Source organism: Lycium barbarum, chromosome 5, assembly GCF_019175385.1.
Source record: "Lycium barbarum isolate Lr01 chromosome 5, ASM1917538v2, whole genome shotgun sequence".
NCBI classification, from domain to species: Eukaryota; Viridiplantae; Streptophyta; class Magnoliopsida; order Solanales; family Solanaceae; genus Lycium; species Lycium barbarum.
Genome location: NC_083341.1, coordinates 24,109,562 through 24,225,909, shown reverse-complemented (window position 1 = coordinate 24,225,909; position 116,348 = coordinate 24,109,562). Strand labels below are relative to the sequence as shown.

Genomic DNA, 116,348 nt, shown 5'->3' with positions numbered 1-116,348 from the left:
AATTACACACTGTAATTACAGGGTTACTTTTCAGTTTATTTCTTGTTAATTTTATTTTAGTTTCTTTTCTTTTTTAATTTATTTTTTATTTTTATTATTTAATTTTTTATTTTTTTTAATTTCTTTTCTTTTCTAATTAATTTTTTATTTCTATTATTTAATTTCTTTTTTATTTTTACTTTTTAATCATTTGTATTTTTTAAAATATATTTTTGTTTTTATAGAATTTATATTTCATTTCCTTTCTTCTCATTCCCAACCTTTACTTCTTGTGGTTCCATATAATTGCTCGTATTTTTTTAAAAAAAAATTATTTTATTCATTTAGCATAACCATGTTAATATTCTAATTTTTGAAACTACATCTATTAATATTAAAAAGAATGAGTCATTAGCAAACTTGGCATATAAAAAGTGACATTATTAAAGTAGAATTTAGTTGTGAATGAGGTTATTGACTTATATTTTCCCTTTCCTTTGAATTATAGGAGTATTTACTTATGTTACGTTGAAACTTACTTATGTAATGTTAGAATTTGACATAAGAGTATTATGTTAAAAATATTCTTTCGGATTTTGAATTTAAATTATATTTTCGATTTTAAGAATATTTGCTTTAGTACTATTGACTTGTTATTTCGCATTGCATGTTGTTTATTTTTCACTTACAGTTGATAGAATTATTGTCAAACATTTGAATAGTGTTATGGCATTATATTTATAAATATTCTTTTTTTGTCGAACATCCAATCCCATAATGTTCTCACAAAAGAGGTATGCTTTTAATTTTTATAATCAATTAAAATTAAAATATTATTAATTTGAAATTATATATCAATTATTTTTTACAATATTAATTACAAATATATGATTATTAACTAACATATTTTCAAGAAACAATGTATTATTAAATAACTAATCTAATATCATTTATAAAGGCACATGTTTTTTAAATATTATTTTAAATTTTTTATAATTAAATTTTAATTTTAAATTAAACTAACTGTGTAATTACACTTGTGCAACCAAATAACACGCTTGTAATTACACTGTAATTACATTATGACAAACAAACAGGTCGTTGTAATTACAATACTGTGTAATTACTGGGTTGTGTAATTATTAGGGTAGTAATTACACCAATTCTAATTACCAGGTGGCTTTCCAAACAGGCTCTAAAGAAATTTGATTAAGGTGGAGGGCGGTAGGTAGACTGGAAAGGCAATGGGGGTCTGTATGAGGTCCCTCCAACAACCTTTTATCAGTAAACTTTTTACTTTGTTCTAAAGGGGAAAAAGTTGTTGAAGATCAACAGTTCCACACACCGTTTGTTCCAAGTTTGTCTTTTATGCACTTCTAGTCCACTTATCTTATTATTTACTTTTGATATATGAAAGAGAAAAGACATTATTTCACCCCTGAACTTGGCACGAAAATTTAGTTAAGCAATTAAATTTAAGTTGGATTTATTTACCTCCCTTAACAATTTACGTTTCAATTATATTCCACCTCCAATTGCTCAAACCAGTTGAGGGCTGAGTATTGTTAGACACGCGCGAGCTCATTGGTCCACGTCATTATTTATTCCCCAACTTATTTTTACCCACCCCCACTTAAAAAACCCAACCCATCCCAAACAAAAACCCGACCACCGTTCCAAATCGACATTTTGCCCCTTTCCACTGCACAACCAAACCTCTACACTACACAACCGATCATTGTAAAGTTAAAAACCCAAAATATACGTAAATCTTGTCGTTTTAGAGTGATATTGAAGATTAGTTAGCCACAAAGGTACACGATTCTTGTATTTTTGAAGTTGGGGTTTCTCTAGATTTCGATTTTACTGTTTTACTTGCAAAAAAAACTTTATTTTTGACTTCTATTTTTTTTTTTTGGTGTAAATGGTAACTGATTCTTGTAATTTTTCACTTGTTTTCAATTTTAGGTTTTGTGAAGAAAATGGACGATGTGTTTGTGACTTTGAGGTTTAACCACAGATGTAATTTAGAAAAAACCTCTCGTATTAAGTATATTGGAGGTAGTGTGACAGATTATTTTGATGTTGATGTTGATAAATTCTCTTATTTTGAGCTTGTTTACTATGTTAAAGAAATAGGTTACAATGTTTCATCTTGTTTTGTGTATATATTAGACCACCTAAATGTCGATTTCTAGTAGAAGTTAAAAGTGATAGGGACATTATTGGTATTGTACCTCAATTAAAAAAACGGAGATATTGTTGTAATTTTTGTCACTCATCTTGTTGAGGAACCTATTGGGGTCCCCCTGCTCTTCCACCTATTACCTATGTGGGTGGGGAATCTTTTACTTCTTTTAATAACCCCACATGCGAAGATTTACATGAAGGGGTTGGGGCAGGTGAGAGTAGTCAAACATTTGGGGGTAGTGAAGGCTTAGGGTTTGAAGAGGCTGCTGGTTTTAATGAACCCTTGGGTGGGACTTCAGCTGCTGTTGCAGCTACTACTACTTCAGCAGCTGATGATGATGATGATGATGATTTTGAAAGTGAGAGTGAATCTGAGGAGTCTGACAATGTAGTGGTAGAGGAAGGTGAAGAAGAAGAATTTGATAATGATGTCCATGAGGAGGATTGGAATCTAAGGAAAGATAGGGTGGCTGCAAAATCAAAGAAGGAGAAAGAAAAGGCTAAGAGATCTGAGGGGATAGATTTAGGGCCAAAGGGTGTAAATATGGGGCATGATGAGTATTTATCTAGGAGTAAGAGTACATTTGAAGGAAAATTGGGTGGGGATGAGCCATTTTATGACTCAGATGAACCTTTAGCTTTGAAATAGAGATTGATGATGAAGCTGATGATGAAAGTGTGGTTGAAAAGCCTACCAAAAAGTCAAGGAGACCAAAAAGAATTAGAAATATGGTTATTTTTTATCCTAAGTGTAAATAAATAGTTTGGGAGACTGGTCTTGCATTTGAAAGTGTTAAACAGTTTAGGAAGGCAATTACTAGGTATTCAGTTCAAGAACATGTAGAGTTGGATAAATATGTCAATGAACCAACTAGGGTGAGGGTAAAGTGTACTGCTGGTTGTCCATGGTTATTGTTTGCCAGTTATGATTCTAGAACAAATGATTTTGTTGTGAAGAATTATAATCTTGTTCACAAGTACAATGGCACAACAAAGAATAAGTTGGTAAATTCTTTGTATATTTCAGAAAGGTACAAGGACAAAATTATTTTTGAACCTGACATTAGAATTTTTGAGCTCCAAAGTTTGGTAAGAAAGGAATTGGAAGTGTATATTGGTAGGACTGTGGCAAGGAAAGCCAGAAGCATTGTTTTGCAACAAATCATGGGTGACAATGTGGAGGAGTTCAAAAGAATTTTGGATTATAGGGATGAGCTTTTAAGGACTAATCCAGGTAGCACATGTGTGGTTAGGCTGAGTGAAGAAACTTTTGAAGGTGGAATCAAAATGTTTCAGTCCTTTTATATATGTTTTGATGCCATGAAGAAGGCATTCAAGGCTGGTTGTAGGAGAGCAATTGGGTTGGATGGGTGTTTTTTAAAAGGTGTTAGTAAAGGCTAATTACTTGTGGCTGTTTGTAAGGATGGGAACAACCAGATGCTACCACTAGCTTGGGCAGTGATTGAAGTTGAGAATACTTTTACTTGGAGATGGTTTGTCAACATTCTAAGGCATGATCTTGAGCTTGGAGATGGGACTGGTTTGACAACTCTTTCAGATATGCAAAAGGTAATGTATTCTTAGTTATTGATTTCTGAATTTTTTTCATTCTTTTTAACTTATGTTGCTCTACTGTCACCTAATATGTTTTACATGTTATTGTAGGGTCTAGATATAGCCATTAAGGATCTGTTGCCAAATGCAGAACAAAGAATGTGTGCAAGACATGTGCTTGCCAATTTTTCCAAGACCTGGAAAGGCGTAGAGATTAGAAGCTACTTCTGGAGATGAGCTAAGTCCACATATGAGCAGGAGTTGCATGAAAATTTGGATCATATGGAGAAGTTAGGTGATGGAATAAATGGAGATTTGTTGTATTACAACATAGATAGGTGGTCCAAGGTGTACTTTAAATACCTTAGCTGTTGTGATAGTGTTGACAATAACATGGCTGAGAGTTTTAATTCCTGAATTTTGGGGCCAAGGCACATGACCATTATCACAATACTTGAGGAAATTAGAGTCAAAATGATGAGAAGGATAGGACAACTAAAAGAGTTTTCTGAGACTTGGATAACAAATATCAGCCCAATGGCTTTGAAGGTATTGCAAGAGAACACCTCAAAGTCAATGAAGTGTACTCTTGATTGGAATGGTGACTATGGTTTTGAGGTCAAGGACAGCTGGGGTAACAAATTCATAGTAAATCTGAACACCAAGACTTGCACTTGTAGATCTTGGATGCTGAAAGGTATTCCCTGCTGTCATGCCATAGCTGCACTTCATTTCAGAAAATTAGAACCTATTGACTATGTTGCACATTGGTACACTAAGGACACTTGCCTCAAAACCTACAACTCATTCATTCAACCTGTTACTAATATGGCAATGTGCCAAAGTCAACCAATTCTCCTATCCTCCCACCTGAGATTAAAAAGCTGCCATGTAGGCCAAGAAAGTGTAGAAGAAAGGAGCAGACAGAAAACAAGACAGGGAAGTTGTCAAAAAGAGGTGCTGAGATGACCTGCAGCTTATGCCATGCAAAGGGTCACAATAAGAAGGGTTGTCCTATGAATCCACAATCTATGAGAGGCATAGGAAGGGGAAGGGGGAGAGGGACAAGTACCAGTTCAACAAGGTCAAGTGTTGGTTCTTCTACAGTACCAAGTAATTCTCAAACAAGTAGAGGAAGGGGAAGACCAAGAGGTTCTACCAAACAGGTAAAAACTTTCCTAGTTATTTACTACTTAATTAAATATTAGAGTCTTACATTGAAACTAACTACTTAAATTTGAATTAGGCCATGGCTGCTACAACATTTCAATCTGGAAGTGCTAGAGGACAGTCTTCTACATCACAGGTATTACTTAGATTGTTAAATTACCACTTAATCAATTTTACAATTCTAAGTGTTTGATACCTTAAATGTGACTTAGGCTTCTGATGCAAGTGCATCAGTTACTGGAAGAGAGGCACCCTTTAAGAGGCCAAGAGTTGTGGGAATGGGAGTGCTTCAAACACAAAGTGGTTTCAAAATTGTCAATGTAAGTTTGCATCCTCTTTAACCATTTACTGCAAACAATCTAGCCTAATGCAGTAGTCACTGGTAGTCTTGGACATCACAAACCAAGCCAGGAGGACTAAAATGGAAAAGGAGTCCAGCTATAACACAACAAGGTCTTCAAGAGATAAGAGGACAAAAGATAATGAAAACAAAGGCCAAAGCTGCTGAATTAAACTCTTTAAGTCAAACAAGTTCATCAGCTGCCCAGAAATGAAATGGAAAAATGAAGTTGAAATAGTTTAGTCCTGTATGTGTATGTCTTTGGTACTGACTGTTATGCAGCAGTGACTACAGATTTTGATGTTGTTTTTGTGAAACAATTATGGTAAATGATGTATATTTGTCAAACAAATATGCACTTAGGATTATTTTAGTCTTTATCAATTCTACAGCTGTGACTGCAATTTTGCCTTGTTATTTTAGTCTTCATCAATAGTCTTTATCAATTCTGCAGCTGTGACTGCAATTTTGCCTTGTATTGACATTCTAATCTTGCAATATTAAGCATTTGTGACTGCACTGTTGCTGTATATTTCCTGGTTTTGTGACAGTTCAGTCTTGCAATGTTGTGTATGACATTAAATGCATACAGATTAGAAACAGCTGTGACTGCAGTGTTGTGTATAACACTAAATGCAGTATACAAGTTTGAGCAGTGTTTACAGATTTGAGCAGTGTACAGATTTGAGTAGTCAAACACATTGAGTGGATGCAAGTAAATGCATTATACAATTTTTAGGTGGTCACACACATTGAATCCGAGTTAGTAAATGGTAGTTGGTACTTGGGAATGATGGTCAAAAACAGTGAATCCGAGACATCTCCATTTACTACTTGATCACACTAACACTATAACTCAACTATAAATAGGCCTTCCTTCCATCTCACTTTCACTCAACTCAAATAACTCTTAACTCATATAGTGATATTAAAGAGGAAGCCTTCATCTAAGATGGATGACATGGAAATGGCCGCATGTTTTGACAAACAATTGACAAAATCATACGTCGAAAAAGACGATTTCGTAAGTGTTGTCATATTATATATTTTCAATTGTTCTTTTACCTCTTTTGGTAATAACATGTTTTTTTTTTGCAGATCCTTCCAGCTGACTTACTGGAATTTCTTCCAAACACCGACAAGGACGCTGTTGTTCATTACGACAAACATAAGTATAATATGAAATACAAGGTTGGCGCATATACGCGCCTCTCTCATTGTTGGAAAACCTTCATTGATGGTGTCGGATTAGGGATAGGGGATGTGTTCTGTTTTAAGGCATGTTTAGATGAGAACCGCATAGTGTTTTTTGTTCACGTAAAGGAGGATCCGGAGATCGTAATGATAGATTAGGCCTCCAGATTCTCTATTTAAAGTAATTTATAAAATTTCTCGACTTTTGCTTTCAATTTTGGAGCTAATATTTTCCATAACAACAAAATTCATCAACTACTCATGTTCCATGACATTTACATTACAATAAGAGCATAAAGTTCTTAAATTACGTACTACGTGATTACAACATACAACAACATAAATTCAGTTGATTAAGGACGCCGCCAAAAAGCCAATAAATATTTCCCATGAAATCAAAAGCAACATCCTTGTATTTGCAAGTTTCTCCTCCAAGTTTAGAACTTTTTTCAATTCAAATTGCTATTTACTCTCCAAGTCAATTAATTCCTCCTTCATTTTGTTCACTTCAGCTAGATGTCTAGCCTCAATGGCAATTAATTCTTCTTTCAATTTGTCCCTTTCGATCTTGACCGCATCTAACAATGACATCAAATTTTGAACATTATTCCACTGAATTTCAGGAAACAATTCATTTTCCCATTCCCAAAATCCACAAGAATTGCCCTAGAAAAAAAAATATCATTACAACGCTAATAGTGTAAATTCAAGTAACAATAAACTTTGAATGAAAATTGTGAAACAAAAATTATAACCTTAGGCCTCGGACATTTGTAGAATTTCCGTTCGGGATTACTAGGAGTCGATGAAGTGAGGTGTTTTGCAATGGTGCCACAACTACATTTTACGTGAGATGAACAGCTACCTTGAGACATTTATGAACCCACAAAATTTTCAAATTAGAAGAGAGTGGAATTATGGACAGAAATTTGGAGGAGAAATTTCAATGACTTGTAAGACTTAGACTTATGAAATTGATGAGCTTTTCACTCGTACAACATTCATGTTAAATAGATTCCTGAAATTATCATGCGTGGTGTGTTGTCAAATCATCACTTACATTGCGCATTAAAATGGTGCGCAATACAAGTGAGAGTCATATTAAAACGGTCAAATAATGCAGCATTGTATTGTCAAATCAAGCCTTATGTCTCATAGATTCCTGAAATTGTCATGCGTGGTGTGTTGTCAAATCATCACTTACATTGCGCATTAAAATGGTGCGCAATACAAGTTAGAGTCATATTAAAACGATCAAATAATGCAGCATTGTATTGTCAAATCAAGCCTTATGTCTCATAGATTGCTGAAATTGTCATGCGTGGTGTGTTGTCAAAATCATCACTTACATTGCGCATTAAAATGGTGCGCAATACAAGTGAGAGTCATATTAAAACGGTCAAATAATGCCGCACTGTATTGTCAAATCAAGCCTTTATGTGTCATAGATTCCTGAAATTGTCATGCGTGGTGTGTTGTCAAATCATCACTTACATTGCGCATTAAAATGGTACGCAATACAAGTGAGAGTCATATTAAAATAGTCAAATAATGCAACATTGTATTGTCAAATCAAGTCTTTATGTGTGATAGATTCCTGAAATTGTCATGCGTGATGTGTTGTCAAATCAACACTTATATTGCGCATTAAAATAGTGCACAATACAAGTTAGAGTCATATTAAAATGGTCAAATAATGAAGTACTATATATAACATGATTGACAATTTCAGGAAGCATTCACATTAAAACTTGTTATCATGTCGTTCTACACCCAATTTGGTAATCTTGATTCTATTACATGTTTTACCCCAGGAAACATATTCGAAGAAATGGGTAGGACATGGGAACTAGATGATGATTTTTAATACTCAAATAACCCTAACAATAGATTCAATCGAGACTACATTAATAAAATGAGAGAGGAGTGGGATTGGCGTGTTAGGGAGGCTGCAACACTAGAGCAAAAGTTAGCGTCAGTAGGGCTTAAATGCAGAAAAAAAACGTGCTATGTCAATGCCTCGTGGAACTCCACAAAAGTTTAATTTTGCTCTTAACCGTTTTCGCGAAGAGAACAATCGGATGCAAATACGTTACCTTAGGGTAGAATATGGTGTACATGGTAGCACAAGATTTAGATCCAAGTGGGATTCGAACAGTGAGATGTCCGATGAAGATTAATATTTTTTTATATAAAGTAGGTAGGTAGGGTCATAAATACCACCCCCCCTCCCAACTAACGGTACATAGGGGTTTGCAACTATAAAAGTAGCCCTTTCTTTTGTTATTAGACTACAACGTATTCAATGTCGAGTAGTAGAAACGCAGCTTGGTTTTTACTCCTTCCAAAAGAACCAAATAGCAGTGATGATGAGAGTTCAAATCATAGCAGTTTTTCGAGTGATAACAGTGATTTCAAACTAGACGAGCTAAATCCCTGCCTTCTTATAGAGCGTAATGATGATTTCTGCAGTGTGAAATATTCAAATCGGCGAGAATATTATTGCGGTTTACGCCGAGAATGGTCACATCGGCTTACCGAATCAGAACGTCTTGTTCGTAACTTGGAAAATCTCAACGCTTCAATCCCAGCAAAGTACTCAATTACCATGCCCGGGGTAGGTGTAGAAACATGTGAGCTTGCCGTACAAAGGATTAGAAAGCAAAACAACAGAATGTTGGCACGACGTTGTAGATTTTACATGCTAAAGTTGGCCGAAGAACAAGCATCATCAACCGGTAGAGAACTAACATCTACTGAAAAAAGATGTGTCTTAAGAAATCGCCAATATTTTTCTGAGGACGATATTGAGGACTTCTATTCTGATGAAGATTAGTGGTTATTTAAGCTCTTTTAAATTTCTGACTCATGCAGTTAATTTGTATTGTTAGTTTATGATAAAGTCATCAATAAGAAAATTAGTAAGTTTTAAATTAGCTTTGACTGTTTAAGTTTATTATTAATTTATAGAGTTAATAATACATAAAAAGTTCAACAATTGATAATTTAAAGAAAAAACTAAAATAAATTAGTACATAAAGGGTGCAAATTACATTATCGATGAAAGGGTGCAACTAGTAAAAACAAAACACATAGGAATATTAAACTTAATAAACAAAAGACATAGAAATAATAAACAACAATTAGATAGCACAAATAATCTTCAGGCACTTTACAACACCAAAAACGACGACCCGAATTATCTGGGGTCCTTGATAATTTTAGCTTACAGTAATAACCGCATTCACAAACATCGGGTTCTATAGCAAAGTTTGAGGTTTGGGAGCTTTGAGACATGTTTTTGGGGTGCAAAAGTGTGTTGAAGGGGTGAAAATGGAGGAAATGAAGGAGAAGAGTTTGCTGAAAATTGGTTAAGTGTTTTAGGGTTTTTATGGAGGCCTATTACGCACAGATTCTATGCGCAAAACCTATTTATGCAAATTTTTTATTTTTTTTTTGTGTTATTTTGGTTGTTTTTTTTTAGACTAAAAAAGTCGCGGGCTCAAACAGGTGTGTGTGTGAGTCTACGTCATAAACAACAAACAGTCAGCCACCATTCGTTGGGGTTGGTGGTGGCTAGTTTCATTTATTTTGCCCTTTTATTTATTTTATTGTTACTTCCTCTATAGTAAGTATGTACAAAACGAGGTTTACATCATTGATGATAAACGGTTTAAAAGACTATGCACAAAGAACATAAGTATTCTAAAGAAAACTTTGGAGAAAAACCATTTTATGTAAAACATAAATCCATTAATTAGGAGTAGAAGAAAAGTTATAGGTAACCTCCAAAACCATGACTTGCACCTCGACATCTAGACGGAAAATCTAAAATTTTTGCTGTATAATATAGTGTAGGCACTGAAATTTAGTCAGACTTAAATCCCATAATTAACTTGGATCATATCCTAAATTCGAGATGTATTGGTCCAAACAAATATTATGGACCAACATAATTGGATTTATTGCTTAAGTCCAGTATATATGGATTTAATGAAAAGACCAATTCAATTGGACTAGTCTATCTTGTCGGACTTCACATGATGAGCCCACTCTATTAGCCCAAGGTCCACGCCACGTGTCCAATGATGTGGCGCGCCAAGTCAAGTCAAGAACTAATAAGCCGAGCCACGTGTATAAGTGACACAGCATGCCAAGTCAATGGAAGAACCAATCAAATGTCGCCAAGTATTCAAATGACATGGTTCAACCAATCACATACATACCCTAGCTCTCCGCTACAACTATAAATAGGGGTTTTCATAAAGCCAAAAGGGATCAAGAAAAATACATAGAGAAGCTCTCATCCCCAAAGGTGATCCGCAAGTCTTCCGCATACTAAGAAGTCTTCACTCCAAGTGTGAGCCGCAAGTTTCCATACCTCTACGTTTGTGATCAAAGCTCGGCTCCGCATTCATAGTGAAATCTCGACAACAAGTAATCTGTCCATTCAAGAACAAGCAAAGCCATTGATTGACGGTTGTAAGGAAAAGAATCAGAGGATTACATCTTTTTATTTAAGATTTCATAAAGATTGTAACCCCCGTACAAATTCTTGAAATCAAATATTATTCTTTGTCGCTATTTTTCTTGTCTTGATTATTATTTTTCAGGAACCAAAACGTAGTCGTTACAAATTTGGCACGCCCAGTGGGACATTCTTTACGTCTCATATCTTCTCTCCAACAATCGATGTTCAAAACCACTAAGATGGCTTCTGAGAAGGTCAACTCGAAATCCGCATCTGCAATAACTATCGGATCCAAATTCTCCGTTGCTGTGGAAAACATCCCAGATGTTACTAAGGGGAGCGTCGGACCCGTCACAAGGAACCAAGCCAAATTTCTAGGACAACGTGCTCTGCAAGCACAATCTGAATCTGCTGTCGTCTTTGGTTCGTCTTCACAAGGCGTGAGATCTCCCGCAAACACCACCGAAGAAGGGGGGATGTAGCCAAAATGGTCGAGAAGGTTCTTGCCCAACTTAATTTATCTAAGTCCAAGAAATCCTTCACGCAAGCTGATGATGATGTCTTAAACACTGGATCTACTAAGCATAACATGTTCGTATCCTATGTTCGCGAAAATTCATGTTCTTCTCCATCACCTACGATGGTGGTGCATGCGATGATAACTAATGCTTTAACCATAGAAGAACAACTTGAAAATTTGACGAAAGCAGTTAAAGGCCTATCAAAGTACGTTAAAGATCAAGATGCTGAAATCACCAAGTTAACAAATAAATTGGAGAGCATGGCCGAAGGAGAATCTACCCAAGCACCTGCGAAGCTTCATGAAACACAAGGGGAAGGAGAGTCCTCCGTAAAACAAGAAACAACGATCAAGAAGGTCCAAGTCTCCGCCGAAGGTCTGATTCCCGTTGGCCAATTGAAGGACTTCATCATGGAGGCTGTCAAGCATAAATCTGAGTCCGCATCCAAATCTTCTCTTACATATGCAAAGCCTTATAGGCAAAGGACTGATAACTTGAAGATGCATGCTGGCTATCAACCTCCTCAGTTGCAGCAATTCGACGACAAGGAAAATCTGAAACAACACGTACCACACTTTGTTGAAACTTGCAACAATGCTGGAATATATGATGATTACCTTGTCAAACAATTCGTTCGATTCCTAAAAGGGAATGCCTTCGATTGATACATAGACCTCGAACCTAGTTTCATAGATAGGTGGGAGCAACTAGAGCAAGAATTCCTCAACCGCTTCTACTCACAAGGCATGTTGTGAGCATGATAGAGCTTACAAATGCCTGCTAAAGAAATAGCGAGCAAGTTGTTGACTTCATCAATCGGTGGAGGAGCTCGATCCTTAACTACAAAGATCGCCTTGGTGAAACTTCTGGGATCGAAATTTGCATCTAAGGTATGCATTGGGGTCTTCGTTACATATTGCAAGGAATAAAGCCCAAGAAATTTGGAGAGTTGGCAACCCATGCACATGATATGGAATTAAGCATTGATACAAGTGGAAATCAATGATTTCCTGTTCGTGAGCCTCACGAAGATGAAGCTATAAAAGACTTCCATAGTGGGGGAAAGTTTGAATCCAAAGATGAAATAGAAGAGTCCATGTATGTTACAGCGCTCCTCGACGCAAGAGCCTAAACTGCAAGTTGAAACGCTCCTTGACTCATGAGCCTAAACTGCAAGTTGAAATGCTTCAAGATACACGAGTCTAAATTGTATGTCGCAAGCTCTACAAATCGGGCTAAATCCTCAAGTCTTCAAGCTCGTCAAATTCGAGCTAAATCTTCATATGAAGAAGCTACTCAAATTCAAGCTAGATCTACAAGTTGTGACACTTCTCAAATTCGTGCAAAGTCTTCAAGTTTCAAAACAATTCAAATTCGAGTAAATCTTGGAGTAACGAAGCTCCTCAAATTCGAGTTAAATCTTCAAGTTACACTGCTCATTGACACGCGAGCCTAAAATGTATGTCATGAAGCTCCTCAAATTTGAGCTGAATCTTCAAGTTACAATGCTCTTGATACACGAGCCTAAACTGTATGTCATGAAGCTCCTCAAATTCGAGCCGAATCTTCAAGTCGCAAAACTCTTCAAATGCGCTTCAAGTTGCAAAGCTCTTCAAATTCGAGATAAATTCTCATGGCCCACATGAGTTTAAACTGTGTATGACGCGACAAAAAATAATGTTCGATAGGTTGAAAACCTTAAATGAGGCAGCCTAGGAAAAAGTTAGGACATTAAAAAAACTCACTATTTCTGAACTACGTTATGACTTGATCCTCTTCACTGAGGTACGTAGGCGCTTAGAGTTACATTCAAAGTTCAGTCGCATAAGTTTAACAAAATGAAGGCGTGGCATTTCACCAAAATTAAAGTTGGGGGCATTACATTGATTCTTCCAAATACAAAGGCACACATTGCTAAAGGAAAGAAGGTGTTTTGAGTCAAACTAAAAGAAAAAAGATCCATAACGATAACGCCGTAATAATTCAATGCGGGATGGTGAACATTGTGCTATTGTACTTCTCCACCAAATCTTGAAGGATGAAATACTCCATGCCGCGAGTAGAACGCTAGCTCCTTGTACTTTTTCACTAAGTCGAAAGAAGAGGTTGCCATGCCAAAGATTAAAGGAGGAGTCATTGTCCCTACGCCTTCAAAAATTGTGAGAAGAGAACATCATATGTTTCTTTTTCCGCCAAGTCGCAGGGATGAGGCTCTCCATGTGCTTTCTCACCAAGGTTGGAGAAGGCCACTCCAAGTGTTCTCTATCAATGCTACACGGAAGGATGAAGCACCAACTTATTCTTTGCTGAAGAAAAGAAAACCACCAAGAAAGGGTGCAATAAGTCGCCAGTCACGAAAGTTGGACAGAGTAATGCAATAAATTTCATCGAAGTGGGACGGGCGACCCTCCAAGTAGTTCCTCGCCAATCAACGGTGATGAACTTCGAAAGTCCTTCCATCGCCGCGGGAATTTTGTTTGATATTTATTGCTTTAAGAGTGGGTTGTGACATAGTGTGCATCTTCTCGAACTGAAGTAGAGACCATCTACACCCTCAAAGAGAAACCCACTCATGAATGCTGTCTAAAGTCACGATATGCCAGATTAAGTCGCCGAGTTCAAAAAATTAATTCTCGTCAATTCAGAAGGAGTTCAATATCGAGTTTTAGATTTGTCCCTCGTAGCATCTTCAGAATTAAGCCTCTCGATATTTGGACGCTTCTACACGAAGATACGAACATTTTGGTGAGACTAAACAAAACTGTCAGAAGAACTACCAGATCTGGAGACCAACTTCAAAAATCAATTCCCGTCATCCATAAAGAGTTCGATGTTGATTTTGGAATATATCATAGTTCTACGAGTGTAGCATCTTCAGAATCAAGCCTCTCGTTATTTGGACACTCCAATCTCAACATATGGAGTTTTCCGTGAGAATGCACAGTTCTGAGAGAAGAAAATGCAGATCTGGAGCTCAACTTGAAAAATTAATTCTCGTCAATCCAGAAGGAGTTGCACTTTGATTTTTTGATATGCCATGCCTTCGATGTTTTCTTTCTACATAATCAAGTTGTTCGTCATTTGAACACTTCTAACTGGGGATATGAATTTTTCCAACATAGCGTACAAATCTGAAAATCAATGCAACAAAAATTGTTTGACTTCAAAAATTTATTCCAGCTTGTTCTTGAGCAGTTTGGATGTACCCTTCGGGTTCTGTTTTTTCGAAACAGGCAGCTTGTGATTTCATCACTCCTCAAGTAATTGCTCATCGAAGTTGGGAAGGACTACTCCAAGCCTCTTTCTCATCAAACCGCAGATGGGCCACGTGCTCGCTCGCCAAGGATAGAATGTGGTATCTCAAAACCACCTTTTCGCCAAAGCCGAAAAAGGAAGATGCACCAAGTGTGGTTCATCGTCAAAGCCGCAACTGCAAAGGAAGATGCACCAAGTGTGGTTTCATCTCTAAACCCGCAACTGCAAAGGAAGATATACCGAGTGGTTCTTCGTCAATCAAGTGGATATCACTTCCTTAGTTTGATAGCAAAACGCTCTCTTGAAAAACTGCAAAAAAAAAAAAAAAAATTGGATCCCTCTGTGCCAACATCACGATGCTTCAATTTGTCATGATAGAAATGGATTGTAGTATGAGAATCTAGTTTACATGGTGAATACGGCCTCACTATCATGATACTTCATCTTACAGCCAATAGTTTGGTCTTGAATATCAATCTCTATGCCACTATTGCTACATCGTCTTCGGCATGTCCGTTGGCTCTGTCGTCAAGAACTCAACTAGCAAACTTCACCAAATCCTAAACGGGCAAAATTGGCAGGTGCGATTTCCTGATGAATTACAGACTACAACAAAGGGACATCCATACTAACGGCTTGCTCATGACATCTTTAGTCTCCTTTCTTTGACCATTCAGCAAGATGAAGAGATTCGACAAATAGCTCTCTATCAAGTGAGAAGGCGCCGATCACCGGAGGTTGTACCTCCAAGGCAAGGACTTTGGCGTTCGAATTCCGTTTGTCGCTCACTATCTCTAGATGGGACGTGGCGTATTGCGGTCACGAAAGTGCATCATATTTGAGGGAGGTTAAAGCCGTATAGATGCGCTCAACAACCTACAAAAGAAATTAAAAAGGAAAGGTAAGGTTCGTAGAGCATGTCCAAAGCCAAGAAAGCAAATTCAGATTCTACGGCCGATTAAAAAAATATACCTGAGCCAATATAGACGCAATTTGATTTTGATTTTCATATATGACGTAGCTCTACGAGTCTGCTTTCCGACGCAGCAAACCGTTCATGATTCTAATATTCCTAAGTCAAGATATAAGATTTTTTGTAAGGACACGCAAAACAGATACAACCAGCGAACCAAAATTCAAAGGCCGATTGGTGATCAATATCTGGGCAAATATAGAAGTAATTTGGGCGCGGTTTTTCCCATGTGATGTAGCTCTACGAGTCTAGTTTCCGAAACATCAAAAGGATAATGATTTTGACGTTTTTACATCAAGATATGAATGCCCACCACAGACGTGTAGAGTTGTGAAAAAAGTGACGAAAATACATATAATTAACTTATAGAGATGGATTAGAACAAGCTTGACGATGCCGCAAATTGACAATAAACCACTGTGATAATCAGAGGCGAATCTAGGATTCAAATTCAAGGGGTTCAACATCTTAAATTTTTAGCACTAAACTATTATATTTCTAAAGTTATGGGTTCATATCTACTATTTATTGTAATTTTAATAAATTTTTACACATAAATTTATACCCCGCATCGAAAGTTTGGGGTTCAATTGAACCCCAAGTTATAGTTCTCCATCCGCCTCTGGTGATAATGCGGGGTATTTATAGATGTCAAAATCTGGTTCCTGCATGGACTACAACAAAGAAATCCTTGTTCTAGTTGAAATCAAATAATGGAAAGTTTAGACTTATATATGAAAAGTTTAAGCTTATGAAAAGTCACAATTCTATCCTAATATGGGAAAGGGCTTATATATGGAATATTTATGCTTATGGAAAGTTCATATTCTCTCCTAATAAATCACAAAGAAATACCATGCAACTATGGAAGTATGGAAAGTATAGAAAAACACTTACCATGCAAGTATGGGAAGTATGAAAAGTATGGAAAAAAAAATACGTGTGGGCTGTTTGAAAAAAATGGGCTGCTTGAAAGAAAAATCATAACTTGAGTCTTGAGCTAGCCAACACTAGCATAGGTAGAAAAAGAAAAAAAAGAAAAAAAGGAAGCCACAAAGATGGTAAACCAAATGCTATTCTTGGAAATAGAAAATATTAGAAAGTTGCTGGCATATTTCAAGACAGGACTGTTTCATCTTCATGTTTCAAATACAGCAAGGTGCTCAAATGTAGCCATGTATCAACCCAAGAAAATTAACTGGTCACCGATACTTCAAGCCTAGTCTCTAAAAGGCTTGATAAGTCATACACCTCAACAAGCCTCGAAGCAGGGATATTTGTAGGCACTGAAATTTAGTCGGACTTAAATCCCCAAAATTAACTTGGATCATATTCTAAATTCAAGATGTATTGGTCCAAATAAATATTATGATCTAACATAATCAGATTTATTGCTTAAGTCCAACATGTTTAATTGAAAGCCCAATTCAACTGGGCTAGTCTATTTTGTCGGACTTCACATGATGAGCCCACTCTATTAGCCTAAGGTCCATGCCACGTGTCCAATGACGTGACGCGCCAAGTCAAGTCAGGGACCAATAAAGACGAGCCACGTGTATAAGTGATGTAGCATGTCAAGTCAATAGAAGAACCAATCAAATGTCGTCAAGTGTTCAAATGACATGGCTCAATCAATCACATACATACCCTAACTCTCCCCTACAATTATAAATAGGAGTCTTCATAAAACCAAAAGGGATCAAGAAAAATACATAGAGAAGCTCTCATCCCCAAAGGTGATCCGCAAATCTTCCGCATACTAAGAAGTCTTCGCTCCAAGTGGTGAGCCGCAAGTTTCCATAGCTTTACGTTTGTGATCAAAGCTCGGCTCCACATTCATAGTAAAATCTCGACAACAAGTAATCCGTCCATTCAAGAACAAGCAAAGCCCTTGATTGACGGTTATAAGGAGAAGAATCAGAGGATTACATCTTTTTATTTAAGATTTCATAAAGATTGTAACCCCCGCACAAATTCTTGAAATCAAATATCATTCTTTGTCGCTATTTTTTTTGGCTTGATTATTATTTTTCAGAAACGAAAACTTAGTTGTTACATATAGTTAGCTAAGTGATATGTTAATTATCTATCTAACTTATGTAAAGCTGAAATCCTTTACACAAAATCACATCCAGTTTCTGTTGAGGGGAAGCTGAGGTTTGTGCTGGATCCTGGGAATTCTGTAGAGGAAAATTTAAAAAACATATATGTAATTGATTAACGAGATAATATGGAAAACTCGCTAAGGCTCCATGGTGTTTGCTAAACTGTGTAGAAGGTAATTATAAAATTCGATTACGGAGCGATGTAACAAAAATAAAAAACAGTATTTAAATGGTGGAAGTAAAGGAAAGGAAAAAAGAGAGAGTATTCTTATTAGGAGCCGTTTGGACATGATTTGAAATCATGAGATGAAAACATGTTTGAACATGCAATTTGAATTTCCTAAGTTGTATTTTTTTCTTATAGACATAAAAACCCCACAAGTTGTGAAAATCATCAAAACTTTTCCAATTCTTATACAATCTTACCAAATGAGCAAGTCATAGTTCATAACAAAATTAATACGCCACTAGAAGGCCTTTCTAAAAAATACAACATCATTTGATCAAACTTTAGCTCAATAAAATGAAAAAATGAACATGAGTTATAGTGCAACTACTCTTTAATATAATCCTCCCACATAGTTGGTAAGAGTAAATTTGTTATAAATATACTACCAACTTGTAGTTGTTTTAATATTTGATATAAATGTTGTAAAAATTATTGGTAAATATATCTACCAACTTATGGACTATTTTTACAAAATATAAACTTATAGGTCAACTTTTACATTTAAAAAATTTGAAATCATGATTTGGAATCCCAAATCATGCCTTTTTGGATGTGAGATGAAATCGCATGTCCAAACGCTGATTTCATCTCATGAGATAAAATCGCATGTCCAAGCGCCTACTTAGTACAGCTAGATATCTCTATAACGGCATCCGCATATAACAACACCTCTTTATAACAACTACTATGCTTTTTCGGAATTGATTTTTATTGTTATATTTTACTTCTCGATAACAACAACATCAACTTTATAACAGTACGTTCTTTACAAAATTACCCCCATAATAACAATTATCTTTCTTTTTTTGGTAATATAATAATTAACCTTCTTTATAAAAATAGAATATCTATTGTTACTTGGACTGGGATCAACGGTTCAACTCTTTGATTCCCTTCCAGGGAAAGCAATTGGATACCCATTTGCTGGAAGTTTGGACGCAAATTTTCGTCAATTCAAGCGTTATATCACCACTAAGAGATTGGAATCTACGAAATAAGCTATAATTATAAATTTCTTCTGTCAATCTTGAAAGAATTTAATTTTCAAGTAGATTTATATTGTATGTCTTGGAGCTTAAAACTTTATACATGCAATTATGAATTTATTGAAACTGTATTAACTTTCTTTAATGTTGAGTTAGTGAAGTATGCATATCTTTAAGATTTAAAATCTAATTTTTTTATTTTTTTATAACATTAAAAAATAAAAATTTAAATTTTAAGCATCTTTTTTCTCTATAACAATCAATTATTATTCAAATGACAAATATTATTATAAATGTATAACATCTATTTTTTATAACAGTCAAAAAATTTTGGACCAACGAAATTGTTATAGAAAGGTTTGACTTATACGTCCAACTCCACATAGTACAAAGCTATCTCCATGGTATATAGGCTCAGGCTAAATTATTACAAGTATAAGAACGAAGGGGTACAAGCTACAGGCTTCTCAAATAATTATTGAGACAAACGAAAATCCCATAGATTTACCAATATCTCCTCTTGAAACTGATCTCAAATTTCATACTCATTTTCCGAAAAAAACTACTAATTACTTATTCCTAATTGTCAAACCTACACTAACTATATATAGAGCCTGTTTGGATTAGCTTATAAGTTGATGAAAACAGCTTATAAGTTGCTTTTCAGCTTTTTTGAGTGTTTGACTGCCAGCTTAAAGCCATTTTGTGCTTAAAATAATTCCCGAAAAATAATTGGGTCTGTTTAGCTTAGCTTATCTAAAGCAGTTTATAAGCTAAAAAAAATAAGTTGGGCTATCCCAACTTATTTGTTTTTGGCTTATCAGCTTATAAGCTGCTTATTTAAGCCCATCCAAACAGGCTCTATAGTCATCTTAGAACAAATTACTTCTTTTTTCATTTTTTTTTTTTTTATCTGTTCAATATATTGAAAATAAATATTTTTTTTCCATTTGTTGTGACAAATCAAGAAAGAATTAATTATAAGAAATTATTAGACACGACCAGGACACCTACAAAGTCTCCTCCAAAATGACTAAATAGAAACTTGTACACACAAAAAATTATGATGAGAACTTTCATAGCCACATAAATGTTACTCTCTTCGGATAAAAAAGAGTGTCCAATTAGTTTTTTTTGTCTTGGATCAAAAAGAGTGTTCAAGAAAGAATTAACCTTATTTTTCTAGATTTGCCCCGATTAAATGTTATGTGACCAAATCTCAATATATATTTAATTAGGGGCAGTTTAATCAAATTATATATTTTTATCTAGGAGTTAGTATTTTCTTAAGGGGAGTGCAAATGGCTAAGCTTTTTTATCCGGAGACAGTATGATATATTTAAGATCATAAGTTTCAAAAAGAAAATTCTTGAACTTCATGCTTCATGTCCACGTAAAATCAAGAGAAGGAATATTAAAGAAGTTTAGGGGGCATTTTTTTGCGCGAATTGTCCTTCAAAGGCAATGGTCTTTAATTTTTGTCCCTCAAATTGCTGGACTTTAATTTTTCTCTTCGCCTAATATCCTGAGGTTTGGAGTTCGAATTCAGGTTCAGTAAAAAAAAATTCATAAGGCAGAGTTTCATAGCAAAATTAGGCCTATTCGGGCAAAAGTTAGGCCTTAAGACAGAGTTTTGCAAAATTTCAGCTCAGTAAAAAAAAATCTTTTTGTTTTAATGCAAACCTCTACCTTAAGGTAGAATTTTACCTCAGACCTTTGCCTTATGACAGAAGGCAAAATTCTGCCTTAAATAGAATTTGCAGTCATCTGCCTTAAGGTAAAGTTTGAAACTCTGCCTTAAGTAGAGTTTTGCAGGCCCTGCCTTACGATTTTTTTTTTAATTTTTGACCGAGCGGAATTCGAACCCGTAGCCCAGAAGTTTTATGCGAATGGTAAAAATTAAAGACCAGCCATTTGAGGGCCAAAAATTAAAGTCCACCCCCGAATAAGGCCAAACGTGCAAATTGCCCTTTAGGGGGTAGGTGAGATCTGGATGATAATTAAAGTAAATGGAGAAAATCACAAGATAATTCAATGTACCAACTTCAGTCATCCAAACATTATTTTACTCGAATAATTAGAGAGAGAGAATATGCTAAAGGTCCAAACATTATTCTAATCGAGTGGGACCATCCTCAACAACCTGGTTGTAGTCATAGATCAGAAGAAAAGGAACCCATAACTTTCACATAACTTTCATTCAGAAAGAGGAAGGAGACATTGCGGATAGGAAAAGGTTTAAAGCCAGAATTTTGACAATTGAGAGCTGCCAAAAGTTTCAACCACCACATAACTTTGGATGGAGACAAAAATTACCCACCATCCAACCCCTGGTGGGGCCCACTGTCATTTATTTTTAATTCAAAACTCATTATTTAATATTCTTCGTATCGGGAGTTTCTCGATTCCTATCTGGAACCTAAAACCTTCTGTAAGAGACCTTATTCATTCAGCCAAAACTTAACCAAATTATTTGGTTAAGCATATCCTACCCCACTCCCCGGTAGGTGCGGGCTACAACACATTATTTAGAAAGACTCGTGTTTTCTTTATAGATTAGGTAGGCGTTTGGGCATTGCAATTTCAAATCATGATTTCATATCACGAGATGAAATTTCAAATCATTTAAAAAGGCAGAAATTTAAAAAATTTAAATATAAAATTTGATCCATAAATTTTTATTTTATATAAAAAAAAAACTCATAAGTTTATAAATATTTTTAACAATTACTCCCACCAACCATTTATCAACCTCATTAACTTCTAACAACCTTTATTTATGTTCTAACCTTTATTTATGTTCTAACTTTTACCAAGGCATAGTTACATTACTATTCATGTTAAATTTTCTTTTTTATTGAATTAAAATTTGATCAATTAATATTATATTTTTTAGAAAGACCTTCTAATAGCGTATTAATTTTGATATAAACTATGACTTGCTCATTTGGTAAGATTGTGTAAGAATTAGAAATATTTTGATAGTTTTCACAACTTGTGAAATTTTTATGTCTATCAAGAAAAAAATACAACTTAAGAAATTCAAATTACATGTCCAAACATAATTTCAAATCATAGTTTCATCTTATGGTTTCAAACCCTGATTTCAAATCATTTCCAAACAGCACCTAAATTTACATATATATAAATTTTGAATGATTGAGTGTGTGTGTATATATATATCAGAAAAATGTGTAGAAACAATCTAGTTTAGTAGTAGAACATATGTAATTCATACCATGCATACTTTGTCACCAATCTTGCCAAAAGATTATGAAATCCAATTTACTGCTTTGGAACAGATAGCCACAAAAGCCCCATATTATCAGAAGACATGATATTTCCAATTGAAAATGAGACCTCGTCGTCACTCGACCAAATAAAATTACAAAACTCAAAGATGTTTTAAGTATACATGGTCAGGAGCATCCATAAAAGCCTACTTCTATCCTCACCTTGGGTTCAATCTGGTCACCCCGCTGCTCAAACTGAAGAAAAACAAAGGGCAGACGAAGAAATTGTCTTTATTGAAAATATTCAGGCAACGGTTAACTGCTGCCAAGTCCACTTGGTTGTATTGGTTTCCACCATTATCTCCAACCTCAGAACCAAAACGAAAACATCTTTGGTAGATACCAGCAACACCAAGGGTAAGTAATAACCTAAGAAAGTTGTTTAGCTGCAGCTATAACAGCCTCTGCTGTAATTCCAAACTCCTTGTATATTTTTCCAGCAGGGGCACTGGCACCGAATCTGTCAATTCCAATGGCCTTCCCCTTGGATCCGACGATTTTCTCCCACCCGAATGTGGATCCAGCTTCAATACTAACTCTAGCTGTAACAGCTGCTGGAAGGACACTTTCCTTGTACTCAGCTGTTTGCTCATCGAAAAGCTCCCAAGAAACAAAGGAGACAACTCTCACCGCCTTACCTTCCTTTCTGAGTTCATCAGCAGCCTTGACAGCAATTTCCAACTCTGAGCCAGTACCGATCAAAATGACATCAGGCTTGTTGCCCGAAGAGTTGTCTGATACCGTGTAGCCACCCTTTGCTGTTCCTTCAATAGAAGTTCCAGCAAGTTGGGGCAACTTTTGCCGTGAAAGGGCCAGGATTGAGGGTGTCTTATTCTTGAGGATAGCTATCCTGTAAGCGCCAGCTGTCTCATTACCGTCTGCTGGACGGAGCATGAGAACATTGGGCATTGCACGGAAACTTGCCAAGTGCTCAATGGGCTGATGTGTAGGTCCATCTTCTCCAAGACCAATTGAATCGTGGGTCATAACATAGATAACACGCGATTCAGACAAAGCTGAAATTCTAATGGCTGCTCTCATGTAGTCGGTAAACACAAAGAAAGTAGCACAGTAGGGAATTAAGCCGGGGCTGTGTTGAGCAATTCCATTACAGATAGCTCCCATACCATGTTCACGAACACCAAACCTTATATTACGCTCCTCTGGAGTGTTCTTTTGGAAGTCGCCAAACATTTTCATGAGGGTCATGTTTGATGAGGCAAGATCAGCACTACCACCAAGGAAACCAGGAAGAACCTTCGCAAGAGCATTCAGGTTTGTTTGGGACAGGTTTCTGGTTGCATCCGCTGGACTTTCAGGTGTGTAGGTCTGAGATTAACAAAGCAAGCAAATAACTGAATTAGTATAGATTTCATTTACATGTTCAAGAACTAGACGAGTATCATTTTAGCAAGAATGATTAGATAAAAAAACAGTAATACAAATGTAATGAACTCTCGTCTGTATTAGGAGGCAAAAATTCAAAAACCCCATCCCAAGGCTAAGAACTCTATATAAAGATAGTGCAAACCGAAGGCAGTTGAAGTCGAGAGAAGAATGAAATGATTACATACAGGAAGAGCTTTTTCCCAGCCAGCAGGTAATTCACCAGTGATAATGGATTTGAGTTCTGCAGCTTCCTCTGGGTACTTCTTCTCATATTCAGCAAACTTGGTATTCCATCCAGCTTCAAGAGCCGCACCCTCAGGAATATGACGGCTCCAGTGGCTGCAAGAAGTAGCAATAGCTAGTAAGTAACCAGTAATGTTCAAATGAATCTGCAAAACGGGAATATGGAATAGTAAGTACCTCTTGACATCTTCAGGCACATGGAAAGGCTCATAAGGCCATCCCAAGTTCTGTCTGGTGGCCTCTACTTCCTTAGCTCCTAGTGCACTTCCATGTACACTGTAACTGTTTGCCTTGTTGGGCGAGCCAAAACCGATGGTTGTAGTCACCTGAAAGGAGGAAAGTTCAGTAAACCTAATGATAAACGATATGAACTTGATATATGAAGGAACCGTACAGTACCTTGATCATAGTGGGTTTGTCTGTGACTGCTTTTGCTTCCTTAATGGCAGCACGAATCTCATCATAACCAGTGTTACCGTTCTTCACCCAGATTACATGCCATCCAAGAGCCTCAAAACGGGCACCAACATCCTCAGTGAAAGCAATTTCTGTGTCACCATCAATTGAGATGTGGTTGTCATCATAGAAAGCAATCAGCTTTCCAAGCCCCCAGTGTCCAGCAAGAGAAGCAGCTTCTTGTGAAATACCCTCCATATTGCAACCATCACCAACAATACAATATCTGCATGACCACCCATGCCATTAGTCAAACAAAACAGGCTGCATTAAATCATACAATTGTTTATGGAGGAAACTCTCACGTGTAGTGGTCTACAATCTCAGCATCAGGCTTATTGAAACGAGCAGCCAAGTGCTTCTCTGCAAGGGCCAAGCCAACAGCATTGGCAATCCCTTGTCCCAGAGGCCCTAACCACAAGAAAATAAATATCATAATCAGTTATACAGCTCTCACCGAAAAGCGCAGATATACAAATGCTAATTTATTTACATGGACATATAAAAAGTGCACTAACCAGTGGTGACTTCAATACCAGGTGTCTCAAAGTTTTCAGGGTGTCCAGGGGTTTTGCTTCCCCACTGACGGAAGCTTTTCAAGTCCTCTTCCTAGTCAAAATATAATAGTAAATATAATTAGCACAGTTTAAAAAGCAAACGGCGAAAATTCACTCCAAATTCTAACTAGAAGAACACACTTCAAGAAACATAAGCTCATTAAGCTAAAAGACAAAGATAAAGTCATCACTAACTGTCCAAGGTGTACCAAAAATCATGTTTCAGTTATCAGTGTTCAACATGAAGTATTTTTCTTTGAAAATGTATTCCATGAGGAAAAATATCGCAAATTAAATAGCGCTTCACTGAAATTTTTGAGTATCAAAGACTGATAACAATATGTAAGTATAGGTTGTAGCAAGTGATATGGAGTAAGAGCTAAAAAATAGTTGAAAAGGGAAAAATGAGTTGCACCATAAAGTGCACAAGCAATTTCCCTTTTAATGGAAAATATTTTCCGGTCATGCCAAGCTTTTAATTGTTAGAAAGAATTATACACTCCTTCCATCCCAATATGTGTCTCAGTTTGACTGCGCACGAAGTTTAAGAAATAAAGGAAATTAAAAATGTAGTTCCTTTAAATCTTGTGGTCTATTACTTTTCGGTAGAATATTCGAATTGGAAAACTTACTAATATAGAAAGAGAAACAGCTTTTGGGACAGACCAAAAAAAAAAAAAAGTAAAGACACTATGCAGGGAGCAGATCCAATTCCGACAATACTCCCTCAGTTCACTTTTAATTGTCCACTATAGTAAAAATACATTTTCACTTTTATTCATGTTATAGCCTTAGCATTAATTACTTATTCTCCAAATCATTTCTCAAGACCTAGTACTAAACATCAAAATTAATATGGATATTGTGGTAAAATACCCATATCAATTATTATTTCTTAAAGGATATTATAAACCCAAGTTGGACAAGTAAAAGTGAATAGTGGGAGTATACAGATGCACTCATGCATTGCATATACCCATTAGGGAAAGAAAAAGAAAAAAAAAAGAGTTTAGGGTTTTTTTACTTAGACTCTCGAAATCCCCGAACTGTATCAGGAGTATACAAAACCTATACTATATTTTGTAAATCAGATCACTGAAAAGCACTGAACTGTAATTATAAAGACTCAAGGGTTTTTCCTTTTTTTTTACCTTGACAGCATCATAACCAGCTAGGTGAAGCAAAGCATACTGAAGCATACATCCATGACCAGCAGAAAGCACAAACCGATCACGATTAAACCAATAAGGATTCTTGGGGTTATACCTCATGATCTCATCATACAATATATGACCCATCGGTGCACATCCCATAGGCAAACCCGGGTGACCCGAATTCGCTTTCTCAACAGCATCAATAGCCAGAAAACGGATCGTATTTACAGATTTGTCAACAAGGGAGGTATCGGTTTTCTCTAAGGTTTCTGTAGTAGCTGAAGCGCGAATCGCCGGTGACCGGACGGCGGCGGAGACACGGCGGCGTAAGGCGGTGGCGGTGGTGGATTTAAGGCCGGAGAAGGTAATTTGGGAAGGAGGGGTAATTTGGGTATTAGCGGAAGAAGAAGAAGGGCCATGGCGAGGGAGTGAACGCGAAAGGATAGCTTGAGAGAGAGTGAGAGAAGAAGAAGAAGAGGCCATGGTTAAGAGTGTTTTTTTTGGCTGCGAGACAGAGAGAAATGTGGGGAGATGATTTGATTTATATATATTGGAGAAAACTGAAGAGTGGTGGCCTTGAGATGACTTTCGAGGGGATTGGCTCCTTGTGGCTCTAAGGGGTCGTTTGCTTCAAACATACAATTTCAAAGACAAGTTATACATGGATCACTGAATTAGTAATATAAGGATTTTTTTTTATTTTTTTTTGTGTTTGGTTCATTGCATTAAAATTGAATATAAAAGATACTATTTATTTATTTATTCTTAAAACTAAAAAATAATTTATTACCATTATATCCTTGGATGTTTGGCCTTTATTGATTTCTTGGAATGAAACAAGGCTAGTATTGTCATTTTAATTTTTTGAATAACATGTAGATGGGATTGGGTGGGATAAGATGGGATTACTAATCCCACCCTTTATGTGGGATTCCTAATCCCACCTTATCTATCCCACATTTTATCTCATTTACATGGGATTGGATTGGATGTCAAAAAAGTTATCCCACCAACTAAACATAAGATTAATTCCAATCCCATTGGATTAATAATCCAGTCAATCCTATCCCTCCTACCAAACGACCTAAATGATATCAGTATTAGTTATGCATGCCCCAAAATATTAACCAAACATGGTATAAAATAATATCATGTGTAATACCATGACTATTTTATCTAAGACCTTCTACCAGACGAGCTCTAAAAAATATGCAAGTAGGTGTCATACATCAACATGTACATTTTTATAGTTGTAAATTAGAAAGGAAAAAATTCTCAGAAATTTTAGGCAAAAAAGGAAATGGCCTAAGAAATACATTGAATTATGATTGTCAATTCGTTACTCCTATAACTTCGTGAAGAAGCTTGCAATCTCAAATGATTAGCTTGCAAATAGCTCTTGAAAGACCTTGCAATCTCGAAAGATATGAAAGACCTTGCAAGCCGTACATACGACTTTCATCGAATACGGCTTTCCGCAGAATTCTATATGTATCTATGAGATCGAGTATGGAATTCTGTTTACTCACTTTAAATTGAGTATCCGTTTCCCTCCCTTTCCTGCTAGGATTGGAAATCCTGTATTTTACATATTCATACGATTGAGTCCAACAACTTTCTGAAGTACTTGCGATCAATTAAGTAGCTCATTCTGATTGTAAGTTAATTTTTTTGCTAAAACGCCTTGCTGCAACCTCTCAAAAAAAGGTCTTGCAACAATTATTTTTCTTCTAATAAGAAGCTAAATCAATTTATTTTGTATGTCAATCTCAAAAGAAATAAGTAATGTTTCCATATTCTTTCTCTATATCTGTTGCCTTATTGTTATTTATTATTTTATAATATAATAAAGGGAAGTATATACAAGAGGGAACATAAGCTTAAAAGAAATTAATTTATAAACTGAGAATTTTTTTAACAACAATATAAAAAAGATTCACTGAATTACTTTTTGATCTTTAAATTAATCTTGTATGGTCAACTTGCGTGTGACTGTTTGATGTAAGGAAAGGGGGCACCTCTTTACTTGTTTTATTTTGGCTCTTCGTTGTTTCAAGTCAATCGACATAAATACATCATGTTAGATTGTTAATCATCCAAAATTTTCGTTTAGCCAAAAAAAAAAAAAAAAAAACTTATTTCAACAAAGTTAACGATTTTTTTTTTTCTTTGAAACTTGAGAAGTTTAATTTGATAGAAGCCACTTAGCGAGGGTGACGAGATGAAAGCAATTTTTTGAAACGTTTTCATGACCAAGAATGAAGGAGACATTTGTGAGGAATATCTTGTTTATGTCCTTTTTGTTTTTGTTTTCTACTTCTATATTTTCTATTAATATAAGAAATTGGTGGACGATAATCTTTAGCAAATATTTCTATATCATTGTCAAACTAAATCTATCTTAAATGTTTGTGCATCTATTGTTTGTCTTATCTATTTTTACTTGCCTTTTCAAATTAAAGTGGTTGTCCAATAATATATTGTATAATTGAATTATAGAAATAAAAAGGGGAAAAGATTCAGGTTGAGAAAATTGGATAAATATTAGGTAATGGGATTGAATTCAAGAATCCAACAACCAAATTAGGTTTGTTAACTTTGACGTTTGACACCCTTCAACAAAATAATAATACTAAAATATTTTCTTTTGTTGGTAGAAGCTATGTTTCGGTCAAAAATTTCATTTCACCTAACCATACAGCGATTCTTTGAATAGCCAACTGAAGAATTTAAAATAAATTCTTTTTCAAAGTATTGTACCTAGACCTACTAGTTTTTGATGTGGAGTTCTACGTCAGGCTTGAGAAAAAGATTCTGTAATTGTTTGTCAAACTCAATTCAAATAAAAACAAATCCTTCTTTGAATGGAGAAAGAAACAAAGGAGTTAATACCCGTCTATATTAAAGCTTACATTTAGTAGAATTAAACATTTAAATAAATCTAATCTTGTGTTCGAGTTACTAATAATGAAATGCAACTGCTTTGACCAAAAAAAGAAATGCAACTCCGATTCATCATTCATTGACATTTCTTTCGTCGATTTGTATTTTTTTTATTAGTAGTAGTATTTACGTTTATAGAATTTTAACTCTGTTTGCACACTTATTCACAGTGTTCCTCCCGAATTTAAACAAAGTAACTATGTTTTGGTGAGCTAATAATTAACGTAAAATTAGTCAAACTTGTGATGAATTACACAATAGAAATGACAACTTGTTTGAAACTGAGATGCAATTATTATTATGATATTTGTATTCATAGAATTTTTAAGAATTTATGTTCACCGTTTTGAAACTCACATTTTCTTTCTTTCTAAAGAATATAAGTGAAAATAGCAAGAATAAAGTGGTAGTTCTTGGAGCTTTTTTTCTTTGGTTCCATCCGGTGTCCGGTATCTCATCCCGATTATATCCGAATTTGCATCGCGTAGGATTTCATTCGGGAGGAAGCGCTAAGAGAATTTTTTTATACTCAGAGTTTGAATTCGAAACCTCTGATTAAGAGAGGGTCAACCTCATCCGTCGCACCACATCCATATGACGGGAAACAAAAAAAAAAAAAGTTAGGAGCTTTGGGGCTGTCGTCACAGACGCAACAACAGATGGTCATTTTTAGCAAGGCGGCAATTACAAGGCCAAAAGACCATTTGGCAGTTAAAATTGCAGTGCCCAATCCCACTTAATTATTATTTGCTCTTCACCTAGTTATTATCACCACTTTTGTTTTTTTGTTTTGTGCCCTATTTGGTTTCCACTTCAATTATGGTAATACTATCCCCGTTTGGACATGGTTTAAAATTATGGTTTGAAAACATGATTTCAAATTATGTTTGGACATGTAATTTGAATATTTTAAGTTGTATTTTCTCTTATAGACATAAAAATCCCACAAATTGTGAAAACTATCAAAACATTCCCAATTCTTATACAATCTTACCAAATAAGCAAGTCATAGTTCATAACAAAATTAGTACACTACTAGAAGGCCTTTTTAAAAAATACAACATCAATTAATCAAACTTTAGTTCAATAAAAACTAAAATTTAACATGAATAGTAATGTAACTACTCTTTAATATAATCATCTCACATAAATTAAAGGTTGGTGGAAGTTAATGAGATTGGTAAATGATTGATGGGGGTAATTGTTAAAAATATCTACCAACTTATGGGTCTTTTTTTACAAAATATAAACTTATGGGTTAAATTTTATATTTAAAAAAGTTGAAATCATGGTTTCAAACCCCAAATCATGCCTTTTTAGATGATTTGGGGTTTGAAACCATGAGTGAAAATGCATGTCCGAACGCTGGTTTGAGGTCATGTTTTCAAATCATAGTTTGAAAACGCATGGCCAAATGCCTACTAATATGGGCCACTTTCTTGAGGCTTTCAGTTTCTAAAAAATTATAAAAAAAAAAAAAAAAAATAGATCTTGTGGAGAATATTAATAAGAGCTCCGTTAATTTTCTAGTCTCTTTTAAAAAGCCAAATTATTATTTGTTGATGACTATTGCCCTGTGTTTATTATTTCTACTACTGTATCTTTTGTTAGAGAAAGGTAGAAACTATGCAAAAACCAAATTAGGTATTTGGTTAAAATTCTATGCACGGGGTGGATAGTGTGTTACATTTTAAAAACATGCACAATCCGTGAATCAAACCCGGAACTATATCGTGACAAGGTACTATTTTTTTAGTAAAATTTACACAAATAACTACCTTTTAACAGCTTCTAACAAGTTATAGCTATAAGTTGAAGATTTACAATTCGTAGCTGCTTTTGGCTGTATTTCAGTTGTATCTCGCGTTTTTGAAATACAGTGAAATATAGCGAAATACAGTGTGGCTGTTGAATTAAAAAAAGGCTATATTTATGGCAATAAAAATCTTTTTCAAATATATATGGTAATTTGGATTAATGGTTCCATGATTCACGCAAACCTCATGAGGTTCCATTACAGCTAACATCTCTCTATCAAAATCAGTCCATTCAAAAAAAATTTGCTGGTTTTGTTGTATTCGATTGTATTTCGCGTTTTTGAAATACATGAAAATACAAAATTTGGCAGAGTAAAAATAGGTTGTATTTATGGAACATATTCTCTTCTTTCATTTTAAATGGTAAATCAAATTAAATCAACCATGTATCACGCAAACGGCTCAAGTTCCATAACAACCCATGTTTCTCTCTCGAAATTACTCCATTCCAAACTTTTAGAAATACTTCCAAATACAGAAAAATATACACTGAAATACAATGAAATATGGTTGATTGTTTAAGAAATATAAAATTGTAGTATGCGTATATACAATGGAATGCAATGAAATGTATCGGAAACTATTTCGTAAATTAGAAATACATTGAAATATAGTGAAATATACTGAAACGGTACACTAAAATATATATAGAAATATACTGAAACAGTACATTGAAATATAACGAAATATACTAAAAATATACTGAAACACCACAACCACAAACCCTTTAGAACCACCACAACAACTGGAAAAACCCTCCTCCTTCCTCCGCCGCCTTTCTTCAGATCCACCATCCTTCTTTTCGAGATATGAGAAAACGCAAACATAGTTCTACACAGAAAATCGTCCAATGTTGATTTTCTTCAGATCTAATGGGTGATTAATGGGTAATCAAATGCCCCACAATTACTGCAACTGGGGGTTTTAAGTTCAAATGATTCTATGAGTACCGTATTTTTTCTCAAAGGAGCAATTTCACAAACACCTGGTGTGCGTTTCTTGGGAAAATGGGGAAATCAAACAGTATTGAAAGTGGGTTTTTTTCGGATCTAATGGGTAATGAAAATGACCCACAATTATCTCCAGCTTAATCCAACTGGGGGTTTTAAGTTCAAATGATTCTATGAGTATTGTGTTTTCTTTCAAAGGGACAATTACACAAACAGTTGGTGTGCGTTTTTGGGGAAAATGGGGGAGATCGGACAGTATTGGAAAAGGGGTATTTTGTTGTACAGATCTAATGATATGGTGGATGATTATTTAAAGAGTTAAAGAAGAAGAAGAAGAAGAAGAAGAGGCCATTGTAATGGGGTAAAGAGGAAGAAGAAGAAGAAGATGATGATGTCGTGTGGTGAGTTGTGAGGAGAGAGATTTTTTTTTTAGGGTTTGGAGAAGATGATAAATCTTAAATGTGTAGTGAGAGAGAATAGAGAGGTACATGTATTTCAAAAATTACTGGATCAGTTATGAAATGTAATTTTGGAAAAATAAAGTTACAAAAATTAAATAAAAAATAAGACAGTTATTATTCATAAATAAGTCTTAAAGATAACTATGACAAGTAAATTTTACATTTTTTTACCACTAGATTAGTGGTGCTGAGGCTATACTGCCTATTTCCTAATAATGATGTTAATATTAGTAAGAAATGTTTGCAAAAATGTCACTCAAAGTATGGTTAAGTCTTTATAAGCAAAAAGTGAAAAGTGAGTAAGTTGAAATAATGGAAAAGATTCAAATATATACTTTAAGTATTTAAATTGAGCAGATATGCGCTTCATTAATAGTTTAGTTCATATGTACGTCTTTACTGTTCAATAGTTGGTCCAAATATGTCCTTAATTTAACTGGAACCCCCAATTAACCTAATTAGTTGATTAATAGGCGAAAATGGGCCAAATATCCATCAAAATATGCGAAATTAAGCAGATATACCCCTTGTTAATAGTTTAACATTTCTTTAGCATGTACAAATTTATCATTTATTTTTTGCTCGTATTTGTGTAACAACCAAAGCCAAGCACCAACTTCTAAGTCTGAATTGTTTAGCTGAAGTTAATATTGTTGTTTTTTTTAACACACTAACGACGTAAAAAAATTTGGTTAATCGGGTACTTCTTATATATATATATATATATATATATGCTACTTACAAACTAGTTAAGGCAGCATTGCTTGTTGCTTGTCTTGGGTTAACACCCATTAACGGAACATTACAAAGTGGAACGAGTCTATCAAAAATAGTGCTCGGTAGAGTTTGGGTTCCTAAAAAAGTTGTTGCCTTCCTCTTTCTTTTGCCAGCAGGTCCACCACCTTGTTCAGCTCCCGGTATTCATGCTTTAGTACCGGATGGCCCAGCGCCTCGATTAATGAACTGCATTCAGAGATAATATGGTTATAAGGTAGGTGTCCATGATTTATCATAGTTATTACCTCTATCGAATCAGTGCTGATTTCAATTGGTTTTAAATTATGACCACAACTACTTTAAGTCCCTGCATAAGACTGGTTAGTTCAGCAAGATTATTTGTAATATGGGGTAGGCTCTTTATGTACCGTAGCACCCATTGTCCATGGCAATCTCTTATCACTCTCCCAATTCCTCCCCTACCTGGGTTCTCAAAGCATGAGTCGTCAGTGTTGAGCTTGTAATGATTTTGCGCAGAAGGATTCCATTTAATGTATACTCTAGTTCTGATTCTGGCTATAGAGATGGGGGTGCATACTAAGGAGAATTCAATAGCTTGATTGTAAAGATGTCTGAAAGGAGGTTAGTCATGTTTGTTATTGAAAAGGTTTCTATTTCTATTTAACCAAATACCCCAAACTAGGAAAGGTAGTAGTTGTTCCCAGTTGATCAAATGGTAGAATCATGTTTCTTACGTCTGGTCCAGTTATTGATCAAAGAGGAAATACTACTGAAAGTGGTTGTAGTGGCAGTATTTGTGGTATTGTGTTGGGAAACATTATGCCAGAATTGTTTGCCAATGCCACACTAAAAAAAGTTAATATCTTCCTTAGAGCGTCCACATTCCTTGCATGCAAGATTTATGTTTAGGCCAATGGAATGTAGGTAAGAAGAGGTGGGGATCCTGTTATGATTAAGCAACTAGAAGAACAATTTGATCTTGTTAGGGGTTTTTAGTTTTCAAATCTAGTTGAAGTTCATGATGTGATGGCGGGGTGGGTCTAGTGATGCATTATTCAGGAGTGAGTAGGCAGTCTTAGTACTAAAAATACCATTATTGGTGAGTCTCCAGTGGTTTGAATCCTTCTCATTAGAGGAGGAGATTCTATAGGTGTTCTTAATGAGGTGTTTAATGTTAATAGGTAACTCAAAAGAGAGGTTATCAAAGTTCCATTCACCATTTAACTGTAAATCAAGGATCCTATAGTGTTCATCATTTTTGTTCAGGGGTCCTATCATTTGATTTCTAAGAGTAGGGTTGTTAGGGATCCAATGATCAGTCCAGAATTTAACATTATTGGCCTTGTTTACTACCCATTAGGCGCCCTGCAGTATTTGTATCCTTCAAGGATATTTTTTCAAGTTCTTGAGCATGGACTGTTGTTAATAGTATTGCAGTTCCTAGCAATTAAGGTGGAAACCCATAAGAGTTAGGTTTCTTAAGAAGTCTCCAGGTGAGTCCTGTAAGGATGGCTTTGTTTTTTATTTCAGCTTTTTGCATACCAAGGTCACCTTTATGTTTTGGTCTAGTGAGGATTTGCCAGCCCACAAGGTGCATCCTTTTCTTATCTGCAGTGGTTCCCAAAACAAAGTTCCTTTGGCTTCTATTAATCTGTTGAGTAATCTTAGTTAGAAGCTCAATATATTGCATAACATGGTTGGAGATGCTACTTAGAGAGGCTTTCGCTAGGGTGGTTCTACCAGCAATGTTGAGGAACTTGGTTTTTCATCTAGCTAGTTTGGTATTCACGTTATCTAATATAAATTGATAATCAGAATTTTTTGGTTTCAGGTGCAAGATTGAGGAAATGTGTAGGAGACCTGTCGTTGGTTGTTCCTGTTGATACTATAACAGTTAAGGATGGGTTGACTTATGAGAAGATCCCCGTAGCCATTCTTGACCGTCAGGTTCGCAAGTTGAGAACTAAGGAAGTAGCCTCAGTGAAAGTCCTGTGGAGGAGCCAGAAGGTTGAGGAAGCTACATGGGAAGCCGAGGAGGATATGAAATTCAAGTACCCATTTTTGTTTGAATAGCAAGCAGAGAACTCTCAAGGCAACTTTCCATGGCCCATGTCATGTTATGTCTCATGTTTCACGCTCATGTCATGTATCCAACGCTCATGTTTCATGTCTCATGCTTTAGTATCCATGTTTTCATGTAATCACATCCTTTCATGTCTCATGTTTCATGTCATGTTTTCTTCACATTCATGTATTCAAGCCATGCCCAGCCATATTCTTAACCATAACCCATCATTCGAGGACGAATGATTTTAAGGAGGAGATATTGTAACACTTCGTACCTTTAACGTAAGCTTTGACCATGATCCCAGACTTAGAAAATCAGATAAAGAATGTGGGAATTGGAATTTCCCTGTTCAGCTGTAAGATGGGGGTTTACGCCCATGAACAGTAACCGTATTTCAGTATACGGGCCATATTTCAAGTCGTAAACTAGTACCAAAGATTTATGAGAATTCTGGAATTTGGCATTTAGATGTTACATTGTTAAATACGGACCGTATTTCAAAATACGGCGCGTATTTCAAAATACGGCCAGTATTTCAAAACTTATTTGGAATTTGAGAAAACTTCCTTGATGAAAGTTGTAGAGCTTTGAAATACCTTTCTAACGGTATATTATGGGGGTCAAACGGACATCTGTGCAAAGAGTTGTGGCCATTTTACTGAAGAGACGCAGTGCAGTCCATACGGAATACGGACCGTATTTCAAAATATGGCCAGTATTTAACTAGGCGGAAAATTTAATTTTCCAGAACAGTACATATTCGTCCATATCAGTTCAAATCATTATTTTTCATTCCTTCAAGCCCTAGAACGACCTCCTACCCTCTTCCATCATCAAGAACACCAAAGTAAGCCTACTATAATTATTCCAACTCCATTCTAACATATACTCTAATAATCTAAGCAAGAAATTATTGTTCCTAATCTAGGGTTTTCAAGAAAACCCACCTCAAGGTTCAAGAATCAAGATTTAGGAAATCTTCTCCAAAATTCAAGTCTTTAATTCAAGTTTTGGAGCAATTAAGATATGTAGAACTTTCATCCACATGTGGGAATCTCTACGTTCTTCCCCATGCTCCGTTTCTTGATATCCATGAAGTTCAACTCCTAGGGCATTAAACCCAACATATTGGTAGCCCGTATTTATGTACATGAATTTTGTATCTATACTCGTTATTGTATTCCTAATCTTCCATTACGGTTATTAGGAACCCTAGCTTAATCCCTGAATCATGAATTCTTCCTCATGTGTTCTCATTATGTTTACATGAAACTTTATGATTTTATCTAGCAAGTTACAAGCATGTTTTCAAGTTAATTATATATATATATATATAATTATGAACTATTGTTATTACTCATGAATCAAGAACATGTTTGCAAGACTATGACAAGTTATCTCATGAAACCATATTACAAGATATTTCATGAAACCATGTTACAAGTTATTTCGTGAAATCATGATTATAAGTTATTTACAAGTTATTTCACGAAAATCATGGGCTTCTTAACCAACTATATCATGTTCATGTTTTTGGGATTTGCTTAGTTAACCGAGAAGGCTCAGATAGCCTGAAACTACGTAGCCACCGTAGGATAAGGGTTGTCAGCAAGGAGGCAACACCTTCATTATGCAGTTTGGATCCTTACATGCTTATTATTACTTAAATATCATATCCCTGGCAAGGTGTGAGTGTTCTGCTGGTAGGACGCAAGTACCAGATCATGTTGTCGGTTATACTATAGCATTCCCCACGTTACAAGCAGTTTTATATACATGTATTTCCATTGATTTACTGTTTTCAGACTTTACTCACGTTTCATGCTTATGTTCAAGTTACATTAGTTCCAGTTCATGTCCTATACCTATGTTGTGCATGTTCTTCATTTCAGCAGGTTTTACATACTAGTACTATTCACCATGTACTAACGTCCCTTTGCCCGGGGCCTGCACTTCACGGTGCAGATACCGGTTTTCAGGAGCATACACCTGCGCAGTAGGATCACTTCAGTTATCAGCTTATTGGTGAGCCCCACTCCTCTCGGGGTTCAACCTGGAGTTTGCATTAGTATTCAGTTATGGTAGTCCAGGGCCATGTCCTGGTAGTTAGTATTCATACATGTTTTAGAGGTTTCATAGATAGATGTTAGTTCACCGAGTCAGTTATGTTTTCATGCTTGCAGACTATTATGTTTTCATGATTTTTCATGCTATGAGATTATTTCAAGACTTTATTCCGCAAATTACATTTTCATGATTCATTTAAATTGCATCATATAGATTATATTGTTTTGATGCCTATGTTGACAAGCAAGCCATGAGGTTCGCTCGGACACATGCAAGCAAGGCCCGAGTGCCGTGTTACGCCCAGGCCATGGTTCGGGGCGTGACAATATTTGCTCAATTCGCATAATTTAAAGATATATTTGGCTCCTTTTCGCTTATTAATCAACTAATTAGGTTAATTGAAAGCCCCAATGAAATTAAAGGCATACTTGGATCAGCTATTGAACGGCAAGGAAATATGTGAACTAAACTATTAACAAAGACAACCCGCTTAATTTCAAATTTTAAGAACATATTTGAAGCTTTATCCTTTTGCGTTGAAATAATGATGAATTCCTCTAACGATTCAAACATAATTTCAAATTGGTTCACTCTATGACTCTATCCTTCTATTCCATTCATTATAAACTCTTCTGAAGAAACATAACTTACTTTGTATGTAAGATGCTTGAACTCAAAATGTTGATAGTAGTATAACCCAAAACTCTAATTAATAAATAAGTTGAGAATTGAGGAACATACCAAGTCAGGATGGCCGAGTGGTCTAAGGCGCCAGACTCAAGTTCTGGTCTTCGAGAGAGGGCGTGGGTTCAAATCCCACTTCTGACAAATATTTTAAAAAGTTTTCCATTTTTCATAAAAAGTTTCAGTTTTTTATTTAATTATTATAATTAAACATCAATGGAAGTTTCAATTTGTAGTTCAGATTAGCTCGTCATTTGTCTGTTCTCATTTTCTCTAATTTGTTACTTGACAAGTTTTTGCGGAAAACAATATAATTAGCCTCTCAACTATCCAAAGAAATTATTCTATTTAAAATAGACTAAAATAAGATTGCCATAAAAATGGAGTAGAGAGCTGCAAATAAATGATATCGTAAGGTAGTTGGACCCTAGACAATCTTGCCCAAAATTATCAACATAAAAGATGGTAATTACTTAGCTACGTTGGGTGTTTACACCAAACCAAAAAAGTTTACCTTAATCGTTAAAAGTTAAAGTAAAAATACATGTATCACTTAACCATGGTTAAGTTGATTAAATGAGAGACACATATTTTTCATTTATTGGGTTGACGTAAACACTCGATACATATAAGTTTTTACCGAGAAAGGAGGGTTAGTGAGCTACAAGTACATAATGCCTTCTAAGTTAATTGTTATCATTTTAGCAAGTCTAATGATTACTTTCTCTCTATGAGTTGCTCCCATTTCAATATCAAGTGTGCTGATAACTTTCTCTATGAGAGTATCTCGCAGTTGAAACAAGAAACTTAAACGAGTATAGAATCCTTCGTTTAATTTTTGTTGTGATCATGTCCATAATTGCCTGAGAATTCATATCTATTTCTAGGAGACCTTATTGCAGTTTTATGATCTCTGCGGCAATATTGCTGATGGTGATATGAAGGCTTTTTGAGAAGCAAATGATTAATATTTCAGTATGCTCTTTACATTTTTTTTTATAACTATGGTGTCTAGGTGAGCTTCGGCGCACCTTGACTAATGCCATCGGTTTCCTACTACCTCCCATCAGCACATGTACCGGATAACTCTATCCACCAAGACTTTGACTACTCTGTCCACCAAGACTTTGACTGATGAAAAAAGTCACCTAGTAATTTTTGTCTCCGCTAGATTTGAACCTAAGACCTCACGGTTCTTATCCATTTCATTGACCATCAAGTCACACAAGCTCTTTACATTTTACTCCTGAGACTCGATAAGTTTGTTAATTCTCATGTCATCATATTTTTCTTATAAATGTACAGATTGAGGTCACTTCCAAACCTCCCATCATAATGATAGCAAGTTGTAAAAAGGTTATCAATATTCCGTTGAAGTTCCCGATAAGTTTGTTAATTCTCATGTCATCATATTTTTCTTATAAATGTACAGATTGAGGTCACTTCCAAACCTCCCATCATAATGATAGCAAGTTGTAAAAAGGTTATCAATATTCCGTTGAAGTTCCCAAAAAACGCATCATAGTAGCATCTCTAAAATTTAATGGCTATTTCACTATCTTTCTAGCGTATAAAGCAAATGTTAAAGTTGATTACTTTGCAGTTACGGGAGAAGGTATAAAGATGAAAGTCTGTTATGATAAGAAAACCAATGAGGAAATTGTTTGTTTTTCTCTAGGGTGTTTTCCCATATCCAGTCGAAGCTATATAAGTTCAAGCGTTTATGGAGAATTTGAAAAGATTCAATGAAAATATACCTGAATAAATATATTTTACTTACGTGTTGATTCCTCTAGGCAAATGTTTTATTTTCTCATACAACAGAGATTCACGGTAATGCATAGCATTTACAAGATCATGGAACATCATGCCAAGCTCCCTAGAGAAAGAAATAAGGTGTTCCATTCATTTGTCTTTTAAATTTTTAATCAACAACTTACATCATCTTGACTCGTTTACAGTTTGAAACAGAGCTCCGAATCCCTCTTCCTGTTACAGAATATGGAGCAGTTGCTGATCGAACAGAAGGCGACTTGTCAATGTATGCATACCGTTCGTTACCATTCCAGTATAAAATCACCCGGTTAGTGCAAGCATGTGACCAGCTATCTCCTGTTTAGCAAAACTTATTAAGAAGCTAAAAGGGACAATGCTCAATACAATAAGATCACCATCAAAATCAGCAATAGCAGGTATGTATTTACTAAGTTATATCATTACAAAAGGAGGCTTTGTAATTACCTAATGCAAGAGTTAATTGATATTGACCTTCTGTATACTTGGTTGTTACCTGATTCAAGAGGACAACCTACACAAATAAATCAAACGTTAATGAATTGGTATAATCGCAAACATTACTGTTTACAAATTGTGGACAGAAAATAATCACTTAGGAAACAAAGTTATCCTTACAGCCAAAGTAAATTTCTTTGCAAGCTTCATCAACTTTAAGGCCATTCCACCCAGAAGTCGGGTTCGAAGGGCCATGTCATCAAAATCTTGACGGAAATGGAATGTAATGCTATCAATAATAACAACCTTAACCTATTAAAAACAAGGTTTCAGATATTACATGTTTTAGTAATGAAATGAATATTTTAAAAAAACGAGTCAGTATACCCACATCTTTATGCTCCGAGATGAACTTTTCCAAGTAATTTACCACAGCAATTTGCTCTGTGTAACTACAAACACGAAAATAGAATATGTTCTCAAGGAAATCCTTTGGCTGCATGTTAATTTGACAACCTTGTAAATCCCTCTTTAAAAATCCATGATATCCACGCATATCTTCCAAACAAGCTTCAGCAATTTGTAAAGCACGCTCCACCATGAAGCTGCCTTCCGTATCTACAAAGTGCATACAATTTCAGAAATTGAATAGCTATAATTGATGCAAGACGCAAACAACAAACAACTGTCAGCATCTACCTATATATACTGCCTTGCCTTGAAGACCACCATAGTCCATTGGAATTTGAACGTTCACTGCAAGTTGTATCCTGCATTTTGAAGTGTCTTAACCACTAGAACCAAAAGATGAAGCTATTTCTAATACACAGGAAGTACATGTCACAATGATTACCCAAGTTGCGTTTTTCCAATTCCTGGCACCCCACCTGAAACAAGCAGAAGATAATTTAGATTCACTTGACTAAAGCTGCAAACTCGTTGTTTTAGAAATACCAATAAGCAAGAGTGAACACCTTATGATATTGTTGGTAATGGGCAAGTATATCTAAAGGTTAAAACACTCACCAATTTCAGTAACCTCTTTGCAACTTATTCCCCCACCCAAGATGTCATCCAACTCTGAACAGGATGTTATGATGCGGCCAAGCGATTGCTCCTCGTTTAGCATTTCCCAGGCACTCTGTGCTCCTACCCAAAAAATGCATAAATAAATATGCTTCCTCTTTGCAAAATAATCAAAGCAGAACAATAACACTACACACTACTGTCAACACGTCACAGTGAAACAAACTTGATCATTTGAACGAATGACTTCATGGTCACTACCCAGTGTAATCCCACAATAGTGGGGTCTGGGGAGGGTAAGATGTACGCAGCCTTACCCCTACCTGGGTAGGGAGGCTGTTTCCGATTGACCCTCGGCAACCCTCCTCCTTTATCCGGGCTTGGGACCGGCAATGTGAGCGAGCTCACACAGGCGGAGTTGAACGAATGACTTCATACTTGTAAAATACTGAAATAATTATCTACATGACTGCTAAAGGAAAAACCATCAGGTACTCAGAAATTTGAAAAGGGGATGACAATAGAGGTAATAATATACCATTGACCATGGAGGTAGTTCCATTAGATCTTTCAGAGGCCCTCCTTTGTGATGCAACTCTCAAAATCTCTTGCGCCTCATTTTCTGAAATCTTTAGATCTATAACAGAAAAAGTAAAAAGATATGAAATGTTATGTAAGCAAAAGAAATAACATTAGCGTCGCTCGTTAAACAAAACTTAATCTGTTCAGATTTCCCATCACACTTAATCATAACTAGAACTGAAAGAAAATGGAAATTATACGAAATTAAGCATTTTTTGTAGCTCAAAGTTTATTCTTCTCTTAATACTCCTAAAAAATGAGGTCCCCTTACAGGGCAAAGCCACAATGGTAGCTATGGGTTCTCAGAACCAACGACGGAGCCAAGATTTTAATAAAGGGGGTTCAAAAATATAAAGAAGAAGACAAATGAAGAAGCCAAGGGGGTTCAACTTCTACTATATATATATAAAAAATCATTTTCACCTTGTATATACAGTGTAATTTTTCACCGAAGAGAGTTCGGATGAACTCCCTTGACCCTTAATGGCTCCGCCCCTGCTCAGAACCCAGTAATATTGACTCAAATCCTGTATTTGTGTTAAAATAATTCATTTGATATGTACAAATAATCTATTTAGAACCTAGTAAGTAAAATTAATTGCTGTCCAAAACCATAAACTAAAAATCTAGGCTCCGCCAATCCTAATGGTCAAAAATACACCTGAACTATCAGTTTTTTGCAAGTTTCACACCCCAACTATCAGTTGTTCCCTTTTCCTACGTGAACTATCACCATCTATGTATTAAAACACACCTCGAAGCTTACTAGGCCAACTACCGGTTTTTCCCTTTTCCTACCTGAACTATCACCATCTACTATCGGCTGTTCCCTTTTCCCTTTCCCCTTTTAATACATAGTTGGTGATAGTTCAGGTAGGAAAAGTGAACAACTGATAGATGGGGTGTGAAACTAGCGAAAAAGTGATAGCTCATGTGTGTTTTTGATCATTATCTCTTACATCTAATGGTTCAGTTAACCTTTCCCAGTGAAAAAGATTGCAAATTCCCAAAAGAAGATTATAAGCCTTTCAAGCATCAAGCATCATACAACTACTTGGAGCTCAAAACCTGAGTCCAGACACCTGCAACTGGCAATCAAATTAAACATTTAATTCAACAAATGAAAACTAGATTCTCCCCAATTCTACTTGTAAAACTCCAATTCAAGGCACCTCTCTTTTAATCTTCACTTAAGCAAATAAATAAACTAGTTATTCTTCAACTAATCGATAATCAATTCAACGACACATTCAGAGCTTCAGAAATTACACAAGTAATTAAACTAATAAAGGACTCAGTGCCTGTTTGGCCAAGGATATTTTTCACTTTTTCCCGGAATATTAACTGTTTGGAAATAGAATTGTTACAATTTTCCGGAATTCGAAAAACTCCAAAAGGCTTTTTTCACAATTTTCAGTCCAAATCAGTCACAAAAATTCAAAAAAACAACTCTAATTTGTATTCATGTCCAAATATCATTTTCAACTTTTTTCCAAATGCTACTTTTTTTAATGACAAGAGAACCCGCCGCCGCTATACACACAGGGTAAACCTGCTCCTGAGCAATAGCCCGCAAACCACACCGGAGAGATAACCACGCTAAGCAAGTCGAGCTCGATCCAAAAAACAAACCCCTTGCTGTCGGAGGCATTCCAAGTACTACTTTTTTCCAAATTTCACAATCTCTATGTCCAAACCACACTTAGATTTCAAAAAAAAAAAAAAAATTGATTAAAGACGGAGGATAGATACCTTGGGCAATGTGAGAGGAAGAGACGGAAAATAGAGAGGAAAGACACGTGTAGCCTCCGGAAATGAGCTTGGCTCTGAGCGACGCCGATATTGGAAGACTTGAAACTTCCATCACAAGTCTCCTCTGCCCTGCCTTTTCAGGGTTTTCCCGCTCAAACTCCCCTAATACTGCTTCCTTTTTGTCTTTTTCCCATATTGTGCTGTTACAGGTTGTATTTTTCCTAGTACAAATCATATATCAGGGACCTTGCCTAAAGTTTGTCTTACAGTAGTAGTAATAATAACATTTCTTGGAGTTAATTCTCCAGCCTCCCAACATTACTTTTGTTTCTTTTAGGATAATAAAGTCGTTCAACTATTACTATTTTTTTCCGTGAAAAATTTTCACTTTTTTCTGAAAATTTATTTTACTTTGTTTGAAAATCAACGGTTGGCCATGAAAATTTCAAATATAATTTGAAGTTGTATTTGGAATTTGAAAAATACCTAAAATCTTATTTTCACTTTCAATACATTCAAACAACCAAATATTCTTTGCAAAAACTATGACCAAACATAACTCCATCTCCAACTCCAACTTCAAAAGTCCGAATAAAGTGAAAAATATTTGATTTTCATGGCCAATACCTACTAAAAATTGATACTAACTTAATTTGTTAAAATGTAAGATTCACTTACAATTTTTTAAAGTTAAACTAATACAAAAGTAATTTTTGTGTTATCCGTGTAATTGCATTTTAATGTGGAAAGAATATGTTGTTTAATGTGGAAAAAACATAATATTTAAAAACATTACTTGAATAGGAAGATAAAACTACTTAAATTTAATTTAAATTGAAGATAATATATTTGAATTGAGATAAAAGAATCTTAGATTTGAAAAAGTAGTTTAATAGAAAGTATTGTTTAGTTCCCATGCCGCCTTTTAACCGGGTCATATTTAATTGAGTATATGAGTTTGGTTAAATGAGTTTTATGAGTTAAATAGATCTATTATTGAAAAAATAGCCTTTAATGACATGCCATTCCAACTTGGAGATAAAGAGGTTTTTAAGGTGTTTAGTATAATTGGGTGATTTTATTATCCTAAAAGAAACAAAAGTGATATTTGGAGGCAATTCCCCAAGTTTGGTGATCATCTAGAGAATTAACTCCATTTCTTGTGATGTGAGATATTACAATTACCTTTCTTTATTTTAATCTTTTTTTATTGAAATAATTGTTCCAAAAATAAGATTTTTATAATATTCCAGTATAGTACGCACTAGTAATCAACGTCAAACTTTAGTTGTGTAAATCTCCTCTATTTATTTCAATTCGATACTACTGGCATGAAATGTTTGAGTTAACTTACATCTAAAGATTATTCTTTTAATCAGCTTTTTATTTTATTTTACTTAAGAAGTAGTATATTGGTGATATTATCCTTGACATTATCAAGTCCGTCGGTCTTTGTGTTCCGAGACACTATTTTCTGACATTATCAAGTTTGTAGGTTTTTCCTCTGTTTTTTCCTATAACCGACTGATGTCCGTCGATTTTATCCAGAGGTATTTGGCCTTTTCTTTAGTAATGTGTACACCCAAATGTGAGTTCTCGCTAATTTTTTCATAGATCTCGTCAAATCTAACAAACAGAGTTCGATGAATATTTTGTCGAAGACTAAAAGTGTTAACATTTGGCTAACTTAAAAAACCAAAACTGTTAAGTGCATACTTAAGGAACTATTTTTAACCAACCCTCATAGTTGAGGGATCATTTTTGTTAACTTATGACAAACGTAAAAGACCAAAACCGTTAAGTGCATAGTTAAGGGACTATTTTGAACCTACTCTCATAGTTAAGAGACCATTTATGTCCTTTTCTCCATATTTTCCAACTAAATCTAAACAAAAGGACCACTCGGAAATATCAATAATATTCATTTGTTAATGCCAAGAAAGAACACTTTTTTGAATACTATAAAAAGTATATCACTTAAACAAGTTTAATTAGAAAAATCAAAATAGTAAAGATGAACATAATATCCTAAATCACAAGAGAGATTAGTGCTACAGCAACAAACCTTCAAGGAATTCTCTGAAAAAATTCCCTCTTATTTCTTATTGACTAGTAGTAGTATTTTTTGTTTTCCAAAATAAGAAAAAGTAATTTAGAGAAGAGGGGTTCTACTATCTCATCTACACCTATGTATAGAATTGAGACTTCTCCATCTAACTTAGCTGAATTCTTAAAGTACAAGCTGGAAAACTACCAAATGCAGGAGCATTAAAACATGATACAGCACCAAAATATACTGAGAAGGGGGACTTTCTGATCTTCCATAACACAGAATTTTTCCCCAAATGCTCGTTGCTCTTGAATTACGGTTCTTTCAAGCATTTCTGGTCACCAACTTCCAAAAATGATTAAACATTCAAATCTTGATCCTATGCAAACCACCTTTATAGAATATCTACACGTTTGCGGATGCCCATTGTAAAAAAGTCTCGAGTTATTTAAATTGCAGACTGTGACTCCAGCTTAATAGATGCCTTGATGAGAGAGGTAAGTGATGGATGCATCCGTGCTGTTCTCATTGAGCGAGCTTCACTTTTTCCTTCAGCATACTCCTCACCAAGTGGCCACCTTGGCCGCAAATCAAGCTGATCAAAGGAGCCATTTGTCAAATTTAAACATGGTAAGGAGAAGGGAGTGGGGAGGGGGCTTCAGCGAACAAGATTTAGAACAGAAATTCAGCAAAGCAGATAATTTTTAACTTCCGAACCTCACCCGAGCCCCTTGGGTCTCAACCAAAACCATCCAAACATGTCCTAAATCATCACAGGAACCTTCAAACCTCGAATCCGAGTCCGTTAACCCAAAATGTTGACTTTACTCAACGCTTTAACTTTTCAATTCATTAGTTTAGGTCCGAAGCATTCCGAAACGCACCCGCGCCACCCATACCCGCAAGTCATAAAACATCAAATGAACCTACGGGAAGTCTCAAATAGAGGAAAGGGGTTTAAAGCTCAAAACAACCAAACGGGTCGTTACAACAATTGAACTAGAATTGGACTCTGAAATTATAGGGACCAACTCCTCCAATCTAGTTTGTTATACACTCTATGAAGAACAACTTTAAAGCAGATAATTTTAACATGTAGGCGTTTATTTTGACTGAATACTCGTGACAAGCTTAACTTTCAAGGTATTTACGGCTTGTAATGCACAATCAACATATACTATAGGATATATGGCCAGTTTGAGAAAAGGGAAGAAATGACTAACCACAGCATCTTCTAGTTCATTTGCAGGAGGTGGAGGATCAAATCTGCCAAGACGGAAATGCTCAATGCCAGTCCAAGCAACCATTACACCTATCAAAACAGGCCAACATATTTTTTAAACTAAAAAAGTTCTCCAGTAGACAATCAACCTAGAGGCACTGCATGCCAATTTACTTGACTCAGAGAGATACAAGACCTTTACTCTAAAGCCTTAATAACTTTAAAGATAAGAAACCAAAGTTCATGTATGAAGATGAGGCAACGTAAGGAGGAGAATTGTCTAACCATTGTCAGTACAAAGGCTTGGAGGGGGGCATACAAGTTTCAGCCCTTTCCTATTCACAACCTCATCAAGCCGAGCTCTGACATACTTGTTAGATGCAACACCTCCAGACACTACCTGTGAAAGGTAAATTGAACAATTAGCATAGTTGACATTTATAGGATCTATGTGAAGTTAAGCTATTAGAGTAAAGTCAAGGAGGAAAATATTAGTCATATCAAAAATTGCAGTAAACAGAGAACACTGACCAAATGATTTATAGAAGGCTCAATGTTCAAAGCCCACTCAATTGCCCGTTCACACTTTTCCTCCAAATGTAATACCGCAACTCGCTGCATGAAGCGTTTATCAATGAGATTAAGAATATGGAGGAGGTATAGGAAACAGATTCATTGATTTGTTAACCTGCATTTTTTAATTATAAAGAAATTACATTTACGACTAGATCAATCTTCCACAAAAGCCATATACCTGAAAGGAGGCAGCAATATCTGCCCGAGCCTGTCTCTCTTCATCAGAAGCTGAAGCAAGAGAGATTTCAGCATTGCTGCATACAACGTACAAAATGTGAATAGCTACTAGGACAATGACTAACAAATGATGTACATTGTTGTCCTAGTGATTCGTTAAACCTTACGATCACAAAACAAAGCTACAAGCTACTGTACTTTCTGGACCACGATATACATGAACACTTTGCAAGAATTTCTGGTTTGATGCATCCAGTTTTTGTCCATATATTAGATAATTCATTGTTTACCTCATTGGAAATGGAAAATCAAATTCTATAAATGGAAAAGTACAAAAAACAGTGCAGATGAAATGGCGGTAAAGTTTTAAGATGAAATAAATGGAATAACACTTTGCAAAGCAGATCAATCACTTTTTTTCCCTAATGAACCACATACATTCGTTTTGCTTCAATTGCCAACCTCACTTGCGTCTTCAGACCAGCATATGAGAAGTTACAATCCTTGTGTTGTTTCATAGGGACCTAACATTTATTCACACTTTTAGCCAGTTGAGCAAACACTATCACTACTGAAACTCCTTCATAGAGAACCTGGAGACGTATTGCAGTAACTTACTTTAAAATTGACAGATTTGGCATCTCCTTCTCGAGCTAGCTCCTCCACAGCAGGGCCCCCACTCCTCCTCAAATCAAGACCAAGCCATTTTGCCGTTTTGTCATATGCCTCACCAATTGCATCATCAATTGTTGTCCCAAGTTGTATGTAATCGCCAAGATCACGTGCAAGGATTAAAAGATTATGCCCACCTAAAGAGCATATGAATGAAAGAAAAATCATTAAGTTATTTCATTCATAATCATTAAGTAATTGATATCTAATTCATAGAAAAAATACAAGTTGTCTAATTGTTTTTCACTATGAAAACTACATGTTATGTTGCTGAATTGAGAAACATACCCAATATTTAGCATACATCAATCAATTCATTTTTCTTAACTTTAGATAAGTCCGGTCCCTTAGGAAAAGAAACTAAACAGAAAGCACAGGGGAAGATTATAAATAATATGCTAGAAGGGAATCAACCTTAAGATGCTTGATTGTTTATATGAGAGATTTTCATCTTACAGGATACAATCAAAGGGCTCATAAGCATACTATCATGGACACAAATTAAACTGCAAAAAAGATGTCAGACCCTCTGGGTAGTGGGCATTCACATAAAAAAACCTAGATCTTACATATTCAAGTGATGTTCCAAGGCGAAGAACCATATAGATAGCACCATATGGTGACCATGCAATTAGAACTGGGGTAATACTGTATAATTTGGCCATATATCTCTAAAACACAGGATAAGATAACCCAGAGTATTCTAAGTAAGAGTAAATAAAACACATCTATAAGATTGTAGAAAGTTACCTACCTGAGACAAGTAGGGCCATAAAAGGAAACTGCAGCTCTCTTTCCACTAGCCTAAAAAAGAGATAACATTAGTTCAAGGAGGTTTACAGTAAACTGTGTTTGCAAATGTCTTGAAGCATAGTCTTTACGCTTTAACTTATCTGTAAGCATAAGACAGGCGGTTGCTTTTAGACACTTTGGCAACTTTCTACAGGCTTATGTAAAAAGCAATGGTGGGATTGTCTACATCTTATCTTATCTATTTATTCATATCTGAGACTCCAAATTTAATGATATCATCTGTAAATTGTAATTAATAATCTTTGTTATCTTAAGGAGACAGATAAGAGCTCTAAAACAAAATATCCCACGATATACCTAAGGTGATATCAGAGACCTCTACAACTAGATAGCAGACCATAGGTTATCATCTCACTAAAACTGATGATGCCCCTAGAAATAGAACAAAGAAGATAAAAAAAATTATCCAACTTATTTATATGATTCTCTGACAAAGTTTGGCTACCAAACAAATAGCAAAACAATCAAGAACAAGTAAAACGGAAAAGAGTTACCACAGAGGGCTTATTCATCTTACAAGATTATTCCAGCCAGAGTTTTTCTTTATTTTATTGTTACCGTCTTTTTAGCAGTATTCCGGACAAAGTGATTGGAAGATAGGAAATTCACAGTCCAGAAGTGATTGAAAGATAGGAAATTCACAGTCCAGTAGCTACCCCCGGAATTGGACAAATTTCGAACAAATTTTAGCTGTATGCACTGATCTTAATCTACTGCTTGCTAATAGCATGAAAAAATTAACCTTTATTCCATATTGCTACCTGGCAACCAGAGTATGAGCTTCCATGTGATGGACACCAACAAGAGGTAAATTATGAGAACCAGCAACTTTCCTTGCTTTCCGCACACCAACTACACAGAAATTGCACAAATAAGGTACAAGGACTTACTTACACAAGGTTCATTAGTTGTCACAAAATGCATCTGTGTGTCCCACATGAATATCCCCAATATTTAATTTTCAGATTCACAAGTAGTTGATGTTAGAATTTGACAAAGATTAAGGAATTAAGAACAATACTCTATTCTAAACAAAACAGGCACATTAATTGGTGCAGGAAGGAGAGGAAAAAGAAGAGAACAAGAAAAGAAAAGAAAAGAAAAGAAAGCAGTGATCACCCCTCCCAAAGGGAAAATTAAAACAAAACCAAGAGAAGAAAAAAAAAGGAAGGCTGCTAAAGAAAAAGATTGAATAAAACTTACTTCGCAGACAAAGGCTTAAACCAGGACCAATCGTGACAGCAACTGCAGTTAGATCCCTCTCAGTTAGATTAGCTTTATCTAGCGCTTCTTGTACCACCTGAAGGAAAATAAGTATCACATTGATCGCAAGAAGCACATGCCAGAAATATGATGTGTCAATTCAGATTAAGAAGCTAATAAACTTAGAAGTGCGAGAAATGTGGTAAGATAAGCGAGAACTGTAAAAAGAAGGGAATTTGAGGCTGCATCCTTTGGAATGACATCCACCGTGCTTTTTGAGACGAAAATCATTGGCATGCCTCAGAACTCCAAAACTGAAGAGGAATTTGAATTTTTTTCTATCATGGAATCATAGTCTATATACTTAGATTTTATGAATCAGAGTATCTGTTAACTTAGTCTAAAGGATATAGACATCAACAACAACATACCCAGTGTAATCCCACAAGTGGGGTCTGGGAAGGGTAGGATTTACGCAGACCTTACTTCTACCTTTGTGGGGTAGAGAGGCTGTTTCCGATAGACCCTCGGCTCAAAAGAAACAAAGGATATAGACCATCAATCAGTTGAATTCGTTCTAATTCATTGAATTAATCCGTTATACAAAATAGTAGGAAAAAAAAGGGACCTCAGATTATTACTTTTATCTTTGTTGGTAGAGACCCACTGATTGTCTAGTTCATTAGGGAGCAATTTTTGGAGTGACAATAGATGTATCCTTCTTTAATCATTTCCCAAAAAGTTGATAAGCTTGTCCTTAGGAAAAGATGATCTAACAAGTAAGCCACGAGAGGACATCTTTATATATAAAGCAAAAATAATCCCAGACAAGAACTTCTCTCTTCTTTCCAGCTTATCATACAACAAATCAAATATGGAAGAAAAAAGACAAGCTCAGAGAGAGAGAGAGAGACTTTAAGTACAGGAGAAACCCCCGGTAAGTTTTTTAATGAGATTTAGACGTATATTTCAGTACCTATACTAAGTTAGGCATTTTGGTTGTGCAGCTGTCTTTTGTGTGCGGCTCTAAGAAATGATTGTTTGAGCAAATGGAGCCTTCAATGGTTTCTCACCAAGGAATGTCGTGGGGACTGATTTATCCAAGTCGTGCGGACTTCTCTTGGATAGTGGTGGCAGCATCTAAGAGTAGCTTTTCCTTGGGGTATTTAGTCGAGTACTAGATGACAGTAGATACAGTTCATGAAAAAAAAAAAAGTTGATAATTTGCTACTCAATGAATACTTATCAGTTATCTGTTAATTTCAAGTTACTACTATGAAGCATAGTCTAGAGCCTGGAGGAGATCCTAAAGAGGGGCCACCAGGGAATTAAAAAATACTTTAAAAATCTCTTTCGTGATATATCTAGGAAAACTGCAAAAATAATCAAAAGATGCCAATTAGCAAATTTCTGTTGTCTAGTGAAAAGTGAGGTAATGTAGTTAGTAAAAAGGGTCCAAAAGGGAACCTTATTTGCACTAACAGAAATACAGAACATTGCTAAAAGAACATAAAATCATGATGCCCAAAGGCAATGTTCAATTGATTTAGTGAAACTTCTAGCATGTGAAATCAAATAAACCACTTGGTCAGAGTTCATTGACTTGTTAAAACCTGATAGTCTTGATGTTTAGCAAGAAGTTGATTAGTTTGCAAATTGATGTATTTTCAACCTGTCTTGTTCAAAAACATTAACATGCAGCGTTCATGGTATAACATCTAAAAAGGATGCGCACTTGATAATATAGTAACACTTTCCACCAGTGATCAACAGTTTCCAAGTTCTTGAAACAAACTACAGGGTTTACAGCATATACCTGATCAATCACCAGTGCGTGTGCTTCCTCTGCCATCTTAGGAGCAACTCCTCCATATCGAGCAAGCAGTTCTGCCTTGATGAAATACAGAACCTCAAGATTAGAGAAAAGATCACGTAATGTGGGCACACAAAAGTAGTATAATTATGATTACTTCTCGAAGTTAAAATTCTTTATAGCATTGAGAGATTCCCTGAGCAATTGACATGAAGAAAGAACAGTATCACTTCAGATATAATGATATTATGTTGACGACTCTGCAATGCATAGGAATACATCAACTTCTAAGCGCCTTCCACAAACAAAACATCCCCATTTATATCCTCCTGCTGCTATTTGCGATATACGCATCTATCACACTATCTGCCTGATTTCCTACAGAAAGTCCCACACCAATTATTATTTTATGTGTTGATTTGTAGATCATACTCTAAACAAAATAGAGTGTGCAGATCACACACTAAGCTTGTATTATAGTATTGATCTGTCAAGCCCAAGGTTAGCCTGGCTGCATCACGAATATAGCACAGCTACCTGCAGAATATTCTTGCTTAAACATTCATCACCCCTTTTGGATCCATAAAAATTGTCTTCAAGAGTCAGCAGATACTACAATGTATCTGTGAAGTCTTATGTGATGCCATGGTAGTTTCAATAAACACGTGATCCTAGAAACAGCCTCTTGCAGAAATGCAAGGTAAGGCTGCGTACAAAAGACCCTTGTGGTCCGGCCCTTCCCCGGACCCCACGCATAGCGGGAGCTTTAGTGCACCGGGCTGCCCCTAGATAACACTGGCATTTGGTACACTGGGCGAATGATTGGCTTTTCAGCTATATTAACCAAAACATATTCGCATATCTTTTATTCACTTTCCTCCACCCCTCTCCTTTTCAATTAGATTGAAAGTCTGCTCCACATTTCCTTACTGAATGATGCAATATAAGCCGCAACATTGTCCCATACTTCAACAAAAGCACCAGATACTTATACCTTTAAATGTATAAATAGGTAAGTGAATAGAAACCCCACACTCTAGCAACCAATACAGACCCCGACGTCCAACTATTTATTTAATGATGCAAAATAAATTAATAAATACATAAATAACCTATAACTAAAACAACACAAACAAGCAATAAGTGCCCAAATTATCACAGAGTAGCCATTAATTTAACAGAACCAGATGATGATATAACTAAATGGTAATTTTGGAGTCTTCCTGTAACTATATAAATACATATGGAGTACCTGAGAAGAGATAACTTGGCTGAGAATTTCACCATGGCTATTTACCTGCAAAAGGAGATACAAAAAGCTGGAAAAAAAAAACTCTACAGCTGCTTCCCCACCAAACAAAAGGATATCCAAATAAACTACTCCCTTCTTCCCATCCTAAAGGTCTCATATAGTTTACGAACTTACCCCTATTTAATAAAAATAGATAGATTTCTTCCTCTTAATATTCTGCATACTTCTTTAATATTAAGGGGTCGTTTGGTATGATGGATAAGGAACAATAATCTTGGGATAAAAATTTAATACCACTATATCCCTTGTTTGGTTACTAATCCTTGGATAAGTTATCCCAGGATTAGGATTAAAAATAATGCTGAGATAAGTTATACCTGGCAGAGGGTCGAATAACAATTCCAGAATTAATTATCCCTGGATTAAACAACGAAAATGACAAAAATAGCCTTAAGGTCCCTCAAACCCTTTTTGTACTAGATAAGGTGGAGGATAATTTTGTAAACAAACAACTTATTCTTAGAAATTATGCAATGCATATTACTTTTAATACAACAAACCAAACAATCAATAAGAAATAATATCAGATAACTTCTCTTCAATTGTCAACTTTAGTGGTGACAAATTTTTTGAAGTAAAGTGAGAGTTAATTTGAAAAACTTACAACAGCGGCAGCTGTATCATCACAGCTTGTTTCGATGCCCAAAACAACTAAATTATCATTTGCAACCATTGGAAGATTACAAGCTGAAAAAGATTTGAACCATTCGGGCTTTACTGATTTGTTATGCAATTGAAATTTACTTGTAGCTTTGAATGTGAGCTGAAGTGAGGGTCTCCATAGAAGGGTTAAACGGGAAATTGGGGAAGACAAGTTGGGTAATAATAAGGACACCATTTTGAGATAGTAGAAAATGGAAGATGGATGAGGGCTTAATCCTTGCAATATCATTTCAAATTTGGGAAAATGTTCAAATTTACCAAAAGTATGATAAAATTGGTTCCATCTTTTGTTGGTAGGTTCAAAATAGTCCCTAAAACCTACACAGTTTGGGTTCTTTAAATTTTTTAAAAGTGAGTATTTTTGGTCTCGGGTAAATAATTATCAAACTTTGATTATTAGATCTAACTAAAAATTTGAAAATAGAAAATATTTAATGAAAAATCGCATTTAGAAGTACAATTTATGTAATTTTTTATCTACTTCAAGGGTTTGGTATAGATTTTTAAGGTGTAATTTCTGTTATTAATTGTCTATTTTTTGTGTCTAATGTAATCCTTTAAGTTGAGATATCTGGATTTTTGTACAAAGATTCATGTTGTTTCTGGTTAATTTCTTTTTTCTTTTTTGTAATTTTGGTTAAATTTAACAATAAAAGTTTAATAAATACCCGACACCGATAGAGACCAAAAGTGCTCGCTTTTGATAGGCTTAAGGGACCAAAACTGCTAATATGATACTTAAATTACTATCTTGAACCTACTATAAAAAATAAGAAACCATTTTTGTCATTTTTTTTAAAAGTATTCCATTTATGATTTATCTTGCATTTGTCTTAAGGTACGGTCCATACGAATCCTTTAATGTTACTTTCTGCCTCACATTTATTGTAGAGCTAGCAAACAAACAATATGTTAGAGAAATGGTATATCAAACCATTTGGGAAGTTAGAGAAAATTTAACACATTGTTTGTTTACTAGCTCTACAACAAATGTGAGATAGAAAGTAACATTAAAGGGTTACCATTTATATAATATGTTAAACAAACAATATGTTAGTCACGGACGTACGGTTTTTATATGACTTGATAGGAGATTGTTCTGTTTCGAGTTAGAACTTGAGAATGAAGAAATTTTTAATAAGAAAACTTCCTATTTACTGAGCCCTATATAGTGCGAATTCCAATTAATCAAATCACTGAATTTCAAAGAGTATCACTTTTTTCATAAAAAAAAAAAAAAAAAAAAAAAAAAAGTCAATTGATGTTGGGACGACTTCATGTCAGTACTTCCTACAACTACAGCTTATAACCTTACAAAGCTCAGACAGAATTGTTTCCTTTGCTAGCATTACTACCAAGTGATATACAATATACTTAGAAATAGGGTCAAATGCCTTTCTAGTATTCGCAATTGTGCGACTTCATCCTGCGTTTCACTTCTGATCTAATATTACCCCACTGTAAGAGAAAAGTCTTATTTTGCCCTTTTGACTCCTAATGTAGCTCCAACGTGAAGATAATTTTGCACCATAGTCAATAGTTAAGGGGTAGATATGGACCTTTTTCCTTGAAGAATTTAGATGAGTGGACTCCACTCTTTTTACGCGGAAACTCTTTTAGTGGCAAGGGCAATCGTCCAACATCAAGGGCATAAATGAACCAAAAGTCAAATGGAAGGCAAAGTTTCCCAATTTCCAATGATATAGAGGCAAATTTGAACCTTTTCCAATACGTACAAAGAGGATCAGACAAAGAGAATTTCAAGCAATGAAAGTGGAACACAGGATGTTGAGTTATATAACTTCCACAATTCAAACCTCCAGCTAAAGGAATAAGTAACATACGCCTCCCCTTATTATGCATCTGTCATCTCAGAAAAACTAAAACTGTATCAAGAACCTCTACTCCTTATGAAGCAAAGAAGAAACCATATGCAGAAAAGATTAAAGTTGAATCAATAGTTTGCTTAAGTCCTCATAGTAGATGTTATACAATTGTACATAATGCACAGTTTTGCCCGGACATTGTTCCACACAATACATCACTTGCAAATGAATTTAATATGAAAGTTAAGTTCACTGAGAAGCAAAAAGTCCAATACTTAATAGTATGATCAGAACTCAGAAGCAAGAAAGCAGAGAACTTTGTTGGCATTTGAGATCATCAACAACAACAACAAGCCCAAGAAGCCCAGTATAATCCCACCAAGTGGGGTCTGGGGAGGATAGAGTGTACGCAGACCTAACCCCCACCTTGAAAGGTAGGGCGGCTATTTCCGAAAGACCCTCGGCTCAAGAGCATTTGAGATCATCGGAGAAGCAAAAACTCCTACACTTAGTGTGTGTTCGGTATGGAGGAAAATATTTTTCCTCCATACCGAACACACCCTTAATCTTACGAAATAAAGCAAAAGGAGGAGCAATGGTAAGCATCTCTCTGATCTACTTGAAGAATCAGTGCCGTCAAAGAACGATTTAGCAAGCGTACTCATCCAGTGACCATGGCAGCAATTCACTACACGCTAGAGAACAACGAACACTGATGCAAAGTACATCAATACTTTAAGACGTGTAGCGAAATAGTCAAAGAATTCATTGAACTGAGTACTTCTCTCACAGCTAAGAGAATATGTTGTAGAACTTGCAAATGAAAGGATCTGCTGAACAATCAAGTTCACTGTCATTATTTTGAATTTAAAAGAGCTACATAAAATTCGACTGCATAATATGCTACCACCTCACCCCTCCCAACAAGCTAACAGAACCAGCAAAATGAAAAGAAAAGCAATAACGAAACCCCCACTAAATTAGTGCTTTACCTACATTTCATAGGACTTACCTGAAGCACTGGAAACAGAAGTTCCAAGCGAGCAAGTACACAAATTAGACTAACTAGTTACCAATTACTAGCACAACAGCAAAAAAACCATATAAATCCTGGCTGGCAAGGGATGCCATCATTGATGACTGTTCCTCGGCGGTAGCAGCATGCCAGAGTCTATCACTTTAAAGAGAAAAACAATAACGAAACCCCATAAGATCAGTGGTTTACAAACATTTTATAGGACTTACCACCAGAAGCTCTCGAAGCAGAAATTCTAAGCAAGTACACAAATTAGGCCAACTAGTCATTAATTGCTTCAATAACACAAAGCATCTATACCAATCCTGGCCGGCAAAGGATAGCATTTGACGAATGTCCCTTCGAAGTAGCAGCATCTATCACTTTTGACATGAATTCTTTGAGTTATAGTACCAAGAAGGAGTTTGTTGACAATTGGAGCAAACTGAACTTGCAATTCACGTGCACACCACTATTGTCTCTTTGTTTATACAACACTCTGCATGCAAAGCCAGTTATATAAACCTGAGTCTGAATGATTCTCTCACCCTTGGCCTTGTCCTGCTCAAAAGGAATTGACTTTTCCGTGTACCATTTTTATTTTTGGATAAGTACTTTCCCTTGTAACTGTCTTCCATGTAAACGATTAGAAAGTCCAGCACTCTCTCAACTTGGAATATCTCAAGTACAAGATTAAATGACTATCCCAACTTATGAAGCAACTATTTGAACATTCCATCCTTACAAATAACTCATAAAACACACTCAGTGCCTTCCATGTATCCAGTATGTCTTCTTTCTCATCCAAATTGCTGAAATTTGAAGATATCCTATAGGAGGATGAAATATTTGCTCATACTGGAAATTAGAAAAGCATAAAGCTATGATTCCTACTCAAAGCCTCCATCGGATTACATAAGCATGCCCAATTATTAGTAAACCGCCATTTTCACCAGATATTGAATCACAGCCATTACAGAATATTTCCGTGTCATACAAACCCAAGCTGTCCAGAACAAAGCCCTCATGCACAGACAAATATTCAAGTCTGCCTGGCCGTTACTCATCGAGTCGACCCCTCACAATCTTATTGAAAAAAACACGTGCAGACAAATGTATGATAGAAATGCATATTCATGGGAGGACACTCAAAAGTACAACACCTATTTTACATTAACACCTACTTAGATAAGCTGAATAAATTACTCAGAGTCCTAAAAACAACTTTTGCTTATAAGTGAGTACTCACAGTGGATGCCATAGAATTACAAACAATGCATGCTTTTGGTCTGGTGTTATCCACACAATTCATCACTTGGAAATGAATTTAATTAGAGAGTTAATACCCCTTTCTCTTGGGCAACTTTGTTGGCATATTTTAGAATGATCAGAGAAGCAAAAGGTGAGTACTTAAACTGTCAAGGAATTCCTTCACTCAAATTTACAAACAAGCAATTGCTTTAGTTCGGCTTATGTTCCTTTACAATAGAATTGACATTCAAAGTAAACCATGGCTCACGCCTTTTTTTAAGTATGTAAACCATGGCTCATGCCTATTAAGAATGAATAGTTGATGGAGAAAGCACGATCATCCATTTATAGCTAATCATCCTTCATACACATGTGGAGAGGTGGAAAGACAGAGACAAACTTTTCTTTCAATAGCGAGGTATTAACTACAGGCAATTCGTTAATCCAAAAAAATATACCATAGACGATAAGAGTCTCGAACGTACACGAAGGAAAAATAATCTCTGCTTCTTAAAAGTAATCTAAATGGAGAAATAAAGCAGTCCAAAAACAGTTGGTCAAGTCCACAAACTATGAACGACCAAGGTGGCAATCCATTGATGTGGCTAGAAACAAGGAACACTTCTAAAACCAGTAACTATGCTAACTAATTAAAGATTTCATTGAACTATTGAAATCACTGTCCATTTTCACATTGAAAGAGTTACATACAATTCGATTGTGTAATATCCTGTACTACCACCACCTCATGTCACCTCCCTAATTTAAAAGTAATCAAAGGACAGAGAAAAACAACTAAAAGAAAAAACATAAAAATCAATGCTTTACATACAGAACCCTGGAAACAGAAATTCTAAGCAAGCAAATACACAAATTAGACTAACTAGTGACAATAACGAAAAGCATCCATACCAATCCAGGCTGGCAGGACACCAACTTCTGCGATGATATAAAATGGCTTATCTCTCGGCGATAGCAGCATCTATCACTTTGACAAGAATTCTTTGAATTCTGAATCTCTTGGTGTAAGTTAAGAGGGACCAAAGCACAATAAAGCAAAGAAACTTGCAGACCACTATACAGATTCCTTTGTTTTACCCTATTCCTTGGATTTTAAGGCTGTTAGATAAACCTGTGTCTGAATGACTGTCCTCCCAATTTTAAACCCAGGCACCACAGTAAATCCCACCTTTGGCCTCGTCTTGCTCAACGGGAATTGACTTTTCCTTGTAACATCTTCCATGTACACCATCGAAAAGTCTACCCCTCTCTCAACTTGGAATATCTCAACTATAGGATTAAACGAGTAAGCCAACTTATGAAGCAACCATATTGTACTAGCCATCCTTACAAACAACTCGTAAAACACACTTAACGACTTCCATGAATCCACTATGACTTCTTTCCCCTCCAAATTTCTGAATATCGATGATTCTATTGTCGGGTGAATTATCTGCTCGTACTTCTTCTCGCAAAATCTTGAAAATGCACAACTAGGATTAATACTCAATATCTCCATTGGATTACATGAAACATGCTCAAGTAATTGTTTCAAATAATCATTCTCACCAGATACTTCTTCATCACACAAACCGTAATCTTCTAGATCAAAACCTTTAAACATGCCCAAACAAATATATGACAAAAATGCATATTTATGGTGTTCTTTTTCTGCATAACTAACATCAGAATACGCAGAATTTGCTGCTTTCTCCAAATCCCAACCTGCCCTTTTCATTAACTCCATCAATAACTTAGTAAATTTGTTCGCTGACTTAATCGAATCGCGTAACATAGATTCAAAAACACGAACTGTACATAATATCTCCGTACTACTATTATTCAATTTTTCATTTTTCACCCCTAACTTTCTTGACAACCCCAAATTAAAATCTTGCAATTTATCCAATTTCTTCTTCAAAATTGAAACTTCATCATCTTTAGACTCCATATAAGAAAGTAACTGATTTACCATAGTCTCCAAAACTCTGAGCTTGCTCTGATGCTCTTGTACCTGTTGGGATCGAAATATTCAGGGCGTCACGCAGAAGCTAATAATTGCAAACCTTGAACGACAATAAATCAGACAACAAAGAAAATTATACTAAAATAGGTATAATATTCTAATATGGGTTTGATCAATCGATCTACATATGAAGAAACTAATGAAAAAACTACATAACACAATTGTGGTAGAATCCAGATAAAGTAGGAAATTCAGGACAAACCTGAGATTCCAGTTCTGACCCTACAAGAACACCAAGATTACAACTCGGGTTTCTTCTAAATTCCTTATACAAACTCTTCATATGAAAAACTAATATAAAAACATAAAAATACTGAGCACAATTAGGGTAGAATCCAGATAAAGTAGGAAATTCATGACAAACTCTAACAAACTAATATAAAAAAATAAAAATATTGAACACAATTACGGTAGAATCCAGATAAAGTAGGAAATTCAGGACAAACTCTAAAAGACAAATATAAAAACATAAAAACTACTGATTATGGTAAAATCCAGATAAAGTAGGAAATTCAGGATAAACTCTAACAAACTAATATAAAAACTACTGAACACAATTACGGTAGAATCTAGATAAAGTAGGAAATTCAGAACAAACTCTAACAAACTAATATAAAAATATAAAAACTACTGAACAAAATTATGGTATAATCCAAATGAAGTAGGAAATTCAGGACAAACTATAACGTATATAAAAACATAAAAACATCTCAACACAATCACAGTAGAATCCAGATAAAGTAGGGAATTCATGACAAACCTGAAATTCCAATTCTGACCCTACAAGAACATCAATATTACAACTTGGGTTTCTTCTAAATTCCTTATACAAATTCTTCATTTCAGTTAACTTCTGAAGAACTGAAACCAAAACTTTATCAGCTGATTCAAGGGCATTTTCGTCAAAGGGAACATGAGCTGTTTGTAACTGAAGATAAGAAGCTTCAAATGACGACATTGTAGCGAAAAGTGAAGAAATAAGGGATTTAGTAAAATGGGTATTTGTTAACTGAGGGTATTTTTGGAAATCAGGTTTGATTACAACGACTTTTTGGTCAGTTATGAATTCTTCGGTGGAATTAAGGAGAGTAAAGACATCATTGGTAGTGTCGGTGTTGTTGTTTTCTTCATCGTCGTTGAAGAGTTCGAAGGTTTTGGTTCGGACAACATGGGCGAATTTGGTAAACATGTCGGAGATTTGTGGGGGTTTTGTTGTTGTGCCTTCCATTTCTTCTAGCATGTGTTATTGTAGAGACATATAGTATATGTATTGTATCTTAGAGTTTACACAGAGATGAAAGTAAATTCTTGGCTTGTGATTGAGAGTTGAGAGAAGAAATATGGGTGGGAGTGTGTGAATGGGGTGCCTTCGAAGGAAGGTATGTGTGTGGAAGCTCCTTTCTCTTCTTTGTCTGTGATGTGATGGCGGTATGTGCTTGTGGCACTTTTTCTCTTTCATTTCATCTTTGTTTTTTGTGTGTGTTTTGCTAGTTTGAGCAATATTTTTTCGGAAAAGGCTCATTATCCAGATTTAGCTTGCAAGTACTAGTGTGCATTCACGATTGGATTAGATCGGAGCGACGCAATCAAAATTTACAAGCGGTGGAAGGCGGAGAGGAAGAGATTGAAGATTTGATAGCAAGTGGAGTTGACCAAATGGAACACTTTGAAGATATCTTTATGACCGAATATGATATGTTGGATATTAGCCAAATGATTGACATTTTTTTATTTTATTATTCTACTATTTCTTTGCAACTCTTGTATTATTTGCAAGTTAAAAAAAAAACTACAACTTGCAAATAAATGTTATCCATGAATGAATAAAATATATGGCTCATTGAGCTTTCTTCTATTTACTTCTGTTCATAATTTTACTTATATTAAGTTAGGAATATACTTAAAATATACTAAGAATATATTTATAATATACATCTACTTAAATTAAAAACTAGAAAGTTATATACTTGAAAAATAACCAAAATATACTAAGAACATACTTATAATATAAATATACTTATGTATATATATATATATATATATATATATATATATATATATATATATATATAACTTAAATATATATATATATATAACTTTTAACTATATATAGTATACATATAACTTAAACATATATATATATATAAGTTATATAACCTAAGTATATTGATATATATAAGTATATTCTTAGTATATTTTAGGTATATGTAATATAACTTAAGCATATAACTTAATATATATATATATATATATATATATATACGTATATGCTGTTAGTCAGTAAATATATAAACTTTACTTATAAACTTATATAACATATGTAAATATACCTACAATATACTTATAAATATTATTATATATATATATATACTATACAAAAAAAAAAGGTTTTCTAACGTTTCAAACCGGATCGGTCCGGTTTTCACTTTGAAACCGGTAAACCGGAACCGGTGGCCGGTTCCGGTTTGAACTGGATAACAGGTTTAATTTGATGCATAACATTACAATCGTGTAATTTCTCCAAAATCATATCATTCGTCTTTCTTAACGTTTGATACGGAAAACAAAACACTTCAACGTGTTAAAAGGGCCAAAGAATCTGTCTTGACTTCAAAATCGAACTGCGAAATGAGATAACCTTTGACAAAATTTAAAAAAGTATTTGTCTAAATATTGGTATTTGAACAAAATATCATAGAGTATAATAAATTGTTTTCTTTTGGGTCCCGAGGAGGGAGCATGATTAACATTTAACGGTAATAAAGAAGGATTGCTACAGTGACAGGGCGTTGAGGTATTTCCACACTCACAGCCAGTGGCCGACCGAAAGACCAATTAAAAATTTTCTAATATGAAATTTACTGAAACTTAATCATTAGGATTCCATTATTGTTATTTTCCCATATTACTTATTTTTACTCTACTGTTTTCCCCCTTATCCTCTGACAATTTAACATTATTTGATTTAGCACATGATCTGATTTGGTATGATATTAATTGGTTTAAACTTTAAAATGCATGTTTTAGTGAATTAGTTTTCTAATCAATAGTACTATTTAGTGCTTAATACTTCATCCGCTCACTTTGATCTGTCACGTGTCGCTCGAGAGTTAATTTGACTAATTTTCGAAATTAAATTGAATTAGATTAATTCAATATATTATAATTAAAATTTAGAATATAGTTTGACTTTCGAATAAATAAAAAATGATAAGTAAAAATGAACGGATGAAGTATTTAATATTTTCGGAATTTCTGAGAATTTACCTTTGAACTTACTTCCCTAAGATATGGTGATACTAGTAGTAGTATAGGTACATAATGTAAAGGATTATTGATCCGGGATTATCCTTTCTCCTAGTTGTCATTTCAGTTTTTAGATCAAATAAAAATAAAAAGATTCCTATGACTGGAAGAGAAGGAGAATCATTCAATTATTCTTTCTTAAAAATAATTTACCAAATGAAATTTGTCTATGTTTGAGATATATATGTGATACGAATTAAGTGGAACTGAATTTAGTCATGTTAAAACTTTTACTTTTAATTCTTACATTTTCTGAGATTCTTTTAGTCCTGCCAGATATTTAAATGTCAATGAAAATATAGAATTTTTTAAATTTAATTTAATTTTATATATTGAGACAATGAGATTCATATTGGAGCCTAGAGTATAATTCACGGGTTTAATATGAACTTATAGTAATTTAAGCTCAAACTACGTATATATGTTAAAGGGTCTATTAAATAAGTAAATTAAATAGGCTTTGATAGAATCCAAACCCTTAATTTTCAAATTTTGAAACCGTATTTACATGTAACAAACTTATCAACTTGTTCGGAATTGTAGCATCACAAATAATATTGTCCCCGTTTAACTTATAGAAGTATTGTTTTGTATTATTTGCTCAAACAACTAATAAATAATACTCTATCCGTCTCAGTTTATATGAAGCAGGGGCGTATCCAGTCGGGTTCGAATGTGTTCACCCGAACACCCTCAACATTACAATGTATAAGGTAATTTTTTATTTTATGTACATATATAGATTTTGAATCCCCAAAACACAAGACTAGAGGTTTGCTCAATGGTTTAAGGAATTTAAAACTCACCTTGAACTTCCAAGTACTACATTTTTATTTTTCGAAACTCCTTGGTGAAATTCTTGGATCCGCCACTGATATGAAGGTGTTTGACTTGGCAGAGAGTTAAAGAAAGAAATAAAAACTTTTGAAACTTGTGATCTAAAATGAGTCATTGATATTTGATCATTTCATTACGGGTAAAATGAGTATTTAAAAGTTATATTATTATTAAATATATAAATGTGTCATTTTTTTTTGGGACGAAGTAAAAAAGGAAGAGTGTCATATAAATTGGGACGGAGGGAGCACTAGCACTTCATAGCTCAAGCTTCTAAAAAATATCAAATATGCTATAAAAACAAGTTTAGACTTCCGTGAAATTCTAATGGAAGAGAAATATATACATTAAGGGGTCGTTTGGTAGAAGGTATAAGCTGGGATATTTCAGCACTAATTTTATACCACGTTCGGTAGAAGGTATAAATTTATCCTGAGATAAATTTATACCTTGTATCAAATATGGTATAAAAATTAGTGTTGGAATATCTCAGCTTATACCTTCTTATCCCACTTATACTGGAATTATTTTATACCATCTTTTAGATGGTATAAAATAATCCCAATAAATAGAATAAATTAATCCCAAAATTATAATCCCGAGATAATTTTAATTATCTACCAAACGACCCCAAGTCATTAACCATGTTATACAAAGTCACGCGAATATAGCATAGTATGATGAGAAAAGGCACAGCACGAAGCGTGATGCATGCAAAGTTGGATAAGAGTTTGATGCCCACTTTTGAAGGGGATTTTTTCTATAAAAATGAAGTTAGTGGGCTTCACATCCGTACTGCGTAAACAATCATAGCAACTTTATTAATTATGTTTCTTTGTCATTATTCTTCACTATCTTTTCTCTGCCTAACAGTTGCCTTATATCATGCAATTTCTAGAATTTTCTAGTTTTTCCTTTCCGTTGGTCTTATGGGGTTGAGATATTAATTGATTAGTACTCCCTCGATCCCAAAAAAATTATCTTAATTTAATTTGGCACGAACAAGAGTGAAGTCAGGTAATGATTAGGGGGTTCACCCGAACCCCTCCTCGGCAAAAATTTCTCAATATATCCAAGGTTAAAATTATTTTATATATATAGATAGTAGATGTTGAACTTCCTTAGCTTCTTCGTTTGTCTACTACTTTATATTTTGAACCCTTAGTGAAAATCTTGCTACCGCCACTGGATACAGGGTTTAAGTAATAAAGGAAGACTTTTGAAGTGTATGGTCTAAAATAATTCTTAGATATTTATGTGGCTGTAAATCATCTTATAAAGTTAAATTATTTTTAAATATTGAAATGTGCGAATTTTTTTAGGACAAACTAATAAGGAAAATAAAACAATCTTTTTAGGATGGGGATGGAGGGAGTATATTATATTAATGTAGTGTAAGAAATAAAATAATATTGAAATTTTCAAGTCAAGCAAACGTTCCATTTTTTCCACACGTCTACCGTTATCCCGAGATTTCACTCTTTTAACCTAACGAGAAATTAGTTTTACTGATCTTTTCTAATCAATGATTAAATCTTTACAGAAATAATTTGCTGCATGGTGAAATTTTAAAATGTTGGAAGAAACTCGATAGTTTTGGATTTGGTAGGTGGTAATGAAATCATCGTGTTTGGTATAAAGATTGCTGATAGGGAGTTTGGACCAGTTGAATGCGATATCTCAATTGTCTTTGATACTCATGTTGGAAGCTTTTGAAGTTGGTGGGATTCAAGGAAAAAATCAGTTATTTTTTGTTACATCAAATCAATAAATATAATCACTAAAAGACATGATGCAGTAGATGAGGCTGCTCTTCAACATAAGAAGTAAAAGGTAAGTAAACTAACACCTAAGCCCAATTAACGTACGGTCTATGTTGGAATTCAAATTTTACACGCTTAAGAGTCTTCAATTAATTAGATTAGGATTGAAATTGAGAAGCAATTTTTGTTTCAAACTCTATTTTACCAAAATAGCCAATAAAAATATAATAGAATTAGACTAAAAGGATACTTAAGTCGATCAATATTTTACGAATGCGCAATGCTTTTAAACGTGAAATGAAAATGGTAAAAAAAGCTCCTAACGTATTGAAAGTGGTTTAAATTTGCTCTCCTCCACCTATTGGACCCCTATTGCGCTTAACGTTAGTTTTCGGGTTAAAATTGCCCCTCCTTCCACCTATTGGGCACCCAATTGCCTTTACGGTTTAAAATGTCCCTCCTTTTAATAGGATTATAAAATATCATATGTATGATTTTAATTAAATAGATTGTACTGATTTATTTGTCCACATAGATATAAGACACCAAAGCATATCTATATCTATATCTATATATATAAAATAGGAGAGGTAAGCAATGTGGTTAAGCCAAGTGGCAAGCTAAAAACAAGTCACCTGGCAATTTTAAGACAAAGTTAATGAGAATTAGGACAAAGGATTTTATAATTATTATCAAATTCCTTAATTGATGAATTAATTTTATAACTGGAAATAAAGTTTAAATTTTTTAATATAAAGCTAGCATAATTATCTAAAACAACTACTCATCTTTATCATTAGCATCGTAATTTTAGGACTTTTCAAATTCAAACCATCTCTTTTGAAAACAACTATTTATTAACCAATGAAATTCTGTTTTTTTTTATCAGTAAAGTAGAATATGTAAATATACATTTTCACAGCTATAGAGACAACTATTATAGAAATAAATACCGATTTCATGGCTTTTACGTTTATAAATAAATAAATATTTGCTTGAGTTTACGTGATTAATTGAAAATTTAATCTTAAGCAATTCAAAATATTTAGTGTAAGCATCAAATGTATTTCAATAAGCCAATTAATGATATTTTATAAATAAGGAAAAAAGGTAAAGACAAAATAAATAAAGTGGACAAAATTCACTACTTCATAGTTGTCACGACCTATTTTGCCTAAGACATGGGGGCACTTACCTTCCAATCTCGGTAAGTGAATTATATATATATATATATATATATATATATATATATATATATATATATATATATATATATATATATATATATATATATAGTATAGAATAGTGCGGAATAATAATAACACCCCCAGGGTCTAGTCTGAATAATACAAGAGCATCTAGAAGGAAATAATACAAGTCTGGAATAATAATACATAAAGTATATATGTCTCTGAATAGAATAGGATATAAAGATAGAGAAGTCTTCAAGGCAGCGAACGACCATGCTCACCCTGGTGACTCGGAGATAATGCTGAAGCGATTATCAGTCAAGCGTCACGGAAGTGGATCCGACCTGATACTCTGCATTCATAAAGGAATGCAGCAAGTGCAGGTCAGTACAAAACAACAATACTGGTAGGCTTCATCAGCCGACTAAGAATAGCTAACACAATCTAGTTAATAAAGTAGATAAGCAGATAAACCAACAAGTATAAGGCAAACGCAATCAGATCCAAGTACACGTCTTCACCTAAGTAAAGCATCTAATCTCAAATGAGCCAAGTCTGAAAGTATCGAGTCTGAATCCAACATCACAAGTACATTACCAAAACATCTCAAAATCAAGTCATAATGCAATGCAATGCAATAGTGTATGAATACAATGCAATGCAATAGTGTATGAATACAATGCAATGCCATGCAAATGTTGTGTACACATGTACTCCGGACGGAAATATCGATATCTCGATAGCACAACCCAGTGTGACTCGCGAAGTCTAAGTGCCACCCGTCCCGGATCTTTGCCCAACAGACAGACGGGACCCCAGATCTTTGCCCACAGGGGGTTCTCACCGGCACCACTCTAGGGGACCCGCGGAGTCCATGCACTTACTCAATCAACGATTCCGGAACTAACATCAGACATCGGTCATCTTACGTCACTCAAGTAAAACCGAGTCCAACTCATCAAGTGTTTCATCAAATATCATCAGTATCTCAACAATGTATCATGAAAATGAGAGTCCGTGCAATACATGTATTAACATCAATAATCATGCTCAATATAATGGGTACGCCAACAATATATCCGAATCACAAATACCAACAGTGGATATGCCAACAATATCGTAATCAAGATGAAAAACAGAATCCAACATCTATCAGCAACTCATGCATCAAGCCAACACAATAGAACAATCAAATCGCAACATAACAGGGTGGCTAGCCCCAAACACACAACAGGGCCCAACCTAAGGTAATATCCAACCCAACTTCATACTCGAAGGTTCACATGCTGTCTCCGACAATATAATCTAAATATTTGCTTCGCTATACGAAGTCTCACCAAGGGTAAGCCATAACCTACCTGGATGGCCGAACCGTAACACCAACAACTCGCTCTTTTGCCTTGCCTTTCCGTTGAACATCAGAACCAAAGTAGTCTAAGCATAATCGAAATCTAGATTAGAAATCATGAAGAGTGATACTAATATTGCTACCATTCTATTTAGGTCAATTCTAACCCTAGAAATTGGGGAAACTGACCCACAAGGGCAAAACGGGAAATTCGGAAGCAAAATATCAAATTAAGCACTAGGTGATTATAACCCAACTACTAATTGCTAAATTAACTCATAGATTTATCCAATTTCGAATTTGAAGCAAAACCCCCAATTTGGGTATAAACCCTAACTCTTTAATTCCGAAATTGAACACTAGAAATGGAAGATATATGATTAATAAGCTTAGATTCATCAAAATCCAATATAAACCCCATCAATTTCATCATTAATAAGCCTAGGGAAAATGTTCATCAAAACCCTCTTTCAACTTCCATTACTAAGAGATTATTAAAGGAAAGGGGGAATCTAAGATGATTATGATTAAAGGAAGAGCAAAGGAATTAGCAAGATTTACCTCCAAGAATATTCCCAAATTATCTCCAAGAACAGTTCTTCAAAGCTCTAATTTCGAAATGGGAGTAAATGAGAGTCTAAAGACTTTTAACACTTCATTAATAATACACACTGCCCGTCACCTGCTTTAGCGGCACTAGGACTGCCCCAGCGGTGCCGCTTCCGCGGTCAAGGCAAAATCCTTAGACCGCTCCAGCGGCACCGTTGCCGCAATGCTGGTGCCGCCAAAGCGGGCACCAGACACCAGAAACTTATCCAAGTTTCACCATTTGATCCGATTTTTAGAGTAGTTCCCGAGGCCATATGCTCACATACCATACACATAGACACATATAAAAACACATTACGAATGCGCCCGTAGCCTCAAAATTCCCAACGGAGGTCTCGTTGATAAAGTCAACCCCCGATGCCTTAATTTTATTTTCCCAACCCAAGTCCCAAAATGCATCCGAGTGCATTGGGAACCGAATCAAATACACACACAAGTTCTAAACGGCCATCCGGACTTCTCAGAATCGACAAAATTCTGAAAAAGGTCTGTTTACCCAAAAGTCAACTTTGGGTCAACCATTTTTTACTTTAAGCCTATATTTCACGAAAGTTGCCGGAATCCGATCTAGACACCTCGGGGCCAACGGTCCCCTCGAGTAAAAAATGAGCTAATGAATGCTCGGAAAAGGGCGAAAATGTCGAAAGGACTATAACGACCAAACAAGTCGTTACAATAGTTGATGTGCCATGAAATTACGGCATACTCGATGCTAATTCCTTAAGCTTTTATGACTCTTCAAGCACTTTTGGTGTTACTTTTCTTGTGTTTATGTCATTTTGTAGGATAAGGTATCCGGAGAGCATAAAGGAGCAAAATGGAGCAAAAATAGAACAAGCAGCACATGCTAGCAGCACCTGCTAGACGCAGGTGCTACATGCCAGCCGTATCCTCTGCAACATGTACTGCAGCAAACGTGGACAGAGATATGAGAAATTGAAGAAACAGGATGCAACACGTGCTAGCAGCACCTGCGTCGCATCCTGTGCAGCATGTGCTGCACATAACTGCTCAAAGTGCACTGCCTGCTAGAGTTTGGTGCAACCTGCGACTGGCAGGTTGCACATGCGACAGCACATGCGAGTTGCAGGTAGATGCGCAGGGGTATTTTTGTCCGTAAATTGTTCCCGTTTTGGGCTGTTATAAATACTCTTTTAGGGTTTTGTAAAACACATCTTTTCCCATTCAACACAAGTTTTGGAGACTAGGGTTACTACACCACACTTTGGGGTTGAAGATTTGGTTGAGCACTTTCTTGAACCTCTACTTCATTTCTTTGATTCCTTGCTTTGTAATGAATATCTAAGTGTATAGTATTTATTTTCTTCACTTGAATCTTGTTTATGAAAATATTCTATGATTAAAGTGTTGGATGAAACTCTTGTGCTGCTCATGCATTGAATGATTTTTATTGCTAATGAAGTGAGTTAATGTTGTTTTAGTTAATCTTGTTCTTTAATGTTTCTTAAGGGATTAGCTAACCCTAAGACCCGCCCATTTACTTCGATTTGAGCTCGGAAGAGGAAATTTGAGGTTGGGAAAGATTAATTAACAAGAATTTGGGGCTTTAAACCTCATCTAATAACTTGATCTAGGAATAGAAAAGTTACTTGAGACTCAATTGGTTGTGCTTGATATCACACTCTAAGACTTGGAAAAGCTTAGAGTGAAATTCATTGATTTAGTTGGAAGACTTTCAATGAGATTTTAAAAACCATTATCTATTAACATAAACTCGCTCTTAGTTGTAAAATCGTCAAAATACATCAGATCGTTACTTGAGTGTAATTTCCTTTGTATCGATACTTGTGGCCATTGATCATTTTACCCGCTTTCTAGTTAGTTTTATCTTTGTTAGTTGTTAAACCAAAAATCAAATATTGAAAAAGTGTTTGGCTTAGCTTAGTTGGTGATACATATCAGGTATAAACTGCTATAGAAGTCTTAAGCTATTTGGTTCTCTATTTTCGATCTTCTGTTCATGATATAATTATTTTTAGTTTTGCATCAAAGTCTATATATTTTAAGGCAAAAAAATTTGGTTTCACTTTGACAGCAAAATTATGTTTTTGCTTATACAATAGAAGATGTTACTTATCATTTTATCCTGACATATATTTTTACACTTATTTCATTGTTTTGCCGTGTACTTGATGATTGACATAATTATTTATTTTTCAAAAAATTATTGTTAGAGAAAGAAATTTTTGGAGGAAGGTGACAATGCAAGTTCATTGCGTGATGTTATGTAAAAATATCGATAATTTGTGTACATTCTATTACGTGTTCATGCAACTACATGATTTTAGAAAGGGAAAAGTGCAAATATACCCCTCAACTTTGCGATTTAGAGTAGATCCCGTCGTTACAAAAGTGGTGTATACATACCCCTACCGTTATAAAATGGTGCAAATATACCCCTGCCGTTACAAAATGGTGCAAATATATCCTTTTCACTGACGGGAGTTTTTTTTAAAAAAATTATTTAGATTATTTTTTAATTAAAAAAACGCACGTGACTTTAAAAAAAATCTACCTATATTTTTTTAAGTAGACATATTTTTCTAAAGCCACATGGTAATTTTTTTCTAGTGTATCGGGTCTGGCAAGTTTAAAAAAATATCTCTGTGACTTTAAAAAAATAAGTCTACCCATTTTTTTAAACGAATCAGACCCTACTCACCAGAAAAAATAAATTATTATGTGGCTTTAGAAAAGTATGTCTACTCAAAAAAATGGGTAGACTTTTGTTTAAGTCACGTGGCATTTTTTAAATTAAAAAATGACCTAAATGTTTTTTTTTTTTTAAATCCCGTTAGCGAAAAGGGTATATTTGCACCATTTTGCAACGGCAGGGGTATATTCGCACCATTTTGTAACGGCAAGGGTATATATACACCACTTTTGTAACGAGGGATATATCTGATCTAAATCGCAAAATTGAGGGGTGCACCTTTGCCCTTTTAGAAAAGTTATTGTATGAGGTACATACTTCTTGCTTCATAGTGCATACATTTGTTGTATCTTCCCTCATAGTTTTTTATCCAATTTTTCCATTTAAGATAAGAAAACTCAATTAAATGTAATACATGATAATAATTAAAAATATAAATAGAATTCATGATTAAATAATAGAATAAATTCTATATTTATACTTTCGTTCAATTCAAAGTCACACTTTAGTTTTAAAATATTATTTTGATTATAGGTAAAAATGTTAAATGGAAATAACTAATTAAATATAATAGAAATAATGAACAAAGATGGGGTGGGTGAGGGTTTTGTTGGGGGCGGGGGCGGTAGATGAGGATATTTATACTTGGAATTAATTTTAAGAATATAATGAAGTAGTCAGATACTACACAAAATATTATTCATAATTTAGGAAATTGAAGAGTTGTGAACAATGGAATAAAATTTATATTAATAATTTTATAATTTTAAATAGTACATAATGTAACAAAGAAAATATGAAACAGAAAAATCATTTGATAAGTATATGTTTCGTTCTCAATATTTCAAATAGATTTGGTTATTTGGGGGTTGCGGGTAATTTTCACTGAGTAACAAATTAATAGTTTTGAAATTTCCTAGGGAAATATGATCCAATGTGAGTAAATCACAATTTGAAATGATTAGAGATAATATTTTTTATAATGTTGTCTGTGCACTGGGCGGGTATAAATAACAGTGATAAAGAATAGAAGAGTTAAAATGAGTTATTGCTCATATTCTAACTCAAAATGTTTCTTTTACTTTTAAAATGTAAGGTCTCAAAGTACAAGACTTATTAGAATTTGAAATAATTTTTTTACTATTATAAAAATTGAGTTATAGATAAAACCACGTAACGGAAGACTTAATAAATGAAATTAAAAATTAAAAATATTAAATATGAAAGAATCCAAGCACCACATTAAAAAAATTTAAATACAAAAAAAAAATATATATCTTTCCAAACCACACTTAGAAGTAAATTCTTTAAATAATAGTTATGCCAAATAAATCTTTTCTTTTGTAATGATATGCTTTGTATATGTTCTAGATGAATAATCAGGATTGTGTAATGATATAAGGTTAATCATCACAAGATGATAATTAAATATTTGTTGAATTATTATAATTCAATGTGCTCAAATAAGTAAAACAATAATTTAATATTATCCGCTACATGGGTATTAATTTTTAATAATTTTATTTAAGTTTTACATTATTCATGATGTTAAAATTTAAAATATCAATAGCTATTTTTAATATTTCACAAATTACATAATTTTAAATATGTCAAACAAATAAGATAATAATTTTTACGATTTGTTTCGTTTGATACCGGCCGCGCATCGCGCAGGTACGAATACTAATAAGGTAATATAAAAATACCTAAACCTATCAAAATATGATTTAATAATTACTTAATCGTTTTTTATGTCAGAAGTAAAATTTTAACATGGACGCATCAATGTTTCAATCACAAAAGTTTCCTAGGCAAATAAGGCCACTTATTGGATATGCTCCTTAAAACGTATAGTAAAGACTCTCTAATTAATTGGATTTGGAATCGAAATTTAGAAGTAGTATTTGTTTTAAACTCTATTTTTAATTATGATATTTTTTCTATTTACCAAAATAATCAATAGAAATATGGTAGAATTAGACTCAAAGGGTATAAAAGTCATTCTATATTTGAAGGATATTTTGGTCAACCAACATTTATATTCATGTTTTTATAATAACTAGTCTCTATAAACGTGCAGTTGCACGCTATTCCCAGCCAATCTCAATCACAAAAAAATATTAGATAATATTATTTGTAATTCTATACATTTATTTTTTGAGTTACAAAAAAATCACTGTAGTCTAAGACTATATCTACTTAATACTTATTTGAAATTGATCTTCTCGGTATTTCATTTTCTTCTTTTTTTGATATAGAAAATATGTTACGACCAAGATAATTCAATATTAGAGATTAAGTGACCATATATTTTTTTATTGTCATAATAATCCTATCAACATAGAATCTCTAGCAAAATTAATTAAAATTTGGAATGATTTTTTTTTAAAAGTATGCAATAAAAACTACTTGGAAGTAGCAAAAAATCACTCGAGATGGACGTTAGATGAGCAAACAAAAATATAATTCTTATATTAATGAGCAAAACACTTTAACCAGATAATATTCTTTTTTCCGGCTTGGTCAAAAATTCCATTGGATTAGAGTTAGCTCTCTATATTGTGCAATAAAAGTCTCTCGTTGATTTTAGTTGAGTAGGACTACTATCATGAATCTTTCTATTTTATTTCCTGCAATAATTACAATAGGAGTATAATTAAGATATCAAAACACCAAAGAATGTTACTCCGATTTGGACTCTAGATAAATGCATTCATATAGCACCAAAGTATCTTAATCTGATTTAAACTCTAATTAACGAAATATACCTTTTACGTTTTTGTACATTAAGTATTATAAGCTATTTCAAATAATTAGGGATATTTTCGTCGACCAATATTACTATTCGTGCTTTTATAATAATGTAGATGTAGATATATAGTACTTGATGATGTTTACTGGCCTGTTTGGTCAAATTTCTAAAAACAACTTGTTTTAAAAATTACTTTTAGCTAAAAGCAGTTTGTGTTTGACCAATTAATTTAAAAAGTACTTTTGAGCAACAATTAATGTTTGGCTAATCTTTTAAAAAGTGCTTCTATGTGTATTTTTTTTCAAAAGTATTTTTCAAAAAAGTGCTTTTGGGCAAAAACTATTTTTTTTAGCTTCTGAAAAACTGCTTCTGCTACTTTCCAAAAACACTTATTTTTTTCCAAAAGCTTGGCCAAACACCTCACTTTTTTTAAAATAAACACTTATTGAAAAAATAAGTACTTTAGGGGGGAAAATAAATTTGGCCAAACAGGCTATACATCAGGTCAAATGAATATTTACTGCTTTTATTGCAAATTTGGCATTATTGGGAGAGGTTGGTTAGAGATGTTTTGATTTTTGATTTGATTAAGTTAGAATTAGAAGCCTAATGGATGACATTATTATGAGAGTTTGGTCAGAGTTGTTCTAAACTTCTAATTAAGTCAAACTCCAAAACCTATTGGATGGCATTATTGGGCGAGGTTGGTTGGTTAGTTAATATGTGTTCCAATTCAAGTCAAACTCCCAAAGTCTATGGGCCCAATTTCTAAAATTGTAAAAACAAGGCGCTAACAACTCTTTCCTAAAACAATGTAAGTTCTAGTAGAATCTCATAATATTGAAAAGAGCTAGTTCATGACTTTTAGATGGGTAGGTTTAGGGTGGATATTGGGGAGGCTCAATAAAATTTAAAATGCTAAATCATATTTGAAAGGTCCTTAAATGTATTTCTTAAACTTAATATATGAGTGAGGCACAAAAGAATTGTTTACTATGTTTCATGGATCAACAGAGATTCATGATTTATCGTTATATTTTTATAAAGCAAATAATGGTGTTTATCTATTGTCTTTATATTAAAAGGCAACTAACGATGTTTATCGTGAAATTTTATCATGGGCTAGGCACACCAACGGCAGACATTAGTTGTGTGATATTCCTCTCAAAATTTGCCATGTAGAATTGACGGGTCCGCTGTCAGCACTCTCTCTCTTACCTACATTTCTTTTGGTTTTCTATTTTATTATTTATTTTTCTTTCTTCTCTTATTATATTTTTCCTCAATTTTACATCGTATCTTCACTTCTAAAATAAAATAGAAAAAATGGATTGAGACTACCTTAAGTTTCTTTTTTTTTCTTTGTTTTCTGAATTTTATTTCTAACATTCACTAATAAGTGCACACTGTCAAGATTTCAGTTGTAATTTATTTTGGTTCCTAAAAATTGTAAATTACTTTTAGATTAAAATTACATAAAGAAAAAAAAATAGGAAGATGATTGTTAATCTCATATAATGAGCATGACAATGATGAAACAAAATTGCAGTGAGAATTTTTCACTTTTTTCCGGAAATCGTTTTCATTTTATTTGAAATCAATGTTTGGCCATCGCAATTTCAAATACAATTTGAAGTTGTATTTGGAATTTGAAAAATACCAAAAAAGTTGTTTTCACTTTTAACACATTCAAACAACCAAATATTCTTTGCAAAAACTTAACCAAACACAACTTTATCTTCAACTCCAACTCCAAAATACCAAATAAAGTAAAAAATATTTGATTTTCATGGCCAAATGCCTACTTAGAAACTCTGGTATTACTTGAAACTTCACTTTTTCTAATTTTGCTTTTGATTCTATATTTATTATCAAATTTAGAACCACATTTAATTTTTCAAAAATAAAAAGAAAGTTCAGTCTTTTGCATATATTGGAAACACAATCGGTGTATACATTGGGAAAAATAAGAGAGATTTAAAAGCTTTGGCTAGTATCAATATAATTTTACAGTAGAAGGTAAGATCATAAAAATAAAAATAAAATAAAAGAAGAAGAGGAGAAGCATACAAGTGATAAGTACAAAAGAAGAGAAGGAAGGAAAATAAGTGAAAGAGAGTGTGCTGACAGTGGACCCACCATATTCCACTTGTCATGTTTATATTTTTCTTTCACGCAAGTAATTATGCAGGGACGAGTCTTTTGCCAATTTTTTGAAGTGGGATCTAAAATCCACCTGGCAAAATATGAAAGGAGACTCACACAAGTTTTATCTTCCACATTATATTTATGCCTCGCACATAATAAAATTTTCCGTGTTTATCGTCATACTATAAAAAAGAAAATAATGGCGTTTTCTGGTTGTTCTCATGCGGACCACTAGACACCTTTGGGATATTGAATTGATTGGCAGTCTGTCAAAAGAAAAGACCTTTGCCTTTGACTGGTTAAGTTTCTGAGTGCTTTAGTCTACAGTGAGACCAAGTCAACTGGACAATTAATCTCTCTTTCCCCTTAATCATTGTTTATAAAAAAAATAATGATTTCACTTATTCCCTTCATAGTTGGTACCTTGGGGACTGGAATATATAAAAAAAGTTTACTTAGTATTTGAAATTTTCACTAAATCAATAAATACATTATATGTGTTTGCGCGAAAACTTAATATTCCCTCATCGACTGGCGTGAGCCAAACTAGCTAAGAGCGAGAAAAGCTTCAGCGTCCTCTTCTAGCTTGAGCTCACGTACCAAATGGAACTCAAGCAGTGTGGCTATAGCACTCATATTATGCTAATTATAATTTTTTTACTGCAACGTCAGAATTACTACACACTTTTGTGCAGGATTTAATATTTGTATAACTCACCTCCAAACTAGCTAAAGGTGGGAGCTTCCTAGGGAGAGGTTAAAAAGAAAAAACAGCTAGCAAACGACCCCTAAAGAGGCTTGATAAACCTTAAAGGAATCATGCAACATCAATGTTTTTTATTTTTTTATGGTGAAATTCATGTTCATGAGATTAAGCTGGCTACTGGGGAAAGTCCTTGGGAATATTCTGTGCAAATCAACTAAGTGTTCCCAATCTTGAGAGGTTAGAAAAGAAAAAAGGGGTATCTGTTTTCATGTTATTTGCCTGTCCCTTGCTTGACAAAACTCGAAGGAAGACAGTAGAGCATTGACCCAAAAAAGTTGTTAGTGGAGCTGCTTTAGTTTTCAGAATGGGCAAGTTACACATTTGATCGGTCTGCAAAAAATAATTACATTCGCTAGTTAAAGATGCAAAAAAGAAAATACACCATTTTGTATCAAAATATATATTCTATATATATCATACATTAATATACAAAAAATTACATAGTGCTTGGCTACTATTTTGGTGGGCGGTTATTTATTTCAATTTTTTTTGTCTAATAACAGTAATTGTGTCAGCTTCCCTTATCTTAGCCCATGTAGCTAAATTCAGATGGACCATATGACACAAGCCCATACGTCCATTTGCTCTCAGTGGCAGCTTCTAGTTTTTTTTTCCTTTCTGTTTTAGCCAGTTGTAGTGTTTACATCGAGTTCTAACAGTGCCTGCCACAAAAGGTTTTTGCTCATACGAACCTTTCGAGTTCATCTTTCCCTATTAAAATCTATCTATTCATTATATTTCTATGAGATAAGCTTAATAAGAATGTATTTTGATTTCCCGTGAAATGAATATGTAAAACACTAAACAACTACTCCCTCTGATTCAATTTATGTTAACCTATTTCCTTATTAGTCTGTGTAAAAAAGAATGACCTCTTTCTATAATTGAAAACACTTTACCTTTATGCAATGATTTATAACCACACAAAATATATGAGACTCATTTAGGACCACAAGTTTAAAAGTCTTCCCTTATTTTTTAAATTTCGTGCCCAGTCAAATGGGTTCACATAAATTGAACAGAGGGAGTATATCTTTATCTTATGCGAATCAATCCCCTCTTGCATAGGTTCATGAACTTACACTATTCAATCTCACGTTCAACCTTAAGGGGTCGTTTGGTAGCTGGTTAGGATTATGCAGGTATTAATAATGTTGGGATTAGCAATGCAAGCATTAGTTATGCAAGTATTAGTAATGTAGATATAAGTTATGCAGATATTAGTAATATGTGTATTAGTTATGCAGGGTTTAGTTATTCATAAATTATTTCTTTGGAGGTTGATTTGTTATATTAAAAGTTAATAAATATTATATACTTTTTAAAATTAGAATATTTCTTTACGATTTTTTTTTTTTTACCAATTATTAAAATACTATAGTAAAATATATAAAAAATTTGTTTAGAAAAGCAAAGTATTTAAGCGGGAAGTGATAAGGGTAATATTGTCATTTCAACTTTTTATTCATGTATTAACTATTTCATCTTCTACCCCGCATAAAATAATACGTAGATTCCCTCATAACTTATACATGTATTAATTATGCGGGTTTCTAAATTGCAAACCAAATGTCGTACTAATTTTATACATGAATAACTTACTTCCTAACTAGCTACCAAACACTGTATAAATATGCAGAAATTAATACATGAATAAGGTGTCTATTTATTAGCTACCAACGTGGTATATGTTAATGCAGAAATTAATACATGTATAACTTACTTATTGTCCAGCTACCAAACGACCCCTAAGTCCTTCTATCCAAGTTCAATTCTAAAGTTTATAGAAAAAGTTTAATTAGTGATCAATCAATCAAACTTTAAACATTAGATTAAATAAATAACCAATAAAAGTAAAATTGAATTCATTCAACAAGAAGTTTAGCCAAGCATGACCATAAGTCCATAACAAAGACCACAAAATTGTCCAAAGAAAACATAAAAATCAAGAACAATGAACAGAAAGAACGAACTTTTTGAAGCCATCAATCGTTTCCTCTAAAATCCTCCTTCGAATCTCCAAACGTCTAATAAGAAAAAACCTTAAAATAGCTTTACAAGTATCTTAGTCTATGTAAAGCACACGTAACCTTTTTTTTAAAAAAAAAATGTAGATAACCATCCTGGTTCAAAGGTGTAAAAACTGCACAACTCACACCCCTATGAGATTTAACTAATTTTTCTATAAATTCAATGAGCCAACAAATTATAGAAGTAATCCTAAAGAACTTACCTTTAGACCCTTCACCCCAACAATCCTCGATTTTTTACTAACTCCTTCAAGCTATCTTTAGCTTGAAGATATATTCACAATCTTACTGATTACAATTTTGAATCCTTCTCTAATAAGTTGAGAAAGGTTATAATGAAAATCCTAATTATATATACATTTCATTTAGAGTTTAAATAATGTCTCAATGTGAATCTAGTGAAGGAACAAACGTCCAGCCTATTTTTTAGTACGTTAAACAATTCAGTGATCACTCAAATAGCCTTTTGTTGGGACAGTTATTATATATTGTACTAGTTAATCTGCCCGCGCTTTGTGCGGTGGTGTAAAATATTTTCAAATTTGTTATACCCTCTTTCTTTATGAAAATATAGACACTTATAAACAATATATATATAATTTAATTAATTCATAAATGTGAATTACTTCTCAATTGTGTACTGTAAAATTAGTGCAAATCAAAAGAATGTGAAGGGACATATATAAGGGTGTACATGGACCGGGTTGGTTCGGATTTTTCAAATATCAAACCAAACCAATCATATCGGGGTTTTAAATCGATAAACCAAACCAAACCAAACCAACAAAAGTCGGGTTTTTCACTCTTGATTTTTCTCGGATTTTTCGGGTTAGTCGGGTTTTTTCGGATTTTTTTTTTGGTTCAATACGAAGCATCTTATAATAGCATTTGCTTGACCAAAAATAAGCATCTTACCCTTCTATTTCTAAATATGTAAAATGAAAAATGTGTGGTGAATTCATTGCCTCATTAAATAAAAAATTCATAACAATTGAATCAAATAAGTATAGAACATGCATGTGATGCGATGTATAACTATAACAATCAAACAGAATGTAGTAACAAACAACTTCAATATTGTTACGTAAAATGAGTTTTAGTTAGCTTTTAAACATTTATTTAAAAAGCCTATCGCTAAATGAACAAAAAGATTATAACTCAAACTTAGCATTAAGAATTAATTATACACCACAAATAATTACAAGGAGGATCATACAAGAGGTGTTTGTTAGAGGTTCCCAGCGGACAACACTCACAAAAAAATTGGATGAGCTGATTTTCTACCATTAGTCTACTAGTTTTGTTTATTGTTTGAGTTGTTTTGATGTGATAAAGGCTAGTTTTGATCACTGCTAGGCTGTTCTGCCATATTAGTGTTTTGACATTGGTCAACAGTAGCTATTTGTAATGAAAAAGTCTCTTTTAATTGCCAAAAAAGAATTAATTATACAATCGGATGTGGTACCAATTTTTAAACAGATTGCATCACGAACGAAGCTGACTAATCAATGCTTAAAAGTGATAAAGTTATACACGTATTTATAAATTATATATGTATAAAAATATTTATAAATTGTATATATATAATCGGATCGGTTTGGTCTCGGTTTGACCTTTTTTAGTTAAACCAAACCAAACCTATTATGATCGGGTTTTTTTATCCAACACCAAACCAAACCAAACAAACCACTACTCGGGTTTTTTTTTCCGGTTTAGTTCGATTTGTCGATTTGGTGCGGTTTGTCGGTTTTCATTGTAGAGCCCGAGACATATATCTTCAAAATCGTGTAAGCATTTTTCTTAGAAACGTCTAAGGAAGACCAACAGGATCTAATTACGAATATTGGAGAAGTGACTTTTAAATTTTGCTTTTTGCTTAACATAAGACATCACAGGAGAAAATAAGAGAGAGGCTAAAAATGTGAAGAATGAGGGGAAAAATAAAAAAAAATAAAAAAGAAGATAATAAGGAACCTTCTATGTAACGGAATGTATATCTTCGAACGTTTGTAAGCACTTCTCTTATAAACGGTTAATGAAGACGAACCGGTATTATAATTAAGAGAAGATAAGATGTGACATTTGATCTCTTTTCTTTTACTAATCAAAGCATATAAGCGGAAAATAAGAAAAGAGCAAAAATGAGAAGAACGACGGGAAAAATATTTTTTCCGCAAAAAAAAAAGAAAAAAAAAAGAGGGGATAAAAGAAAAATACCTTTCTGGGTATATAAAAGGTGCCACATCACTCCTTCACGGAAGAATAGGAAATGATATCTTCCATTTATTATTTGTTTTATGTATAATATTAATTGATATAAAACGGCAAGTGATACACTACCCATGCCTGATCCATTGTAATGGAAAAGAAAAGGCAAATCAGAAACTTTTAAATAGAAGTGTAAAAGTAAAAATAGCTAGTAAATTCCATTGCCATCTTATTCAAGAATACAAATGCACATCGTAGCACAATTGATATAGAAAAATACGATTCAAGAACGCAAAATTACACAACTCATATAATTTTGACATATTAACTTATTGCTCCATTTAATGGTTGGGAAAATAAACATGTGACTCTTGCACAAGGAAAGATAAAGAAAAAAAATATAAACTCAAAGTTGTAAATTTTACTCTTCATATTAAATGAAGGTAGTTAGAAATTTAGAAAATAAGCTTTTCCCTGCATCCTTTCTCTTTATTTTATTTCTATCTGATAGGCTCGGATTTTTTCTTAACACTGCATCACTCTCTCCCTATAAATTATCACAGAAACTATCATAAAGGGCGAGATGATGGGATCAATTAAGGCATATGATTTGGAGAATCCAAACTACTCTACATCCATGTAACAAAAGAGAATTTAGAAGAATGCATATGTATATCACATATCTTTTGAATTGATGTCACGCCCCAACTCAGGGAACGTGCGGGCACCTACTATTTCCCACCTCAGTAGGCGAACCCGTCCCTTATGCAACCGATCATCAGTAATTAAATCATGAATAAAAGAATGAAAAACCCAAGAATAATACTATAAGTCTGACATAATATATAAATACTAAGTGCGGAAGATAAACAAATCCCAAATAGTGGTCTGATCAGTATAAGAGCTACTAAATACTACTACAAGTCTGAATAGTCAATACATTATCTGAATACATATTGTCTCGAAATAGAAATGGGACAATAAAATAGATAGAGTCTCGGGCTGCATGGATCATCAGTAGCTCACCCTCTGAACTCTAGGTACGTCGCCTCGGGATCAGTCGTGAGGTGTGTAAGTCTCCCTAACAACGAACTCTGTACTCATAGAAAGAGTACAGCAAGGTATCATCAGTACAAAACACGATACTGAGTAAGCATCATAGGTCGACAATAGTTAGATCACGCATGCAAACAAGGAAATGGAAACATAATCACTCTCATAGACAGATACAAGTCATCACGCTCACAGACAGATACAAGTCAACCAGTCCAAGTAATACAATCAATCACCCAACGATATCTCAATATAATGCACGAATCCAAACATAACCAAATAATCACCTAATAACTCAAGTATCACCGAAGATCAATATCAATTCAGATGACAATAAGAACAAATAATGTGAATGCAAATGGAATGCAATGTGCAATGATACACACATGCTCTAGGGGGACAATGTCCACCTCTTGACAATCATGACCCATGGGGAACTGCTAAGTCCATGTACCGTCATTCTGTCTCACACAGCCTAGAATGACTCCTCCAACCAATATCACTGCTAACCACTCCGTATCACACAACATAGAGATGGCTCCGCAAATATAGGAAATGTTGCATGAATCATACTTACCTTCGTTTGCACCATTTCTCAATATCAGGATCAAGATGGATATATGATGTATATGCAAAAGTATGTCATGCAATGAGAATATCATAACAACATGGGGATTCCAATCAATTTATATATAGAGACAACAATCATAGTACAAGTATCACATGAATCCGTTCCTTCCAACTAGTCTCCCATAATACAAAGAAACCACCAATTTACATATGAAAAGCCAAGCATAAACCAAGAGATTCTAACAGGCCACGAGCCCGAACACACAAGACCCATAACAGTACCAACCTAAGAATTCATCCCAAACTTCATACCCGAAGGTTTATATGATGTCTCTAACAATTTTCTAGTACTACATATGAGTCCCTAAACGGAGTCTAAACGAGAAGGTAAGCCATAACCTACCTGGAGTGCCGAACAAGAATCCCAAACAAATCACGCTAGCGCATTGCCCTTCCTCAATGCCTCCAAATAGTCAAGGTCTATTTAAAACGTAATCTAGATTAGAAATCATGAAGAACGGTACCCATATTGCTAGGCTTTCCACTTGGTCAACTTAAGCCTATGGGATTTGGGGAAACGGGCCCACAAGGGCAAAACCGAAAATTCAAAAGTGAAACATGTAATTCAAGTCTAAGTGATCAAAACCCACTAATCAATTCCCAAAACAACTCAATATTAAGCTAAAATCATATTCAAAGAGAAGCCCCCAATTTTGGGTATGAACCCTAACTCTCAATTTCACAAATTAGTTACTAACAATGAAGGAATCATGTTTATATAGCTATTACCCAACAATTCCATGCTAATACAAGCTTATACCATCAACAAATCAAGATTTAATAATAAAAAATTCATTCAAGAAAGAATCCCCCATGAACCCTCTTTAACCCTTATGTTATAGGAAGATTCTAGCATGAAATAGGGAGTTTCTAAGGTGGATTATGAATCATAAATGAAGAATAGGGTTAGATGAACTTAGCCTAATGAAGAATTCCATTGGAATCTCTTGTTTTGCTCCCAAGATAGCTCTAGAACCGAGGATAATAAATGAGGAGTGATAGGGTTTGAAAAATAATTTAAGTCATTTAAGTTCCCGTCGACCGTTGCAGCGGTCTGCAGTCCGCTACAGTGTAACCGCTGCAGCGGTGACGTGATCGCCCCAGCGGTCACTCATAATCTCGTTGAGCCGCTTTAGCGGCAGGGCCATCGCCGTGGCGATACAGCTGCCGTGGTCCTGGTGTTGCCATGGCGAGGCACGAGACACCAGAAAGTTACTTAATTCCACAAGTCTCATCCCTAAATTCGTCTATCACCCGAGGCCCCACAGATACAACACAAACATGCAAACACACATAAAAACGCGCTACGAACTCACCCGTGGCCACAGATTTCCCAACGGGGGTCTCATTGACCAAGTCAACCCCCAATACCCCAAAACTAACTTTTCAACCCAAGTCCCAAAATGCATTTTACATACTGACAAGTCACAAATGACCATCCAGACCTCTCGGAATCGACAAATTTCAGAAAAAGGTCCGCTTATCCAAAAGTTAACTTTAGGTCAAACATTTTTGCCAAAAGGCTTATTATCACAAAAACCCATCTAATATTCATCCGATGACCTCGAAAATCGTACCTCCCGTCCCCACAAGTCTAATATACGCTAATGAAGCTCGAAACTTCCAAAAAGTTCAACAAGGTCAAAAGTACCGTAACGGCCAAACGGGTTGTTACAACTGAAATTGGTATCCTCTGCATTCAAGTTACATAAGCAACCATTAGTTACCGTAACATATCGAAATAGTAATAATTTAAGATAAAAAAAAGATAAACCTGTATCCATTTACTGCAGAAAGTTCGTTCTTGATTTTTTCCTCATAAGGTTGATGAAAATATTCATTGTAACGCTTCTAATCTCTTTCATAAAGGAACAGGGACACCATGGCCTTTCTAAGAATGGAGATAGGTCAAATGTACAAACCTTTACTGAGATAGGGAATAATTAGGCGAAACTTCATTACAGGGGTGTCACGACCCAAATCGAAGGGCCATGACGAGCACCCGAGCCCTACCTGCCGAGCACCACTAATCATACTTTCATATCATAATCATAAACAAGAGTGGACCTCAAGGGTCCTTAGATAAAAATATGGAAGATCATAGGAGAAATAAGCAGAAAAAGGGATGAGCCCGAAAAGACATACTATATGACTATGTTGGACAAAACTGGCAAGCCGACAAGGCCATCATGAAATATTATACAGCAAAAATATAGGTCGAAGGGACCATACAACGTCTAACTAACCCATGACTATATACAACCCTCTACTGGAGTATGGACATAATTAGGTCGGGACAGGGACCCGCCGTACCCATATGCGCGTAAAAGTATAACTTACCAAAAACTCAACTGCAACTTCGGAACAAGAGAAGTGCTCCAATATAAGCTGAACAATAACCTATAGTGGCAGATCGTCAACCTGAACCTGTGGGTATGAAACGCAACACCCCCAGAAAGAAGGGACGTCAGTACGGACAAAGTACTGAGTATTTAAGGCATGAAAGTACCACGAAGAAACATAAAAGTACATAGGATAAAATGAATGCAACTTGTATGTATGAACTGCCGCTGTGGGCCAATGATATGCATAGATACTGTGCATGCATGTGTAAGGGTCATACATATATATGCATATATAATGCCTGTCAAGCCTCTGTGGGCATCTCACCGTATCATATCGGCCTCTGTGGGCATCATCATCATCATCATCATGTGACAAGCTGATCAGGTGGTAGTGCGTATATAATGCCGTCACTTTCCCTAAACCCCATATATATAATTCATAATATACGCGTATATAACGCTTGAGGGGTCATAGGTCAGTATATATATATATATATATGAAATGCAATGCAAGAATATGATAAGAGTACATCCCGAATCTGTCGGAGTGACGGAAGGTCGTTACACCTCCGAACATCGTTATGAGATAGTATTTTCATCAACAAGAGTCTGAATCATACTGAATCTGAAGAAAGACTTACTGAAAACGACATTCCGGAACATGAATCAATATGGAACATCCCTAGCTACTATGACTAGAGTCATTATGTAATAGCGTTATTTTTACGTTTTGTTCATAATGTTCATGCCAAAAGAAGTAAAGTTAGCCTTAACATACCTCAAGTCGTTTAATAAATCCAATAACGAGCTTATCACAACTAGAGCACCAATCCTATAACAAAGGAATACACATACAACTTAGATGGCGCTATTATATCACGTATATCAATGATAACTCGATTCTAAAGTGAAACGGGCAACATTCCCCTATTTCTTAGTCATCACCACAAAGCTCGCAAACAACAATCAACGCAACAACCTCATATGATCTTCTTTAAACTCATATCCACAACATTTAAAGATATACAATTGAGCAGCCGATATAAGGTTGTATACAACACTTATATACACTTTCTTCTTCCAAATACACCAAGTATAACAATATCAACACATTCTCAACATCAACTATTATCCCCACAACAAGATTTTTGCTCAAAACACACTAACAATCATGGCTCAAGTTAGATTACAACTCAAAATAACATCAAGTTAATGTTTGAACCTTTCCTTCAATTTATTTCTCTCCAACCCTAGCATAACTATCACATAAACTCATAAACATGGAAATAAGATGAAATCTTACCTCAAGAGCTCAAGAACACTTCAATTCCAAGATTATTTCACCTTGAAGTATCCTCCAAAGCTTCTACAAGAAGGAGAAACAAGCTTCAATAATACTTTGAAAACCTTTAGCACTAGATTCTCACTTTGATCTTTGATTTTTACTTGGGGAGTGATTGAATATGATGGGAGAGGGTTTCTAGGGCTTATATGAGCTTAGGTTTGAGTTACAATGACTTAAAAATGAGGAGAGGCCGTAATATAAACAAACAACAAAATTCACCACCAAGGAAATAAGGTCCGTATATACTGGCCGTATAATTTTATACAGATCGTATATATGGTCTGTATTTCTCAACCTCAAAATCAGCCTTCTCTGTTCAATTATAACTCCTTAAATACAGTCAGTATCTCAAGTTACACCTAACAATACGGTCCGTATAAAACAATTTCAAAACGAAACTTTGTCGAAACGTATTCTCTTCGATTCACTTATTCTCTAATCCTTCCATTACTTACCAAACATGAACTTAAACCTTTATAAACATAAAATAGGCATGTCCAACCTCATATAACCTCGGAGACAACCTCGGTGTCCAAGACTAGGGCAACTAACATATGACGAATCTCAACGTATAAAACTACGAGGTGTAACAAGGGGTTAGGAAAGAGGAATAGAACAGTAAGAACAAATTTAAGTCGTGAGATTTCTTTCATCATCTTACAAATTGGAAGGAAGACGTAATGGAAATCTTGCTCTTCGTATCACCTGTTAATCAAAATGAGAGAATAACACCCCAAATATCTGAGAAAATTGTGACTAAATTGTAAGTTGAACAGAGACAAATAATACAATTGTCACTAATTGTTCGAACTATTTGTGACAAAAATTAAAGTCACAATTAAATATAAAATTATGTGGCTAAAGTTTACAATGGTTAACTACAAATTTTAATTTGTCACTAATGTATCAACATAGTTTTTACGACAAAAGTTTTTTGTCTAAAAAATTTAACTTATTTTAGGACGAAAATTAGTTTGTCAAAAATTGGGTACATCATTAATGACAAAATAATGTGTCACTAACAACTTTAAATTCGTGGCTAATAGTACTCAATAAATGGCGCCAACTCTTTTTTTGGAGGGAAACTTTAGGGGATAAAACTTTGCTACGAATTTTTGTGTTTCGTCACTAAAAATATGTGCCTCATGTATTTAAGGACGAAATGGGAACTTTTGTCACGAAAAGTGAACATTTAGTGACAAATTTTGCGCCGTAGCTAGTATTTTCGTAGCTAAATATCATATTTCTTGTAGTGGTTCACCAATTCAGTGAGCAATAATTACATGTTTCCATGATCATTTGGGAGAAGTTGATACATTAATACCTTAATCTATACTATATTAAAAGCACAAAGGGTCTTAGAGATGTTGATTGAACTGTTTGTCCTTCATTAAAAGACTCCGCAAGAGACAAAATTACCATTTACTATTTTATTCAAATTATTATTTAATTATATTTATAATATTAATAATCTAATATTATTTGAACAAGAAAACCCTATTAATTAAGGTTATTAATCCCACCAGGACAATAACGTTGAGCAATAGAACAGTTTTATGAGCTTCCAATTCGAGGTCACACAGGAATATAATTGCGTTGCATAAAAGAGAAGGAGATGTTGTCCATCATAACACATCATACCTTCTTCTTTCTCTTTATTTTCGCTTTCATCTTTTAATTTCAACTTATATTTTAATTATTTGATGCGTGATTTAATGTTGAATTTTCATGAATCTGACTTTACATACCATCTTATTTTTTCTTTTGTCTACTTTTCCATATTATCAGCTTTATTTTATGTTTTAATTTTGTATAATTTGTTAGTCTTTAGGGTAATGATCAGTATTGACTTGATTTTTTGTAAATTTTGTTTCAGGTGAACACTAGAATCATCACCTTCTACTGATGGAGGTTGGTTCGATCAAATAATTGTAATGTTGATCAGTTGAATACGTAAAATATCAATTTAGTGGCAAAACTATCAATTTCAATTTTCTACCATCACAAATTTCAGGTTGTTATCTTCTACCCTACCATACTCCTTTTTGTTATTCATAATTTGTTACAAGTAGTCTTCCTTTGGAACTGGTGACTTTTTTTATTTTACAAGTATTGGAAGTATAATTTTGTTGGATTCACATTAATATCCTTGGTTTTATACTTGGTTATCAAGAATTCATAAGATTTTGTTAGCACACATCTTTGATTGATTCAACATTATAAGTGCAAAGAAGCTTCATAAACATATTTTCTGTATTAGGTGGTCGCCGTGTGGTGAAGTCGGCAAAGAATTATTTAAAATTCGGATATCTCACCAGGTCTAGGACTCTTGCTTTCACCTTGATTCTTTGTTGTTCATGGAATCATTTAACTCTGAAAAGTTATTTGAGGAAGTATCCTCCTAGGGCAGATATGAAAAAAAAAATCTTTGTATGTTTACACTTATGCATATGTTCTCCTGGTATATATGTATAGGTCTAGAAGATTTGTCGAGTAAAATAAAAGTATTGTGAGAAATCCGAAGAAACTGGAAGCTGAAATAGTGGCTCTAAAGATATGATTCCTCAAGAAAATCAACAAAACTAACAAGGGGTCTAACGTTGTGATAATGGATTCGTGAATTTTTCTAATTTTTCTCATAATATACTTGAGTGTCACACAAGGTATTATAGTTCAAATAGGAACAAATTTATAGATGGTACAATTTTAATTGATTTCAAGCTCTCAAATAATTCAGACTTTTCATATTGTTGATTTTAAACTTTAAATATTAGAAAAATAATTAAATGGCTATGTTTCTGTTGTAGAGACTTTTAATGAAGGCCGAAAAATTTAATCAAATATTTCTATTTGACATTTTTGTTGTTGGATTATTTCTTTGCAGAGCTCAATTGATAAGTTTGCTGATTGAATTGAAAGTTTCGGATTTTGCTGATTATTAAAGCATTGCAAATTGGATAATTTCTATTTCGTGGATCGTAATGGGTTTTTGAATTCGGTATTACCATCATCATCTTGTAATCAAGTTCATGCTGATGATGCGCCTGTTAGTGGTGGTGGTCTAAGGTGATTCCCTCTTTGCTTAGAGATTTATTATTTTATAAAGTAGTAGTTTTTATTAATTAGATGGGGAAAATCCCGCATATAAAATTTAGAGCGATTTAGAATTTTGAGTTTATGGGTTCTGGATTTTTAAAAAGATAGCCTATTTCAAAATGGGAATATTTCACAAATGACTAACATTTGGGGGTTAAAGATTCAGCGTAGCAACACTTTCATATTTACGTATCGTAGCAAATCCAACCCACTTATCCGCGTGTATCCAACGCTGTATTCAGGAATACAGTGTGTTAAAATGTTGCTGAAATCTTGGAACCAAATATTTTTAAACATGGCAAACAAAAATAAAATCTTCCTAAAATTATGCTTAACAGATAGCTTCCAGAAATTAACACAGCTCTTTATTCCTCCATACATTCAAATTTGCATCATCAATAGCTGAAAACAGAGCAATTTCAGTCAAAATTTAGAATTCAATTCTACCAATTCCATGCATAAAACTATCTCAGAATTCAATTGCGAATCTCTTGCGTTTATGTATGTCAAATTCGGTGTTGTATGTATCAGTTTCTACGTAAATCCTTTTTGTTGACGTATACAGACATTGTTGGATTCATCTCGTCGCCATTATATACAACAAAAGGTAATTAATAGTTCAATTTATGTTCATGACCAATTTATACAGATATAGATGATACAACAGCCTTACGGATGATTTTGTTGCTAATTTTTTGCAGTCCTGAATTTACCGTTCTAAATTGAAATAATGTCTAATATAACAGCGGTAATTTGACATTCTGGTTTTTGGAACGATGACAATTGTTTCGTTAATTACTCTATAGATGCAGTAGTTTTCAAAGAGTATGCCTCGTATGATGAGTTAGTTGATGCAATAGCGAAGCAGGTGCGAATAGATACAAGTATAAAAAAAATCACTATCAAATATATGATCGACGGTAATTCCATGCCTATGGAAATACACAACGACATGAGTGTCCGGGTGTATGTTGAACTGAAGAAAGAGAATAGGCAGTTCGGGATGTATCCGTTGTGTATCACAACAACTGATAGGACGCGTGAATACAGTCTATCGGGCGAAATTGTTATTCAAGGTAGCCTAGCAATAGCGGATACAAATGGTATACAAGAAATGGATGCTAATGATTCTATAGCACTGGCGACATCAGCTTCTAGTAAGGAAATATTTATATTCGGAGGAGAGAACGATTTGATAATTTCAAACTGTAATTAGAAAGAAGTCATGGTAAATCAGGTATACAATGATAAGGAAACTTTGAAAGCTGTGATGACGTAGTATGCTATTGACAATAGATTTCAATTCCGAACAGAGAGGTCAAATTCTGTAAGGTTAGTTAGTTACTGATTTTTTTGATGTATTTGTATGCCTCTATAAATTCAATACAATTATGCTAGGGTAGTGTATTAAACTGCTTACATGTATGTCTAATAAATTTGAATACATGATTATATGTGTGTTTTGATTATTATATATTTTCTAAATTCACTGTTTTGAATAATCATATGATATGTATTTTTCGACTGTATATGTATATATACATATCCAGTATTGCAGCTACACCCTTGCATGTCTTTCTAGACAATGTGAGTGAAAATTGAAAGCTTCAAGTATCAACAGATCAGCTATGTTCAAAATCAGAGAGTTCGTAGAGAAACATACATGTCCATTGAAGGATAAGGTGTATACGCAACATCAAGCTAGTAGTGGTTTTATAGCTGGCATTATTAAGCCAAAATTTAGAAATTATAAGAGGAAGTATGTGCCTAGTGATATAGTAGATGATGTTAAAAATGATTTTGGGGTGGATGTGCCATACATGAAAGCATGGCGTGCTAAAGAAAAGGCTATGACGGAGTTAAGGGGCGAGCCAGCCAAGTCATACAAGAAATTGCCGGGATACGTATACATTTTGAATAAAACATACCCAGGTTCTCATATAAGAATGAAGAAAACATCTGAAAATGAGTTCTTGTATCTTTTTGTAGCATTGTATGCCTTTATAAAGGGGTTTGAATGTTGTCGACCCATCGTGGTTGTAGATGGCAGCCACATCAAAACAGCATACAATGGGACATTTGTTTCAGCGAGCACGATGTATGGTGCAGGTATTTCAAAATCGATCATTTTAGTTATATAAAAAGCTTATAGAACTCAAAAAAAAAATTATGTATTCAACTGATTTTGCAGGGAATATACTACCTTTGGCGTATGGCGTGATTGATTCAGAAAGTGATAAGTCTTGGACATGGTTCTTCGAACAGTTCAAGGAAGCTTATGGGCTACGGGAGAGCATGTGTGTTGTATCTGATAGGCATGAAAGCATCAACAAGGTTGTATCCAAAGTATATCCTAATGTTCCCCATTTTGCATGTATATGGCATCTTTGGAAGAATGTATACAATAAATATAGAAAGAGTCACAAGGTGCTGAGTGGGGTGTACTATGCAATGGCAAAAGCGTATACACAAGATGAGTTTGACATGCTAATGGAAAAGGTTGAGACGGTGGATATTCGTGTAAAGGATTACTTGGAGTTAGCCGGAAGGGAAAAGTGGTCTAGGCTTTATGCTCCAGTCAACCGAGCATGGACAATGACGTCTAATATTGCTGAGTCTATCAATTCAGCTCTCGTACAAGCAAGAGAATTACCAATATTTGATTTTCTGGAAGAAGTTAGGATTATGTTTGGGCGCTGGAATTTCACTAACCGACAAAATGGTTCATATACATTCACAACACTTGGGAAGAAATTCAATGAAATGCTTTCCATTAATGAGCGTAAATCTGCACGCATGACGGTTAGTTTCTGTGTATCTGTTTGTGTATTTAATTTCTTCGGTATATTTCATGGTCTGTATGATTCTTATATTTATATATTAGTCGAAATATGCCTGTAACATGCTAATATATTTTTGTATGGTTTCTTAGGTAATACCATCAACTGAATACGTGCACACGGTAATTGATGAGGGGCGACATTTCATAGTTTGTATTGAAAAGAAGACATGCAGTTGCAAAGAGTTTCAGATGGAGGAGATTCCCTGCCCACATGCCTGGGGTGTTCTTAAGAAAAAAACCTCACAGCCGACAACTATTGCTAAAAAATATACAAACCTGAAACTGTGATGAAGACTTATGATATCCCAGTTTATCCTCTACCCGATGAGAGTGAATGGAAAATACCTGGATACATTTTGGAAGAGGTATTTTTTCCACCGAGATACAAGAGACCGCCTGGAAGGCCAAAGAAGAAGCACGATAATTCTTTATCTGAATGGTTTTCAACTAAACGTACAAATTCGTGTAGTAGGTGTGGACATGTTGGACACAATAGGAGTTCTTGTACAAATGAGCCTCGAAGAAAGTAGTTGGTGTTTCCGTTCTAAATCTTGTTGTCTAATGTTTTTCAATATTAAACCAAATCAACTGCAAAGAACGATTGTCGTTTGTGTTCCCTGATTTTTGGTCCTGTATGTTTGTTTGGAACACTGAATAAAGGAAACAATTTTATATGAAAGCATTGAAGTGTCTGTGGTGTATTTTGTTCATGATTTAAAACTGTACCAACACTAAAGTTTAGCACTTAAACAATACTAAAGATTTGAAAGCAGAAACAGATTGTTTGAAGGAATGATATCTATCAACTATGTTCTACAGCTATTTGAATGGTTTGTATCCAAAATATCCCAGAACCAGAATACAATTTTCTGTGAATACAGTTTTGTGTGGATACATTACTGATTTCAGATATACAAAATCTTGTTTCGTTGTTTTCTGTATATGCTGATTGCATATACAGCTATGTGTGAATACAACTCTGCATACAAAATATAGCTAGTTGTACTAAATTGTATCCAGTATATTCTGAATCCAAAATACACCTTTTGTGTGAATACAGCTTTGTGTGGATACATTACTGAGTGCAGATGGAAATTCTGTCTGTGGATGTATTCAACATCTGCTGATACTAGGTACAACAACGTGTGAATACAACTCTGAATGCGTATACAACTATTTGCACTAAATTGTATCCAAGATATTCTGAATCCCAAATATAATTTTGTGTGAATACAACCGTTAAGTGAATACATTACTGAGTGTATCCAAGATATTCTGAATCCCAGATACAATTTTGTGTGGGTGTATTTAACATATGCTGATTACGGATACAACTATGTGGGGAATATTATTATGAATGCAAAATAATTGTTGCTTCATTCGATGAAATGCACGTCCAAAAGTTTCTTAACTACAAGGTATGTGTCCTCATTTTATTCAAATAACCATCCAAATTGTGTATTGTGTATTCATACTATGAGATACAACACTGTATCCAACATATGTTGTATCACACGCAAATGATTCAACTCTGAATACAACTATGAGATATAACAAAACATGAATACATTGTTAAAAATCAGAGTGTATTCATTAAAAGAGTAGCTGAACATTGAGTATTCATACTAACAATTGCCTTTTAGTCATCAAAAAGTCAACAACATAAAGGATGAAAACACCATCATAATCTGTTTTACAGTCAAGAAACTTGAATCTAATTAACTATGTTTAATTCAACTTGATCAAAATCTATTGCTGATCTAACTGGCTTTGGAGGAGCCTCATTGTCGCTTACGGCATTGACTTCAATCTTGTTCTGAGCGTAAACCCACAAAAGTGCACCATATCTCGTCCGAAGTAACTCAGCATCAAGATCTTTGGGTGGAATATCTTCTTCGTGACTCAAATACTCCACAAATGCAACAACATATATCCCGTAGTCCCTACAAATATGAAAAAGATATGTATTTTAAAACAATAATTTATCTGCGTATATGTAAGTATAGAGAATAAAGAAACAGACGTACATGCTACCGGGACTTTGCTGTGGCAGATTGTCAACAAACACTACTTCAAACTTATCAGCCGGTGCTTTGTCTTTGTATGCCGGGTGATGAGTAAAATAAATTCCTTTTTTTTCAACATAGAAGTCAGTGAGATGTAAGTACAGAGGCAACAGTGAGGCCAGTTTGTCTATTTCCGCCTCAATAGCTGCATCATGACCCGCTGATCGGTAGGAGTCATAGACATATAAACGTCTGTCCATGAATGATAGGACTGCCAACAACCAATGATTTTTATCTTTCACGTTGACTGGGATAAATACATAGTCAACAAAATGCCACGGGACAGTGCATTGCAACCGGTGGCCTTTCACGTATTCACATAAAATATCTTCCTGTTTTCCACCGCTTGTTGCACCATCCGGGTCAGCATACACTTTGTTTATTGCATCAATTTTTGTCATGAAAACACAGTCGACAGTGGTAAACTTGAATTTGCTACTTGTGTCATATTTTGCTTTCTTTCGGAAGAAGTAAAAGATGACATCAATGTGCTGCATAAAAAAAGTATACAAACAGTAAGCGTGGAAGACATACTAATATATACTATATTTGAAAAATAAATATACATCGCACCTGATCATTCCACATCTGTCCATCCATTGACAAAAGGTAGAACTAATTTTTGTCATTGATTTTCTGAATACCAAAGTCCATAAAATTTGGCAGTGTTGCCTTCCCTTTTTTGTAATGGTCCTCTTTGTTCTTTCTATAAAGTAAATACGAAATACATGTAACAAAATTATTTTAAAAAATCTATTTAAACAGCTAAGTGTGGTAGATAAAATAACTTACTTGGTATCGTGTCTAACAAGCAACCCCTCCCTCAACCATTTGGAGAAGTCAGCAAAGAGCTTTTCATCATGTCACCCAGTGATGGAATTATTCTCAAATGGGTATTTTTTGTCAAATATCTCAGTCAGCTTAACTGAACTACCTGCTTGAATTCAGTTAAATCAAAGTAAAATACAAGAAAAAATGGAATACAAGCATACAAAAGTGAAATATGCAATAATACAAACCCGAAGTTGAGCCAAAATTTGTCATATAGGGGGATATTTGCAATGGCCCGGGACGTCTATCTTTACGCAATGTCATCACAATTCTTTCTGTGGTATTTTGAGATGGAAGCAATTCGTCCGCCAACTCAAACTGAGCTAAATGTTGTAGTCCCTGAACAATCTGTTTGTCATCACCAATGTTCTGCTTTTTCTCTTGTTTTGGATCAGCTGCACCACCACAAACTGTACTAGACGATACACCCTCATCAGGGCGTAAATGGACAGTTTTGTCACCAACTGACATGGGACTTCCTTCATTGCTATGCATGCCATCAATAGCAATGTGGACGACATCAACTGTTCTCTGAGATGTCTCAATTGGGATCTGAGAACCGAAGCCCTATGATAACATTAGATGACACTTTTTAACGGAATTAAGCAAACTATAAAACAGTTACCAAAACTTCGAACAAAAGAGTTATAGAACAGGATTAAATACGGTTTAATACCTATGATTCAATGTGTTGTCCAAAAATGACACCTCCTTCGTGAATCTCTTCTGTATCAGCCCTTACTGTATCTCCACTAGAATTACCCTTGGTGACACAAACATCCCCAACTAAGCCCTATGTGTAAGGAAATACAGTATTAACATTGTATCGATGTTCAAAAAATATATATATGTTGTTAGTAGTGAATTAATTAAGTTGTATTTGTTTGCAGATTTAATCATATACAACCACATATACACAGTATACTTATATTCATATATACAGTCATGTATACACATACAGTCAGTTGTATAAAAAATCGGTAGTTTGCCAAAGTTGATTTTTTTTTTTGGTATTTCTGGTAGCTGTTGGATCAAGCAAGATAGTAATACAGTTAAGAAACTGGGCAGGATAGTCACATGTATTAGAAATTGTGTAAGAAAGTTGAAATTATGCAATGCCGAAGTTAGTCTGCTCAGTTCAGTTCCTTCTAGCTTGATGATTCTAGTTTAACCCAAAAGCAGCCCCAACTGATTTTCAGAAAGATATGAACAAGTTCTTACACCCAATGCAGATGCAGCTCTTAAGTTTACACTTCAGATAATACTCATCTTTGTTGTTAAATAATAAAAAGCTATTTGATTGGGAAAGGTCTTATTCATGGTGGCAAGAGACCGGGGATTTAGTAAAGGGATAATGGCCCTATCTTGTTCCACAAATTTTCAAACAAGTTGCAGGTTTCACATATCGAAAATCGAAACAGTGAACAATTCTCAATAGCTTTTAACAGTAGACGACAATCCAAACAGAAGCTATTAATCAATTCTTAGCTCTTAATTTCAGCTCAATTGACAAATCACTAAATCATTCTTCGACAGCAAAATCTGCAAATTTTACAAGTAATCCAACAGCCAATTATCAACTCTCTGAAAATTATCAGTAATTTCTGTTCCTATATTTTTTCCAGATTTTCAATTCAAATTCCTCAATCCACTATATATAAGCAGCAAATTAGAACTTCAGTAGCAATTAGAGAGCTATGTTCAGTCAACTCCTAGTTCAGTTTTTCCCAACTCAAGATTAAACTCCAAGTATCGTCAACAATGGGAATTAAACTTCACCTCACATTCCAACTAAATTCGATTCACAACACAAGGACAAAAATGAATTTCAATTCATATCCCAAAAAACCAAACTCAAACCAGGAACAGCGCATAACTAGACAATTTATACACTATTCATGATCTAGTATCTCCTTTAAATCGCCCCAGCCCTCTCCCTAAAAGTGGATAAAGAGAAAAATGAAAATATAAAGATTGATCTAGATTATAAGAAGAATATCATTTCAATGGGGGCAACATCCCTCATGAAGCAAGCAACCACCACTTTCTTCATAAACTCTAGTAGAACCAAAGATACAACAGTAATGCACTTACTCAAGAAACATACTTGAGGAGAAACCACAGATACAACAGTAATGCTTTCATATACAGCCACATATACACAGTATACTTATATTCATATATACAGTCATGTATACACATACAATTAGTTGTATCAAAAATCAGTATTCATATACACAGACACCAGATTTAATCATGTATACAGTCATGAATTCTAATTCTAATTCATGTATACAGTCAGTTCGGTAATCAAGAAATATTCTATTCGTTTGCAGATTTAATCATATACAGTCATATATACACAGTAAATTATATTCATATATACACTCATGTATACAAATACACAACCACTTATGTTCTCAGGTTGTATTCATGTATACAGACAGTACATATCTACATGCAGTTGTTTTCATGCATACAGTCAGTGCAGTTGTATTCATTTATATTCATGTATACACATAATTAGACATCAATAATTGAAATACAATGAAATATAAATAAAGAATACTGATAAAAATGCTGATATAGACAAATTACCTCAGTTGGAATATGAGCTGTGCAAGTCTCATTTTGATTTGGTGGTGTATCAAAGATGTTGTCATCAACTGAGCGATGTATTCCAATGTCATGCCGCTGAAATGGAGATTCGCTGGCAGCCCCCTGTAAGGAAAACAAATGTATATTTATTTGACTTGAATATAGTAGTGTTTTTAATTGTTTTGTTTTACCTTGTCCGAATCATTATTCCCTTTGATAGCTTGAAGAACCTTTGTGAAGTTGTCATTGATCGTTGTGCGAAGATCATTAAACTCGTCCTTGACCTAAATTTTGAATTAAATAACAATATAGTATGCTTATCATACACTTTAAAAACACATGATATAAAAATAATTGAAAGCTATAAATTACTCTTACCAACTTCTTAAAATCATCAAATTCTTGCCTTATGAGAGACAACTCGTTTTGTTTGTTGGTTGTCGGGATGTCATGCTGGACAAATGGGGTTTTTAGATACACTTGCTGATTGGAGTTTGGAGAAACTGGCATTTTAGATTGTACAAAAGGCATCTTCCCACGGGTATTAATGTTGGAAGTTGGAACTGTTTCGGGGCGAGGACTTGTTTTCTTGGATGAAGAACCTCCAACAGATCTCTCCTTATGTTTCTTGTGACGTGGGGTAGAACTAAAATCATCAAAATCATCATCTACAAGCATCGGGGCAGTGGTAGTTTGTGCCACACCAATGACAAGCGGGGGCAATTGAAGACAAGCAACCTCATTAATGGTCGGCACTAAGTTGTCAAATGAATGCATCTCCTAAGCAACATTTCAATTTCTGTCAGTATGTGTATAAAAATATAAAATGCAATTTGTTATGTGTTTGTAATTTATATACATACACCATTTTATGTATTCATGATTATGTATGTATACAAAATTAAAATAGAGAAATTAAGATACAAAATTCAAAGAGTTGGAACAACAAATTACCGGGCTGTTATCTTCTTTAAACATGCCGTCCATCAGGTCTTTAAAAGTTGGTTGGCTTTCTATGGTCCTCCAATTAAGAATTCTGGGGATGTTGTCACCCGACTTAACTGCAAGAGTGTTGTCAACACATGAACAACACTCGTACAACCATACTTGCATGGCAAGGAGCATTCCATGAAGCCTATAAAACTTTTTCTGAACAGTCATCTTCTGGCTGATACTTTTGATCAAATCGCGGAATGCTAACTTACCCCATGGGAAATCTCTGTATCTACCAGTCTCCACCAATTCAAAATGTAGCCTTGGTATCCTTGTAACATTCTTCTCATTGGACAAGATATACGTATGTATGAAATATAATATAGCAATCTTAACGGCATCGCCATCATTGAGGCCCCAATTTTTGTCCATGAAGCAATCAACAAAATCTGCCTTTTTTTGGCAATTTTTTAGACCCACCAAAATATTGTTCCAATATCTTGTTTTTCCGTTTTCGGTTGACTTTAAAATCGTCTTCATCGCCAATACACTTCAAACCAGTAATGAGTGCGAATTCCCTAATAGAAAAGCACAATTCCCTGCCATTTATGTCCATCAAAAAAGCATCGGTAGAACTATCCGTGAGCTCTCTCACCATGCAGCACCTCAACATCTGTGCTTGGACCTCACAGTGCTGCATCTGGAGGAATACACCAAAGCAAGTATCCCCGAATAATTTGTACTGCTCATCGGTTAGTTTGTCCTTAAGCTGTTTAAATACCTCCGTATTTGTGTAACAACTCATGTGCATCGAATGTGTAGGAGGATCTTTCACAAAGAACTGATTAAACACAATATCGATAAAAACATGATCAATGATACAATATGTCAAATCTAAAATACAGTTATATATACAGTGTATCTATTTTTTGCATTGTGTTCACAACTATGTTGTATTCACCCCCACTACAAAGTAAAATACAATAACTCTAAAAAAAGATAAATGGCAAGGTGCATAATGTAGAATACTCATTACAAAATATATTGTATCAAAACTAAAATACTCAATTTATACAGTGTAGCTATTTGCATTGTATTTTCACCAGTAAAATCATATACAAAACACATACACAAAATATGACATTGTATTCACGACTAAAATCAAATTAAAATACACTATCAATAAAAAGGGGAAAAATTGTATCAAATATTGAAAAACTAAAAATACACAGATACATTGTATTCCTAACTTCATGAAAAGAAATACAGTACCTCCACTGTCTTTTGAGGCACATCTACAACAATATTTTTTCCCTTGCTCCCTGAAGCGTCATCGATGAGTTTTCTCCGCTTATCAGTACTAGGTACGGATGCTTTGGAATTTGACGGAGTCTGAACTACATCTTTTCGTTTGATACTACTACTCTGGGCAGCCACTCTAGCAACAGAGCTTGCAATTTCTTGTTCATCTTGAGAGATACACAAATCAAAAGATGGAGCATCATCAAAATACTGCACATTATTGGGTATACCTCTAGTTATTCTGCTTGGAGTGCTTCTGTCCGCCATTAACCCCAAATTCGAAGCTTCTTCAAAAACCCTAACAATGGCGGACACTTTTTTGCATAAAAACGCAAAAACCCTGACAATGAAGTAAAATTTGTTCCTTAAAATTAGAGAGGGCAAGATTGTAGAGAACAAAATACACAATAGAAAACTAAAAAACTACTCAATACCTTACCTATTAGTGCGCGGCTACAATTTAGGATGAGTGAATCGGGTGAGGATCGTGTAGAAGGGAAATGGAGAAAAATTCGGAGAAGATTGCTACAGGATGAGGGAGAAAAATGGTTTGAAAAGTGTGAAATGGGGATACAGGTTTCTTTTACCGTGTTTTACCGTGTCAGTTATTAAATGTGATTAACATATCGATGTTTGCTATGGAAAGTAATTAAGACAAACTATATCTACTAAATATAATTACCTAGTATAATTTTGTCATGCCATGTAGAATTCACTTTCAAAATCAACTAAATTAGGAGTCCATATATTTTTCTTGGTATCCTTTTTTAAAAACTTTCTGCTTATTTAAGTTAAGATTCATTAGGATTCACTTTAGGTTTAAAATCCTTGTACCAATTAGTGTTACTTCCGTTAAATTTTTAGAGTTTTAAAACAACAATGATTTAGATTAGAAAGGAGATAAATAGTCCTATAAAAGAGGTTTGTACTCCACATTTTTAAATATGAAATCCTGACGGAGTCGATGATTGTGGAGGTAAACTTGCTTGTGATTTGAGGTAAATTTTAATACTTTTAATTTGTTCTAGAAGTTAGTATTGATAAATGATTGTATATTCTTGAGAGACAATTGCATATTATAGAAATGTTGTCAGTTGTATTTTTGTTACGATGTCTAATATATGATTATCAATCTAAAATTGACTTATTTATAAATAGAATAATTGGGTGTCTTGCAAAAATGAAGATTTTATGTGGTTAGTTATATAGTATTGGTAATTATAGATATTTTATTGTATGATATTTTTTTAGGGACAGTTTGGTATACATGAGAGCACTCAAATTGTATGATATTACCGGGGTGAGCTGGAACGCCCTTCTCGCATATTGAATTGAGAGCAATGATCACTCATCACATCCCATTAAAACTTGCCTGAAGGATATGATTATGTTCATGTATCTTTGTAGACGACATTTTTGGTGTATAATTTTTTCGATTTGGCTACTCTGTCATGACCACTCTTGTAATTGTAATTGATATTCCCCTTGAAAGTGCAACATAGTTGTACATGTAAAAAATATGCTGCGGCAAATACAGTCCACATTAGCTATTGTTTGTCAGTGTGCTTTATGTAATGTCATCGAAAAACATAATCCCACTAAAAATTATCATCAGATAAGGGAACGTGACATACGCTAAGAACGTCGTTATGAAAAGATATAATGTGAGATACAACAACATAATGCATTTGTCTCTCATATACTAAAATATCTATAGTTACAAATAATAGATAATTAATTTAACTAAATTCACATTGTTTGCATATTCAGTAAATATTGAATTCAATTATTAATATTATCCATTTTCATCTTTTAGATAATTGCATTTATTTTAATGAAAAATGTATTCTTATATAAATTATTCATTATTTCACGTGATGCACACGTGCAACGTACGTACACTTAAGACTAGTAAGTAACATATGGATCATCTCTTGACATGCAAGTATGTAGCTTTTATCATATCTTTTATGCAGGGGCGAATTTATGTATAATGGGTCGCCTGAACCCATGGTCACCCGACTAATCTCGGTATATTATGTATATAATCCTTAAAATATATCTAATATTAACTGAAGGAACACATGGTCAAACAAGACTGAGTGGAGCACTGGTTAGGTGGTGGGTTTAATCTCGTAAGGTCGCCAGATAGAACCCTACTAAATGCACTTTTGTTGTCTTTTAAAAAAAAATAATCTAAGCAGCCTTTAACGTGGGTGAACCCATCCTCTTGAAATCTTGGATTCGCCTCTACTTATATGTAAGCTAGCAACCATAATGTAATGCCAAATTCTCATAAATCATTTTTTTGTGCGGAATGCCCTTCAAAGGCACTGGTCTTTCATTTTTGTTCTTCCCCTAAAAATTCATGGGTTCCGGGTTCGAACCCCTGCTCAGTCAAATATTTAAAAAAAAAATCGTAAGGCAGAGGTTTGTAGCAAAATTAGGCCTATTCAGGCAGAGGTTTGCCTTAAGGCTTAATTCTGGGTAAAAATTTGCCTTAAGGCAAACCTCTGCCTGAATAGGCCTAATTTTGCTACAAACTTCTGCCTTGCGAAATTCCTTTTTTTTTTTTTTTGACCGAGCCTAGGTTCAAACCCAGAACCTCGGGCTATTAGGCGAAGTTATAGTCCAACAATTTGAGGGTCAAAAATTAAAGACCAGTACCTTGGAAGGGAAATCGTGTCTATTATTGGGCTTATTAGTTAGTTGGGTCATCAGAATGGGGTTTTGTAATTATTTCGGGCTTTGACCCACGTAACTCAGAACTTGACCGGGCTGACCCATTCTCGTTTGAGTTGTAAAAACTTCACGGAAATCTAATCCTTGACGTCGTCATTTAACTTGTGTCCGCTTTTGAAACTTTTTGCTTGTGTACCACTTCGGGATAATCAATTTTATATGTCTGTAGTTAGTCATAACAAAGTCAAACTTCAAAAATTATGTCTGAAGTTTTATATAATTGAAGTTCAATCATTATTGTTTGACTTCAGCTATTGTTCTTGAATTTCAATTATATTTACATGAACTTTGGATAGAAATAGCTGAAGTCATGCAAAAAGGACTAAAGTCAAACCATTTTCTCCTGAACTTCAGGCAAAATGGATGAACTTCAACTATGTGTAACTTCAGGCATTGTATTTGAAGTCTGCAATTTTGGGTACGGTTTAAATGACGGTATAAAAACAGGCCGCTCCGTGAAGTTTTACAAATTTCACTAGATCGCCCCTATTTAAGCAGTGCCTATTCTTTTTCCAAAAACAATAATTTGGTACCCAACTTTTTCCGTATTGCATGTGTTCAACTATACGGACGATCCATCTGAGGAGTCATGCGTAAATTTTTGTGATTTGAATGACTACTCAAATATTCTATTACGTATAACATACTTCGCTTAACTAAAGAAAATTGAACACAGTTTCATTTTTATTGTACGTACTCTCATGGTAGGATTCAATCTTATGAAACTACAGATCCTTTATATATGGTACCATTAGGTAACTCAGGTTATGCATTTACAAAAAACTACATACTCTAAGGCTTTGCTCCAGATACTACCAAAAAAATAAGAACTAGCGACAAATTAATTTTGTAGCTCAACAACAAGATTTATCGCTAAACTTCAATCTTTTTTAAGTAGATAGCAATGGCAATTTAGCTAGAAAACTTCTTTACGGATGATGATCAGTTTTTACGTGCGCACATAATACATGAAATTAACATAGCAGACTGCTTTGTCTATAGGAAGAACTCAAGGCGCTCTGATGTGCATTAATATACACTTCGTAATATGGTTGGACGCAGAATATTAATGAGAAATATTATTTATCAAAACTTTGATAAAGACTTTTAATTACAAAATTAAAAAACCCAGGCAAAATCATAAATAAGAATGTGCAAAATATACTTTAATAAGTTGACTGAATATGTGAAACTTAACAGCATAGCTTATTAGTCATATTTTAGAATTCAAAATATTATAAGATGACTTATTAGTCATACTTTAGAATTCTAGAACTAAAGTATTATAAGATAGAGTTCATTTCAAATCTTGCATGTGCCTTAATAAAATAACGGATTAAGTAGGGTCAACTTCTATTTTTAATTTGAACAACTGAGAATTGAAGCACGATCTACTATAAATCGCTCTTTGGTAAGCAGTCATATTCCAATTGTCTATAAGATAGAAAGAGACATTAAAGAATCATTTCGGTTAGCTGATTAAAAGTACATGCTCTCCATTTTTACTCATTTCAGTATATTAAAAACAAATGTCTATTTTAACTTGTTCAGTTGAAAGATCAAGAGATAGTTTACCATTCTATATCTATTTTATCCTTATTATTAAGTATTCCAACAGTCCAACTCATTGCCCATTATTAGCGACTTATAATAATTAGGGGGTGATAATGTAAAATTATCATTTTATTTATTGCTTCTTAAGTGGTGTCCAAGCCTAAAATGGACAAGTAAACATGGATGGAGGAAGTAACTGATAAGCATCGAAAGCAGAAAAGCACATTTAGGTGTTAAAGTTGATTTTATAAAATTGTAGTTATGTGGTTTGATAGAACTATTGAATCCGCTGATAAACAGTTTGTGTGTTTGGTAAAAACGCATACATAAATATTTATTCAGTTAAAATGCTTGAAATGTCCTTAAAGCTATTACAAAAATATATAAACTTAAAAGTATTTTTTACATAAAAAGGAAAGAATAAAGAAATCATATATAGAAATAATTAAAAGTTATGTTTTAGGAAGGGTACTATGGAGATGACAAAAGATATTAGGGATAAAATCGTAAAAGTGTTGGTCAAACAAGAATTGTTTATAAGTGGTAAAATCATAAGTTGAGAGTGACCAACTTATGACTGTGGACTGATTTTAGCTTATAAGTACTTGGCTTATAAGTTCTTTTTGTGTGTACCAAAGGAGCAAATAATAAGCTAGTTTGTTTTGCATATAAACTTAGTCAAACACCCTCTAAATTAAAAGTTAAAATATTATGAAAGATGCTTGCTCAGACAAGACTTCATATAAAAGCAAGTTAGGAAACACATCAAGAAATAATTGTGGTCCATACTAGAGTGATTGTTCATTTACAAGGAGGTCTACAAATATGCCAACTGAAGAGAAATCAAATGCACCAAAAAAAGTCATAACACGTCGTGTACTATTTTTAATATGAGATTGCTTAAGTTTAGTGAAGGGGATCCTAGGCGTAACTGGTAAAGTTACTGCCATGTGATCAGGAGGTCACGAGTTCGAGCCGTGGAAACAGCCTCTTGCAGAAATGCAAGGTAAGACTGCGTACAATAGACCCTTGTGGTCCGGCCCTTCCCCGAACCCCGCGCATAGCGGGAGCTTAGTGCACCGGACTGCCCTTTTTATTGCTTAAGTTTAGTTTTATTCTCTCTGTTCTTCTCATGGCAACCACAAGTTAGTATCCATCTACTATTTATTTCTAGATTATAATTGAGCACCGTTTTGTGTTTAATTAGTATGGCATGTACTAGCTACAAATGTTATTGCATATATATTTCGTATTCATTATGAATAGTGGCGGAAACATGGTTTTTATAAAGGATTGAATGTAATATATATATTTCGGCAAAAGAGGTCCATATAAATCACCCTTTCATTCCTCTAGCTCCGTCCCTGATTAACAAATATCAAGGTGTTTTTATATATGTTATCTGAATGTCTATCTTTTCATATTAAAATCATTCAAGAATTGATTTTGACAATTTTTTTTTTGTATTTTTGTAGTGAACACGGCGTGGTTCTTGAAGACACAAGTGTTTACAGAACGAAATGTTGATCTTAATTTCTCTCAACTCGAAGGAAGACTCCTCCCGCAACTTAATACTTGTCATCGTACTTGCACAAAATGCTTAAGTTTAGTTTTATTCTCTCTGTTCTTCTCATGGCAACCACAAGTTAGTATCCATCTACTCTTTATTTCTAGATTATAATTGAGCATTGTTTTGTGTTTAATTAGTATGGCATGTGGTAGCTACAAATGTTATTGCATATATATTTCATATTCATTATGAATAGTGGCGGAAACATAATTTTTATAAAGGATTGAATGTAATATATATATATATATATATATATATATTTCGGCGAAAGAGGTCCATAAAATCACCCTTTCATTCCTCTAGCTCTGCCCCTGATTAACAAATATCAAGGTGTTTTTATATATGTTATCTGAATGTCTATCTTTTCATATTAAAATCATTCAAGAATTGATTTTGATAATTTTTTTTGGTACTTTTGTAGTGAACACGGCATGGTTCCCGAAAACACAAGTGTTTGCAGCACGAAATGTTGATCTTAATTTCTCTCAACTCGAAGGAAGACTCCTCCCGCAACTTAATACTTGTCATCGTACTTGCACATCAGATAGTGATTGTTGGATTTGTTGCAGATGCCTTTCTGTGCCAGATGCTGCCATCCCTTTTAGTGACTGTTTCATTTGACTATGAGCAAATGAAACATCAATGTACGGTCAAAACCGATTATGCTTCTAATCCTTAATATGTATTTGTCCTTTAATTTGTACGATTTCGAGTTCTTTTTCAATTATTGTTATTTGTTTTGTTGTCTTTTGCAATAAGAATAAAACCAAGTGGATGATTCTATATTCAGGAAAACTAATGAATTTTGTGCTATTGTGGTAGTTACATCTCCTTTTTTCCAATCAAATTCATCATGCTTTCTATAGTATTTTACCATAATTTTTTATACTGCTTTGTATTGCTTGGTTCTTGTGTTGAGGGTCTATCGGAAACAACCTCACTACCTCCCAAGGTAGAGCTAAAGTCTGAGTACACTCTACCCTCCCCAGACTCCACTGTGTGGGATTTCACTGGGTATGTTGTTCTTGTTGTTGCCCGTATATTCTTTGGAGATTATAAGCAAATAATTATCCGGATACAACAAAAGCCTAAAATCATACATACAAATTGTGTCGCTTCTTCAGGGATGAATCCGTACTTATAGAAGTTTAGAAGGAGACTGTTTCTGAAGAAACGCTCCTTTTCTAAACAGACGCAATGTTCTGTTTTATTTAAAATTTAAATATTAAATTCAAATTTTAAATAAACAAAAAACTGTTACAAAATAAATGCACATATCTTATAAATATGTCATTGTTCATTTTATTAGACTTAATGGGCTTAGCTTTATATAGCAAATACAATGGCTTGTGGCCATCGATGTGGGACTCCCACATATGTACAAACTGCTTTTACAATCCCCCAATAGTTTGTAATATGTCTCATAACATTATGCATACCGAAAAAATATCTTACATAGATTTGAACTTTTCATTAGTGTAAATACCTTAAAATTGGACGAAGTTATTAGTATCCTAAAATTTGAACCACAACTCCTTTTGTCAAACCGAAGTATCACACACATAATATTATTAAGTAGCGAAACAATCCAGTATTATGCTTTAGCACGTTTATGGCCATGTGCTAATCCAAATTCATGAATATTTACAAGATCAACTCCTTAAATTTTGGTTGAAACGGCACCACTTCAATATTCATATAGGTGGAAATAGACTCTATGTCCTGTTACTACAGATATTTTCTAATTCCATTAAGAATTAATTCACCTTCTTTCTTGTAACAGTATGCACTTCGAAGTTTGTCATTATGCCCTTGTTATTATAGGCATTTAACAACTTCTGAACTCCTCACATAATAGTAAGCAGCACACTAGAAACGAGGCTCTACACGAGGAGATTCGTGCTTAAACAACACAAGCAGCTTGTTATTACCCATTGAACTTATGTTGTTAAGAGTGTATACTAACTCAAAGTTGGGTTCCCATTACTTGCATTTACTTTAAGAGTTTTAGCCTTATTCCTTCACTAGTTTGTTGTATTGCATCTCTATTTAATGTCTTTGTAAGTGGATCACCCAAATTCTTATTTGATCTCACATATACTATAGCTATAGTTCTATTTGTAATTAACTCTTTTATATACGCATGTCTTATGCTTATATGTCTCAAATTCCCATTATATATTTTATTGTGAGCTACGCACATAGTAGTCTCACTATCACAAAATATGAAAATTACTGGCATTGGTTGTGGCCACAACTTTATATCCAGTAACATGTTTCTTAGCCATTCTGCTTCTTTTCCAGCAGCTGCTAATGCTATAAATTCAGGTTCCATCGTAGAATGAGAAATACATGTTTGTTTCTTAGATGCCCAACTAATGGCGCCACCCTCCAAAGTGAATATCCAACCTGAAGTAGCCTCATTATCATTAATACTTGTAATCCAATTCGCATCAGAATATCCTTCTAATACGATAGGAAAACCACTAAAACAAATGCCCAAATGTTTTGTTTTCTTTAAAAATCTAAGTACTCTAATTATAGCTTTCCAATGAATATCACTTGGATTATTTGCCAACCTTGAAAGTCTACAAACGGCAAATGCTATATCAGGCCTTGTGCAGTGCATTGCGTATATCAAACTGCCAATTGCACTTGCATACTCTAATTGAGCCACTGTTCTTTCAGTATTTTCAGTAAGCTTGATACTTGAATCATATGAAGTTTTAGACTCCTATGCCTAAATGCTTGAACTTGTTAAATATCGTATCAATATAGTGGGCTTGTGATGAAGTCACTCTCTTATTATTTCTTTGGACCTTGATACCTAAGATAGTATCTACTTCATTCAAATCTTTCATTTTAAAGACTGAAGTTAGATACTTCTTAGATTGTGAAATTCCAAGCATGTTCGTGCCAAAAATCAACATGTCATCAACATAAAGACAAATGACAACTGCATAATCTTTTGTAAATTTGAAGTAAATACATTTATCAGCTTGATTATGTACAAATCCGTTTGGTAATAGCATACTATCAAACTTTTCATGCCACTATTTTGGTGCTTGTTTCAAACCATAAAAAGACTTTATTAGCTTATAAACTTTTTTGACTGAGCCGGGGTTCGAATTCAAAACCTCAGAGTATTAGGCGAAGGACAAAAATTAAAGACCAGCAATTTGAGGTGGAAAAATTAAAGACTACCCCCGAATAAGGGCTTGCCCTTTAATCTCAGCCTTCATCGTTTCAGAAATCCCAGTTGGTCCACTTCATTTTATTGTTTGAGTCTTTACGGAAGTATCCTAGTTTTAATAGAAAAAATCACACCAGATGACTAATTAAGCCCCCGAATTACATTTTTTAATTAACACTTTCAAACAAGTATAAATAATAATAGTGAAAAAAAATTGCACTTAACATTCTTCACGAAACAGATTTTGCCATGGGAGATGCCAAAAGAATAAAGGAAACCTACTAATACCATAAAACTTTCGATAAAAACTCCGTGCACGATAATATTTTCTTTGATTATATTATTCGAGAATATTACCTCACCAATGTGTTGGGCTAAACGGTCCAAAGATACTCTTAACATGATGTGATATTATCCGCTTTGGGTCAAGCCCGCACGGTTTCCCCCCAAAGGCCTCACATCATTAAGAGTATCCAACTCCTTATAAGTAGCTCATTTTTCTTTTCAGCTACCAATTTGGTACTTTGTTTGCACACCCAACACAATTTTTTTTTTATTGGAGAGAAAACAATAAAGAAGTCGCTAAGCCTCATTATGATCCTGAAAGCAAGATCAAACTGCACTCAACTACATCCAAATGGACCAAATCTCATGCATGAAATGGTAGAGATAAACAATATCAAAATTTGAAGAATTAGTATGCTCGCCGGACATTTACGGTGCAGGGAGTTCATGACAATAGCTTGCCAGGCATGTTTTGTGCATTTGGAAAGCACAGAGCATGTAACTTAACTAGAGGGTGTATGCCCGTGCTGCGCACGGGCCCAACACTTTGGATTATAGTGTATTTATATATATGTAATTGCATACAATTGTAAAAAATTTATGTATTGAATAGTGTTAGTATATGTATTTTATATTGGATAGTGTTATTATGGTTAATTTTCAAGTAGTTATTGCCATTTAGGATTTAAGTCACATCTTAGGTGAATGAAACTGTGCAAGTAGAGGGTAGCCACATTAATTAGTATACATTTTTAAATGTTGGGTCTGTGCGCAGCGCGGCCAATATTATAAATAGCAATAAATCCTGAAAAAGAGAATACCTATGGGTTTACAAATGCATCAGTGATGCATAATTCGATATCTGAATAGAAATTTTAACATAATTCAAAACAAAAGAATAATGCTAACATCTACTACCTCTAAAAGCATACACGATATCCTAAAAGATGAAAGTGAATAAATATAAAGGTAAGCATCTAATGAGAAATGATAGTTAGATAAACATAATATTACAGGCCAAACTCACCAACCAAGGTTCTTCACACAACCTTTTCTAGTGGGTTTAAGATACCTTTCAAAGAAATGAGAAGCTCAAGCAAATCTTTGATCAATTTTACAGATATTTCTCTTCCCAAAACCAACGTAAAAATCGTTCACTTTCACAATATTCAGGGATGATTTAAAATATCCAACAGTAAGAAGATTATTGTAAGTAATGAGGTAAGATAGTATAAGACAACTAAAATAAGTTTGCACTGTTTATGCATATATTCATTTGTCTATTACATTGATGATTGCACTGTCATATATACATCATTTATACCACATATTTACAGAAAAAGTATTTTCTTAGTAGCAATCATGCATGTTGTAGTTGTGCGATGCCATGGTTGACAAAATACCTGTAGAAATTTGCTGTTAAAATTAGTGCAAGTTTTCAAGTGATGAATGTAGAGAGTGTAGTAGTAGTGCAGTTCAACTAGCTGTGTCATGTACCTTTTTAAAGCATGGGGCGTCACATATGGTTGTAATGTAGCTTTTCAAAAAGACAGTCTTGTGGCAAAAAAATAGTAGCTTGACAGTGCATTGGCAAAAAGATGTGCTCCAAAAACTTGTTGGCAAAACCTGATAACAAAATGATGCTAGCTTTGGTTAGGAATGTAGATGTTGAAAGTAAATGAAAAAAACCAAAGGGTTCTATTAGCCACTCCAATTAATAGATCAACATTAGACAAAAGTGGTTTAGAGATATAAAGAGAGTATTTTTTTTTCCTAGAAGTAACATTGTTGTTTTGTATTAGTAGCAATACATACAGAAATAGGATGAGTTTACTATAGCAGCAGTAATTTCCAGAAATAGCATGATAATTATCATATAGACCAATAGCTTAATCCAACAATAGTGTAAGACCATCTCTTTTTGTCTATTCAGAACTTATATCAGTGTGTTTTTCATAAAAATATATGGAATTGGAAAATGGTAAATGTACGGTTGATTGGACATGAAAGAGCAGCAGCCCCTCTAGACTTTTTCTATAAGATGTGGAGTCAGAAGAGTAACATGTCATGCATAATTCAGCAAGGAGTAATACACACCATAATATATAACATCCAAACAAATCAAATGAGCAAAGAAAAATGTGAAGTTGGATATATGTTCCAGATGTACCATAGAGATCCATCAACATATCAAATTGCAGCTTTAAAATTAGAGTGCTGTTTTTAGCGAATGAAAAGCATCTGTTATGCATTTCTGTTTGCCAAGGAAAGGAAGTTGCCAACTTTTTTTTTTATCAAGTTTCTATTAGCATAGCAGAGAATAAACAACCAAATCTTCAAACAGAAAATGTTGCAGCATATATGCAACGTGTAATGGCTCATATCTCCTAAAGAGAACGTATTATCCATCTAAAAGTTATGGAGTACCAAAGAGTAAATAGACAAAAGACATATTGATTAGAAGGCACAAAAATTGAACCAAAAAAACATAAAGTATGAGAATTTATTTAGAGAGACGCAGAATCAGAGGAGCAAACTCTGATACATCTATGTATTTATGGTCAAAGATCTAAGGTTATTAATTAAGATGTTCACTTTCAATTTACACCCATTTGAAAATCCCAAAACTCTGTTTTTTAAATAACCAACTATTCTTTGCAAAACAACTTCATTTACAACTCCAAGTTCAACTCCAATCTAAAAGTTCCAAATAAAGTGAAAAATATTTGGCCTTCATGGCCAAATGCCTACTCAATTTAATGCCAAGAAGAAGATATGTCGAATATGAGTTGTTTCTTGGCTCCAGAAATAGTTAGAATTAAATAGGCAAACGGATAACAAAAATGAAAACCGCATAATATCACTATGGTAGTTCAACAGTTTTTTATGATATCATACAATTGCACTCTAGATTCTACAATGTAAGTGCCAAGTTTTATGGCATGTCTACACTTATCATCATCAACATGCGAGGTTTGTATTATTAACCTGGCCTGTGCATGTCAAATTGCCTATGACAACAGCTTAATATAGAGTAAGTTTACTGGATCATCAACACCCAGAATCAGAGAGATGGAGATAAGAAGATATGGGTGGAATTTCATGATGTTGAGGATGTCATTTCTGAAATTTCGAGCAGAAATACTTATCAGAACAGTGGAAAAGATAGGAAGAGTGTTTTTTCTGAAAAACTGCCTAGAAATATGGAGGTTTAGATATGTGATCCCAACACCCATGCCCTACAGCAGAAACCAATGGACACATTAGTTAACTTTGATCTTATTTGGTTGAAAGTAGGGTAGCTATCAGAAAAGCAGGAAGAAAGGAACTGAATCTAAAGAGATTAATTTGCTCCTCCATAAAGAGAATATCATTCATGTAAGTAATCTGTAATGTATATTTTGCTAAATAAAGGGACTAAATAAAGAAGGGAAAAGTAGTGATCTATTTAGGAGTTTTGAATAATTTTGTTGACTTAATGAGTACTTAGCAATGGTATACCAAAAACTAATGATAAATCTAAAAATAAAGAATGAAGAAGGAAAAGGAAACTTGAAGACATTACAAATACTACTGATGCTATGTGTGTCAATTGTCAAGTAAATAAGTAAATGTCGGCAATAGCAACTTCAAACAGAGAAGTGATATTTGTAACGTAAGCTAGAGAAGATTCTCCGAGATGGTAACTTTAATAATGGTAATAAGTAAGGAGAAGATTCAGTTATGTGTGAAATTGTAAGACTTACATTTCCAGTAGCTTTCACTCCCTTTTGAGAGGAGTCTTGGTTTCTGTTTTCTGTCTAGTGCTGGAAGGTCTGTCTTTGGTGGGCAGGTTCTGCTGATTCGTTCGGTCGAAGCCAATCTCCATAGCCTTGCGCTTGCTTGCTTCAGCAGTGCTGGTCATTGGTGCAGTTGGTAATGGTTGGTTGGTAGGTTTGTTTTCCTCATAATTCATGATAGCTAGCCTATCTTGATTTTTGGAAAATAATCTTTTCATTTGGATTCTGAAAGTCTTTGGTCCCAATTGTTTATGCGCATTGTCAAAAAGTAGCGCAAACAGCGAGAAAAAGTTAGTTAGTCATGATGATTGTCATAAGTTTATAAATTCGATGATATAAAATACCTGTGCATGGCAGATGTCATAAATCTCTTGTACAGTGAGGTTCAACATCTTCGTTGTTGATTGATCCGAGATGGAGGCTACTGTGCTACCAGTGTGATCCATGACCATAACTTCAAATTGGATTCTGTCATAAAGTAATAAAAAACAATTTCAAGTTTAATAAGTGGCAGCACGGGCCCAACATATGTTAATCATTTTATTTTTATGCACTAATAAGACTCCTCGAACATGCGTAAACATCATTTGAACGATCATATCCCAAGACTAAAACGTGATAATCTTTAAAACTTTAGATATATAAACTTAAAAATATTTCTAGGAAATAATAAATGAAGTTCGGGAAATGTTCGTAGAGTAGTATAATCTTTAAAACTTCATATATATAAATGGTAATTATATGTCTCTATTGTATGATATAATCTATGGTATAAGATCCTCCTCCTATTTTTATTTTTACGCGAACTATGATAGTGCAGTAGTTTCATAGTAGTTTCAGCAGTTGAGTTGAGTAATGTAAGTGTAAACATCTTTTAGTATTTCTTTAAAGGTTGAATATTTGTCGATGCTATGTTTATCAGTAATACCTGGGAATAAGTTAGGTGGATCTTTCGCACTGGATGCAGTAGATTGGCCTTGGTGAAGTAGTTCTTAAAAATGGCATTTTACAATCTGAGCACGCCATGGAGCAGAAATGTTGGTCTTCATTTATCAGTGAAAGTTGACCGTCGATATAGAATATTTGTCCCTGTAAATTAACAAATTGATTTAGTTTTTGTTGAGTGAAAAAATAGTTGCAAAGAACTTCACTACTGCTTTATACAAATTGATTTAGCTATGTTAGAAACTTTTAAATTCTCATGCAGACGATCAAGAATGGTCATCCTAGTATGCTGACACATAAAAAGATAAGTCCTGACCCAGTTTATTATAACCAAAATGAAGACAGATCATTTCAAAAACTCAATTATGCCCTTTTTTTTCTGTTTAATGAAGGGAATTAAAAAGCTTACAACATAATCAAACTCAGATAGGTTATTCCAGTGAGCCAATAGATGAACCTAACTACCAATCCCTCTTTACACCAAAATGAACAATAGGGTTTTCTTTTCAATTCTAAAATATATCATTTCCTTTCTCTAGAAAACAACACAAACTCCATTATGCAGTGAGACCCTGGAATTTTGCAAAACAAATATCCAACAAATAATCTCCAAATAAGAACTCATCAGAACAAATGTTTCAAATGCAAATAATAAACAACTTAGTAACTTTTATACTGATACTATTGATCTTAAAAGTTTTGCACCCCTTGTTAAAGTTTTAAACAGAATGTACCTGTGGCTGCATTTGGATATCGGATATGAATATTGATTCTTCTTCAAAGGGAACAAAAAGAAGAGTGTCTTCTGGGGACATGCTTCTGGCTGTGTACTCAATGAGTTGTCGTTGAATTCTCTACCCATATTCCCTATCCAAATGCTTTTAAAAAAGGTGTTCTGTAAAATGAGCTTTGGCTTATTATCAATTTTCCTGGATGGCTGAAGTGAAATCTAAGCTATATAAAGTACCCACTATCTCTTTTCTTTCCTACTTTCTTTTCCTCTTTCATTTCGTTTCAATTTCCAGCCTTTTGTCAATTTTCCATTCGATTGAGTTGATTTTTTGTTTCAATTTTGCTGCTTTGTGGGCACTTTTAATTGTCAAGTTAAATGCCACAGCCTTCTTAGTCTTCCCTACCCTTGCTCTTTCCTACCCATTTCTCTTACACATATTATCAAACACCTTGTACTTAAATCCCTAAAACCCTAGTTTCTACTTTTTAGAAGACGATGCTCAAATTAGAAGAGTTCAAAAATTAATACCTGATATCTGAAAATTGCAGCACCAGTCTGAGCAAAATTATACTATATTTTTGGTGGTATAAATTGATGAGAAGCTTCTTGATTTACTGTATGTGAAGAGGATGAAAACTTTCTAGATTGGGTTTTGGGCGAAGGTTGTAGCTTCTACTACTTTTTAGAAGTTTCTGGATTGAAAATTACTAGCTTTGGCAATATAATAAAGTATCAAAGCTGGTGAATTAAAGTATAGAATGGAATTTTTTTTCCCTTAATAAATTAAAAATTGGGACCACCCACGGACGACGATCCTACCTCTTAAACCGGCTCTTCTAAAAGGTAGAAATAAGAGACAACAAAGCATGCCATCATT

At 34.4% G+C, this 116,348-nt stretch overlaps 5 protein-coding genes, 1 long non-coding RNA gene and 1 other non-coding gene across 13 annotated transcripts; 2 read left to right on the top strand and 5 right to left on the bottom strand.

Annotated features, from left to right (window-relative positions):
- Window positions 1-22,289: 22,289 nt before the first annotated feature.
- Window positions 22,290-26,610, bottom strand: LOC132640742 (transketolase, chloroplastic-like). The gene is made up of 7 exons (XM_060357493.1): window positions 26,057-26,610; window positions 24,867-24,957; window positions 24,654-24,759; window positions 24,292-24,574; window positions 24,070-24,218; window positions 23,835-23,988; window positions 22,290-23,589 (listed from the first exon to the last, which is right to left on the bottom strand). The coding sequence occupies exons 1-7, from the start codon at window positions 26,540-26,542 to the stop codon at window positions 22,630-22,632; spliced, it is 2,229 nt and encodes a 742-aa protein (XP_060213476.1). The 5' UTR covers window positions 26,543-26,610; the 3' UTR covers window positions 22,290-22,629.
- An 11,237-nt stretch (window positions 26,611-37,847) lies between these two features.
- On the top strand, window positions 37,848-37,931 carry TRNAL-CAA (transfer RNA leucine (anticodon CAA)). Its single transcript has one exon. It is a non-coding gene; the product is annotated as a tRNA-Leu (tRNA).
- Window positions 37,932-39,541: 1,610 nt separating this feature from the next.
- On the bottom strand, window positions 39,542-43,642 carry LOC132640741 (DNA repair protein RAD51 homolog 3). Of its 2 annotated transcripts, XM_060357491.1 has the most exons (9): window positions 43,380-43,642; window positions 41,584-41,682; window positions 41,046-41,168; window positions 40,873-40,906; window positions 40,719-40,789; window positions 40,411-40,637; window positions 40,200-40,331; window positions 40,029-40,095; window positions 39,542-39,899 (listed from the first exon to the last, which is right to left on the bottom strand). In XM_060357491.1, exons 1-9 carry the CDS (start codon window positions 43,612-43,614, stop codon window positions 39,724-39,726), a joined length of 1,164 nt encoding a protein of 387 aa, XP_060213474.1. In that variant the 5' UTR covers window positions 43,615-43,642; the 3' UTR covers window positions 39,542-39,723. The 2 variants fall into 2 exon arrangements, with proteins under 2 accessions (XP_060213474.1, XP_060213475.1); XM_060357492.1 differs by lacking the exon at window positions 40,200-40,331.
- A 1,789-nt stretch (window positions 43,643-45,431) lies between these two features.
- LOC132640740 (probable tRNA N6-adenosine threonylcarbamoyltransferase, mitochondrial) lies at window positions 45,432-54,143 on the bottom strand. 2 transcript variants are annotated; one of them, XM_060357489.1, is made up of 13 exons: window positions 53,822-54,143; window positions 53,158-53,202; window positions 51,909-51,983; window positions 50,093-50,189; window positions 49,651-49,741; window positions 48,831-48,880; window positions 48,023-48,213; window positions 47,843-47,928; window positions 47,406-47,481; window positions 47,183-47,266; window positions 46,937-47,051; window positions 46,653-46,741; window positions 45,432-46,024 (listed from the first exon to the last, which is right to left on the bottom strand). In XM_060357489.1, the coding sequence occupies exons 1-13, from the start codon at window positions 54,107-54,109 to the stop codon at window positions 45,878-45,880; spliced, it is 1,434 nt and encodes a 477-aa protein (XP_060213472.1). In that variant the 5' UTR covers window positions 54,110-54,143; the 3' UTR covers window positions 45,432-45,877. The 2 variants fall into 2 exon arrangements, with proteins under 2 accessions (XP_060213472.1, XP_060213473.1); XM_060357490.1 differs by lacking the exon at window positions 53,158-53,202 and having other exon boundaries at window positions 53,822-54,140.
- A 1,664-nt stretch (window positions 54,144-55,807) lies between these two features.
- Window positions 55,808-61,447, bottom strand: LOC132640739 (protein GRAVITROPIC IN THE LIGHT 1). 3 transcript variants are annotated; one of them, XR_009582354.1, is made up of 3 exons: window positions 60,759-61,447; window positions 58,885-59,986; window positions 55,808-56,539 (listed from the first exon to the last, which is right to left on the bottom strand). XR_009582354.1 is itself a non-coding variant. In XM_060357487.1 (2 exons), exons 1-2 carry the CDS (start codon window positions 61,236-61,238, stop codon window positions 59,072-59,074), a joined length of 1,395 nt encoding a protein of 464 aa, XP_060213470.1. In that variant the 5' UTR covers window positions 61,239-61,447; the 3' UTR covers window positions 58,630-59,071. The 3 variants fall into 3 exon arrangements, 1 of the variants encoding a protein (XP_060213470.1); XR_009582353.1 differs by having other exon boundaries at window positions 55,808-56,536; XM_060357487.1 differs by lacking the exon at window positions 55,808-56,539 and having other exon boundaries at window positions 58,630-59,986.
- An 8,553-nt stretch (window positions 61,448-70,000) lies between these two features.
- Window positions 70,001-93,470, top strand: LOC132639329 (uncharacterized). The gene is made up of 6 exons (XM_060355781.1): window positions 70,001-70,141; window positions 89,947-90,068; window positions 91,720-92,207; window positions 92,290-92,900; window positions 93,031-93,160; window positions 93,250-93,470. The coding sequence occupies exons 1-6, from the start codon at window positions 70,001-70,003 to the stop codon at window positions 93,468-93,470; spliced, it is 1,713 nt and encodes a 570-aa protein (XP_060211764.1).
- Window positions 93,471-111,150: 17,680 nt separating this feature from the next.
- Window positions 111,151-116,200, bottom strand: LOC132642397 (uncharacterized). 3 transcript variants are annotated; one of them, XR_009583134.1, is made up of 6 exons: window positions 115,473-115,977; window positions 114,722-114,882; window positions 114,138-114,261; window positions 113,761-114,026; window positions 111,512-111,640; window positions 111,162-111,417 (listed from the first exon to the last, which is right to left on the bottom strand). It is a non-coding gene; the product is annotated as an uncharacterized LOC132642397 (long non-coding RNA). The 3 variants fall into 3 exon arrangements; XR_009583133.1 differs by lacking the exon at window positions 115,473-115,977 and adding an exon at window positions 116,000-116,200 and having other exon boundaries at window positions 111,151-111,417; window positions 113,761-114,261; XR_009583132.1 differs by having other exon boundaries at window positions 111,151-111,417; window positions 113,761-114,261; window positions 115,473-115,979.
- Window positions 116,201-116,348: the final 148 nt, after the last annotated feature.

Excerpts from the sequence above, each read along its gene's own strand:
- LOC132640742 (XM_060357493.1), bottom strand. The coding sequence starts at position 26,542 with ATGGCCTCTTCTTCTTCTTCTCTCACTCTCTCTCAAGCTATCCTTTCG. Across the intron at positions 24,575-24,653 it reads GAGATTGTAGACCACTACAC|ATATTGTATTGTTGGTGATG; the intron begins GTGAGAGTTTCC and ends GTGGTCATGCAG. Across the intron at positions 23,590-23,834 it reads GCTGGGAAAAAGCTCTTCCT|ACCTACACACCTGAAAGTCC; the intron begins GTATGTAATCAT and ends TGTTAATCTCAG.
- LOC132640741 (XM_060357491.1), bottom strand. The coding sequence starts at position 43,614 with ATGATTTGTACTAGGAAAAATACAACCTGTAACAGCACAATATGGGAA. Across the intron at positions 41,169-41,583 it reads AACTACCTCCATGGTCAATG|GAGCACAGAGTGCCTGGGAA; the intron begins GTATATTATTAC and ends TTTTTTGGGTAG. Across the intron at positions 40,907-41,045 it reads CAAAGAGGTTACTGAAATTG|GTGGGGTGCCAGGAATTGGA; the intron begins GTGAGTGTTTTA and ends TGCTTGTTTCAG.
- LOC132640740 (XM_060357489.1), bottom strand. The coding sequence starts at position 54,109 with ATGATATTGCAAGGATTAAGCCCTCATCCATCTTCCATTTTCTACTAT. Across the intron at positions 51,984-53,157 it reads GCCAAGTTATCTCTTCTCAG|GCAGAACTGCTTGCTCGATA; the intron begins GTACTCCATATG and ends TATTTCATCAAG. Across the intron at positions 49,742-50,092 it reads TTTAAGCCTTTGTCTGCGAA|TTGGTGTGCGGAAAGCAAGG; the intron begins GTAAGTTTTATT and ends ATTTCTGTGTAG.
- LOC132640739 (XM_060357487.1), bottom strand. The coding sequence starts at position 61,238 with ATGCTAGAAGAAATGGAAGGCACAACAACAAAACCCCCACAAATCTCC. Across the intron at positions 59,987-60,758 it reads GGTCAGAATTGGAATTTCAG|GTACAAGAGCATCAGAGCAA; the intron begins GTTTGTCATGAA and ends CGATCCCAACAG.
- LOC132639329 (XM_060355781.1), top strand. The coding sequence starts at position 70,001 with ATGCAACACGTGCTAGCAGCACCTGCGTCGCATCCTGTGCAGCATGTG. Across the intron at positions 92,208-92,289 it reads GAGCACGATGTATGGTGCAG|GGAATATACTACCTTTGGCG; the intron begins GTATTTCAAAAT and ends CTGATTTTGCAG. Across the intron at positions 92,901-93,030 it reads GTAAATCTGCACGCATGACG|GTAATACCATCAACTGAATA; the intron begins GTTAGTTTCTGT and ends ATGGTTTCTTAG.